The sequence below is a fragment of the Oncorhynchus clarkii genome, chromosome 3, assembly GCF_045791955.1.
Source record: "Oncorhynchus clarkii lewisi isolate Uvic-CL-2024 chromosome 3, UVic_Ocla_1.0, whole genome shotgun sequence".
Taxonomy (NCBI): domain Eukaryota; kingdom Metazoa; phylum Chordata; class Actinopteri; order Salmoniformes; family Salmonidae; genus Oncorhynchus; species Oncorhynchus clarkii.
Genome location: NC_092149.1, coordinates 18,556,819 through 18,700,364, shown reverse-complemented (window position 1 = coordinate 18,700,364; position 143,546 = coordinate 18,556,819). Strand labels below are relative to the sequence as shown.

The 143,546-nt window shown below is 42.4% G+C and overlaps 10 protein-coding genes, 1 long non-coding RNA gene and 2 pseudogenes across 16 annotated transcripts in view; 11 read left to right on the top strand and 2 right to left on the bottom strand.

Annotated features, from left to right (window-relative positions):
* The window catches only part of LOC139405791 (chemerin-like receptor 1), a 2,963-nt gene extending 640 nt beyond the window's left edge, over positions 1–2,323 (top strand). Inside the window, exon 2 of the mRNA XM_071148216.1 lies at positions 353–2,323. Coding sequence (XP_071004317.1) covers positions 366–1,511 — 1,146 coding nt within the window. The 5' untranslated portion in view covers positions 353–365 and the 3' untranslated portion in view covers positions 1,512–2,323. The remainder of the gene's footprint in view (positions 1–352) is intronic.
* Positions 2,324–4,887: 2,564 nt separating this feature from the next.
* Positions 4,888–10,583, top strand: LOC139385032 (oocyte zinc finger protein XlCOF6.1-like; the record flags this gene model as incomplete). The annotated part of the gene is made up of 2 exons (XM_071130070.1): positions 4,888–5,055; positions 9,530–10,583. A coding segment is annotated over exon 2 (954 nt), but the record flags the coding sequence as incomplete, so codon positions are not given.
* An 11-nt stretch (positions 10,584–10,594) lies between these two features.
* LOC139385024 (zinc finger protein 471-like) lies at positions 10,595–13,233 on the top strand (the record flags this gene model as incomplete). Its single annotated transcript, XM_071130058.1, has 1 exon — positions 10,595–13,233. A coding segment is annotated over one exon (1,386 nt), but the record flags the coding sequence as incomplete, so codon positions are not given.
* A 5,124-nt stretch (positions 13,234–18,357) lies between these two features.
* LOC139390137 (zinc finger protein 1035) lies at positions 18,358–46,374 on the top strand. Its single transcript, XM_071137332.1, has 3 exons — positions 18,358–18,564; positions 36,844–36,909; positions 37,130–46,374. The coding sequence occupies exon 3, from the start codon at positions 37,179–37,181 to the stop codon at positions 45,390–45,392; it is 8,214 nt and encodes a 2,737-aa protein (XP_070993433.1). The 5' UTR covers positions 18,358–18,564; positions 36,844–36,909; positions 37,130–37,178; the 3' UTR covers positions 45,393–46,374.
* LOC139385021 (zinc finger BED domain-containing protein 4-like) lies at positions 22,066–23,474 on the bottom strand (annotated as a pseudogene).
* Positions 46,375–53,198: 6,824 nt separating the features above from the next.
* LOC139390093 (uncharacterized) lies at positions 53,199–69,874 on the top strand. The gene is made up of 2 exons (XM_071137240.1): positions 53,199–53,333; positions 64,858–69,874. Exon 2 carries the CDS (start codon positions 64,932–64,934, stop codon positions 68,001–68,003), a length of 3,072 nt encoding a protein of 1,023 aa, XP_070993341.1. The 5' UTR covers positions 53,199–53,333; positions 64,858–64,931; the 3' UTR covers positions 68,004–69,874.
* Positions 69,875–74,185: 4,311 nt separating this feature from the next.
* Positions 74,186–82,268, top strand: LOC139390132 (uncharacterized). 2 transcript variants are annotated; one of them, XR_011629470.1, is made up of 4 exons: positions 74,205–74,479; positions 76,793–76,967; positions 77,115–77,247; positions 77,469–82,268. It is a non-coding gene; the product is annotated as an uncharacterized lncRNA (long non-coding RNA). The 2 variants fall into 2 exon arrangements; XR_011629471.1 differs by lacking the exon at positions 77,115–77,247 and having other exon boundaries at positions 74,186–74,479; positions 77,469–82,265.
* A 455-nt stretch (positions 82,269–82,723) lies between these two features.
* LOC139390112 (zinc finger protein 668-like) lies at positions 82,724–85,818 on the top strand. Of its 2 annotated transcripts, none has more exons than XM_071137274.1 (5): positions 82,724–82,965; positions 83,265–83,441; positions 83,625–84,233; positions 84,483–84,752; positions 85,020–85,818. In XM_071137274.1, the coding sequence occupies exons 2-5, from the start codon at positions 83,276–83,278 to the stop codon at positions 85,280–85,282; spliced, it is 1,308 nt and encodes a 435-aa protein (XP_070993375.1). In that variant the 5' UTR covers positions 82,724–82,965; positions 83,265–83,275; the 3' UTR covers positions 85,283–85,818. The 2 variants fall into 2 exon arrangements, with proteins under 2 accessions (XP_070993375.1, XP_070993382.1); XM_071137281.1 differs by having other exon boundaries at positions 82,879–82,965; positions 83,275–83,441; positions 85,020–85,477.
* Positions 85,819–90,671: 4,853 nt separating this feature from the next.
* LOC139385020 (trypsin-3-like) lies at positions 90,672–91,642 on the bottom strand. The gene is made up of 3 exons (XM_071130029.1): positions 91,286–91,642; positions 91,049–91,227; positions 90,672–90,909 (listed from the first exon to the last, which is right to left on the bottom strand). Exons 1-3 carry the CDS (start codon positions 91,569–91,571, stop codon positions 90,760–90,762), a joined length of 615 nt encoding a protein of 204 aa, XP_070986130.1. The 5' UTR covers positions 91,572–91,642; the 3' UTR covers positions 90,672–90,759.
* Positions 91,643–94,956: 3,314 nt separating this feature from the next.
* On the top strand, positions 94,957–96,043 carry LOC139390130 (trypsin-3-like; annotated as a pseudogene).
* Positions 96,044–97,907: 1,864 nt separating this feature from the next.
* On the top strand, positions 97,908–102,923 carry LOC139390100 (uncharacterized). Of its 2 annotated transcripts, XM_071137252.1 has the most exons (4): positions 97,908–98,015; positions 98,291–99,007; positions 99,178–99,603; positions 99,736–102,923. In XM_071137252.1, exons 2-4 carry the CDS (start codon positions 98,752–98,754, stop codon positions 100,641–100,643), a joined length of 1,590 nt encoding a protein of 529 aa, XP_070993353.1. In that variant the 5' UTR covers positions 97,908–98,015; positions 98,291–98,751; the 3' UTR covers positions 100,644–102,923. The 2 variants fall into 2 exon arrangements, with proteins under 2 accessions (XP_070993353.1, XP_070993362.1); XM_071137261.1 differs by lacking the exon at positions 97,908–98,015 and having other exon boundaries at positions 98,529–99,007; positions 99,205–99,603; positions 99,736–100,888.
* A 297-nt stretch (positions 102,924–103,220) lies between these two features.
* LOC139390083 (uncharacterized) lies at positions 103,221–109,432 on the top strand. Its single transcript, XM_071137229.1, has 2 exons — positions 103,221–103,625; positions 104,077–109,432. The coding sequence occupies exons 1-2, from the start codon at positions 103,232–103,234 to the stop codon at positions 107,967–107,969; spliced, it is 4,287 nt and encodes a 1,428-aa protein (XP_070993330.1). The 5' UTR covers positions 103,221–103,231; the 3' UTR covers positions 107,970–109,432.
* Positions 109,433–114,996: 5,564 nt separating this feature from the next.
* Positions 114,997–133,190, top strand: LOC139390071 (zinc finger protein ZFP2-like). Of its 3 annotated transcripts, none has more exons than XM_071137199.1 (2): positions 114,997–115,374; positions 118,337–124,076. In XM_071137199.1, the coding sequence occupies exons 1-2, from the start codon at positions 115,242–115,244 to the stop codon at positions 123,076–123,078; spliced, it is 4,875 nt and encodes a 1,624-aa protein (XP_070993300.1). In that variant the 5' UTR covers positions 114,997–115,241; the 3' UTR covers positions 123,079–124,076. The 3 variants fall into 3 exon arrangements, with proteins under 3 accessions (XP_070993300.1, XP_070993307.1, XP_070993316.1); XM_071137206.1 differs by lacking the exon at positions 118,337–124,076 and adding an exon at positions 129,333–133,190 and having other exon boundaries at positions 115,004–115,374; XM_071137215.1 differs by having other exon boundaries at positions 115,008–115,374; positions 118,297–124,076.
* The last annotated feature ends 10,356 nt before the right edge of the window (positions 133,191–143,546 follow it).

The following is a 143,546-nucleotide window of genomic DNA, read 5'->3' as shown; positions in this document are numbered from 1 at the left end:
CACATTCTCCAGTTTTATAATGATCTTGGGGTTTCCAAAATGTTCTATCTTTGTGGCTTGTGAGGGCAAGTTAAGGAGATATACCTTAATTAACACATTTGTTGCTAAATTCATGATTCTCAGCACATTTGAAGTGTGTCAGTGAACTCTAGGGGATGTAAATAAGAACAGCAAGGCAGCATGCCTGAAGAGTGGTGAAGGTCATATATCCTAAGAATTGAACAACATACTAAATATGAAAATATTAAATGGTTTATGCAGATTAGACAACTTTGCACATCATTAATTTACTGTATATTATCAAACTGTCATCTTCTCTGAAAATTAAACATTTTTTTCTTTACCCTCTCAGGTTCTCAAACACAATGATGGCCTTAACCACAACTCCTTTGTATCCTGAGATCTGGACAGAGCTGTCTCACAACGACTCATCGCCAGGCAACTCGACAGACGACTATGAGGACTACCCTGACGAGCACGCAAAGCTCCGGCAGTCCCTCAACTTCATGTCCCTCATCGTTTACTGCCTGGCCTTCGTGCTGGGGGTTCTGGGAAATGGACTTGTCATCTGGGTGACGGGATTTAAGATGAAGAAGACGGTCAACACGGTGTGGTTCCTCAACCTGGCTGTGGCCGACTTCCTTTTCACAGCATTCCTGCCTCTGAGCGTGACCTACACAGCCATGGACTTTCACTGGCCCTTCGGCAAGTTCATGTGCAAGCTCAACTCCACGATCAGCTTCCTCAACATGTTCGCCAGCGTCTACATCCTGGTGGTCATCAGCATGGACAGGTGTGTGTCCGTGGTGCGCCCTGTCTGGGCCCAGAACCATCGGAACATACGCAAGGCATCCTGTATCAGTCTGGGTGTCTGGCTGTGGGCCCTGGTCCTCAGCTCCCCCTACTTTGTCTTCCGGGACATCGGGGCATCCTACAAGAACGAAGAAATCCTCAACTGCTTCAACAACTTTGCTTTCTCCGATGACTATGACACAAAGGAGGTGGCAGAGCTGCAAGTGTTCCGCCATCAGGCCATGATCGTAACCCGCTTCCTGCTGGGCTTCGTGGTGCCCTTCGCCATCATCGTCACTTGCTACGCCATCATCATCCACCGGCTCAAGAGGAACCGCAACCTGGCCAGCCACTCCGGGAGGCCATTCAAGATCATCGCTGCAGTCATCACAGCTTTCTTCCTGTGCTGGGCCCCCTACTACATCATGGCCCTGATCGAGATGGTGAACAACGCGGCCGCTGAGTTCAGCTACACGTTAGACCACGTCACCACCATCGGGGTCCCCATATCCACCAGCCTGGCCTTCCTCAACAGCTGTCTGAACCCCCTGCTGTACGTGTTCATGGGCCAGGACTTCAAGGAGAAGCTGCGCAAGTCCGTTCTGACGGTTCTGGAGAGTGCCTTCACCGAGGAAGTGTCAAGGTCCAACCACACCTACACAAACTCTGGACTCACAAGCCGTAGCAAGGAGAAGTCCTATTCTGATGCTGAGGTATAGGGTCTTATATTATAATGAGAAAAACGTTATTGACCACATAATCTGGAAATTTGACTTTGGCTTTACGATAACATGATTGACATCATTTAAAGCAAAGAAAATACAAACATTAGAAGGACCTTGTCATCAAGGTAATTCAATAATGTTTTCAAACAGCTTGACACTTAGTTTAAGGGAAAGTTTAAGGCAGGATTTAAGAAATTGAACCCTGAGCATGTACTCAGTTTTAACAAGGTAAATCTCCAGGACTGAATTCAAATCAAAAAGTTTGATTTCAATAATATTTTGTGACTCAGAAAATGATGGGTTCTGTGGACACATTTCAGCACTGTTTTTGTATGAGCGATACAGTTACTATTGAGAATGTTGAAAGTGGGGTAGACTGTTAATAGGGAATACTAGATAAGATCAGAATAATTTGTATGATACACACATGTCATTGTTCAAGCTGAATATATAAATTGTCTGTCTTTTCGTTCAAAGCCACTTTTTGTACATGCTTGTTTTTGTAAAAAAATTGGCTAATATTTAACAAGGTGACTATTATCTGTGGTTTAAACTTGTACAGTTTATTATTGAAGGAATGTTGTTTATCCTTAATACTTTGATGTATATGTTTGTATTTGTATACCTTTTTATGTTTGTATGATGTTATTAAATGGTTGAATAGACGACTACTTATTCATTTCAATTTTCCAGAAATCTCCTGAAGGCATAACCATCTCTGCCACATGGTGGCAGCAAAGCTCTGTCACAGTTAGATTAAATGGAAATGTAATTTTGAAAATAAATCTTCCGCCTTGTGTCAAAAATCCCTCCCTATCTATTTAGGATTATCCCTGACATGCTTTTTAATTTACAGATTGTATATCAATTCATACTGTATTGCTTTGACCTGTCCAATGGTATTAGATCAATGATGGAGGAAGCAATTAACAATTTGATTCCCCCTCTCATTTCAACTGGGGTTAAACCTTTTTTTCCAACCATTTCTAGGCCAATTGAACTTTGTGCATTTGTAGCTTTAGAACAGTACATGTTTTCATGATGATGATCATCATCATCATCACCACCACCACATCATCAACACCTTAATCATAACTGAATTTAACTTTACATTATCAACTCTTTAATCCTTTCACATTTGTAGAAGTTCAACTTGCTACAGGCAAAATATGATGGTGTCCTTCAAGGTAGCCTGTTTTTACAACTTCAGTCAACCTAGATATATTTCTGCTTCAGTAGGGTTAAGGCTATAACTGATATTTTGGCAACAATGTATAGAATAGAATAGTGATAGTGTACGAGTCTACAAGACAGACTGGTAAAATAATAGCTTATGGAGTGGTCATGAGGTGGGGGTAAGATGGCGGACAGGAAAACGTTTAGAAAAGTGGAACATATACTACAAAAGTATGTGGACACCTGCTCGTCGAACATCTCATTCCAAAATCATGGGCATTATTTTGGAGTTGGTCCCCCCTTTCCTGCTATAACAGCCTCCACTCATCTGGGAAGGCTTTCCACTAGATGTTGAAACATTGCTGCAGGGACTTTTTTCCTTTCAGCCACAAGAGCATTAGTTAAATTGGGCACTGATGTTGGGGATTGGACCTGGTTTCCAAATCATCCCAAAGGTGTTTAAAGTGGTTGAGGTCAGGGCTCTGTGCCGGACAGTCTTTGTTCTTCCACACCGACCTCGACAAACCATTTCTGTATGGACCTTGCTTTGTGCTGAAACAGGAAAGGGCCTTCCCCAAACTGTTGCCACAAAGTTGGAAGCACAGAATCGTCTAAAATGTCTTTATCTGCTGTAGCATTAAGATTTCCCTCATAGCCCGAACTATGAAAAACAGCCCCAGACCATTATTTCTCCACCACCAAAATTTACAGTTGGCACTATCTATTCGGGCAGGTAGCGTTCTCCTGGCAGCCCAGATTTGTCCATTGGACTGCCAGATGGAGAAGAGTTATTCATCACTGCAGAGAATGCGTTGCTACTGCTCCAGAGTCCAATGGTGGCGAGCTTTACACAACTCCAGCCGACGCTTGGCATTGCGCATGGTGATATTAGGCTTGTGTGCAGATTTTCGGCCATGGAAACACATTTAATGAAGCTCCCGACAAACAGTTATTGTGCTGATGTTGCTTCCAGAGCAGTTTAGAAGTCTGTAGTGAGTGTTTAACTGAGGACAGACAATTTTTACACGTTACACTTCAGCACTCAGCAGTCCCGTTCTGTGAGATTGTTTGGCCTACCACTTCGCAGCTAAGCCGTTGTTGCTCCTGGACGTTTCAACTTCACAATAACAGCACTTACAGTTAACAGGGGCAGAAATTTGACAAACTGACTTGTTGGAAAGGTGGCATACTATGATTGTGCCATGTTGAAAGTCACTAAGGCCATTCTACTGCCAATGTTTGTCTATTGAGATTGCATGACAGTGTGCTCGATTTAATATACTTGCCAGCAACGGGTGTGGCTGAAATAGCAGAATCTACTCATTTCAAGGGGTGTCCACAGACTTTTGTATATATACAGTAGTGTATTATAAGTACATTTGGAATGGGGACAAGCACAAGCCATCTGGAAGATCTGATGAAGGAGAATATGGCGGTCAGGGAAAGAAGGAGAAAAGTGGAACATGTTTTGAATGAACATGGAAAGGTGGATCACACAGAACTTTTGGAAGAGCTACAGAAGGAAATTGAATCTGACCAGTGTGAGGATTAATTAACTGCGGTGGCAGGTGCGGTAAAGAGCGTAGAGTTTGATCCTCATCGTGATTATGACAAAGAAGATTCTGGCCCAGTGGGAGTGATATTTTTGGAGAGAATGGATCCTTGCCTTCTGGCAGATCAATATGTGGTGTCAGGTTGGGTGGTAAAGAGGTTGGGGAATGTTGGGTCGGTTTAAGTGACTCACAGTGGAATCGTGCACATTTTTTGCGTTCCTGCCTTCTAGAGGGAGCGTGCGATCCGCACCACACGACTGGGTACAAGAACTGTGACTTGTTTTCGTCTCTGGAACAGGGCGCCGTTAAAAAGAGTGATAACTGGAGTGGCGTTAAGTATTAAGTGGATCAACTGGCGATGAAGATTTGTTTGGTGCGACACAGACCCGGTGGATAACTGGTGAAACAAAGAAGACACTGTCTGTACTTCTGAGTTTTGATGCAGAGGTTGGATGTGTCAGTTATCCCGTGTTAGCTTTTGTCCTAAATCCATTACAGTGTTTTAGGTTTCAAGCTTATGGTCATGTGGCAGCAGTGGGTGATGGGTGATACACAGCCAATACAGTAGGTGGCGGCATTCACCTATAATATTTGTTTGCGGACCGCCTTAATACCAAAGAAAAAGAAGAAGACTAGCCGATGGTCTCCGCCCCTTTCTCCTCCCCTGATTCTTATAATTACTATATAGAAAAAATGGGGCTAACTAGCGGGGAACTGGGTGGATACAACACGATTCACAATGTAACATAAGTGGAGCGATATAAAGAATGGGCAGAGAAAGTCTAACCTAATCGGACTTTAGAAATGTGGTAAGTACATTCCAGAGTTCGATCCGATACAAGTTATACCTAACCTTGCTAGCTAGCTTCATGGACGATCAGATAGGCCTCGCGCAATCTACGCTAGCTAACGTAGTAGTCGCGGTGGCATCATTGCGCAAACAAAAGCGAAGAATTGAGCTAGCTATCTTGCTGTTGTCACCTGGTTGTCTCCTTACAAGCCAGATACAATGCATTTCGCACACATGTTCGCATTTCGTTTAAATACATTGTTTTTTTTTTCTCTCTAACAACGTAGTTAGCTAAATAACTTTTGTAGAGTTGGAGGCGAGCAGCAGCCCGACATTTTGTTGGTATCAAGACAGCTGTCACGATGCTTTAACTCTGGCTCTACACATGCAGAGAATCGCTAACTGACTATGTGGCCATTGGCCAGACTGTCATAAGGGTATCTAGTGAACTTATTTCATATATACAAAAATATATCTGGTCATACAGGGTTGTGAAATGTATCTAGCTAGCTATCTAACCCCGTTTAGATAAGAATACAGTTCATGTAGTTACGCAACTTATTCAAAATGGACACTTCTAGTGTATTTTTGAGTATGGATAGCTAGCTAGCTGATTACATGTTTTAAAAAATGATCAGCGTTTTCAACTGTTACTGACTTATTTTTCATAACTGTACAAACTACATAACTGTTCTCATGAACTGTAAAGTTAGCTATTTGGTAGAACCTGACCGATATGAGATGTTTGGATCTGCTTTTAGTTTGTAAATGTTCATGATAACCAATATATCTGCCAACATTTATATTATTATAGCTGGAATAAAAAAAAAAAAAATCTGTATGGATTGTGTTTAAAACAGCTCTACAAGGGTACCTCAGAAAGCTGATTTCATAATTTACTTTTTAGGAAAGAACATTCAATGTAAGCACCAGAAAACCAAAACTTTTATTGGTGGTGGGGGGGGTTTATTCAAGGGAAAGGAGGATAAACTGCAGAGATTGCAGCAAAAAAATGTGTCTCTGAAGACTGAGCTGCATCATGCTAGCCAGTTGGAAAACAATGAACTTGACAAGTTTTCTATGTTTTGTTATTTAGATATGTTTTCATTGAGTGTAGGGCTGTAGACACTAAATTCTGGTAGTTGTCAATTGAAAGGAGAAACTTAAATGAGCACGGTTACGTGCACACACTACGATTATCGTGGATAGTCAGATTAACATAATAGTTTGTTTTAAAACAATACATTTCTCAAATCCTGTTTACATGGACACTGAAATCAGGCTACCTGATGGGACTTAAATAAATGCAGAAATTGATAATAAAAAGAAACGTCCCAGCAGCGTGACAGTGTTCATGTTTGCAAAGCCTATTTGATTTGGATCAAATACACAGCCGGAAAGCTGATTGTTAGCTGTTTACGTGTCCTAATAAATCGAAAGATTGCTCAGAAAACCAAGTGTTTTATTTGGTGCATGCTTACTTGGATTTTGACTGTACGCCGATTAAGATAAGCAGATACGTTTCGAGTTAGGTCAGGGGTTATGGGTAGGATTTAGCGTAGGGATGTCCCAAGGATACCAGGTGGCACTAATCCTCAGTGAACAGTGTCAAGTACTCTCACACAGCTAGTTAGCTGACTAGCACTCCTCATGGAAATGGGGGTGGTGAAACGTGAATATGAACCAGTCTCTGACAAGTGTCAGCCCAAATATTAAAACTTAGCTACGACACGCTACTTTGTAACATTCTATATCGTTTGTACCTATGAAAACATTTGAATGACAGAGCTTGAGGAATACCCTTCGCAAAGATGAAATACAGTGCATTCGGAAAGTTTTCAGACCCCTTCCCTTTTCCATATTTTGTTACGTTACAACTAGAGGTCGACCGATTACGATTTTTCAACGGCGATACCTATTATTGGAGGACCAAAAAAAGCCAATACCGATTAATCGGCCGATTTGTTTTATTTATTTGTAATAATGGCAATTACAACAATAATGAATGAACACTTATTTTAACATAATATAATGCATCAATAAAATAAATTTAGCCTCAAATAAATAATGAAACCTGTTCAATTTGGTTTAAGTAATGCAAAAACCATGTTGGAGAAGAAAGTAAAAGTGCAATATGTGCCATGTAAGAAAGCTAACGTTTAAGTTCCTTGCTCAGAATATGAGAACATGAAAGAGGGTGGTTCCTTTTAACATGAGTCTTCAATATTCCCAGGTAAGAAGTTTTAGGATGTAGTTATTATAGGACTATTTCTCTCTATACGATTTGTATTTCACATACCTTTGACCATTGGATGTTCTTATAGGCACTTTAATATTGCCAGTGTAACAGTATAGCTTCCATCCCTCTCCTCGCCGCTTCCTGGGCTCGAACCAGGATCACATAGACAACAGCCACCCTCGAAGCAGCGTTACCCATGCAGAGCAAGGGGAACAACCACTCCAAGTCTGAGCGAGTGATGTTTGAAACGCTATTAGTGCGCACCCCGCTAACTACCTAGCCATTTCACATCGGTTACACCAGCCTAATCTCGGGAGTTGATAGGCTTGAAGTCATAAACAGCGCAATGCTTGAAGCATTGCGAAGAGCTGCTGGCAAAACGCACAAAAGTGCTGTTTGAATGAATGCTGGTGCCTACCATCGCTCAGTCAGATTGCTCTATCAAATCATAGACTTAATTATAACATAGTAACACACAGAAATACGAGCCTCAGGTCATTAATATGGTTGAATCCGGAAACTATCATTTCGAAAACAAAACGTTTATTATTTCAGTGAAATATGGAACTGTTCCGTATTTTATCTAATGGATGGCATCCCTAAGTCTAAATATTGCTGTTACATTGCACAACCTTCAATGTTATGTCATAATTACGTAAAATTCTGGCAAATTAGTTCGCAATGAGCCAGGCAGCCCAAACTGTTGCATATACCCTGAGTCTGTGTGCAATGAACGCAAGAGAAGTGACACAATTTCACCTGGTTAATATGGCCTGCTTTTAGCTAAAAATATATACTTCTGTGTATACTTCTGTGTATTAATTTTAAAAAAGACATTGATGTTTATGGTTAGGTACACGTTGGAGCAACGACAGTCCTTTTTCTCAAATACGCACTGCAACAATTTATATGCAACGCAGGACACGCTAGATACATTTGTAATATCATCAACCATGTGTAGTTATAACTAGTGATTATGATTTATGTTTTTTTACAAGATAAGTTTAATGCTAGCTAGCAACTTACCTTGGCTTCTACTGCATTTGCGTAACAGGCAGTCTCCTTGTGGAGTGCAATGAGATGCAGGTAGTTATAGCGTTGGACCAGTAAACTGTAAGGTTGCAAGATTAGATCCCCCGAGTTGATAAGGTGAAAATCTGTCGTTCTGGCAGTTAACCCACCAAGGCAGTTAACCCACTGTTCCTAGGCCGTTATTGAAAATAATGTGTTAACTGACTTGCCTCGTTAAATAAAGACTAAAGGTATAAAAAAAAATTGGGGCTAAAACGGTGCCCAAAAATATCGATTTCCGATTGTTATGAAAACTTGAAATCGGCCCTAATTAATCGGCCATTCCAATTTAATCGGTCGACCTCTAATGGAAATATCTCGGGAAGTGAACGATAGAAGTGACGTGACATGCAGCCAAAATGGATGCGCACATTTGCCACACTCAAGAGATGCGAATGTTGTCATGGACCTGCTGCTTTTTTTTTTACTCTGTGTAAGCTGTAAGTGTCCCATATACCTCACTGTAAAGCCGCCTTGAAGGCGCTGTAAAGCACAAGTCTAAATGCTTAGAAGATTGAGGGTGCGCGTACCATTCACTTTTGTCATGGGGAAACCCGTTGGATGACGTTTTTTTTACTACAAAAAGTGGACTTTCATGTTTTGCATCAGACTGGGTTAAAAAGGAGCATCATTTGAATCATTAGCATGTCCATTTCCTACCCATCTCTGAAATGTGTTTGATAGTTACTGTCACATAAAACTTGATCACTCATCAACCCTTACTGGGTGTGGCGAAAGCTTCTCAAAATGGTTGACCTGAGGGTATTGGAAGCAAAGTAAGGTTTCGATTAAGGTAACTGTTTGGCTGCTCTTTTTTAGGCCGTTTTGATAATAGGAGGAGCTAGTATCTGGACAATACAGGTGTCAATTGTCTCCATCTAATTTGAATGAGACTGAATTAATTTGTTTCAAAAGGTGTCAGCCTTTTTAACAGAATTGAAAGCTGATATAGGAGAGGCTTTGCAGCGCAGGAGAGGCTTTGCAGCGCAGGAGAGGCTTTGCAGCGCAGGAGAGGCTTTGCAGCGCAGGAGAGGCTTTGCAGCGCAGGAGAGGCTTGGAAATTTGTAGCATCCAATCATTTTTGTTCCTACTCATGGTGTTGTAATAAAACTGTTATAGTTAGTCAGGACCAGCACCTACACCATATGTTTGGTAAAGTAGTAACTTATTTTTTCTCTTTCAGTTGTTGACCAGACAAAGGAAGAGTTCTACAAAACAAGGTGCTCATGAAGAATGGAACTAACCATGTTTAACATTTAACTTTGATAATTGAATACACCCTAATGGATTACGTAAGCTCCGCTGAACCAGATGTTGATGCCTTCATCTGCACAGAATGTGGGGATGGCTTCAGGCGCTACCTTGACTTGGTTAAACACATTACTGTTCATGAACGACTCAGGACTCATGAACAAACAGATTCGTTTTCCCTTGACAGTTTACCCAATGGGTTTCAAGTTCCCCGTGAGTATGCTCTCCATGAAAATGGAACTTTCATAGTGGTTGACAGATCTGGACCATCAAACAACCCTTCTGTCAAGCAGCCATCTTCAACTCCTTCACCTTATCAGAATTCAAAGACCATTGTACTTACAACTAAGCCAGCCAAAACTGATCTACGTGTTAACACAGTATCTCACTCCCAGTGCCGCAGTGTCTCTCCTCTAAAACAGTACCGATGTGAAACATGTGGAAAATCGTTTAACAACCAGCTGAGTTTACAACACCATCAACAGTATCGGAATTTAGAGCAAGGTTATAAGTGCACCTTGTGTTGCAAGATCTTCACAGATAAAGAGAGGCTAAGGGAGCATCTCCAAGAACATGCCCATGAAATATTTTACTGCTGTGGTCAGTGTGGAAAACGCTTTCTGAAACAAGAGACCCTGTATGCTCATCAAAAAGAGCAGCATGGATCGCTGGGGCTCAAACAAATGGGGAAGTCAGACAATGGTCAAGAGAACATAATACAGAAAACATATCCCTGTAAGAAGTGTAATCTGTGTTTTTTCTGGCTCTCCGACATGCAGAGCCACTTACTCAGTCATTCCAAAGACAAACTATTATCTGTGAACTCTTCATCCAAAATCGAGCAACAGTCTCAGAAAGATGAGCTATCACATACCATAGAGTACAGCGACAGCACCCCTACCGATGTGACCAAACAGTACAGCAGCGGCACCCCTACTACCGATGTGACCAAACAGTACAGCAGCGGCACCCCTACTACCGATGTGACAGCAAACGATGTGACAGCAGCGGCACCCCTACTACCGATGTGACCAAACAGTACAGCAGCGGCACCCCTACTACCGATGTGACCAAACAGTACAGCAGCGGCACCCCTACTACCGATGTGACCAAACAATACAGCAGCGGCACCCCTACTACCGATGTGACCAAACAATACAGCAGCGGCACCCCTACTACCGATGTGACCAAACAGTACAGCAGTGACGCAACTGTCGATGTGACCAAACAATACAGCAGCGGCACCCCTACTACCGATGTGACCAAACAGTACAGCAGTGACGCAACTGTCGATGTGAAGACCCACAATGGCAAATCTGATTCCAAAACACCATCCTCTTTCAGACCATACCGCTGTGGTTTGTGTGGAGATCGCTTCCAGCAGTTAGCAGACTTGAAGGAGCATCATCTTACCCATCAAACACAGGAAGAAATTGACAAGTTAAATAAGGATTCAGAGTCACAAAGAGTTGTAAAAAAGTGGCAAAGGTATACTCGCATTGAGTGCATCGTAACAAAAGCACCTGCAAGGAAGGGAGGAAGGCCCCCACTTTATAAAAAAGGCTCTGGGACAAAATTACATCCATGCAAGCACTGCCACCGTGTATTTAGTCACTCAAGTAGTCTGTCTCGGCACAATAGATCCCACAAGGGGACTCTTCACACTTGTGTTCTCTGTGGGAAACATTTTCCACAACGCTGTGATGTCCGGAGGCATATAGCCATGTATCACAAACCTGAATTAGAGAAGAAGCCAAGTCTTAAGTACTTGGCATTGCATTCTAAACCAGATGGTGGTTCCCAATTGAATTCTGATGTGTTGGAACAGAATGTGTCATCTAAAATAAAACCCAATAAGTCTTTAGACAGTGTTGTTGCAGAATTGGACAGTGACAATGGTGAAGATCAGCAAACCACATCTACTGGAGAAGTGTCCGCTGCTCCTAAGGTACGGAGGAACTACAAGTGTGACCAATGTGGGAAAAAGTTTGGGTTGCTGTGTGTGTACCAACGGCATTTGCGGTACCACAAAAGGGAACCAGGTAGTGAAATAGTTAAGTGCCCTCACTGTCCAAGTTGCTTCCGGAGTTCTTCTGCTCTAGGACGCCATCTTGAGATTCACCCAAGTCAGTCAAGGGGGGAAATGGACATGGAAGGACGGGCATCTCCCACTGCTGACTCCAATCCAGACCTGGACTCTGACCAAGACAATGTAAAGGATTTAGTGGGTCATGGGGACATTGACGATGTCAAGGGTGGGAATGGTGAAAAAATTGGTCCAGCAGAGGTGCTGTACGAATGCACTGAGTGTACAGAGACTTTTTCCTCCTTGCAGAAGTTTCTGAAGCACCAGAGTTCTCATGGGTCCGATAACCTTGGCTAATGGAAACTATGCATGGTATTTATATCCGGAGGTCCGAACCCTAACTTGAGATCAATGCACATACCACATATTGTTGCACTGTTATGCAGACCTCAATTCATGATTTACAAAAGTCTGAGTTACGTGCACATCTCAAGTTAGGATTCTTGCCTTGATGATGGAGCAGTTTAACGAGTGTTTTTAAATTATAATTTCTTTTAACAATGACTTGAGGAACTACAACCAGTATGGTTCTTGGGGTGGGTGGGTCATTCATTCTGAACCAGAGTAGTTTGACATTGATGTAGCACTGCAGAGATTGAGATGGTGACTTAAGAACTGGGAATTACTGAGATTTTTTAATGTATTTTCTACAATCATGTGAATTTGAGGTTAGTTTTGTATCAATGTTTTAGATTGTTTTGGTTACTTCAGTTAAACCTTTGACAATACCCCTGGAAATGCCATGGGAATAATGCCTTAATATGCTCATTATTGAAGCTAGTAGTCGAGCACAATTTGCTAAAGACCCATGGACCCATGCAAACCGTTAAGATGGTCTGCGGTAACAATGACTGTCCATTTTGTAAAGTAATTTGAAATGTTTTTTGTTTTTTTTTACATGTGCATTTCCATTGGGATTTCACTTTAAAACTATTTAAGATATGATTTATTTGCAATTGCCAAGCCTTTACATCCATGGTGTCTTTCTCAAGATCAGAAAATGTGTCAAGGTGAGATGTTCCCCAACTACCAGACCAGGAATGTTGGTATCATTTTGAAAGGCTTTCTCATGTATCATCTTTTCACTATATTGTGGCCATGTCTCTCAATTCACAAACTGGTTCTGTTATCTAGATCCTTGGTTCCCAATGAGGGGTACTAGGACCTCTGGGAGTTCTTAGCCTATCCACAGGGGGTACTTGAGAAGACTCATGAGACCATAGGCCTACTGTAAAATGCACATGAGGGGGTACTTCAGGGGTTGTCTGGGCAGAGCAAAATTCAGTTGGTGGTACAGTAACCGAAAAAGATTGGGAACCACTGCCCTCGATTTCTGCTGCCAGTCCTCCGGGTGGCCACGGATCTGTTAACGCATGATCATGTTTTTCCTTAGGACACGACAAGGTCCAGTGATTCCAATGCAAGCCACACGTAGCATTGTGATGTAAATTAGCCTTTTCAAATGGTACTGTTGCTTCCTTTACTGTCTTCCAAACAAATGCATTGGCCCTGATTTTAAATGTTACTTTTATGCCATTAAAGTTGAAAGAAATGTATTTTTTCCTAGAAATCAAAGATTGGCCTTTTTTAAATGACCCATCAGTCATGGTTTTCAACTAATGATGAATGTGATGTGGTGGAAATGTAATTTTTAGGTAGGCTAGATATTTTTCTGCCAGTGCTTTGTTGCCTACACACTGGAATGTTCATCCTACACAAGTTATTAGAGAAGCACCATGTCTAAGATCCATAGGATGATGGTTTATATCAATTATATACACTGCTCAAAAAAATAAATTGAACACTAAAATAACACATCCTAGATCTGAATGATTGAAATATTCTTATTAAATACTTTTTTCTTTACATAGTTGAATGTGCTGACAACAAAATCACACAAATTATCAATGGAAATGAAATTTATCAACCCATGGAGGTCTGGATTTGGAGTCGCACTCAAAATTAAAGAGGAAAACCACACTACAGGCTGATCCAACTGTGATATAATGTCCTTAAAACAAGTCAAAATGAGGCTCCCTACAACGCCTGGGCATGCTCCTGATGAGGTGGCGGATGGTCTCCTGAGGGATCTCCTCCCAGACCTGGACTAAAGCATCCACCAACTCCTGGACAGTCTGTGGTGCAATGGATGGAGCGAGACATGATGTCCCAGATGTGCTCTATTGGATTCAGGCCTGGGGAACAGGCGGGCCAGTCCATAGCATCAATGCCTTCCTCTTGCAGGAACTGCTGACACACTCCAGCCACATGAGGTCTAGCATTGTCTTGCATTAGGAAGAACCCAGGGCCAACCGCACCAGCATATGGTCTCACAAGGGGTCTGAGGATCTTATCTCGGTACCTAATGGCAGTCAGGCTACCTCTGGCGAGCACATGTGCGGCCCCCCAAAGAAATGTCACCCCACCGCCAAACCGGTCATGCTGGAGGATGTTGCAGGCAGCAGAACGTTCTCCACGGCGTCTCCAGACTCTGTCACGTCTGTCACATGCTCAGTGTGAACCTGCTTTCATCTGTAAAGAGCACAGGGCGCCAGTGGCGAATTTGCCAAACTTGGTGTTCTCTGGCAAATGCCAAACGTCCTGCACGGTGTTGGGCTGTAAGCACAACCCCTACCTGTGGACGTCGGGCCCTCATACCACCCTCATGGAGTCTGTTTCTGACCGTTTGAGCAGACACATGCACATTTGTGGCCTGCTGGAGGTCATTTTGCAGGGCTCTGGCAGTGCTCCTTGCACAAAGGCGGAGGTAGCGGTCCTGCTGCTGGGTTGTTGCCCTCCTACGGCCTCCTCCACGTCTCCTGATGTACTGGCCTGTCTCCTGGTAGCGCCTCCATGCTCTGGACACTACGCTGACAGACACAGCAAACCTTCTTGCCACAGCTCACATTGATGTTCCATCCTGGATGAGCTGCACTACCTGAGCCACTTGTGTGGGTTGTAGACTCCGTCTCATGCTACCACTAGAGTGAAAGCACTGCCAGCATTCAAAAGTGACCAAAACATCAGCCAGGAAGCATAGGAACTGAGAAGTGGTCTGTGGTCACCACCTGCAGAGCCACTCCTTTATTGGGGGTGTCTTGCTAATTGCCTATAATTTCCACCTGTTGTCTATTCCATTTGCACAACAGCATGTGAAATTTATTGTCAATTAGTGTTGCTTCCTAAGTGGACAGTTTGATTTCACAGAAGTGTGATTGACTTGGAGTTACATTGTGTTGTTTAAGTGTTCCCTTTATATTTTTGAGCATTGTATAAGATAGGATGTAGTCTCTCGACTATAAAGAAACATGGCTGGTTCAGACTTCTAAATGGATCTGTGTTGAACACAAGCAATTCAGTAGATCAGACTTGTTCAGAATCATGTAGCCAGAAGGATAGAGGTGTCTTTGGGGGGGAAAGGAAAATTGCCTCTTTATGACCAGCGTGATCTTGTTCCAGAAACTTCTGCCCAAATGCTCAGTCTGGTGGATCAACGAGTCAAACTTGGCCTTTGTTAGCCAATACAGAAAGACCGGGAGAAACTTCCAGTGCAAAGGCATTGATTGGTTAAATCTGCTTAATCTACCAGCCAATCATCTTCCACAAACACTTCCCCATAACCTCGCAGTTGTGTGATTTGCTCAAATTAAATGATGACAAATACTTTACTCAAGTCACTGAACCGTTCAAATCCCAGGCTTAGATGCACTTTGCGCAATAGCCTGGGGACAAGGTTATGAAAAGCGTCACTGTCCTTTGCACTGGTCACTCCTATTGTGCCTGTCCTTCACCTGGCAGGTCTCCCGATTCCTGACCCTTTTCCCAGAAGTGGGCACTGCCGTCTATACAATGGAAACTAATGCTTACACTAATCCAATGCCTTGAAGGAGCATGAGCAAGTGCACACTTTGGTGAGAAAGGTAGAGGATCGGACAGTATCCAATGGCCCAATCCAAAATCGACCATTAGACCCTGCCTCCAATGCACTTTTGGTGATTTGAAAGGTGTTCGCAACATTGTGAAACTTCCACCTAGCCCATCGGTGAGCAAGTGGAGCTATTGCCATATTGCTTACACCTGTCAAATCCTACAAATCCCCACAAGTGCGTAGGGGTCGATTTGGGATTGGGACAATGTGCGCATGATTTAGCTTGCTGGATGGGTGGAGTTCACACTTTACAATCACTTTACACCAAATGGAACGGTTCCAAAGGTGCATACTCAGTCAACAGGGTGTGCTCATCTTAAGTGCATTAAAGATCAATTTATTGGTTGTGTTCCCTGTTGACTGAGTATGCACTTTTGGAACCATTCCATTCTGAGCAGAGGAACGCGGCCATTGTTACCACAGCCGCGAAGGTCTGTGCCCATGACTCATTGACATACCGGATGAAATCAAGTCCTGAATGTCCTGTGCAAAGCAAGGGAAACAACAACTGCAACACTTGCATGATGGACTCTACTAGCTCACCACCAACTAGCTAGCGATTCCACATCGGCTACATAAGTGTCTATGTAAAGGACGTGTAAGTGAGCACCAATTTCTCCTGATTAGGCTTGCACAGAGGCTCAGACCTTTGCCATACTAGCACACTTACTAGCCCTCCTGAAGTGTCTTACCAGTTGGAGGATTGCAAAAAAAAATAGCTATTTGCTCGCAGAAATGGGGACACTTCAGGCTGAGAGTAATTTTCACACATGCCCATGTGCTACGCTCGCCCATCAAACTTACTCAATAGTGACCCCAGTGCAACTATAGACCTGTGTCATGGCACCATTGTAAAGGACGAGTACCACTTTCTCCTGATTTGGCTCACACGAGGCTCAAACCCAGGATACCTGCCTTGCAAGCCCACGTGACCGCCCTCCTGAAGTGTCTTACCAGTTGGCGCCATGCAAAAAGCTAACTATTCGCTGGCGCAAGTGGGGACAGTTCAGGCTGAGGAATAAGTTTCACACACCCCCATGTGCTAAATTCACAAATTAGACTTTCACCTAAATCATTCATTAACGCCAATGGGAGACTTACAGAGACATTTGTTTTAAGGGTACGGATCTCAAGACTGAGTAACCTTATTTACTTTTCTACAATCATTGGTTAGCTTGTATGAACTTTGAGACCTGTCTTTACACCGATAATCAATTGGTAGTGAGTCAAGAAAGAGTTGGGTTTTCTCCACATGATCAGTCAAAAGCACACTTCATTCCAAGAAGCTATGCTGATCACCATGGATGCACCCACTTTAACTTACTGTACCCAAATTCAATCAAGCGGTTTCATCCATATGATGGTGACAGTATGCTTGTAGGCCTGTATTTCATTTTTTTACTGATGTTACATTTATTTGTGTCATTGTCCCTCATGACCTCCAGGTTAGAGCAAAAAAACAAATGTGGATAGCAGTTCTGCAGCACGATGGCCACCTACTGGTGACGTGATGCACTGTGCATTCTATGATTAGTATGAAAAGTGCATTTGTTACTTGCATTGAACACATCAGCTCCTCCCGTTTTACCTGCCTTGCGTTATTTGTCCAATAGACACATTCATCATTGAACCTCTTGCAGATCTCGCCTTGTTCATGAATATGTCCAATTTGTGGCCTTGTCAAACCAGCTTCTAAGGATAGATTGACTCAATATTTGTTTCCTCTTAAATCACCTGTAAATGGCATATTGGTTTGCAGAACCATACAGTCCAAACTATCTCAGGTCATACCGCTGGCTATCGTTTCATTGGAGTTACATATAGTATTACACAATTCCTATCGTTTATGCCATGTATTGCCCCTCAATTTGTATCTTAGGAAGAGAGTCTAGTTTTATTTACCAAACCCAATAGGCTTAGTTCTTAACTGGATTGATTTGACAGAAGAATGCTTTACATTAAGGGGTAGCTTAGTTGTTGGTTAAAGAGTGGTGTGTACAGGTCCTTGACAACCCATGATGTTCTCAACCCTTAATGTAGACTTTTTATCTTATCAATAGCACCATTCCAACCTATTGATTGGTTAAATATCATGGATTTGCAGTTGGTTTTGGGATAAACATACCCCAAAAGACAGTGAATAGCAGTAACTGGTCTATGGTAAGGTTCTTACATGTGGCCCAGGCTTGCTCATAGAAGACATGAGTGGTTTTCCTTTCTTTTTTGTACAAATTCTACTATATGCTTGAAATACTGTCCTTACTAGGACATGGCATGTAATTTTGGTATTTCACTTCACTGGTATGATGTAAAGTGGTGCTGTTGCTGGAGCCCATTAAAAAAAACAAAGCCACCATTTTGTCTCCAGTCCTTCTTGATTCTTGCAACCAAGATGGTGGCAACTAGGCAGAAGCAATCCAGGGCAGACCTAAAGCAGGGAAACTGCTGGTTGTTGTTCTGCTATGTAGACCAACCTAAGGGCTGCTCTGAAATTGAGGTGGGATTACACATTGGTTCTTAATAACAACATAAGTGGGCAGAGCAACACAGGACAGCAGAGTCGTCGCCTGCTTTTGAGCGAACGGAGTCATGGCACTCTCCGCAGTAGCAGCCGTCGTCCTGCACGCATAGTGATCACACAGAAGCCTTGATGCACGCGGCAGGATGTGCGCAGAAGCTGTACTGCGCAGCCATAGAGCGTGTAGGGCGGGTACTTGCAAGGTTCTCCTTCCTTTTCATTGGTTCTAATAGCATAGAGTCATAAATGTTCCCGGGGTTCGGGCACATTGTGTGATTCGATAAAGAAAAAAACAAGAAAAACATATATTTCTGAAAAACGACCAAATTATCAATATGTTCACGGAAATGTCTAGCTAGGTAGTAACCTAAAGCATCGTGGGACCGTAGATAACAACAGGAGTCAGGACGGCGGTACGCAATACTGCATTGCCTGGTGAGTGCGGTTCTGAATTGAGTTCTAGATTAGAACCATTGTAGTTTGTGGTAGTAGCTAGTTAGCTAGCCTGCCTGGAGGCAGTAGATGATAATTGCCAAGCGAACATAAGCACATTTTAAGCATTGCAAGGGATGCCACCCTTTCCACTGGCATGAAAACATTATTTCGAGTTATTTGGTTTGAGTGGTTAGTTAAATGCATGCTTCTTCAGACATTCTGCTTTCTGACGACCTGGCTGGGGCTTCACCCCTACCCACTGGGCATAGACCATACGTCAATTCAGCGTACATTCCACGTTGGTTGAACGTAATTTCACTGAAATTACGTGGAAACAACGTTGATTTAACCGGTGTGTGCCCAGTGGCAGTAGGTAAGGTATAACGTTATTGTAGTTGCTAGTAAAGGTACATTAGCAATTCAATACAAACCTACCTGGGGTATATTCATTACGCCGATTCTGTTGCAAACCGTTTGAAACCGTTCACTCCAACTCAACATTTTTTAACTTCAGTTGAGCCCTCACGGTTCCTTTTGGTTCTTAAACGGTAAACTGTTAAAGTTGTAAGACGTAATGAAGACACCCCTGGATGGCACATTGACGTGACCTGTAACTAGCGAGGTAATTAAATGCATAATATCATGCATAGTTTATGTTAACAGGCACTCAATTCCTTATTCCGTGTACTGTTAACCAGATAATAGCTAAATCAATTTACTTAGATCAAGTTTCACGTTTCCTCAATGTTTGTGAGGTAGAGCTAGGCATGGGTACATGTTGAACTTGCAACCCATGTAGGTAGATGTGTGATGGAAATGCTGCTACACTGGGATTATTGTAGTAAATTCCATTTATTTTTGGCAGTAGACAACCTCAACTGATTCTAGCCAAATTATATCTTATTTCTGCATGTAGAAAGCGGGAACATATTTTTGTTGTCACATACAGGGTAGGCCTAGTTACTACCCTGTTACTACCCCTAGTTACATTATTGATGTTATGATGCTAATGTAAGGAAATCAAACACTCCTGCCATTATAAAATTGTGTTTCTGAGTATGCAGTTTAACTCGCTTGATAAATAGTGCAGATACGTTCATGCTGCTTTTCTGCTTCAACACCCGTGTTTAACTAGTTGTATACACCTTGATGTTATACCAGGCGTATACACCCTGATCCATGTCAGAGTAGATACGTCGGTGCCATGGCCCAGTGGGACATGGGTGCCAACCTGCGTAGATGGAAACAAGTCTGAGCCTATTGGGTAAAAAATTGTCAAAGACCCCAGCCACCCCAGTCATAGACTCTTCTCTCTACTACTGCATGATGATGGCAAGCGGTACCGGAGTGCCAAGTCTAGGACAAAAAGGCTTTTCAACAGTTTTTAACCCCACGCCATAAGACTCCTGAACAGGTAATCAAATGGCTACCCGGACTATTTGCATTGTGTGCCACCCCCCAACCCCTCTTTTTACGCTGCTGATACTCACTGTTTATCATATATGCATAGTCACTTTAACTATACATTCATGTACATACTACCTCAATTGGGCCGACCAACCAGTGCTCCCGCACATTGGCTAACCGGGCTATCTGCATTGTTTCCCACCCTCCAACCCCTCTTTTACGCAACTGCTACTCTGTTCATCATATATGTATAGTCACTTTAACCATATCTACATGCACAGACTACCTCAATCAGCCTGACTAACCGGTGTCTGTATGTAGCCTCGCTACTTTTATAGCCTCGCTACTGTATATAACCTGTCTTTTTACTGTTTTATTTCTTTACCTACCTATTGTCTACCTAATAACTTTTTGCACTATTGGTTAGAGCCTGTAAGTAAGCATGTTGTATTCAGCTCACGTGACACATAAACTTTGACTTGAGTTGGCTGGATGTCCTTTGGGTGGTAGACCATAATTGATACACACGGGAGAGTGTTGAGCGTGAAAAACCCAGCAGCGTTGCCGTTCTTGACCAACTCAAACCGGTGCGTCTGGCACCTACTACCATACCCTGTTCAAAGGCACTTAAATCTTTTGTCTTGCTCGTTCACCCAGTGGACTTCCATCTTATACTCAGTGGCGAATTTAGCATGTTTTTTTATTTTATTTTTATTTCACCTTTATTTAACCAGGTAGGCTAGTTGAGAACAAGTTCTCCTTTGCAACTGCGACCTGGCCAAGATAAAGCATAGCAGTGTGAACAGACAACACAGAGTTACACATGGAGTAAACAATTAACAAGTCAATAACACAGTAGAAAAAAAAGAGAGTCTATATACATTGTGTGCAAAAGGCATGAGGAGGTAGGCAAATAATTACAATTTTGCAGATTAACACTGGAGTGAAATTATCAGATGGTCATGTACAGGTAGAGAGATATTGGTGTGCAAAAGAGCAGAAAAGTAAATAAATAAAAACAGTATGGGGATGAGGTAGGTAAAATTGGGTGGGGCACTTTTTTTCCTTCAATGCATGGCAGCATGCCAACAGTAAACAATACATTGCACTATAACGGTGACAAACGGTTCCCACAAACTGTTAGGGCCTACAGAAAGCTGTCCCAACACTGTACCACTGCAACACCTGACTATCAGCGGAGCCTTGTCTGGCAGCGAAACAGATAATTCAGCCTAATTTACTGCTTTAAAAAAAACGGCTAATATGGCTGACTTGCTTTTCTATTGACAACTGAGATGTACAAACCATGGCATAAGGGGACAACAAGCGGATAAGAGGCAATCCGTAATTGCGATTGTAAGACATTAACGTGCGAGCTAGGGCGGATGTAGTCAATGTAACTATTTGTTCAGCACTTTGAAATGTACAGCGACAGAATTCAGACCATGGACCTTTCTTACAGTGTTCTCCCTGTACACCAAGTCAGAGGTACAGGATAAATAAAGGGGGTTATAAGCAGACAATGAAAACTTACAATATTCAATGATGACTTTTCTCTAAAACAGGCTATAGGCTACATGTGCACCACCAAGTCAGAACAGTAGGTGGAATTACGAGTGGTGAATAAACCAAATTATTAGGGTGAGGCACCTGGGCTACTAACAGCTTACTACACAACATACACTTAGTATTACTTTTAGAGGTCGATCGATTATGATTTTTCAACACCGATACCAATTATTGGAGGACCAAAAAAGCAGATACCGATTAATCAGCCAATTAAAAAAAAAATCTATTTTTATATATATATATATATATATATATATATACACACACACACACACATTTTTGTAATAATGACAATTTCAACAATACTGAGTGAACAATGAACACTTTTATTTTAACTTAATGTAATACATAAATAAAATCAAGTTAGTCTCATAACATGAGAACATATGTTAAAACGAACCACCAGCTTTCATGGGTCTTCAATATTCCCAGTTAAGAAGTTTTAGGTTGTAGTGCAGAAAGCAGAGCTTGTCTGCATGGTCCCCTGTCAGTCTGCTCCTCCGCTTATCATAAATGATCCCCACCTCACTGAACACTCTCGCTTGGGACTGAAGAAGGTGGGGGACAGAGAAACTTCTTTGCCAGTGGAGCGAGTGATTGAAGTCTGTCCTCATTCTGCTTCCACCACTCCAAAGGCAAGCCGCTCTTTCTGTCAATGACGGGCTCTGTGAGGTAACGCTCCAACTCAATTTCAAAACTGCACTGGACTTCAGCCCTGCTCTCTTGGCTTCCAAAGATTATAGCGTAGAGGCTGTCCACCAGACTGGGTGGCTGATCTACCTGGACTCTTTGCTCTTTTGCACCTGGATCTGGGTCCTCCTCTTCACTCGCCCCATCTTCTGTGGCTCTGGGATTTGGTTTCCTTAGTAGGTCAGACTCCTCCTTTAGCCACTCTTTTGTTTTCTCTGGTGCTGTCCCTGAGGTGAAGGCATAGCTCTTGTAATGTGGATCCAGGACAGTTGCCAGCACCAGGCACTTTGTCTCCTCGGCCTTGGAGAACCTCCTTGTCAGACTGTCCAACATGGTCTTCCGTAAAGTTTTGATGCCTTGAGTAGAAGAACCCTCCTGCTGTAGCATCAGCTTCAGCACCGACACACTGGGGATGATGCATACTGCTGTAGAGTTGGAGTGGCTCATCTCCAGTGTCACCTCCTCCATAGGTGCCAGAGTCTCAATTAGGTTAGAGACAATGTCCCATTGTGCTGCAGACAAACTGCTGATGTGTCCGTATTCACCTGCATACACATTCAATGCACGCCTCTGTTCAAACATCCTCTGCAGCATGTGTAGTGTTGAGTTCCAGCGAGTTTGAACTGCTTGTTGATCACGTGTTTGGGAAGGCCAGTACAGCTCTTCAACATGGCAATAATGTCTAGCACAGCTCTGACTGGATAGGCCATCATTGATTACAAGCTGTAGGGTGTGTGCACTGCAGTTGAAGTCTGGAAGCTCTGCCAGTCTCATACCTTTCACCATGTTTGCCCCACTGTCCCTGAGGACCAGCACTACACGTTCTGTGTGGATTTCCCAGTATTCCAACATGGTCAAAAACATCTCTCTGATGTAGTTTCATATGTGTGATCCATTCATAGTCTTGAAATTCAGCACAACCTGCTTTCTTGTCCAAACATTGTCAATGAAATGTCCAGTAAGGCTCATCCGGGACTCTGTAATGCCTGACCAGCAGTCAGTTGTGAATGCGTGGAGCGTTTAACTGGTGCCACCAGATTCTTCACTTTCATCACAACTCTTTTATGTGTTTTATCTTGCATTTCTGTGCTAAATCATTTTTCATCTGTACCGGAGTTCAGCAAGAGTAATCAGCCGCTAAAAAAACCAACGTCAGACACCACTGTGAATGGCTGGATGTCAGTGTCAATCATCTCAATAATTGCTACATCATCTTCTTGGCCCTTGGATCTTTGTCCTGCCATTTTGCTTGCTTATTAAAAAGTTGTACGATTGTAGCCTGCAATGTGTCTATCACTTTTTCCTTGTGAAAAATTTGTGTTTGCTTTTTTCATCATTGCTTTCTTATGGGCTTTTGGATGGTTATTCTTTAAGGTGATACCACAGGTTTGTGGTATTTTTTGATTTAGCCGTTGCTGACCCCATGCGTACATCTTTATCACAAGTAAGACACCTTGCTTTCCCTGATGCCAATTCCATGTAATAGTCCCACACTGGTGCTCTGCTTTTCTCTGCCATCTGTAAACACACACAGAGCTCTGAAGTGACAATGATACTGAAGAGTCTGCTTAGGAGACAAATACTCTCAACTGTTTGAATAAAAATAGAGTTTAAGTTACCTGTGATGAATGTTGAAAACAAAAACTCTAATTTCTATATGCAGGAAATCCTATTTTAATAATGGGAATGGTAAGAATTGACTACCAAAGTGCGAGTCATAATTCCCATGACACCTTCTAGCAAAATCTGAAAAGCGGTTCCTTCATTCATTTATTCCATAGGATATTTTTAGATTCACTTAAAATAAGGTCTGTGTTTCGTGTAGGCTTACACCACCTTGCCAATTTTATAACTGTAGATATCCATAGGACAAGGTAACTCTGATCAATATTTGCTAAATATAAGCGAAGATCTTTTTTTTTTTTTTGTAGAGTGGATTTATGAAAATATCAACAAACGTTACCTTATCCTAGTGAGATTTACACGGGTATCAAAACGCAGAGGCGGTTTAAGCACGAACGAAACACAGACCTTATTTGAAGTAGATCAGGACATTTTCTATTGAAGATATGAACGGTAAGGAACCCCTTTCAAGTTCAGCCCGCAAGTTATTACAGGAATTATAACATGTCGACTATTTTCTCTCTAAACCATATACCTTTGACTATTACGAGCCTGCTGCTGCCTACCACCCCTCAGTCAGACTGCTCTATCAAATATCAAATCATAGACTTAACCATAATAAACACACAGAAATACGAGCCTTCGTTCAAATCCGGAAACTATCACCTCGAAAACAAAACTTTTATTCCATTCCGTATTTTATTTAACGGGTGGCATCCATGAGTCTAAATATTCCTGTTACATTGCACAACCTTCAATGTTATGTCATAATTACGTAAAATTCTGGCAAATTAGTTCGCAAAGAGCCAGGCGGCCCAAACTGTTGCATATACCCTGACTCTGCGTGCAGTGAACGCAAGAGAAATGACAATTTCACCTGGTTAGTATTGCCTGCTAACCTGGATTTATGTTAGCTAAATATGCAGGTTTAAAAATGTATACTTGTGTATTGATTTTAAGAAAGGCATTGGTGTTTATGGTTAGGTACACGTTGGAGCAACGACCGTCATTTTCACGAATGGCACCGCATCGATTATATGCAATGCAGGACACGCTATATAAATTAGTAATACCATCAACCATGTGTAGTTAACTAGTGATTATGATTGATTGTTTTTCATAAGATAAGTTTAATGCTAGCTAGCAACTTACCTTGGCTTACTGCATTCGCATAACAGGCAGGCTCCTCTTGGAGTGCAATGTAATCAGGTGGTTAGAGCGTAGAACTAGTTAACTGTAAGGTTGCAAAATTGAATCCCCCGAGCGGACAAGGTAAAAATCTGTCGTTCTGCCCCTGAACGAGGCAGTTAACCCACTGTTCTTAACTGACTTGCCTAGTTAAATAAAGGTGTAAAAAAATCGGCCAAATCGTTGTCCAAAAATACTGATTTCCGATTGTTATGAAAACTTGAAATCGGCCATTCCGATTAATCGGTTGATCTCTAATTACTTTCTTAGCTACAGTATACATATCTCCCTGGCATGTTACATCCTTTATGCAGCAGCATACAATACATTTTTGGGCTCAACTTGTCCTGTGCTCACTTGAACAGGAAGGTGGCACAGCGGTCCTGTCGGTGATCTTCAGGTCGGAGCTCTAGAAATAGGCCCGACTTCCCGATTTGGCATTCCGAGTTGAACGACCGTTCAAACGTATTTTCCCAGTCTGAGCTAGTTTTTTTTATAGAGTTTCCAGTTGTCTTGAACTCACTGAAGTCTGAGATTTCCCAGTTCCGAATTTCCAGTTGTTTTGAACGTGGCAGAAGTCATGCTGGATTGACAACATGACCAACGTTGAATGTTTATCCTTTTAAGCTTGGAAAAGAGACCCTTAAACTTGGACCATACACCCACTCCACTGAAAAACAGGTTAGGGATTGCTTTGCAATGCTTGCAGTTAGCCACTGATTCCTTCCAAAACACTGTGTTGAATTTGTGATTTCCAACTTGTCTAATGTTTATGCACCGATACGGCCATCTTTGCCATCGGTCCAAACAATTAGCCAAGCAAGGGAAGTTGGCAACGTAATCCCCTCAGCCCTCATTTGTGATCGAGTTTGCAAATGTACAATTCTGTTCACTCCGGCGCCTGAAATGCCCCATAATTCAATCCGCAATAATTGTACATCTGCTAAGAAAAGTCTGCCAAAACCTTACACTTGTATGTTGGTTTCTTTATATTGATATTGGTTTAAGTAAAAACGAATGTAAGTAAGTTAGAAATTGTGCTACTAATTTTTCCAATAGTGACACATTTCCGGGCATGGGCGATCCATTTTAAATTCCTTCATTTTTCCCTCGCCCCTTGCCCTGCAAGTGTCAACTCATCATACGCCATGGTACGTCATCATGGTACATCACTTAATTTGAGGGGAGGGGGTGTGTCTTTTACGTGTTTGGAATGCAGCCTATGCATGCCTCAAGGTAGGGTTCAGTTTCAGATTGCAGATTGCAGTTCCGTCTGGCAGACGCCTCAAGAGTGCATGAGAGCAAGTGCACAACTTTGTTTGAGAGCGATTAGTTTGTTGCAGAAAATTGCATATAACCGGCTAGGGTATTTTGTTTAATAAAGAAAATGTTGGGTGTATTTACTGACGGCCTGTATACAGTTGAAGTCTGAAGTTTACATACAATTAGGTTAGAGTTATTAAAACTCTTCTTTTTTTTTAACCACTCCTCAAATTTCTTGTTAACTTGTTATGGCTGCAATCCTGATATCGGGATAAGTGTCATCAACAACCGCTGAATAGCATAGCGCTACATACAATAAATATTACTATAAATATTTATATTCATGAAATCACAAGTGCAATATAGGAAAACACAGCTTTGCCTTTTATTAATCCACCTGTCGTGTCAGATTTTGAAATTATGCTTTATAGCGAAAGCAATCCAAGCGTTTGTGTAAGTTTATCGATCGCACGATAAAACATTAAGTACACATAGCATCAGGTAGCTCGGTCACGAAAATCAGAAAAGCAATCAAATTAATTGTTTACCTTTGATCTTCGGATGTTTTCACTCACGAGAATCCCAGTTACACCACAAATGTTCCTTTTGTTCTATAAAGATTATTTTTAGATCTAAAATACCTCCGTTTTTTTTTGTCGCGTTGCGTTATGTCCAGAAATCCACAGGAAAGAGCGATCACGACAACGCAGACAAATTCCAAATAGTTTCCATAATGTCCACAGAAACATGTCAACGTTTTTTTATAATCAATCCTCAGGTTGTTTTTAAAATATATAATCGATAATATATCAACCGCAAATGTCTTTCACAGTAGGAGAGGGAAAAGCAATACCTACCCAAACTCTGTTGCGCGAGCCAAACTCATGTGACCACTTGACGCGATGTTATTGTTCTGGCTCATTTTTCAAAATAAAAGCCTGAAACTATGTCTGAAGACTGTTGACACCTTGAGGAAGCGATAGGAAAAGGAATCTTGTTCATATCCCTTTAAATGGAGCAAAGGGAGGCTATGGAACATGGAGTTTTCAAAATAGAAGCCACTTCCTGCTTTGATTTTCCTCAGGGTTTCGCCTGCAATATCAGTTCTGTTATGCTCGCAGACAATATTTTGAAAGTTTTGGAAACTTTAGAGTGTTTTCTATCCAATACTAATAATAATATGCATATATTAGCAACTGAGACTGAGGAGCTGGCTGTTTACAATGGGCACCTTTTCATCCAATCTACTCAATACTGCCCCTGCAGCCATAAAAAGTTAACAAGCTCATTCGTATGTTTTTTAAAATGACAAATCATTGTAAATACAAATACCAAGGTTGGTATGCAGGGACTCATTTGATTATAGAACCATCTGATGAGTGAAGATCCATCTGAAACAATTTTAAGATATACACACATTTTGTTTTACCCATATTAAGCACAAGTTTTATATCAATAAGGGCTTCCCGCACAACTGTAAAATCAGACTGTAACTATGTCACAGCCAGGTCAGAAAAGGTCAGTCAGGGCAATCGTACCTAAATGTATCATCCACATACAGATGAAATGTACAATATAACAGATTGAGCAATAGCATTTATATAAATAGTGAAAAGAACAGGTCCTAGTACCGACCCCTGCGGTACACCTTTATGTACTTCAAGAAATTTGGACTTAACTTGGGCCATCTTTATTGATGGGGTTATCACTGAAAAAATCATGAAACCGAGAGCAGACATCACAAGCCCAATCGAGGACAACTTATTCAATAAAATAGCACGATCAACAGCAAACACTTTTGACAAGTCAAGTCAAATTTTACTTACTCATATGCGCCAAATACAATGGGTATAGACCTTAGCATGAAATGCTTACTTACCAACAATGCCGCTAAGAAAATATAGTTAAAATATTTACTAAACAAAGAACAACGAGGCTATATACAGGCGGAACAGGTTAGTCAAGGTAATTTATACATGTAGGTCGGGGTAAAGTGACTTGGCGCTCTGGTACCGCTTGCCGTGCGGTAGCAGAGAGAACAGCCTGACATCGGTGACTGGAGTCCATAAACAAGGTAGCACAAAGATCTACATTTAATTCTCACCTGATGGAAGTTTAGTTACAAATGTAAATTGTCATCGTGTGTCAGGGTAGTGTTTCCCAAACCCAGCTTCGAGTAGCCCTACTTTCAAACATTTTACTAAGGCTATTTTATCTACCAAACACTTTGATCAATGCCAGTAGCACAACTGGTCAACTAATCATCAAGCCCTTGATTAGTTGAATCTGGTCAGCTTGGACTGGAATAGACCAGATAAGGGGAATAGCTGGGAGAGGTTTGGGAAACACTACCTCTGATGTCATATTACGGAGTCTACCCAAGAAGAAGACTATGACCCTGTCCAGAAACAACCCTCTACCTACCCCCTAGGTCTGAGAGCAGCCTAGCTTATCAAAGGGAAACATTAATTACACCCATCGGTAACCTTCAGAAGTCCCTAAGCTCTAGGGGGTAGAGGCTAGCGTTGTGCCCCCATTGGATTAGTGGAGGCATGGTCTAGTATACCAGTAATTTCATTTCTTATCAGTGAAGGGAAGTGAACAACTGCACACAGTGGGAGGAAGGAGAGATTATTGGTGCATTCGGAAAGTATTCAGACCCCTTGATACTTCATAAACAAGTGTTCAGACCCTTTACTCAGTCATTTACTCAGATCACTGCCTAATTGCCTGCATCCGTAATGGGTCTGTGGTCAAACGACCACCCCTCATCACTGTCAAACGCTCCCTAAAACACTTCTGCGAACAAGCCTTTCTAATTGACCTGGCCAGGGTATCCTGGAATGACATTGACCTCATCCCGTCAGTAGAGGATGCCTGGTTATTCTTTAAAAGTGCCTTCCTCACCATCTTAAATGAGCATGCTCCATTCAAAAAATGTAGAACTAGGAATAGATATGGCCCTTGGTTCACTCCAGACCTGTCTGCCCTTAACCAGCACAAAAACATCCTGGGGCGTTCTGCATTAGCATTGAATAGCCCCCGTGATATGTAACTTTTTAGGGAAGTTAGGAACCAATATACACAGGCAGTTAGGAAAGCTAAGGTTAGCTTTTTCAAACAGAAATTTGCATCCTGTAGTACAAACTCAAAAAAGTTTTGGGAAACTGTAAAGTCTATGGAGAATAAGAGCACCTTCTCCCAGCTACCCACCGCTCTGAGACTAGGAAACACTGTCACTACCGATATATCCACTATAATTGAGAATTTCAATTATCTACGGCTGGCCATGCTTTCCACCTGCCTACCCCTACCCCAGGCAACAGCACTGCGCTCCCCACAGCAACTCGCCCAAACCTCCTCCACTTCTCCTTCACCCACATCCAGATAGCTGATGTTCTGAAAGAGCTGCAAAATCTGGACCCCTACAAATCAGCTGGGCTAGACAATCTGGACCCTTTCTTTCTAAAATGATCTGCCAAAATTGTTGCAATTTCTATTACTAGCCTGTTCAACCTCCCATTCGTATCATCTGAGATTCCCATAGATTGGAAAGCTGCTGCGGTCATCCTCCTCTTCAAAGGGGGAGACACTCTAGACCCAAACTACAGACCTATATCTATCCTACCCCCTGTCTTTCGAAAGCCAAGTTAACAAACAGATTACCAACCATTTCGATTCCCACCGTACCTTCTCTACTATGCAATTTGGTTTCAGAGCTGGTCATGGGTGCACCTCAGCAACGCTCAAGGTCCTAAACGATATCATAACTGCCATCGATAAGAGACATTACTTTGCAGCCGTATTCATCGTCCCAGTTAAGGCTTTTGACTCTGTCAATCACCACATTCTTATTGGCAGACTCAACAGACTTGGTTTCTCAAATGATTGCCTCGCCTGGTTTACCAACTACTTCTCTGATAGAGTTCAGTGTGTCAAATCGGAGGGCCTGTTGTCTGGACCTCTGGGAGTCTCTATGGGGGTGCCACAGGGTTCAATTCTCGGGCCGACTCTCTTCTCTGTATACATCAATGATGTCGCTCTCGCTGCTGGTGATTCTTTGATTTACCTCTACGGAGACGTCACCATTCTGTATACCTCTGGCCCTTCGTTGGACACTGTGTTAACTAACCTCCAGATGAGCTTCAATGCCATAACTCTCCTTCCGTGGCCTCCAACGGCTCTTAAATGCAAGTAAAACTAAATGCATGCTCTTCAACCGATCGCTGCCCGCACCTGCCCGCCCGTCCAGCATCACTACTCTGGAAGGTTCTGACTTAGAATATGTGGACAACTACAAATACTTAGGTGCCTGGTTAGACTGTAAACTTTCCTTCCAGACTCACATTAAACATGTCCAATCCAAAATTAAATAAAGAATCGGCTTCCTATTTCACAACAAACTTCACTCATGCTGCCAAACATACCCTCGTAAAACTGACCATTCTACCGATCCTCGACTTTGTCGATGTCAAAATAGCCTCCAACACTCTACTCAACAAACTGGATGCAGTCTATCACAGTGCCATCCGTTTTGTCAGCACAGCCCCATATACTACCCATCACTGCGACCTGTATGATCTCGTTGGCTGGCCCTCGCTTCGTACTCGTCGCCAAACCCACTGGCTCCAGGTCATCGACAATCTCTGCTAGGTAAAGCCCCGCCTTATCTCAGCTCACTGGTCACCGTAGCACGCGCTCCAGCAGGTATATCTCACTGGTCACCCCCAAGCCAATTCTTCCCAAGCCAATCCTTCCAGCTCTCTACTGCCAATGACTGGAACGAACTGCGAAAATCTCTGAAGCTGGAGATTCTTACCTCCCCCACTAGCTTTAAGCACCAGCTGTCAGAGCAGCTCACAGATCACTGCACCTGTACATAGCTCATCTGTAAATAGCCCATCCAATCTACCTCATCCCCATACTGTATTTATGTATTTATCTTGCTCCTTTGCACCCCAGTATCTCTACTTGCACATTCATCTTCTGCACATCCTACAATTCCAGTGTTTAAATGATTTTTGTACTCTGATGTCCTTGGGTAGGCGGAGGGAGTCTGGAAGGGCTTCTAGGAATCTTTGGGTGGACCAAGAATTTATTTGCATGACTTTTGATGATCTTTGGTTGGGGTCTGAGCAGATTATTTGTTGCGATTGCAAACGTAATAAAATGGTGGTCCGATAGTCCAGGATTATGAGGAAAAATATTAAGATCCACAACATTTATTCCACTAGACAATACTAGGTTCAGAGTATGACTGTGGCAGTGAGTAGGTCCAGAGACATGTTGGACAAAACCCACTCAGTCGATGATGGCACCGAAAGCCTTTTGGAGTGGGTCAGTGGACTTTTCCATGAGAATATTAGTCACCAAATATTAGAATATCTGCCATGACTACAAGGTCCGATAGGAATTCAGGGAACTCTGTGAGGAACACTGTATACGGCCCAGGAGGCCTGTAAACAGTAGCTATAATAAGTGATTGAGTGGGCTGTGTAGATTTCATGACTAGAAGCTCAAAAGACACAAACGTCTTTTTTTTTGTGTAAATTGAAATTTGCTATCATAAATGTTAGCAACACCTCTTCCTTTGCGGGATGCGCCGGGGATATGGTCACTCGTGTAAACAGAAGGTGAGGCCTCATTTAACACAGTAAATTCATCAGGCTTAAGCCATGTTTCAGTCAGGCCAATCACATCAAGATTATGATCAGTGACTATACCTGCCTTGGAAGTGAGGGATCAAACATTAAGTAGCCCTATTTTTACATGTAAGGTATCACAATCTCTTTCAATAATGGCAGGAATGGAGGAGGTCTTTATTTCCAGTGAGATTGCTAAGGCGAACACCGCCATATTTAGTTTTGCCCAACCTAGGTCGAGGCACAGACACGGTCTCAATGGGGATAGCTGAGCTGACTACACTGACTGGTCTAGTGGCAGATTCCACTAAGCTGGCAGGTTGGCGGCTGGCTAACAGCCTGCTGCCTGGCCTGAACCCTATCTCATTGTGGAGCTAGGGGAGTTAGAGCCCTGTCTATGTTCGTAGATAAGATGAGAGCACCCCTCCAGCTAGGATGGAGTCCGTCACTCCTCAACAGGCCAGGCTTGGTCCTGTTTGTGGGTAAGTCCCAGAAAGGGGGCCAAATATCTACGAATTCTATCTTTTGAGAGGGGCAGAAAAGTTTTAAACCGCTCGATTGAGTTGTGAGACTCTGCTGTAGAGCTCATCACTCCCCCTAACTGGGAGAGGGCCAGAAACAATTACTCGATGCTGACACATCTTACTAGCTGAAGATATGTTGCGCTTTGTGACCTCTGACTGTTTCATCCTAACATCGTTGGTGCCGACGTGGATAGCAATATCCCTATACTCTCTACACTCGGTGCTGGCAAAAGCTAAAACTGGCATCTTCAGATTAGCCTTAACGTCGGTAGCCCTGTCCCCTGGTAAACAGTGTATGATTGCTGGATGATTCGTTTTAAGTCTAATACTGCAGGTAATGGAGTCGCCAATGACTAGGGTTTTCAATTTGTCAGAGCTATTGGTGGGAGGCGTCTCAAGACTCCTTAACGGGAGGTGTAGAGACCAGAGAAGGCTCAGCCTCTGACTCCGACTCGCTGCTTAATGGGGAGAACCGGTTGAATGTTTCTGTCGGCTGAATGAGTGACACCGGTTGAGCATTCCTACAGTATTTCCCTCCAGAAGCCATGAGAAAGCTGTCCGGCTGCGGGGACTGTGCGAGGGGATTTATGCTAATATCTGTTCTTACTGGTGGTACAGATGCTGTTTCATCCTTTCCTTCACTAAAATGACCCTTGCCTAACGATTGCGTCTGAAGCTGGGCTTGCAGCACAAAACGCACAGCAGCACGTAAAACAAGTCTGCAAGTTGTGACCGGAAATGACACTTTGACACAATGAGTGAAGCTTTCTCAGGTGTACAAAGGATGGATACCTCGTGGGATCCTCCTCATCACATTCAGGCCAAAGAGTTCAGTCTTGGTTTCATCAGACCAGAGAATCTTATTTTTCATGGTCTGAGAGACGTTTAGGTGCCTTTTGGCGAACTAAGCAGGCTGTCATTTGCCTTTCACAGAGGAATGGCTTCCCTCTGGCCACTCTATCACGGGGGCAATGCAAATAGTCCGGGAAGCCATTTGATTAGCTGTTCAGGACTCTTATGGCTTGGGGTAGAAGCTGTTAAGAAGCCTTTTGGATGTCGACTTGGCTCTCTGGTACCGCTTGCCGTGCGGTAGCATAGACAACAGTCTATAACGAGGGGGGCCTTCCTCTGACACTGCCTGGAATAGAGGTCCTGGATGGCAGGAAGCTTGGCCCCAGTGATGTACTGGGCCGTACGGCGGAGACCGAGCAGTTGCCATACCAGGCAGTGATATAACCAGTCTAGGATGCTCTTGTCCAGGTGGGAAGGGGCAGTGTGGAGTGCAATAGATATTGCATCATCTGTGGATCTGTTTCAGGCGGTATGCAAATTGGAGTGGGTCTAGGGTTTCTGGGATAATGGTGTTGATGTGAGCCATGACCAGCCTTTCAAAGCACTTCATGGCTACGGACGTGAGTGCTACGGGTCCGTACTCATTTCGGCAAGTTACCTTAGTTTTCTTGGGTACAGGGACTATGGTGGTCTGCTTGAAACATGTTGGTATTACAGACTCGAACAGGGAGAGGTTAAACATGTCAATGAAGACGCTTGCCAGTTGGTCAGCGAATGCTTTCAGTACACATCCTGGTAATCCGAATGGCTCTGCGGCCTTGTGAATGTTGACCTGTTTTAAGTCTTACTCACATTGGCTACGGAGAGTGTGATCACACAGTCGTCCGGAAGAGCTGATGCTCTCATGAATGTCTCAGTGTTTTACTCGCCTCAAAGCGAGCATAAAGTAATTTGGCTCGTTTGGTAGGCTTGTGTCACTGTGTGCTTCCACTTGTAGTCGTTAATAGTTGGCCAGCCCTGCCACATCCAATGAGCGTCGGAACAGGTGTAGTACGTTTCAATCTTAGTCCTATATTTACACTTTGCCTGTTTGATGGTTCATCGAAGGGCATAGGGGGATTTCTTATAAGCTTCCGGGTTAGAGTCCCTCTCCTTGAATGCGGCAGCTCTACCCTTTACCTCAGTGTGAATGTTGCCTATAATCCATGGCTTCTGGTTGGGGTATGAACAGTGAGGGAAAAAAGTATTTGATCCCCTGCTGATTTTGTACGTTTGCCCACTGACAAAGAAATTATCAGTCTATAATTTTAATGGTAGGTTTATTTGAACAGTGAGAGACAGAATAACAACAACAAGAATACAGAAAAACGCATGTCAAAAATGTTAAAAATGGATTTGCATTTTGATGGGGGAAATAAGCATGATTTATATTTTTATTTCTGTGTTTTGTGTCGCGCCTGCAGGGTTGAAATATGTTTTCTCTCTTTTGTTTACGGAGGTGCTATCCTCAGATAATAGCATCCTTTGCTTTCGCCGAAAATACTTTTTGAAATCTGACATGTTGGCTGGATTCACAACATGTAGCTTTAATTTGGTGTCTTACATGTGTGATTTCATGAAAGTTTGATTTTTATAGGAATTTATTTGAATTTGGCGCTCTGCATTGTCTCTTGCTTTTGGCCAAGTGGGACGCTACTGTCCCACATATCCCAGAGAGGTTAACATGCTGTGAGAAATTAGGTAAAACTGATTTGAGTTTTCCTGCATTAAAGTCCCCGGCCGCCAGGCGTTCCGCCTCTGGATGAGCGTTTTTCCTGTTTGCTTATGGCGGTATACTTGTCATTGAGTGCGGTCCAAGTCCCAGCATCGGTTTGTGGTGGTAAATAGACCGCTACGAAGAATATAGATGGAAAAACTCTCTTGGGAAATAATGTGGTCTACAGCTTATCATAAGATACTCTACCTTAGGCGAGCAAAACCTTGAGACTTCCTTAGACTTATTGCGCCAGCTGTTGTTTACAAATCTACACAGACCGCCACCCCATGTCTTACCAGGGGCAGTTGTTCTATCCTGCCGAAAAAGCGTAAAACCGGCCAGCTTTGTTATTTATGTCGTCGTTCAGCCACGACTCCGTGAATGTTTTTAACATCCCGTTGGTAGGATATATGTGATTGTAGTTCTATTTTATTTTCCAGTGATTGTACGTTGGCTAATAGGACTGGTGGTCAAGGCAGATTACCCAGTCGCCATCGGGTCCTTACAAGGCACCCCAACTACTTCCCCGATATCTCTGTCTCGTTCTCCTGCGAATGACGGGGATGAGGGCCTTGTCGGGTGTCTGGAGTAAATCCTTCGCGTCCGACTCGTTAAAGAAAAAAGCTTCTTACAGTACGGGGTGAGTAATAGCTGTCCTGATATCTAGAAGCTCTTTTTGTTCATAAGAGACGGTGGCAGAAACATTATGTACAAAATAAGTTACAAATAATGTGAAAAAACACACAATAGTACAATTTGGTTAGGGGACTGTAAAACGTTTTACGGCAGCCATTCTTAATTCTTCTCTTGGAGACCTTTAATGCTGTCCCTCGATACAATCCTGTCTCGGCGCTCTACGGACAATTCCTTGAACATCATGGCTTGATTTTTTGCTCTGACATGCACGGTCAACTTTGGGACCTTTTTATATAGACAAGTGTGTGCCTTTCCAAATAATGTCCAGTTAATTGAATTTACCACAGGTGGACTCCATTCAAGTTGTAGAAACATCTCAAGGATATTCAATGGAAACAGATGCACCTGAGCTCAATTTTGAGTCTCATAGTGAAGGGTCTGATTACTTATGTAAATAGGGTATTTTCTGTTTATTTATTTTTTATACATTTGCAAAATTGACTCAACCTGTTTTTGCTTTGTCATTATGGGGTATTGTGCGTAGATTTTAAGGGGGAAATTATTTAATCCATTTTAGAATAAGGCTGTAACGTAACAAAATGTGGGAACGGGGAGGAGGTCTGAATACTTTCTGAATGCACTGTAGCTTTTGGGTTGTTTCTGGACATTGCTGTCTTACTACTGCTCTTAGTCTTTACTAGAGGGATCTATCAGCTATGACGGTGTAGTCTAATACCCCTTTCTCTACCGTGCCAACCAAGGCTGTACTGCGCTGGCTTAGATATTTTATTTTCACATTGTTCTTTCCAGCACAGTTCCAACAACTATGGTGGATGCATAATCAGGTAGGCAAAGTACAGCTTGGGTACAGGGCTCCACAAATTCTTCTAAATTGACTATCCTACCTCCACCAAGGAAAATGTCTGCAAACTGTGGGCGAATAAACATCAGGACAATCCTTTTGCAGCCACCACTTGTCCCACTATTCAAAGCAATTCCTGTACTGAGCAAGAGGAGTTTGAATTTGAAATCCTTTTGTATTTTAACTCATGCACCTCTGCAAGCTCTGTTCCAATGGCATTAGCCAATTCAGAAATGGTTAAATGTAGTGACGCCCTGACTTGGTGTTATTTTCTATCAACATAAAATATTTAGAAGATTAAATTTGATTACTTTTTTTATTTTCTAGCTTCATGGGTAAATGTAGCGTTACCCACATCAACCTGGACCCCATGCACACATGCTAATGCAGGTGGTGAGTATTTGGTCTAATTGTTTTGCATGCAGAGACAAATGTGACAAAAAATGTAGCCTAACAAATGTAGACATTTGTCTTGGTGTAGTATATGGTGTACTCTCCTTGTACAGCTAACATTTGATCACCAATACCCACTTCTACCAAGGTATTTTAATGAACTGTATGTGGTATCATTGAATATTGGACACTATCTGTCATGTATATTTATTATTTTCAGGATTGGGTGTTGGAAAACAGTGGTCCCAGGTCCCCTGTGGAGGTCGAGCATGGCTCAAGGATTTAATACTTGTTTTCGTAACCTTCCACCATTGTCGTCGGATTCAAGGACTTTGAATGTGCCTTCGGATTCTGAAGATAGTTTGGCGCACCACCTTGAAAGCCTCATTGAGCATAATGACCTTTCCAACACCGTGGTTTCGCCAGAGAACATTTCCTCGGACTTGAACTTGAGTTCAAACTTTTTCTCAAATTCCAATACTAGTTCTGATTTTGTACAACAGAAATACTATGATGATGTCGTTTGGCAAGATGAGGGTCAACCAGTACATCATGAAGGTCAGTTTAACCACACAAGCAACAGCTTCTTTACCCCAGCTAGAGAAGCCAGTTCAAGTAATTGCCTCTCAACTTCAGGTGCAGACCTAAACCCCCATGATCTTAAACAAGAATGTGACTTATTGAACCCTTCCATTCCAGAGGACTACTCAGATGTTAGTAGCTGCTCAGAGTCTGATGTTGATAGGACAGGGCCTTCTTGTAAAATGTTAAAACATGGTTCAAATGATACTCCACTAGTTGCAGATTACAAGAAGGAAAATGAATGTGCATGGAAGAGCCCAGAGACCAACACAGGTTTCCCAGAAAGCATGTCTACTTCAGAGAGTGAGGTAGAAGAGGATCAAGATGAACCACCAGATAAGGAAAAGGAGACATTCATGATGCGAGAGAATAAATACTCAGAGACCTCCGGTGCTCCAGAAAGCCTATCTGTTTCAGAGGACGAGGGAGAAAAGGATCATCTGGATGGAGAACCACATGGGAAAGATGAGGAGACTTGCATGGAGCAAGATGGTCAACACACAGATTCTTCCTTGGGTGCCGAAGAAAGCCAGACTGCCTCAGTGAATGAGAGAAACGAGGAACTGGATGATGAAACACAGAATGCAGAAGAGGGTTGCATGGAGGAAGATGATCGGTACTCAAATGTCAGCAGCCTAGAGGGCCAAAATGAAGGAACCATTTTAAGAGAGAGCTTTAAAGAGAAAGAGGGGCATTCATTATCCCAAGGAACTATGGACTCGCAGGGTATCAATGCATCCAACGCTCAAGATTCTGATAACAAGCTGAATGATAATACCTGTGCCTTTGAATATCAGGATTCAGTTAAGGATAATGACTCTTTAAAGGTTGCTGGTCAAGAAAATTGCAAAAGTTCCTCTGTCATTTGTGGATTAGGCCTTGGGGGTAGCAATCAAACGTTTGAGTCTTGTTTGGAATTCCCTGAAAATCAATCATTGAAAACTAGATTTCAGGAGATCGTTGGTAGTGGCACTCAAAGTACAAACTCAACCTATGAGGAAAGTGCAAGTGGAGGGAAAGAGGGTCACAGTAGCTTTGATTTTTTGGAGCGTTGTTTAGGTCTGAACAACTTTGGAATTGAACAAAAGTCCTGTGTTGAAAATGAGTGGCTAAGACCTATGGATGAGTCAAATGTATCGTCTTGTTTGGAAGAGGACCAGGCATCCCAACAGAACCTAATGCGCCATATCGAGCCACCAGACCTTGTGAGAGCTGGTCTTGAAAACACAAGAGAGACATTTCATAAAGTATTCACGGCAGATGATGAGCAAGAACCCCCAGTGCTAAGTGAATGCTACTGTGAACCATTGTCAAGAGAAGATTGTATGCGTGACACAGAGGGCAATCTGGAAGGGGGGGAGACCGGGTCTATTGATTCAACTGGGTTGAACCAGGAGGGAGAAGATTCAACTATTGATAACATTGAAGACGAGAGGGATTTTGAGGACCAACCAGCTCTGTTGAAATCCTCACTGCATATGAGGAAAAGCATGCACCCTATTGTACTGCTCAGGAACTTCAAACTAAAAAATGACACAGATGTGGCTTATCAGTGTGCAGCATGCCAACAGGCTACACAAAGTATAGACCATCTAATTGAGCACCACCATTGTAACCACTCTGAGAACAAATTCAATTTCTGTCAGACCTGTGGTACTTACTTGACATGTGATTCACTAGCCAAGAAACATCAGTGTGGTATTATTGATGAAAATGCACAACTCTCTTCTAATATGAAACCCCAGAAGAGAAAATCAACCGGGCATGCTTTTCACAAATGTAGATACTGCACACAGACATTTTACAGACTGTGTGACTACAACAAGCATGTGCAGAGCCACTCGGGTAGAACTGAACACACGTGTCATAGATGTGGCTCTAACTTTTCACAATGCCGTAGCCTGAACAGACATTTACGTGAAAAGAAATGCCGGCGTCGAAGTTCACAAGTTCCTGTTAAACAGATTCAAACAACCCCACGTCTCAGCATTTACAAAAATGGAACTGTACATCCATATGTCCTCCCACCAGACAGCCCCTATGCCAATCTTCCAGATTGTTTTGTGAAGCTAGTGGACATTTGCAAGGAGCATGTTTGTCGTCTTTGTGGGAAACGCTTTGCAAGCAGTGCAAAACTCTACAAGCACGGATACAATGTACACCATACAAAAACTAGGTCATATAACGTTCGGCCTAAGTGTCAGAACACATACAGGTCATATAAGTGTCAGAAATGCCTGATGACATTCAATTATTCAAGCAATTTTAGCAGGCACAAGAAAAGATGCAAAGGAGCTGAGACGAATGAGAAATTCAAGTGCCCTCTTTGCCCACGCCTTTTCAAATATTCCTACAACCGGTCCCGCCATTTGCGCGAGCAGTGCATTAAAGACTTGACACAGGGAAGCTCGGGGAAAGTTGACATGAAATTTCGATGCCCTTTCTGCACCACAACCTTTAGTAATGCATCTAACCGATATAGACACATAAGACTGGTGTGCCTCAAGGAATATATACACAATGAGACTTCAAGGACCAAAGCTGAACGCCAGGAAAACATGGCCCAGAAAGAAACACAAAAGCCGCCACTGAAAACGGCACTGAATCGAAATGAGCCGGGTCTCAAATGCAACTACTGTCCGGCCGTTTTTGCTTATTCTTCTGGAAAGTACAGACACATGAGGAAACATAAGTTATTTGAAAACACTGGAAAAAATATCAAGTTCAGTTATTCAAGCCTAGTTCCCATTTCTAACAAGTCCAAGGCTAGTATTGAGGACCCCAAAGACGGTCCACTCTCCAGTGAAGTCAGCAGCCAGCCCTTTTCCTGTCTCTTCTGTGGAAAATGGTTCAACACCTCATATTCCCTGAAGAAACACATCTGTAGTATGCACATGGGTGACAAACCATATCGCTGCCTGGAATGTGGGAAACGTTTTGGGAAAGAAATCCATCTTGTCGCTCACAAAAAAGTGCACCAGCGAAGGATACAGTGTACTGTTTGCAAGAAGATACTTCCTACCATTGGGGACTTGATTCAACACAGGCAATCTCACATCAAAAAGGGCATGCTTCAGTGCCCAGACTGCCCATCGCAGTTCCAGTACCCAGTGTATCTTCTTCGACATATGGCATCACATCACAAACTTCAGCAAGAGCAACCACTCAAAGAGAAAAAACAGAGGCACCCCTCAAAACTTGAGCCGCTTGAGTCTTTGCCACCACTCAAAGAGCAGGAAGAGGAAGAAAAGTTGGGGTGCCCCCTATGCCCAGAGGTCTTTCACAGTGGCACAGAACTGAGTAGTCATTGCCTAAACCATGTATCGGAGTCCTCTTCAAGTCAGTGTCCGTTTTGTAAACGCCTCTTCTCTTCCCGCACATCTTTGGTACGCCATATACGCATTCATACAGGGGAGAAACCATTTTCTTGTCAGAGTTGTGGAGAACCTTTTCGTCGAAAAGAGTATCTCCAGTTGCACCAAGAAAAGTGTCCAGGTCCACAAAGCAAGCAAGAACTGCCCATTATTAAAGAAAGTGAAGAAGTCTCATCAAAATCTTTGGTGACAAGAATTAGGAAAGTATACAAATGTTCATACTGTCCTCGGGAATTTGAAAAATTGCCCCGTTTATTACTGCACCACAATGGCCACATGCAAAATACAGTAACCCCCTGTCCGAAATGTGGTAAATGTTACAGACAAAGGCGCAAGTTACATGAAAGACTTTGCAATGGCTCAAACATAAAATCTATAGAGCCAGTGAGCACTGTCTGGCATCCTTGTAGGAATTGTGGGAGGAAGTTTTCAAGGGATTATAATCGAGATGTCCATGAGAGGATTTGCCACTCTGTAAAGCCCTTGCAAAAAAACACCAGCTTTTCTGGCAACTCAAACATCCATCCTTGCAGGAATTGTGGAAAGTACTTTACAAGGAGTGATAATCGGAATTTCCATGAGAAGACTTGCAACTCTGCCAAGCCCTTGCAAAACAACACCATAGAAATTGGGACCAGTAGCAGGGAAAAGTTGCAGCACAAATGCCCCCACTGTCCAAGCAAGTTCAAGTACAGAAGTTTTCTCCTGAGACATATTGGGTCACACACTGGAGAAAGATCATATCCATGCATGCACTGTGGTCACAGCTATGGAATCCAGTCACGATGCTTACAGCATGAAGCTTTCTGTGATGGTGTTAATAGACAAAAGCCACCAAGCGCCAGCCTTGGTGAATATAAGTGCAATATCTGCACAAAAATCTTCATGAAATCCCGAAACTTAAGGCGGCACATCCTAACGCACACAGAGGTAAAGCCATATCGCTGTAAGGCCTGTGACAGCTGTTTCTCCAGACATGATCATCTAAAACTGCACCAGAGTCGCTGCAAAGGGAAAAGACAACGTTTAGAAGTTCGCATTGCCAAGATTAGTCTGGCAGATGTTGGAATGGGCTGGCAAAATAACCTGAACATTACTGTTTCAGGAAAGCAACAAGGGTTTGACTGCAGCATATGTTCAAAGATCTTCCCCTCTCACAGCATTATGGCCCGACATATTGCCATGTCACATGCTATAAGAACCGTCAGTTCATTTACTCATGAAAAATCGCTTAAGAGACATATAAACATTGGTGCATGTCAAAGAATTTATGCAAAAACAAAGCATTCAGAAAAGCTAAATGTTACAAGCCCACCATCAAGAGAGACAAACCGACTTCTACAGAGGATCCAGCTGCAATATAAAGACAAACGCAAATTCAAATGTACTTTTTGCCCTCGCCTTTTCAAAAGTGGTGAGCAATTGAGGGTGCACACCCGCTTGCATACAGGGGAGAAACCTTTTGGATGTTCTAATTGTGGTGAGAGATTTATCCGTAGGGACTACCTGCAGCGCCATTTGAACAGGTGCAAAGGGGAACCTCTTGACAGAGTGCTTTGTGACAGATGTGGCGACGTATTTTCGCAAGATGAACTCGAGAACCATCAACTGACATGTGTTGTCAAGTGTAAATCACCTGCCCGTAGTCGAACTGAGTCCACTGCTGGCAGTCCACCAAAAGGGTTCTCCTGTGCTAATTGCAGTGCCCGCTTCTTGTTGTTCTCTCAGCTCCAGCAACACTTTCTCAACACGCATAGAGACGCTCCAACAAATCAGGCTTCACCTTTACAGGAGCAGTTGTCTACTATGGAGAACATAAAAGAGGAGTCTTTGGATGAAGGATATGGTGACACTCGGCAGAATAGTGATAACAATCTCATGCTTGATCAAGACAGTGATCGAAATAATGATATGAACAAACCCATTAAGTGTCCACAGTGCAACATGAACTTTGGAAATAAGGGTGGATTTGCCAGACACATGCGTACACATTTAGGACAGTACCCATTCAACTGCAAGAAATGCAATAAAGGCTTTTGGAACAAAAACTTATGTCTGACACATGTAAGGAAATGTAGACTTGTAAAGGTCACGAAAGAAGAAGTTAACACTGACTCTGTAATTACTTCAGAGATGGATCCTACTCTTAAAGAGACTGTCCTAGTCTTCAACCAAGGTTACAAAACAACAGGCACTGGGGTTTTGCAGACTAATTTCTCCTGCAAAGATGACATGAAGGATTTAACACTACAGAGTGCCTCTGGAAATCAAGGCAAAGGAAGATCTTCCAATGATAGAATAAATAGTGGTCAACAAGTCCCAGGCAACAAGTACCAGTGCTCAGAATGTGATAGGAGTTTCACAGATGGGCTTCTGCTCATCAGCCATTTAGAGGACCATGGGCGCGAGGAGCTAGAAAGAAAAAAGAAATTCTGCCAGCCTTGTGGTAAGACGTTTGCTAATCCTTCAGACCTAGCAAGGCATATGAGAGGCCACTGGAATGAGAAGACCTTTTCTTGTCCACAATGTCCACAGACTTTTCCCTGCCCTTCTGACCTTGACATCCATAGAACTTGTCATGACTCAAATAGACCATTTGTCTGCAAAGAGTGTCAACAAAGGTTTTGGACCAGTCAATCTTTAGAAAACCATCAAAGCCAAGCTCATTCAAAAGAACGAATTTATACATGCCATGTCTGTAACAAGAACTATTCAATCAGAAGTTCACTTGTTAAACATATTAGGATGAAGCATCAAACCCATAAGAACATGGATGTTATCCACGTGAAGGAAAAGGAGACAGCAGTGCAAGAGGAATTTGACATGGAAGTTGATGTGGATGGAGGAAGTAATGATGAAGATCAAAATGATGCTAATGAGGACAATGACTCTGACTCTGCAGACTACTTCCCCTGCCATGTCTGTGGGAAAACGTTCACCACATCAGAAAGCCTTGAGGATCACCAACGCTGTCACCTCGGTGAAAAACCTCATGAGTGTGCAGAATGTGGCAAATGTTTTTTCCAGGCAGGGCAACTGCAACAGCACCTTCGGAGCCACAAGTCTGAGTATCAGTGTCAAATATGTGGCAGAGGTTTTGTCTCACTCTTTGCCTTACGCAAACACAAGCATACTCATGGAAAGAGCCGTCAACACCGTTGCTCCAAGTGCCCGCTCAGCTTCACAGGGCCCTCGCAGCTGGCAGAGCACATGGGCACCCACCGCGATGACAATTTCCCTTGTGATATATGTGATCGCACATTCTCCTGCAAGATGAGTCGGGCAGAGCACCGGAAAATCCACATTGAGACAGAGGATGTTCCACCACCTTTACTTCCTCCAGAGAAGACTGCATCCTCCTCTTCTACTGCCTCTTCCTCTACTATGAAGCACCTTCAATATCGTTGTGGGGTTTGCGATGAACGTTTCAAAGAACCCGAACAACTGTCTGAGCATGGGTGCCTGGCTGCCAGAGAGCGACCTTATTCATGCCAAGAATGTAATAAGCATTTCTTGCATGCATCTCACTTAAACAAGCACGAGCTCAGTCACTACCAAATACCACAATCATACGTGTATCGGTGCAATCAATGCCACATGAGTTTCAACTATCGTCACAATTTTGTCAGTCATTTAAATGAACACGGTGACGATGAGGCTGCAGCAGAAGCTCTGAAAGGAGGCTCAGTGACAAATGCTTGGGAAACTGTTTCAGAGAAGAGAACCATTTACAAATGCCCAATTTGCTCTCACATGTTTGCTCATGCCATAGAATTGGCAAGTCACCTTTCCATACACTCTGAGAACACGTTTGCTTGCAGTGTTTGTAAGTTGACATTTCCCACCAAAAGCAACCTTGCTGAACATGAGCAAAGCCATCTGACTGCTGCAACACAATACAAGTGCACGGAGTGTGGTCAGAGCTTCTTGGGCAGTGATTTCCCCCACCACCACTGTGCACGTCGGCAATGTGCTGTGACAGCCCATGAACTCCCACATCTGTCTAATAGAAAGTCAATGGAGGAAGAGGTGGATGTTGGGGAGGACTTCTTTAATTGTACTGTCTGCTTAATGCGATTCTCTTCTCGCGGTAGTCTCCAGCAGCATCTAAACAAAGAGCATCACAATGAACGGCCATTCAAGTGCCAGTCTTGTGGAAAGACCTTTGCTCTGAAGAGATATCTCAGAGACCATGAGCGAAGACAACATAAATTTGGCACTGAACGAGCCCACCCGACATACAAAGCCACGGACAGTGTAAGCCAGTACAAGTGCTCAGTTTGCCCCAAAACATTAACCTCGGCACACGACCTGTCATTGCATATGAAAGTGCACACAGAACAGGAATCTGGAGGAGACCACCGTTGTGACATGTGCTATAAATCATTCAGTCGACTGTCTCTTCTCAGGCAGCATCAAGAAAGTCATGTTGGACAAGTTGTATATGAATGCACAGAGTGTGACAAAGCGTTTGCTTTCCCACATCTTCTAGAGGAACATCAAAAGACTCATGCTGCTGGACCATAAGTCTTTCCCCACCCTCAAAATCCTCCCACTAACTAAATGTAAAAAGACAAGTTGGACAATGGACATAGAAAAGACCTCCCGCCTCACTGATTGTGTTCAATTATCCAATGAACTCAGTCATGTCATAGAAATGTGTTTTTTTCTGGTGCTGTTTGCAGTCATCAAGCAATTTTGTGTTCACACATCCATCTTATCGTTTAACGTTTTTGATTGGCTCACAAGATGCTTAACTGTGTTTACCCCATGTCTTCAGAAATGTTTGGCCTACAACCTGGTTCGTGAAAAGGTTTAGATTATATTTACAGATTTCCTTCTATTTTAACATTTTATATCTGGTCAGAACTGCAGTTCATTGATACTATTACCTTTCCATAGAGCACTAATTTGTAACAGCCTCCATGTTCAATTGTGTATATAGTTGTTTAATTGTCTTATGTGCCCTGAATGCAATTACAAAAGTTTCAGTTCACTTTTCACAAAGTGAAATGTAAGCTTTTGACCATGGAATGAATTCCTGACTCTGATAAAGTATAATGGGCTGTCACTGACAGTTTTAGGAATCCATATTGACCCGGTTGTTTTTTTAGTTTTTTGTTCTGCTTGCTAATCCATTACTCTGCCTAACCTTCTAAACATATTATCACTTAGACTTTAATAATGACGTGGGATACTTTTAGCCATGTATGATCCATGTAGCCCTTCTAAACTTTCCAAATTCAAAACCACAGCATTGTGTATATTATGTAAATATGACATGATCGTAACCATTTAAGTATTTGACATGAAATTGACCATTGTTGTAAGCTATTAATTTTCCCTGTGTTCAGAAACATTCTATCATTCATTCAAATGCCTTAAATATGTGTTTTGGATGTAGTAGTTCAAGGGCAACATTTGTTGACATTTTTTCCTTATTGGGTGTTACTTTTGTATGAAAGGTGTTTCAATCAAAATTCATTAATAAACAAAATAAACCAGTCAACTGGTCATCTGTTGTTGGATTCTTATTGATAACTTCATTTTAACAGAGTTTATTATTGTCTTTTTGATTATAAAGTAAGAGGATCTTGAAACTGTAGTTGTCACAAGCAAAGTAATGTTTGCTCATGCATTGGTTATATATATATACTTTTTTGTTGACTTAATTTGATTTTCCAAATGTGATAGTTGGGTTATGCTTTTACACTACATTCATCTTTTGGAAATTTGAACAGGTAAAATCAATTGTGCCATGCCCATGCTACATAAAACTGAGTGTACAAAATACCTTCCTAATATTACGTTTGTCATCAGAACAGCCTCAATTTGCTTGAGTGGAAAACCCCAGTAGAGTTGCAGTTCTTGACACACTCAAACGTACTGTACACCGTTCAAAGGCACCTAAATGCACTGCTCAAAAAAATAAAGGGAACACTAAAATAACACATCCTAGATCTGAATGAATGAAATATTCTTATTAAATACTTTTTCTTTACATAGTTGAATGTGCTGACAACAAAATCACACAAAAATTATCAATGGAAATCAAATTGATCAACCCATGGAGGTCTGGATTTGGAGTCACACTCAAAATTAAAGTGGTAAACCACACTACAGGCTGATCCAACTTTGATGTAATGTCCTTAAAACAAGTCAACATGAGGCTCAGTAGTGTGTGTGGCCTCCATGTGCCTGTATGACCTCCCTACAACGCCTGGGCATGCTCCTGATGATGGTTGGTCTCCTGAGGGATCTCCTCCCAGACCTGGACTAAAGCATCTGCCAACTCCTGGACAGTCTGTGGTGCAACGTGGCGTTGGTGGATGGAGCGAGACATGATGTCCCAGATGTGCTCAATTGGATTCAGGTCTGGGGAACGGGCGGGCCAGTCCATAGCATCAATGCCTTCCTCTTGCAGGAACTGCTGACACACTCCAGCCACATGAGGTCTAGCATTGTCTTGCATTAGGAGGAACCCAGGGCCAACCGCACCGGCATATGGTCTCACAAGGGGTCTGAGGATCTCATCTCGGTACATAACGGCAGTCAGGCTACCTCTGGCGAGCACATGGAGGGCTGTGCGGCCCCCCAAAGAAATGCCACCCCACACCATGACTGACCCACCGCCAAACCGGTCATGCTGGAGGATGTTGCAGGCAGCAGAACGTTCTCCACGGCGTCTCCAGACTGTCACGTCTGTCACATGCTCAGTGTGAACCTGCTTTCATCTGTGAAGAGCACAGGGCGCCAGTGGCGAATTTGCCAATCTTGGTGTTCTCTGGCAAATGCCAAACGTCCTGCACGGTGTTGGGCTGTAAGCACAACCCCCACCTGTGAACGTTGGGCCCTCATACCACCCTCATGGAGTCTGTTTCTGACCGTTTGAACAGACACATGCACATTTGTGGCCTGCTGGAGGTCATTTTGCAGGGCTCTGGCAGTGCTCCTCCTGCTCCTCCTTGCACAAAGGCGGAGGTAGCGGTCCTGCTACTGGGTTGTTGCTCTCCTACGGCCTCCTCCACGTCTCCTGATGTACTGGCCTGTCTCCTGGTAGCGCCTCCATGCTCTGGACACTATGCTGACAGACACAGCAAACCTTCTTGCCACAGCTCACATTGATGTGCCATTCTGGATGAGCTGCACTACCTGAGCCACTTGTGTGGGTTGTAGACTCCGTCTCATGCTACCACTAGAGTGAAAGCACCGCCAGCATTCAAAAGTGACCAAAACATCAGCCAGGAAGCATAGGAACTGAGAAGTGGTCTGTGGTCCCCACCTGCAGAGCCACTCCTTTATTGGGGGTGTCTTGCTAATTGCCTATAATTTCCACCTGTTGTCTATTCCATTTGCACAACAGCATGTGAAATGTATTGTCAATCAGTGTTGCTTCCTAAGTGGACAGTTTGATTTCACAGAAGTGTGATTGACTTGGAGTTACATTGTGTTGTTTAAGTGTTCCCTTTATTTTTTTGAGCAGTGTATTTTCTTGCCCATTCACCCTCTGAATGGCACACATACACAATCCATGTCTCAATTGTCTCAGGGCTAAAAGTCCTTTAACCTGACTCCTCTCTTTCATCTACTCTGATTGGAAGTGCATTTAACAAGTGACCTCAATAAGGGATCATAGCTTTCACCTGGTCAGTCTGTCATGGAAAGAGCAGGTGTTCCTAATGTTTTCTACACTGTAGATTTTGTGTCCGTCCATGTCTAATCAGTGATTGTGACAAAGGCTGTGTTTGTAACTTATTCAAACAGTTAAAGGGGCAATCGGCAGTTGTTACAGCCTGAATTCAAAATGGATTAAATGTATAAATTCTCACCCATAATGACAGTGAACATGTTTTAAGAAATGTTTGCCAATTTATTGAAAATTAAATATAGATCTCATTTACATAAGTATTCACAGCCCTGAGTCAATACTTAGCAGTAATCACTGCCAAAGATGCTTCTACAGAGTTTTTCTGGGTACGTCTAAGAAATTTCCACACCGGGATTGTGCAACGTTTGCACGCTATTCTTTAAAAAGTTCTTTAAGCTCTGTCAAATTGGTTGTTTATCATTGCTCAACAACCTTGTTCAGGTCTTGCCATAGATTTTCAAGTAGAGTCAATCCTGTAACAAGGCCACTCAGGGACATTTACTGTCTTCGTGGTAAACCACTCCAGTGTAGATTTGGCCATGTGTTTTAGGTTATTGTCCAACTGAAAGGGGAATTCATCTCCCGGTGTCTGGTAGAAAGCAGAATAAACTATGTTTTTCTCCAGGATTGTGCATGTGCTCAGCTCTATTCTATTTATTTTTTATCCTGCAAACTCCCCAGTCCTTAACAATGACAAGCATACCCATAACATGATGCAGCCACCACTATGCTTGAAAATATGGAGATTGGTACTCGTGTTACATTGATTTTATCCCAAATATAACACTTTGTAGTCAGGACAAAAAGTGCATTTGCTTTGTCACATTTTTTTCAGTATTACTTTAGTGCCGTGTTGCAAGCAGGATGCATGTTTTGGAATATTTTTATTCTGTACAGGCTTCCTTCTTTTCCCTCAATAAGGTTAGTGTAGTGGAGTACCTACAATGTTGTTGATCCATCCTTCATTTTCATGTTAAACACTATTGCACACAGTGAGTCCATGCAACTTACACTGAACACAAAATATAAAAGCAACATGTAAAATGTTGGTCCCGTGTTTCATGAACTGAAATAAAAGATCCCAGAAATGTTATTTATTTCATTTTGTGCACAAATTAGTTTACATCCCTGTTAGTGAGCATTTTTCCTTTGCCAAGATAATCCATCTGTCGGACAGGTCTGGCATATCAAGAAGTTGATTAAACAGCATAATCATTACACAGGTGCCCCTTGTGCTGGGGACAATAAAAGGCCACTCTAAAATGTGCAGTTTTGTCACACAACACAATGACAAAGATGTTTCTCTACAATTTCTCTACAATAAGCTGTCTCCAACATTATCATAGAAAATATGGACCTCCACATCCACCCAGGACCTCCACATCTGGCTTCTTCACCTGTGGGATTGTCGGAGACCAGCCACTCGGACCGCTGATGAAACAGGAGTATTTATGTCTGTAATAAAGCCCTTTATTGGGGAAAACTCATTCTGATTGGCTGGGCCTGGCTCCCCAGTGGGTGAGCCTATGCCCTGCCAGGCCCACCCATGCCTGTGCCCCTGCCCAGTCATGTGAAATCTAGCTTAGGTCCTAATTTATTTATTTCAATTGACTGATTTCTTTATATGAACTGTAACTCTGTAAAATTGTTGCATGTTGCGTTTCTATATATTTTTCAGTATTTATGTATATATAGTACCAGTCAAGTTGGGACAACTACTCATTCCAGCATTTCTCTTTATTTTTACTATTTTCTACATTGTAAAATAATAGTGAAGACATCAAAACTGTGAAATAACATGGAATCATGTAGTAACCCAAAAAGTGTTCAACAAATCCATCCCTCTCCTTCTTGGTCAAATAGCCCTTACACAGCCTGGAGGTGTGTTTTGGGTCATTGTCCTGTTGGAAAAACAAATGATAGTCCCACTAAGTGCAAACCAGATGGGATGGTGTACCGCTGCAGAATGCTGTGGCAGCCATGCTGATTAAGTGTGCCTTGAATTCTAAATAAATCCCTGACAGTCACCAGCAAAGCACCATCACACTTCCTCCATGCTTCATGGTGGGAACCACACGAGGAGATCATCTGTTCACATGCTCTGCGTCTCACAAAGACACAGAGGAGTTTTCACAAAAGCTTTCCAAAACTTGCAAACTGCTTTTTTATACTGTTCAACATACCTTGTGTCAATTGAAGCTTATCCTCAATACTGACAAACTAAACTAATGGTGTTTTCTAAAGCAAGAAATAGACCTCTGAACTTTTCACCTATTACTACCTGTCAGGGCAAGGAGATTGAGGTTGTCACCTCATAAATATCTTGACATTTTAATTGATGACGGCCTCTCTTTTAAATTGCATATTCAACAATTTACAAAAAATGTAAGATGAAATTGGGATTTTATTTTAGGAATAAGGCCTGTTTTTCTTTTGAAGCAAGAAGGAGGCTAGTATCAGCTACATTTATGCCTTTACTAGACTATGGGGATATTTTATATATGAATGCTTCTGCTCAGTGTTTGAGATCAATTGACACTTTTTACCATGGCACTTTGAGATTTATTTTAAACTGCAAAACCCTTACGCACCACTGCACTTTGTATACCAGGGTTGGCTGGCCTTCTCTAGTCACTCGTAGGCTCAGGCACTGGTATACTTTTATTTACAAAGCCATTTTGGGTTTACTACCTTTTTATTTGGGCATTTTTATTGTTCAGAAATGTGGTGGGTACTCTTTTCGTTCACTGGACTTTATCCTGTTAACTGTTCCAAATGTCTGAACTGAATTTAGTAAAAGGGCTTTTATGTACTCTGCACCATCGTCTTGGAACGCCTTACAAAATACTTTTAAACTGAAAGAACTTGTCCCGATTGGTATTTTTAAAATCACTGATGAATGATCTTGAGAGTGATTCCCTGACCTGTCAATGCTTTTAATTTGCTGTTTTTGATGTTGTTATACTCTTGTAAATTCTATGGTTTTTACTAGATTACTTGTAGTTTTTCATGTTTGTAATTTTTGTAATGACTTGGTGCTGCCATCTTGGTCAGGACGCTCTTGAAAAATAGATTTTAAATCTCAATGAGCCCTTCCTGGTTAAATAAAGGTTTAATAAATAAAATAAAACAGTGGTTGGAACCAAAAATCTCAAAAAAGGACTCACCAGACCGAAGGACAGACTTCCATTGCTTGTGTTTCTTGGCTCAAGCAAGTCTCTTCTTATTGGTGTCCTTTAGTAGTGGTTTCTTTGCAGCAATTCAACCATGAAGGCCTTATTCACGCAGTCTCCTCTTAACAGTTCATGTTGAGATGTGTCTGTTACTTGAACTCTGTGAAGTATTTATTTGGGCTGTAATCTGAGGTGCAGTTAACTCTAATGAACTTATCCTCTGGAGCAGAGGTAACTCTGGGTCTTCCTTTCCTATGGTGGTCCTCATGAGAGCCAGTTTCATCATAGCGCTTGATGGTTTTTGCGACTGCACTTGAAGAAACTTTCAAAGTACTTGACATTTTCTGGATTGACCGACCTTCATGTCTTAAAGTAATGATGGACTGTCGTTTCTCTTTGCTTATTTGAGCTGTTCTGGCCATAATATGGACTTGGTATTTTACTAAATAGGGCTATCTTCTGTATACCAATCCTACCTTGTCACACCACAACTGTTTGGCGCAAATGCATTAATAATGAAATAAATTCCACAAATTTACTTTTAACAAGGCATACCTGATCATTCAAATGCATTCCAGGTGACTACCTCATGAAGCTGGTTGAGAGAATGCCAAGAGTGTGCAAAGCTGTCATAAAGGCATAGGATGGCTACTTTGAAGAATCTCAAATATAAAATATATTTTGATTTGTTTAACACATTTTTGGTTACTACATGATTCAATATGTGTTATTTCATACTTGTGATGTCGTCACTATTATTCTACAATGTAGAAAATAGTAATAAAGAAAGAAAAAACCTTGAATGAGTAGGTGTGTCCAAACTTTTGACTGGTACTGTATTCCTGTATTGTATACATGTATTCTGACGGGAGAGAAATCATAATCAAATAAAGACCAGAAAAGTAGACCCCATCTGCTTAACAGGTGGGATACAGCTTCCATTGCATTGGCAATCTTTAGCCATAACCATTCAGACCTACATTGAGCAGAGAACAATATCCTTCATATCTTGTCTATTTTAAATGGCAGTTAATAAAACACATCTCAATAATAAATATAAAGCGCATCAGTTTCAACGGTATAATGTGCATGGATTACATTTATCGGTGCATTATTGATTTGAGTCGCCATCAAATTGAAGTACAAAAAGTAGGCTATAGAACAAAGTTATAATATAGAAACGTACATTAAACGACGTTTTTGGTCTGAATAATTATTTACAGTTATCATCAGTATCCCATTATGAGTTTGGGTTTATCCCTCTGACTCCGAGTCTATAGTTGGCAGAATGTTCTAAGATTACAGCAGTCTGCTGCCCAGTTCGTTGGGAGGATTTAGAAAAAACTCCCCCAGAGTGATTGGTTACGTTCCAGTCCGTTGTTAACAGCCACGCTGCGCAGAAGATCAGATTTGACGAGTCAATGAGCCACAAAGACGACAAGTAACATGTGCGCGCGACTGGTGATGGAGACCACCTGGAACGCACCCCCCTTTGCTACAGCTGTGCAGCAGCACACATCAACCGAATGCACGATCCGAACAGCATCGTGGCTACAAATAATACGTCTAAAATATTCAAATGAATCGCTATTGAACGAAAGTAGCCCTGGATGACACAAAATACTGTAATAAACAAAATTACTGATGGTAAGTTTACTAAATATATTATCGTTGTCATTGAACGACGAGGACATTTCAGAATGACATACCTAAATTGTGCTGTCTAACGTTAATATTTTCCCAATATGTTAATTTGACCTGTTATGCATAAGCTGAACTTTTACAATTATCTGGAATTATTGTATTGAACGATGTCGGAGTAACATTAACTAATCACATTATAGTGTGTTGTTAGCCAGGCTAGCTATTTTGGCAAGCTAGCTGGCTTTTGTTCACTAACGCTTTCTTGGACATCATCAATGCATTTTTTTTTTGCTAGGTAATTTTGTTATCAACTACACACGGCACATAGACGTTTTTGTTAGCTAGCTGTAGTTTAAAAGCATTCGTTTGGTCGCTCATTTTTGGAACTAGTTAGCTAATGCAATGGTCGATTGTATAGCTAACATTAGCTGGCTAACGTTACGTCTGCCATCGTCGAATTGAATTGCACGACCAAAAGCTTAGTTTGATTGTTAGGTACATGTACTTTTCCAAACGCTTATCTAATTAGCAAACGTTCATTAGACATGTCATGGATCATTATAAAACTATAGATACCCCACCAATATGGCGTGGAGCGCTGTTTTGCTACAACAACAAATGTGATTGCAATCATGCATGCTTTTTTTCTTATTTTAGCACGCTCTTGTCAGGTGCAAAGTTGATAATTTTAGGATAGTCAATACATTTTACAAGATTGTGTGATGCAAGGAACACGTGTTGATGTGCAGTAAATCCGATGCATGTGGTTTATTTCTTTATCGGGGCCCAGCGTTTTTCTTGACTTATGCATAAATATCCTAAAATAATGATTTAGCCCTACACAATCGCTCCATGTAGCATATACTTCCTAACATGCTGACCGGACACGTCGCGTGCTTCACAAAATAAATGTAGAAATCCATGTTATTCAATTATTGCTCCAAGCGTCTGCGATGTCAAGGTCTAAAATAGAACTCCTTTCTATTTCTGACGCAGATCGTGCTGAAAGTCCTGCCTCTCCCATCTCCTCATTGGTTTATAGAAGCAGGTACCCACGCGCCGTCTCCTCATTGGTTATACCCACATGGGTGATTGAAAGACGAACTGTTTTTGCCGGTTGTGCTAATACTATGAAAGTTTGGATGCAATCACCATATAAGTTCAAAGATGAAAAAGCCTGGAAGGAGGAGAGATGACTAGAAATGTTTCATTTTATGTGTGGAGTAATTGTCGGAGTAGAGGACCTTGTGCTTTTCAGGTAAAATAACAACTCAATGTTTATATCCCAGGACAAATGAGCTAGCAAGTGCAAGCTAACTAAATAGGACAAATTAGCTACCACGTGCAAGTTAACTAGCTAAAATGCCATACATGTTTAATGCTTTTCGACCTGTCCCCAAATTAATGTCATTGGTTCAGAGTTTGTTTAGATTTTTTTAAACAACGTGTTGTGATCGCGTTTGGTGTAGGGGGACAAAATAAATCAAATCAAATGTATTTGTCACATACACATGGTTAGCAGATGTTAATGCGAGTGTAGCGAAATGCTTGTGCTTCTAGTTCCGACAATGCAGTAATAACCAACGAGTAATCTAACCTAACAATTCCAAAACTACAACTTATACACACAAGTGTAAAGGGATAAAGAATATGTACATAAAGATGTATGAAGGTGATGGTACAGAATGGTACAGAATGGCATAGGCAAGATGCAGTAGATGGTATTGAGTACAGTATATACATATGAGATGAGTAATGTAGGGTATGTAAACATTATATTAAGTAGCATTGTTTAAAGTGGCTAGTGATGCATGTATTACCTAAAGATGCAGTAGATGATATAGTGTGCAGTATATACATATGAGATGAGTAATGTAGGGTATGTAAACATTATATTAAGTAGCCTTGTTTAAAGTGGCTAGTGATATATTTTCCATCAATTCCCATTATTAAAGTGGCTGGAGTTGAGTCAGTATGTTGGCAGCAGTCACTAAATGTCAGTGGTGGCTGTTTAACAGTCTGATGGCCTTGAGATAGAAGCTGTTTTTCAGTCTCTCGGTCCCAGCTTTGATGCACCTGTACTGACCTCGCCTTCTGGATGATAGCGGGGTGAACAGGCAGTGGCTCGGGTGGTTAATGTCCTTGATGATCTTTATGGCCTTCCTGTGACATCGGGTGGTGTAGGTGTCCTGGAGGGCAGGTAGTTTGCCCCCGGTGATGCGTTGTGCAGACCTCACTACCCTCTGGAGAGCCTTACGGTTGTGGGCGGAGCAGTTGCCGTACCGGGTGGTGAGGGTAGGTAACAACATCTCCACCCCTCTGATCCGGCGGCCCGACAGGATGCTCTCGATTGTGCATCTGTAGAAGTTTGTGAGTGCTTTTGGTGACAAGCCAAATTTCTTCAGCCTCCTGAGGTTGAAGAGGCGCTGCTGCGCCTTCTTCACGACGCTGTCTGTGTGGGTGGACCAATTCAGTTTGTCCGTGATGTGTACGCCGAGGAACTTCAAACTTACTACCCTCTCCACTACTGTCCCATTGATGTGGATAGGGGGGTGCTCCCTCTGCTGTTTCCTAAAGTCCACAATCATCTCCTTTGTTTTGTTGAGTGTGAGGTTATTTTCCTGACACCACACTCCGAGGGCCCTCACCTCCTCCCTGTAGGCCGTCTCGTCGTTGTTGGTAATCAAGCCTACCACTGTAGTGTCGTCCTCCAACTTGATTATTGAATTGGAGGCGTGCATGGCCACGCAGTCATGGGTGAACAGGGAGTACAGGAGAGGGCTCAGAACGCACCCTTGTGGGGCCCCAGTGTTGAGGATCAGAGGGGTGGAGATGTTGTTACCTACCCTCACCACTCGGAGGCGGCCCGTCAGGAAGTCCAGTACCCAGTTGCTCAGGGCGGGGTCGAGACCCAGGGTCTCGAGCTTGATGCCGAGTTTGGAGGGTACTATGGTGTTAAATGCTGAGCTGTAGTCGATGAACAGCATTCTCACATAGGTATTCCTCTTGTCCAGATGGGTTAGGGCAGTGTGGTTAAGATTGCATCGTCTGTGGACCTATTTGGGCGGTAAGCAAATTGGAGTGGGTCTAGCGTGTCAGGTAGGGTGGAGGTGATATGGTCCTTGACTAGTCTCTCAAAGCACTTCATGATGACAGAAGTGAGTGCTACGGGGCGGTAGTCGTTTAGCTCAGTTAGCTTTCTTGGGAACAGGGACAATGGTGGCCCTCTTGATGCATGTGGGAACAGCAGACTGGGATAAGGATTGATTGAATATGACCGTAAACACACCAGCCAACTGGTCTGCGCATGCTCTGAGGACGCGGCTGGGGATGCCGTCTGGGCCTGCAGCCTTCCGAGGGTAAACACGTTTAAAAGTTTTCCTCGCGTTGGCTGCAGTGAAGGAGAGTTCACAGGTTTTGGTTGCGGGCCGTGTCAGTGGCTCTGTATTGTCCTCAAAGCAGGCAAAAATGTTATTTAGTCTGCCTGGGGAGCAAGACATCCTGGTCCGTGACGAGGCTGGTTTTCTTTTTGTAATCCGTGATTGACTGTAGACCCTGCCACATACCTCTTGTGTCTGAGCCGTTGAATTGTAACTCTACTTTGTCTCTATACTGACGCTTAGCTTGTTTGATTGCCTTGCGGAGCGAATACCTACACTGTTTGTATTCGGTCATGTTTCCGGTCACCTTTCCCTGGTTAAAAGCAGTGGTTCGCGCTTTGTTTCACGCGAATGCTGCCATCAATCCACGGTTTCTGGTTTGGGAATGTTTTAATCGTTGCTATGGGAACGACATCATCAAAGCACTTTCTAATGAACTCATTCACTGAATCAGCGTATTCGTCAATGTTGTTGGACGCAATGCGGAACATATCCCAGTCCGCGTGATCGAAGCAGTCTTGAAGTGTGGAATCAGATTGGTCGGACCAGCGTTGAACAGACCTGAGCGCGGGAGCTTCTTGTTTTAGTTTCTGTCTGTAGGCAGGAAGCAACAAAATGGAGTCGTGGTCCGCTTTTCCGAAAGGAGGGCGGGGGAGGGCCTTATATGCGTTGCAGAAGTTAGAATAGCAATGATCCAAGGTTTTACCAGCACTGGTTGTGCAATCGATATGCTGATACAATTTGGGGAGTCTTGTTTTCAGATTAGCCTTGTTAATATCCCTAACTACAATGAATGCAGCCTCAGGATATGTGGTTTCCAGTTTGCAAAGAGTCAAATAAAGTTTGTTCAGGGCCATCGATGTGTCTGGTTGGGGGGGAATATATACGGCTGTGATTATAATCGAAGAGAATTCCCTTGGTAGATAATGCGGACGACAGTTGATTGTGAGGAATTCTAAGTCAGGTGAACAGAAGGACTTGAGTTCCTGTATGTTGTTGTGGTCACACCACGTCTCGTTAATCATAAGGCATACGCCCCCGCCCCTCTTCTTACCAGAAAGATTGGCGCGATGCGTGAAGAAACCAGCTGGCTGCACCAATTCCGTTAGCGTCTCTCGAGTGAGCCATGTTTCCGTGAAGCAAAGAACGTTAGTCTCTGATGTCTCTCTGGAATGCTACCCTTGCTCGGATTTCATCAACCTTGTTGTCAAGAGACTGGACATTGGTGAGTAGTATGCTAGGGAGTGGTGCGCGATGTGCCCGTCTCGGGAGCCTGACCAGAAGACCGCTACGTTTCCCTCTTTTACGGCGTCTTTGTTTAGGGTCGCGGGCTGGGATCCATTCCGTTGTCCTGGGTGGAAGGCAGAACACAGGATCCGCTTCGGGAAAGTCATATTCCTGGTCGTACTGATGGTGAGTTGACGTTGCTCTTATATTCAGTAGTTCTTCCCGACTGTATGTAATGAAACCTGAGATTACCGTAGGTACCAATGTAAGAAATATCACGTAAAAAAAAAAAAATGCATAGTTTCCTAGGAACGTGAAGCGAGGCGGCCATGTCTGTCGGCGACGGAAGTAAATGTATGCACGGTTGCGCACGCGCGCAGCCGGTTTGGGTTCCGTTTAAGCAATTTGGCCGACAATTTATATTTTATTTTTGTCCATTTACACTAACGTTCAAAAGTTCGGGGTCACTTAGAAATGTTCTTGTTTTTGAAAGAAAATATCGTTTTTGTCCATTAAAATATCAAATGATCAGAAATAGAGTGTAGACATTGTTAATGACTATTGTAGCTTGAATCATCAGATTTTTAATGGAATATGTGTGTGTTCCAATGGCACGTTGTTAGCTAAACCAAGTTTATCATTGTAAAAGGCTAATTCATCATTAGAAAACCCTTTTGCAATTATGTTAGCACAGCTGAAAGCTGTGGTGCTGATTTAAAGCAGCAATAAAACTGGCCTTATTTAGACTAGTTGAGTATCTGGAGCATCCGCATTTGTGGGTTCGATTACAGGCTGAAAATGGCCAGAAACAAAGAACTTTCCTCTGAAACTCATCAGTCTACTCTTGTTCTGAGAAATTATGGCTATTCCATGTGAGAAATTGCCAAGAAACTGAAGATCTCATACAATGCTGTGTACTACTCCCTTCACAGACCAGTGCAAACTGGCTCTAACCAGAATAGAAAGAGGAGTGGGAGGCCCCGGTGCACAACTGAGCAAGAGGACAAGTACATTAGTGTCTAGTTTGAGAAACAGACACCTCACAAGTCCTCAACTGGCAGCTTCATTAAATAGTACCCACAAAACACCAGTCTCAACGTCAACAGTGAAGAGGCGACTCCGGGATGGAAACCAAGTTTGACTCCGTTCGATTGATTCCATTCCAGCCAATACAATGGGCATGTCCTGCTATAGCTCCTCCCACCAGCCAACACTGGTGGAAACGAATCTAACCCGCTGGCTCCTGAAGCCCGTCCCCATTAGCTCCAGAGTCTAGCTAACTGGCGTTGCAAATTAGCACTTCGCTAGCTAACGAAAACAGATGATATGAATAAACACCATTGCTAGCCCTCCTCGTTGTTGGGCGTGGATTCATATTTACATTTTATGTTAACATTCATTGAAATTAGTGGTTACTGTTGGTTTCAGATCCAAGGCAAGAAATTGTCTGCCATGTTTTCGGTTTTGGTTAGGGCTCAGAGTGATGTCACGCACTGTCGATACTCGTGAATATTCATGAAATTGCCTCGCGCATCTGCAAATGTTGTTTTATCGCCCCCAACGTGCTAGGTGGATATCAGGTGTTAAGAGGGTATTAATAATGCTTTTTATTAATTGATGTAAATACCAGTCGATGTGCTCAAACTTCAAAGGCAAATATACTTTATAGGCTAATATATCCTCAAGCTGCTTGGCAAATGGTGTCGGATTTGTGTTTCTATTTTTACTCGCTCAAAAAAAACGCGAGGTCCTCATAAGCAATGTTACCTCAAATGTTTTTTGTCACTGAGCAAATTTCAGGTCTGCAGAGCGCAAACGTGAACGTTGTGAAAATAATGTGCAACGTCCGGAGCGTGTTTATTGTGAACACTGAGGCTGTACCCCCTTTAAATTAAAGTTAAGTGGTCAGGTAGGCTACTGTGGCTATTTGATAATGTAGCTTACCATCAAAAATAATGGAGAAAATGCATCTCTTAACATTTTAGATGGAAATAGCTGTTCTATCATTCAGCCAACAGTAGCAGCCAATGTGTGGTGTTCAATGTAGGCCTGCATTCCATGAGACCTTTGTTTAAAAAAAAAAAATAATAATTTAAAACATGCAGGGCGTAACATTAACTTGTTTATCCACTTGTACATCAGACAAAGAGGTGACTGAAACTGTTGTTTGACGTAAGAAACTACTTTACAAAATAAAATGCATCATTATTCCCATAACATTTTTTTTATGCGAATCAGCCATGCTACCCTCTGCCTATTGGCTACTTAGCATGTCTGAAAGTACGACACTCTCCCTTTTGAAAACAAAAAAAGCTCTTTACCAAATCACTTTTCTAAGATGGCTAGACATGCACACATGTTGTGCTCTTGTAGGAAGCAGTCAATCCCCCTTTGCTGACTGCAAATTATCTATAACTGGGCTAATAACTCACTAACTAGCAAAGGATATGAACAAAGACTACCTCAAGATCGCGCCTTCTTGAAGACAAAGTAACGAGGCTGATGAGCATCGCAAGTTGCTCCAAAGAGTTGAACAGTTTTGACTTTGCAACAGCAGCTGTTGAATTTAAGCAGGTTAAGTTTTGCTGATAATGCAGATAAATTAGAGGCAAATTGTGTTAGTCAAGCCTAGTTCTAGCAGTTCTGTTGCTGCCCTAGGCAAGGTCAACATATGCCGCCCTCTGTGCCATGTATTGTATAAAGATTTGGAATGGATTGATAGATTACAGTAGAGTAATGATGTGTATCACGTGCAATTAGTACATTTCACTTAAGACTTTTCAGTAGCACTTGGAAACTTAACATCATTGCCAACTATTCACATTGGAGAGTTGCAATCACAGCCAATAGTATATAGGAAACCGTTATCAATAAGCCACCTATATCACATGACACGAGTCACGATGCCACGATAGTTACAAAAAAAAACATTTATTTACATCATCCAGTGGAACTGTAAGAAGAGTTAGGTGTACACTGAATAAAAATATAAATGCAACATGCAACAATTAAAAAGATTTTACTGAGTCGCCGTTCATATCAGGATCAGTCAATTTAAATAAATTCATTAGGCCCTACCGCCCAAATCTATGGATTTCACAAGACTGGGAATATAGATGTGCATCGGTTAGTCACAGATACCTTTTTAAAAAAAAGTAGGCCGTGGATAAGAAAACCAGTCAGTATCTGGTGTGACCATTTGCCTTATGCAGCGAGACATCTCCTTGGCATGGAGTTGATCAAGCTGTTGATTGTGGAAGTCTGTCCCTCTCCTCTTCAATGGCTGTGCGAAATGCTGGATTTTGGTGGCAACTGGAACATGCTGTCGGTCCAGAGCATCCCAAACGTGCTCAAAGGGTGCCATGTCTGGTCAGTATGCAGGGTTGCACATTTTGGGGTATATTCAGAGGTGGAAACTTTCCGTGGGAATTAACCGGAATATATGGGAATAAACGGAAATATGCAAGTTAATATTATTGCTATTTAAATAATGTTTTTTGCATTGGATATATTTACCATAGCATATGGAGACAGAAATGTTTATATTTTATCTTATCATAGGTAGACATAATTGCAAATGATTAAATCCTTCAAATAGAAAAAAACAACAATTTAGTGACGAACTGAACTTTAATAAAATGAGTTGACTAATCACATGGGATGATTTCACTGAACAACAAAATAAAGGGAATATTGAATGATCCCCAATGATACATCGCATCTCCCAAAAAAGTTTTCAACATACGTCTGTAAAATCATAGTCTAGAAACTAAAGCTTTGGTTGTCTTCCTCTCAGGCTTCCATGTCTTCTCCCTGGACGACCTCAATGTCCACCTCTTGAACATCAGACTCAGGCCTCATCTTCACTGTCACTTTCCAACCTTGTTGAGGATGGCTCGTTGTCAGGCCCTAAAAGCCTAAAATTTGCCTGGATGGCCACCAATTTTTCAACCCTTGTATTGGTCAGCCTGTTGCCTGCTTTTGTGTCTGTTTCCAAACAAGACCAGTTGCGCTCTGAGGCGGCTGATGTTGGGATTTGGAGCATGATCGAGGCAACAGGGGAAAGTGCCTCAGATCCACAAAGTCCCTTCCACCAGGTGGCTGATGAGATATGTTGGCACGACTGCCATATTGGATATCCATCCCAAAGCCCTTACTTAGAAATGTCCTGTGCCAGACTACCAAGAACCTTGCCCTCATCCAGGCCAACGTGGCGAGACACAGTAGTGATGACACCATAGGCCTTGTTGATCTCTGCACCAGACAGGATACTCTTGCCAGCATACTTGGGTCCAACATGTACGCTACAGCGTGTATGGGCTTCAGGCAGAAGTCTTCACCCTTTTTGACGTATTTCAGAACTGCAGTTTCCTCTGCTTGGAGCAACAGTGAAGTGGGCAGGGCAGTACGGATTTCTTCTCTTACATCTGCAAGCAGTCTGAACATCAGAAAGGATGGCATTGTTTCCCTCAATCTGTGCAATGGCTACAGCTATAGGTTTCAGGCTGCTTACCACTCTCTCCCAAATGCATAATCCAAGAGAATACTCTTGATGGGGCTGTCCATATCGGCAGACTGATATGGCCATTTGTTGGAGAGACTCCCTCCCCTCCAGGAGACTGTCAAACATGATGACAACACCACCCCAACAGGTGTTGCTGGGCAGGGTCAATGTGGTGCTCTTATTTTTCTCACTTTGCTTCGTGAGGTAGATTGATGCAAGAACTTGACCCTTCACATACCTAACCATTTCCTTGTCTCTCTTGTAGAGTGCATCCATGGTTTTCAGTGCAATGATGCCCTTGAGGAGTGGATTCAGTGCAGGAGCAGCACAGCAAATGGGTGTGATGTGAGGGTAGGACACCTCCACTTTAGTCCAAGCTGCCTTCATGTTTGCAGCATTGTCTGTCACCGGTGCAAATACCTTCTGTGGTCCAAGGTCGTTGATGACTGCCTTCAACTCATCTGCAATGTAGAGACTGGTGTGTCTGTTGTCCCTTGTGTCTGTGCTGTTGTAGAATACTGGTTGAGGGGTGTAGATGTAGTTAATTATTCCTTTAATTTCCTTGACCTTCACTTGAACTTGGCATCAAGCAAATGAGTAGATAAAGCATGTCTGGTTGGAGGGGTGTATGCTGGGCGAAGAACATTCAGAAATCTCTTCCAATACACATTACCTGTGAGCATCAGAGGTGAACCAGTTGCATACACAGCTCGAGCAAGACATTCATCAGCATTTCTCTGACTGCGTTCCTCCATTGAGTCAAAAAATACTTCTGATATCCATAAGCTGTTGCTATCTGTCATCATTTTGACCCCAAATAGAAGTAGAGGGTCTTTTGTCAGAGCTCTGAGGGAACGTTATGCACTTGGCCAGATGATTCTGTGTCTTTTTTGCATTCTTCACGCATGATTTGGCACAGTTTTTGCAAATGTACACAGTTTTTCCTTCTACATTAGCTGCAGTGAAATGTATCCACATATCAGATTGTGCCCAAGGCATTTTCCTGTAAAGATTAGAAAGAAATGAGTAAAAAAAAAAAAAAAAATTCCATGTATAGATAAATAGTTTAGCAGTTAGATTAAACAACTCCTTTGTAAGATAAATGTTTTAAAATGAAACGTGTATGGAAACAAGTTAGCAGGCTCAAGCAAGCTAAAACCCACATGGTAGCAAAAACTAACTAGCAGAAATTGTAACAAGTTAGAAATGATTTAAACACACTTTTCTGTAGGCTACTATTTACGAGCGTAAATTATTATTATTTTTATGCCATAAAATCTTTTCGCCCCAACTGGTATTGTAATCAAAACTTACCAGAAAGCTTGTAGTCCTTGGCTCAGAAAGTATAGTAGTGTGGGCTCAATAGCATCTCATTAGCGTGCAAGATCTTGAGAATCAGCTGTACATGTGATGGAAGAATGCACTATGCATGCAGAGGTTTGCATGCAATTGAATTCCATTGAATTGGGGATAGTTTAACCAAAATATGCCACAAGACCTAGAATTGCCTTGTGTATCCCACAAAAAGGTTCACTGTTATTAACACATTTTTTGGGATGAATTTAAGCAAAATTCCCAGAATTATTCCGGGAATAATACCGGGCAGACTGTACCGTCTGTGACTGTCTTGTACCACAATGCTTGGCCTTCAGGGAAGTACCTCATCCCCTAAAATGTATCGCTGTGTGGCTTGTTCAGCCACCTTTACTGGATTGGCATCCTTGTTGGTGCACCAAGCTTCTCATGCTGTTCAATATGACAAGCAACCACCACAATCACAGCAAGGGGAACCACTACTTCAAGGTCTCAGAGCAAGTGACGTCACCGATTGAAACGCTATTAGCGCGCACCACCGCTAACTAGCTAGCCATTTCACATCCGTTACACAGAGAATTTGTTTTAGCTTCTCATGCTATTCTACACATTTTGCCTTGAGGCAGAGAATTTTGTTGTTTTTGAAGCCATTTTCCTGTAATTCTAAACATTTTTGCAGGGGAGCCTCGCAGGGGTGCGTCCAACACCACTGATCCAGTATTTATACATGAATCACATCTATTAATAACTTGAAATTAAAGTTGTACTCAGTCTCATTTTCACCTCATGTATTACCTGATTTACTGAACAGAAGGCTCATCTCAATAGGTGGCCCAGGTATCCTCACGACATCAGTGTAGCTGAAGTGTTATGGTGTGTACCTACAGTATATTATATCATCATTGCTGAAATTGTGGAGGTGCCTGAGCATATGGAATTACAAATAAGAATGTAGGCTAGGTCATTTGGTAAATCGTTTCAGAAATGAAGTGTATATACCTTATCTGTAAACTTTATTTTGTTTGGAGATTCACATGTTACCTCGTTTGAGGGGATACTTTTATCATATATTCCTGACAAATGTGTTTTCTTTATTTTTCAGGAAACTGACAACCCAAGATCAGTCAGTTGAGGACACCTGAGCCCCCCTTTGTACTGTGACTGTCTTGTACCACAATGCTTGGCCTTCAGGGAAGTACCTCATCCCCTAAAATGTATCGCTGTGTGGCTTGTTCAGCCACCTTTACTGGATTGGCATCCTTGTTGGTGCACCAAGCTTCTCATGCTGTTCAATATGACAAGCAACCACCACAATCTGAGAAGCAGAGCCTTTGCACTCACTGTGGTGAAGTGCTTTCAAACAAGGAGCTCCAAGACCAGCACTGCTGCAAAGCAGTACCTGAGACCCCGGCTCTCTCTCTTTTTATCTGTGATTGTGGGGATGAGTTTCAGAACTTTAATGAAATGCTGGAGCATAAAAGATCTCATGTCTCAACCCCCCAGCAGCAGACCCAGACAACTGATGCCAAATATTTGAGCCAAGACGAATGTAGTCTGGTTGAACCTGCCCAACCAGTCTCCCCTCAGCCAACCCTTAGCCAAACCATTTTGGGCCTCATTCCCCCCTCTCATCCCTCACCCCTATCTCCTGTCATTCCTAGTTCAATTCTCCCACAGCTTAATAGCACATCCACTGTTCCTGAAGTCTATACAAATAAGGGGTTTATTGCCCTAACCAGACCTCCAGAGCTGAACAACCTCCCTCCAGGTGCAAGTGAGCAGGAATTACAGCCTGATGGGCTTGACCAACCTGAGAACATCTCTACTGCACAGGAACCCTCACCACAATCTGTCCAGGATGAGACTCCTGAGGATGCAGACTGTCCTGTTACAAGCGGTGGATCTTCAGAAGATGCCGGCGCACCTAAAAATGAGACAATAATGAAGATGATAGCAAATGCCTACATGAAACGTTATCAACCTGCTCAACACTACCCATTAAGACACAAAAGACTTGTGTTCCCCAAAAGAGAGCTTATACCAGTGGAGGTGATGTCACAATCCAAACAAACAGCAGCATCCACACCAGGGCCCTCTATTGGCCAGTTAAGACACCTGCTTACAAACTCTGGTGCAAAGACAATAGCCCGTCCATCTGGCATCATATCTTTGACTCAGACCTTCTGCCCTGTAGTAGTTCTTGAGACCCGCCAAAAGCTTATTGATTCTAGAAATAGGGCCACACAGGGGAGATATCAATGTGGCCGCTGCCGAAGTGTTTTTCAGGACTTGGACAGCTTGACAGTGCATCATGCCTTACACAGGAAGGAGATAGTGAAGTGTTGTCGTCACTGTAAACAACTGATGATTGGAAAACCACCCCTTCCAGACAACCACATCTGTCCCCTGGCTCCCCACCACCTTACCTCAGTGGGGAGTAAATGCCACTCTATCAAAAAGACTGCATCATTCCAGAAGCAAAAGAAGCAACAACCACAAAGAATCTTCCAAAGTGTTAAAGCTAGGACGCCTTACTTTTGTCAAGTGTGCAAGCACAACTATGCCCGTAGGTATAATCTCAATGTGCACAAGTGTCAGGGGCCACCCCATCCTCTTCAGCATGCCTCCAACTCTGCCCTGTACAAAAATACTGCATTTGGGTTAAACATTAAAGCAAGGGAGCCTGTCACAGGCGTCAACCAGAGGCCTCTAATCTCCAAAATCATCGGTGTGGGCACTGTCAGCACTCGTCAGATAAAGGAGGAGGTGATTTCTGCAGAATCAAGGCCACATCCTCAGTTTCCTGATTTGCTCTGGTCTGGTTCACCTAAAAACTTCTCATCCTTCTATCCCAAAGTTTCCACGCATGTAACACCAGAAGAAATTGATTCAGGATCTGCAACACTACAGCAAGGAGATGGTGAAGGGGACAACGCAGCAAGTAGTTTTAAACAAGAAGGTAAAGATGGAGAATGGACAATGCCTTTAGATGATTCTGAGATTGACGTGCTGATTGAGGCAGTAGATGCAGAAGACGACGATGATTTAATGCTACAAGAACCTATTTCTCAGGGTCATGTCAAATCCACAAAGGATGGCGTGCCTTATTTCATAAAAGATGGTGCTAGACGTTTTCCCTGCTATAGATGTCAGAAAACGTACAGTCGAGGGTGCACATTAAAAAAGCATCAAAGACTGTGTGGAAATAGATCATTTTTGCCACAATCTACCTTCCGGGCGGTAGCACAGAAAGTCAACAAGGGTCAATTCCAATTCGATTGCTATGTCTGTGGGAGGAGCTTTAACCGCAAAGATAACATGCTGATTCATAGGAAGAAGTGCCAGTTAAGTAGAACCGTGGCCAAGAATGATAATGGACTTTTACAACAGGGCATATCAGCAGCCCAGGCACCGCAACGTCTCGTGGCACAAAGTAGTAAAAATCTGGAGGATAATGGGGCAAATTGGGGTATTATGTCATTGCCCAATGTTCTTCCCAGGAGAGTGACGTGTGAGTGTGGGGCAGGCTTCACTAGCCCACGGCTCCTCCTGGAGCATTTGCAAAAGCATGCGCAGGAGGCCTATACCTGCCCCACATGCGGTGAGACACTGAGTTCCTGGGCAGACTATGAAGTCCACCTACAAGTGCACATGCAGCCTCAGCACCAGATGTATGGGGGAATGCAACAGCAGAGCTCTCCACCTCTACTGCTTAGGTTTCCACAGCAGCCGCGTCAATGTCGGCAGCCCCTGCCAAAGCAGCGACATGCGGCTCCGCAACACACTCTGCCAGCACAGCGCCCTCAGCCAAATCAACAACCTCTGCGGAAGCCTAGGAAGCCACAGCCGCGCTGTGTGTGCATACGATGCAGCAACACCTTTTGCAGTCGCGGCGCGCTGCTAAAGCACCTCTCCTGGAATCGGTGTAAAGGTGACAGAGGAGCTATTTCAGCGAAGGCAAACCACTGTTCCCGCTGCAGCATGGACTTCCCCAATGGCCTCAGCCTCAAGTTTCACCAGCTAAATGGAATGTGCAAGCCTGCCTTCAAGCCCATGCGTTGCCCTGTGTGCGTGCGCTGGTTTGGAACTGTGGAGGGACTCCAGAAACACCTGCAAACACACGACCAGACCAACTCATTTCGCTGCCTCATCTGCCAGCGCCTCTATCCCAGCCTACGGTCACTGAAAGACCACCGCAGAAAGGTCCATTGCATTTTGTCTGGAGACACAGAGCAGGTTACACAATGAGAATGAATACTCTGAAAATCATAATCCAACAGAACATATGAACAATGATTTTAGCAAAATGTTTTTGCAAGATCGGTTATTGATTTGAGGGATTAATTTTGTCTTGTGTAACCATATATAATCACTATTGTACTATACTACTTTGATTCTATTTTCACTGTCTTATCAATAGACTTTTCTTGCTCACTTGAACCTATTTTAATGGTCATAGTTGTAAACTGTTGTATTGTGCTGTAAAATGCAATGATGTTTTTAGCTTGTTCTTAAAGGGATACTTTGGGATTTTGGTAATGAAATCCTTTATCAACTTCCCCACTATGAAGGAAGTTGAGGTAGTTACCGTAGACTTCTTCATTGTGCAAATGCTAGTTAGCAACTTCCTTCAAACTGCACGCAGAGACATAAAAATGGTATCGACAAGTTCATCTGACTCTGGGAAGTAGATTTTAAGGGCTTTAGTGCCAAAATCCTGAAGTATCCCTTTAACTCTTCAACCATTATTAAAATGTACCACTTATTGTTCAATTGCTATTTTAGGTTGTGCAAAAACGTTGATGGTTATATCTTAGTGTGGTAGCTGTCAGTGCATTGTGGAGAAAACAATTAAGTGAATATACACTACAAAGTATGTGCACACCTGCTCATCGAACTCCTCATTCCCAAATCATGGGCATTAATATGAAGTTGGTCACCCCCCCCCCCCCTTTGCTGCTATAACAGAATCCACCCTTCTGGGAAGGCTTTTGTGTAGATGTTGGAACATTGCTGAGGGGACTTGCTTCCATTCAGCCACAAGAGCATTAGTGAGGTCGGGCACTGATGTTGGGCGATTAGGCCTGGCTCGCAGTCGGCATTCCCATTTATCCCAAAGGTGTTCAATGGGGTTGAGGTCAGGGCTCTGCAGTCCAGTCAAGTTCTTCTACACCGATGTCGACAAACCATTTCTGTATGGACCTTGCATTGTCATACTGAAACAGGCAAGGGCCTTACCAAACTGTTGACGCAAAGTTGAAATCCCAGAATCGTCTAGAATGTCATTGTGTGCTGTAGCGTTGATTGCCCTTCTTTGGAACTAAGGAGCCTAGCCCGAAACACAAAAAAACAGCCTCAGACCATTATTCTTCCTCCACCAAACTTTAGTTGCCACTATGCATTGGGGCAGGTAGCGTTCTCCTGGCATCCACCAAACCAAGATTCGTCTGTCGGACTGCTAGATGGTGAAGCGTGATTCATCACACCAGAGAATACGTTTCCATTGCTCCAATGTCGGCGAGCTTTACACCACTCCAGCCGATGCTCGGCATTGCGCATGGTGATCTTAGGCTTGTGTCCGGCTGCTCGGCCATGGAAGCCCATTTCATGACGCTCCCGACTAAGTTATTTTGTTGATGTTCCAAACTGCCTCTGGAAGCTCGGTCGTGAGTGTCGCAACTGAGGACAGGCTTCTTCTTTTTTCTTCTCCCCTCCGCACTCCGGTTCTATTCTGTGAGTTCGATGTTTCCACTTCACAATAAATGCACTTACAATTGACCAGGGCAGCTCTAACGGCAGACATTTTACGAACTGACTTGTTCAAAATGTGGCATCCTATGACGGTGCTATGTTGAAAGTCACTGAGCTCTTCTGTAAGGCCATTCTACTGCCAATGTTTGTCTACTCTATGGAGATTGCATGGCTGTATGCTCAATTGTATACACCTGTCAGCAACGGTGTGGCTGAAGTAGCCAAATCCACTAATTTGAAGGGATGTCCATACTTGTGTGTGTATGTATGTATGTGTATATATTTGAGCACTTCCATCAAAACAGAAATGTATAGGAAATAGCATGTAGTGTGTGTTGCTCCTTGTTTTAATAAAGCCCCATTCATAGATGAAAGATTTGAGTTGATTGTTGTTACTACTAACCAGGTTTCCAACCATTTTGTGTATGAATTACCTGGCGCAGTAATTTACTCATGACAGGCCTGATGGAAATAGCTAATGTCTTGGTAAAATGTCCAAATGTAGACAAAATAAAATATGCCACACAAGTAAAGAATGCGATGGAAACCTAGTGAATGTTAAATGTATTTAGTACATGAAAACTTAAGCAAAAAATGCTTTTCATGTGGGGTCCTATTAGTTTGTTGCCCAAACTGTTAGAACGCTACCAAACAAACTGTGCACGTCGAATTTACCAACTTCTGACGAGTCTCGACACCTGTGGTGTTTGTGAGAGTATCCCCTTTCCAATGAGTGATCATAATAGTTTTTTTTTTTTTTAGGACAAACGTTCAGACTCTACAGAAGTTTTTGTGAGAAGACCGGTTTATGGGTTGTCTCAGATGCGTAAGTATGACACTGGGGGATGCGGTGGATTGAGATGCATCCAATGCAACAAAAAAAAAAACTTGTTTAAAATGACTTTTTTGTGTGTGCCACCAATTAAGGTGGTAAATGCTATACTATTTACAGAATCTTATTTTAAAGGCTTGTACTATTTGGTGAAATGGAAATGGGTCACAGGAGGCACCGACTGGTTAGCCATTAAGGCATAAAAAGTAGTTTTTAGGAATGCATGTGTGATAAATATGTTGATAATTGAGTATTTTTCCAATATTTGCTTTCTTCCTAGCGTTGTACAAACCATCATGATCTCGCGAATTTACATTCTTTGTTGCGAAACGGAATGTAAAACTAGGTTTGTATTAGGCTAGCTCCCCTCTTCCCTTCATTCATTACCAGACTCAACCAGAGATACTGCATATAATGACGCGATGCTTGTCTCCGCCCTGACAATGGGATTCTTTGTCCACAGTGGGACAGGGGCCTGTCAAGCTCCCGCCTATTCTTTGGATTGGTGGATTCAATTAGGGGTGTTGCTGTCAACCGCCTGTATTCAATGCTATTCTTGCTTCATAAATAAACATAGACAGTCTCAAATTACACTAAGGATGACTCCGTAGTTGCTGGGATGTCCCGTGCGTCACGCGAATATCAGTACGCTTTTTTACAACCTAAGCATTACGAAACTTCTATTAGATCAAATAAACCTCACGTATCAAAACAGCTATTTTTTATCTTTATTAAATTCGATACTCATTGACCCCATACAAAAACTCCTCTCTTGTTTAATAATGAATGTTCTGTGGAAAGATTTTGGGCGGAGTAAACCCTCTCGCTTCGCCTCTTTGTCTTGACTCAATTAATCAACTTGCATACTCCAACCCGACAGGCGGCAGTGTTATATTGCATTTGGAAGTTTACCCGCCAACGAAACGAAGTAAGTTGTATTTTCCACCTCGCTGCTGCGGATGCGTTCCAAAATTCAGCCTATAAGGTTATGAAATATGAATAAAGCTACGTAGCAATATTATAGCAAAGTTACACATGTCAGAATTTTAGATGATCGATGGTAGTAATATGAACGTGGACAGCAGTGACTCGCCGGTGTAAGGTAATGCGGCTAACGTTAGCTAAGCTAGCTATGTTTTGGGAATGGATAGCTAACGTTAGCTAGTTATACTAACAAACATTTCCTAGGCTGACTGGCTAGCTAGCGATCAATATAGTTAGGTATATATGTCAAATGTAATTACTTGTGTCGATGTACTATTAAGCTTTAGTCTGCAAATTGGGTTTAAGCTTTTGAACACCCCACTGGTCCAAGAAACAAAGACCCCCAAATTTGGGACAGCGCCGGTCTTTGGGTGACGCCGTTTCATAGTGATTTACGACCAAGGTGTTAGCTAGCTACATAGTGAATTTATCAATATCACACTACTTAACAAGTTAGCGTAAGTCTAAAGGCTAGCACGCCCTACAGCTACCTAATGTTGTGTTGCTGAATTATGTGCCCTGCTTTTTATGCAATACTTCCCTGTGGATTTATAATTTCTAATCAGTACAGTTGAACAGGCTTTCTAAAATAATATCCTTTCTGTTACCTCAGACACTCCAGAGAGACCCTATTCTACATGAATCATCACATCGAGGACAGGTCAAGATGCAAAAGCGGAACTATATGAAAGGGGAAAGGGAGCTTGGTGATGGTGGACCCCCTTTTTGCTTTAGTTGTGAAAGGGTCTTTCCAGACCAAACGTCATTTCATGACCACTTTTGTCCTGCGGCTGGTTTCATCTGCTCCTGTGGAACAGAGTTCTCCATGTATGTTGATATGATGGACCACAGTGGGTTACATGAACCAGGCCACACTGTAATTAATTATAGCACCATAAAGAAGGAACAATATCAGAGGGAGAGAGAGTACAAGGAGCAGCTTTCGAGGCTGGTATTGACGGCGGGGCAGGGAAGCTGGGCTAAGCCTGGACCGACTCCGATGCTATCGGCCCCTATTCCACGAGCCACAAAGCCTCCACCTGGTCCAAGTGCCCCAACAACAGACCTCTGGCACCAATTCCAGCCAGTGGTGTTGGTGGAGACCCTGCGCAAGTTTGGAAGGACAAAGCCCTACAGGTGTGCCTACTGTGAACTGGGCTTTGCAACAAAAGACTTACTCGTATGGCACCACAACACTCACGCAAGAAATAAAGTCCATGGCTGCCTGCGGTGCGGGGTTCTCCTGCTCAGTAACAACAAGTCACCACAGCCTGGCCACCACCAGTGTGGCTCATATCGGGCAACTCCTGAAACCAGATTCACCACTGCCACAGTGCTGAGCAACAGGAAACAGCCCGCGGGGTATGCTAAGAAGGTTGTCCAGCGTCAGCACTGTCCTGACCCGTTCAGTGGGGAGCTGCAGCTAGGGATGCATATGGTCTCACAGCAGCCCGTTCCAGGGACTTCTGGAACAAAATACTTGAAGTGTAGAGTGTGTCAGGAGCCCTTCCAAACTGTCAAGCTGCTCGAGAGGCACCGTTGCACAATGGCGGCATCCTTTTTTGCACAGGAACTGGGTCTGATGTCTGGCAAACAGCTCAATGGTCACAGAAAAGGGGAGGGGACCAGCCCATACTCCTTGCCTCAAAGCAATGGTGACCAGGAGCTGGCGTTCAACATTCAAACTTCAACGAATGTAACTGTATACGACCACAAGGCAGTAGGCCCGGATAGGGGCACAGGGTTGTCTGCCGTTTCTGTAAAAACTGAGGTTTCGGATGATGACTGTTTTGTGATTGAGGATGCGTTTTCGTGCTAGTCAGAACTAGGAAACTCTGAAATTTCCGATTTGCTAACTGGTTGAACACAGCATGTGTATAAAAACCAGTTAGTAAGTCGGAAATGTCCGTGTTTCCTAGTTCCGACTAGCACGTGAATGTGGCATAAAAGCTCCTTCACCAAACCAGGTCAGCTGTTATACCAACAATTAACCTCTTCCCTCCCAGTACTACAGACATGAACCCTCTGCATCTGCCACGGACATAAACATCTTCTATGGGTTATGGGTATGGTCCCTTTTTGTAAGGTACCGGCTTGACTCTTATCTAACTACTCAATTTACAACTAATCTGTCAGTAGCCTAGATTTTATTTTTTACCTTGATTTTATTTTTCAGTTGTGTGTTTGTCAAATGACATTGAAAATGTTACATATGCAGTATCAAATCAGTCTATATGGTTCAGATAACCACAAACATAGTTTGTCTTTTGAAAATGCGCTTGTTTTTTTACAGTAGCTTTACTGAAAATGTGGTATAAGCAGCATTGGCCATATCACAAGAACATGTTGGTTCTTTCTAGCCATTTCTCTGGTCTTGGAATAAAATATTGTTTTGTTTCCGCTCTCTCCCTTTCTTTTGTAGCAACTAAAGTGTAATAATCTGTGTGTTCTCCGTATTTCAGGGATCAAAGCAATAGCAGCAGCCATAAGTGATAGCTGGAAAAGGCTATAAGGACACTCCTGATCTGCAAAACATTTATTTTTCTCCAGAATTACTTAAATTAGGTTACGGTTAGAGGTAGGTTTTAAGATAAGAGACAGTTTTAGATTTTGGTTAGTTGTTTTACAAGTCAGGGTCTGTTATAGCCTCTGCCAAGAGAGCATGATGGATATGTAGGTAATGTATTCACTGATTGCTTGGGATAGCTCTCTGACATAGTTTGTCACTTGTGAATGCACATAGCATACAAAAATAGGGGTTAGTCGTCGTAGAATATTTTGCCACCTCATGAGAATTTTATTATCACTGCACACAGTTTTTGGGTAAACTTGTTATTTTTTTACCCGGTTGTCCATCTTTGATGAGGTAGGCAGGCATCGCGACACCATTTCCGGCCTACCGGATGTTGAGTGAGGAGAAAAAAACAATTGAATCACGAATACAATAAGCTAACATTTAAAATTATGGCACACACCACTGTATCTCAACGTTGGCGAAAACATACATGTTATGTGCAATGCATTATTTATAAATATTGATATTTTGTCGGGTTTGGACTACAAAACGGTATGTTGACATTAGCTAGCTAGCTTTCATCACGTCGACAGCTATCTTAACTGGTGAATCGAGAACAAGTTTGCACTAACACATTTTTGGGTGAGTAACTGCGAGTTTTACATAAAACAGATCTAGCTATTGCGTGCATGTTTCTTTAGCTAGCTAACTGGATTTAGAGCATGTTTTCCAACATGTCGGCCTACCTGCAGAATTTCGCTACAGCTGACGTTCGTTGACACAGCTACATACCGTGCCTTCAGAAAGTGTTCACACCCCTGACTTTTTCCACATTTTGTTGTGTTATAGCCTACATTTAAAATGTATTACATTGAGATTTTGTCACAGACCTACACAATACCCCATAATGTCAAATTGGAATTATGTTCTTTAGATATTTTTACAAATGAATTAAAAATGAAAACCTGAAATGTCTAGTCAAGTAATCAGCCACGTTATGGAAAGCCTAAATAAGTTCAAGAGTTATGTGCTTAAGTGTGCTTAAATGTGCTTAAGTCACATAAGTTGCATGGACTCACTCTGTAAAATAATGTTTAACATACTTTTTGAATGACAACCTCATCTATTGGTAGATGGGTAAACATTGTGAAGTTATTAATTAACACTGGATGGTGTATCAATACACCCAGTCACTACAAAGAGACAGGAGTCCTTCATAACTCAGTTGCCGGAGAGGAAGGAAACTGCTCAGAGATTTCAACATGAGGCCAATGGTGACATTAAAACAGAGTATAATTGCTGTGATTGGGTCAACATTGTAAGTTACTCCACAATATTAACATAAAGAGAGTTGCAATAAGGCACTAAAGTAAAACTGCAAAAAATGTGGCAAAGAAATTTACTTTATGTCCCAAATACAGTGTTATGTTTGGGGCAAATCCAATACATCACTGAGTACCACTCTTCATATTTTCAAACATGGAGGTAGCTGCATCATGTTATGTGTATGCTTGCCACCGGCAAGGACTAGATTTTTTTTTGTATGTTAATAAAAATAAATGGAATAGAGTTAAGCACAGGCGAAATCCTGGTTCAGTCTGCTTTCCAACAGACACTGGGAGACAAATTCATCTTTCAGAAGGACAATAACCTAAAACACAAGGCCAAATCTACACGAGTTGCTTATCAAGATGACATTGAATGTTCCTGAGTGGCCTAGTTAAAGTTTTGACTTAAATCGGCTGCAAAGTCTATGGCAAGACTTTAAATAGACTGTCTAACATTGATCAACAATCATCTTGTCAGATGTCAGAGCCTGAATAATTATTTTAAGAACGTGTAAATATTGTACAATCCAGCTGTGCGAAGTTCTTCGAGCAGGTGAGTCAAGCTCATTCACATGGAGGTCCTAGTGCCTGCTGGATTTGTTTTTTTAACTTTCAATTAAGTCCTCGACAACCAGGTGAGGGGAGCTCCTTATTAATCTGTGACCTTAATTCATCAATCAAGGAAGAGTGAAAACCTGCAGACTTTTGGCACTCCATGGAATGAGTTTGTCACATGTCTCAGAGACTTACCCAGAAAGACTCACAGTTGTAATCGCTTCCAAAGGTGATTCTAATATGTATTGGCTCAGGTGTGTGAATAATTATGTAAATGAGATATTTCAGTATTTCATTTTCAATAAATGTGAAAACATTTTCAATAAACATGTTTTCGCTTTGTTATTATGGGGCGTAGAAGGGTGAGCATTTTTTTATTTTGAATTCCGGCTGTAATAGAACAAAATGTGAAAGTCGAGGGGTATAAATACTTTCTGAAGGCATTGTAGCTAGCTGCCTACAGGGACAAGAGGAATAGATTTGATTTGGGAATTCCCGTAGCTAGTTCTTTTCACTTCGATTAGATCACTAGATGTCAGACAGCCTCAATGGGTTGTGGTGCCTACAACCTATCAATTTGATTCAAGACATGGAAGACACAAGGTGCAACATTTAAACCCAACAGAACAACACTACATCAGTGTGTGAGTATGTGAGATGCATGTAAGCTGTTGTTTGGTGCGACAATTTGAATGACAGCATGGGGATAAAATGTTGCACAGGCTGCTAAATCTGGTGCGAAAAATACAGATGCAAAATGTAGTGGGACCAGTGGTATATGGTTGTTAAATTATTATAAAAATATATACAAAATTATTTCAAGTCAGTGGCACAGCCCCATCCCTGTCTTGTCCCAATCTATAGAAGGGGTGTTCTTGGCCATTCTTGCCAGGGGCCCCACGGGGTGGGGGATTGTGTTGTTAGGGGCCCTAGAAAGACTAACATTTCTGCGTGCAAAGGGGAAGTAAACTCAAAATACAACATAACATGACCGTTAGTTCGTTAAACCAAGACAGTTTTCAATGTTATGATGTAGAATCACGTTGCTCAAACCTCTGTTTCTTCTGTTTAGGTACCTGGGGACAGTAGTGGGGGTTACCTGGCTAGTTTGTGGTGGAAGAGGAGACGCGTGATTTGAACAAAAGGTGGTTGATCGTTCTTGCCTGGGCTGTTATTGGAGGATCTACGTTGAACATTTATCTTTTCCTCATCAGTCCCGCCAGAGAGCCTGCTTAAAAATAAAGACAGTAAGTATTAAAATAGCATAAAGTCACTAATGCATGTTGGAAATAGTAGCATTTTGTTACTTGTATCCCAGAGGCTAGAAAAACTCCATCCTTAATCTAGATTTAATGAGAATTCACCTCTTCCCTATGTTTGGTTTGAAAACACAGAGCAAGAGACTGACTGACATGGGAAGTAAAATTTCCTTCAGTAGAGGAGTCAATGATGAGGAAACGGTCAGCCTTATCTGCTGCCCATAGCAACCCTCCTAAACCCTTGCCTGCCCTGACTAATGAGAAACCGGTAACTGCTGATACTGGCAATGGAGACGCTACTGTTCTAATGTGTTCCCCTTCAGGGTATTTTCATGTCTAGAACTGTATGTCTGATACAATATACCCATATATTTGTGCGATATGTGCTGCGTTTGACTGTTTCTATATTTGATTATGAAAACTAAGACTGGCGCAAAAGAAAAGTATTAACACGTTATACCCTTTTTTTAATATATATATTTTTTACAGCCATCTGAAGAGAAGATCAGCAAGGAGGTAGACAACTGCCATAACATGCCCCCTATGAAGGAGCCCTTACAAAGACCCCAACTACAGAGAGAAAGTAAAAGCCAACAGAACAAAGTGGTAGCTGAACCCTCTGACACACGGTCACTACCAGGTACCCCTGTTTCGGTTGTCCATCCTAATTCCAGAAAGGTAAACTCTGGTGACATTAATCACAGAAGAAAGCTCACAAAGACCCAGGCAAATATGGAGAAAATGCATGTTAATTCACCTGCTACTGGTCATGGTAGAACTCAATGTGAAAGTGCCAATCCTGAAGTGCATTTATCACTTACTGGGAGTGAGCAAACATTGAACTGTATCACAAAGGAGCTGGTGGGTGTAACAAGGCCAGCAGCGGTAGACGTTGTTAGGAAACGTGGTCGCCCTCACAAGAAGGCAAAGATGCTGCATACTGTGCTACAAACAGTGGAGAGTTCTTCTCATCTGAGCACTGCAGAATCAAAGGATTGGAGTGAAACAATGTCTGACAGAGCGAATGCTGTTTCTTTTACTACAAACTGTGTAGAGAACAGGGATGACACATCTCTCAGAGCTATTGAAACAAAAGCAATACCTCTAAACTGTGAACCAAGCAATACAGCGGTGTCTGTTCTTGACTTGTCCCCCCAAGACCATCAACCAGCTGAATCCAGCCCTGTGGCTATCTCACCCTTGGAACCAAAAAGAAAAAGGGGACGACCAAAGGGGTCGACCAAGAAACTACCAGGAAAAACCATGAACACTATTTCAGTGCAACAATCCCATGTAACAGAAGAAAAAAATGTAATTAAAAAGGAACCTGATGAGATACTATCTGAAAAGGAAAAGAGAGGAAACATTGGTCCTCAGCCTGAGGAAACTCCTGTTGAGCCTAAACGCAGAGTAGGACGACCACCAAAGAAAACAACACTCGTGAGGCAGTTTGCATTAGCACAGAGAAAGTCACAGAGAAAATCATGTTCTATTACAGCATCTGTGAATTCTCAGGATATTACACCACAACATCAGAAGATTGAGACTGAGCGTTCAGATTATATAGCAAGGCATGTGTCTGTGTCGCTTAGTCGCGTTGATTCTCAGAGAGGTGGTAGGTCAAGTGGGACTGCTGACATGATCTCTAATGTGAAGTGTGAGGATATTGAAATAGAGCTGGAGGATTTTAATTCCCTGGCACAGTCAAATTGTCTCATGTCTTTTCAATGCCAAACTGACACCAGTGTGAAGGTTGAGTCCTGTAATACTAGTTGTGAAGGCACTGAATTCAAAAAGCCACTCAAAGTTGACAAACGCAGAGGAACTGCTGGCACTGCTCCCAGAAAGCGATCCCGGTTCGTTTTTGGAAAAGCTAAATACAAAAAAGGAAAGAGGAAAAGGTGCATTGATGCTAGAGGTAGACTCCAACGTGTGACCTCACAGGGAGATCCAGACACCATGTCAAAGCAGGTCGATGAAGGAAATGGTGATGTTGGAAAGGAGATGGACTGTGGCGAGTCAGCTTGGGAGTATGAGGGCAACACAAATGACAGCTTTTCAAATGGAAGTAAGTCAACAGATGAAGGATTTAAAGATTTGCCTGAGAGTCACCAAAATCCTATCGTCACTGATGTAAACATATTAGAAACTATGTCGCATGAGTCCTTTTCGAAATCAGATGTCGTACAAGGTGAAGAATTTACAAGGAAGAAAATCAAGGAAGAGAGAGATGGTGCAGGCGATGAAACTGAATATAACCCAACAAGCAGTTGTCCGAAGGCTCGGGGTCGACCAAAAGGGAGACCAAAAGGCACAGGGAAAACGTGTGAGTACTGCGGACGCCATTTTGATTTTGTGTCTGTATATACCGTCCATCTACGCACTCATACAGGCGAAAGGCCCTATAAGTGCATTGATTGTGACCAAGACTTTGCCCAGCTATCAAACTTAAAAAGTCATGTCAAGAAACATAACAAGCGCTGTCAGCCTCTGAAGTGTCCTTATTGCAAAATGAAGTTCAGTAATTCAGAGGAATTGCTTGCTCATTGCAAGTGGCACTCGCAGAACCCGAACCAGGACTCTGAGTCTGGGAGTAAAACGAAGGATAACAGAAATGAGGCCACTCATACACCCCTTGTTTCTCTGAAAGAAAGGAGAAAAAGGGGAAAGGGGGGGATACTCAAATGCCACATTTGTGGGAAAGTATTTCCCTTTTGGTCTGGTCTGCAGGTTCATATACGTATGCACACTGGGGAAAAACCATATATCTGTAAAGTATGTGGGAAAGCCTTTAGTAATCGCTCATCAATTCGTATTCACGAGGTGACACACTGGTCCATTAAGCCTTACAACTGCACATGGTGTGGGAAGAGTTTCACTCAGTTGTCGTCTGCAAAAAAACATCCCTGCAAGGGTCTGAGGGAGAGTAATGACAGAGGGAGCCGGAAAAAGCCTTTCATATCTTTTACATGCCACATCTGCGAAGAGAGATTTGTTCAGAGGCGTCAGTACAAAACCCACCTGAAAACCCATGCTGGTGTGAAGCTCTTTCGCTGTTTATTCTGTGACCAGCTGTTTAGTGTGATGTCAGAATTTGAAGAGCACCACCAATATTGCACCAAAGTTAGGGGGGAGAAGATGACATCCAAATCTGAATTTAGGATTTGGAAACCTAGAGCCCCTAATCAGCAAAGCTCGCAGCAACCAAGTGTCAAGAGTCATTCACCAGTCACCCAATTAGTATTTCCTGCAGCTGCTGATAGTCACCCATTTCAGAACCTTGGACAGAGTTCAGCTTCCTCTGCCTCGTTGCTGAACTGTGAACCTACCTCACAGCAAAAACAAAGTGGTCGTCTGTCTTCACAAACACATCCCAATAAAGCCATTGCTACAACTCTGCGCCCCTTCCAAACATGCATTATACCCACAAACAATCTCACCCCACTTGTATCAAAGTTGAACAGTCTAGATCGTAAATCTGACCCGAGGAAGTACTTATGCCCACGTTGTGGAAGACTTTTCAGACACACAGGAAGACTCCGAGCCCACATGCTAACTCATGCCCACAGTCAGAGCTACACCTGTGACTGCTGTGGAAAGACCCTGGAAAGCTGGAAAAAGCTTTGGCTTCACCAGCGAATCCACAGACAGAAACTAGGACGGTTCTCATGTCCAAAGTGTCGCCAAGGTTTCCGCTTCGTTGGGCCCTACAAGCAGCACATGCTGCGAGAACACCCTGAGTACCAGTGGATCGATGAGAGACCAAACAAAACTCTCCAAGGACTTGAACAGCAGCAGTGCCTGCCTTATCAATGTGAGGAGTGCAACACCAGCTTCAGGACACTAGATTTGCTTTTCAATCATCAGCTTTGCCATTCCTCACCAGGTGACCACAGTATGTTGGTACAGGACGACTGCTATGATTACTCTCCCTCGACACATGAACATGATGTACCTTCCAACGTGAATGGATTTGACCCTCACATGAACAGTGGCGTAACACACTCCCATCAGGAACTCCACCATACCTACTACCCTTCTCCGCCTCTACAAGCAAACCACCCACGAGGTTCACATCTCCTTCATTACTTTTCCAATCATTCAGACCTACTACATTCACTGTCACCCCTTATACCTGTGCCTCCCCCAATGCAACACCCAGGTTTCCAACCAGGCCTCCAGTTATATGACTCCACCCAGCTGCTCACAAGCCCTCTATCACCACTGTACTCACAGGTAGAGACCATTCCAAACCCTGACAGAAAAGATGGGAATGTAAACAGGAAGCAGAGTAGAATTTATGGGAATGCGACTAAACGTGCTGCTAGATCCAAGGAGGACAAGGCGACAATGGGGGGGTTGGATTGTGCGGAGTGTGGTGTTCAGTTTCCTGCTGTCTCGCAACTCTATGAGCATTATTTGCAGCATGCCAGGGGAGAGGTGTAAGAAATGAAAATGAGGGACCTTTTTCTAACACAAAGGCACGTTATCCTCCCACCTCTTTCTCAGAGGTTTATCAGTTTAGAAATGGCTTATAGGTCAACTAACAAAAGCGGCATTTTTAACACATAAGGGGTTGTTGTATTGATGTGTTTGAGTGAATATTCTGTTGAATGGAGATTGTTACTCTGGTTGCTTGTTGGTCGTTAGGGAAGCTGATTACTTTTGGTTGTTATTCAATTTACTTACACTATGATCAATTTTAAGTTGACAGTATTTTATTTTTCTTTGGCGGGTGTCCCTTAATCTGAAAAGATGGTCAGTGCTTTTATACATTTGAGTAGCTGTAGCAGGTTTTGAGACGAGGACAGATCATGGCCTGCAATCTATTTTTCAATGGAAGTTTGAGTGTAAATTGCTATGCTTGATCATGGAACATTGTCATACCTCTTTTTGTCATTGTTAACCTCTTACTGTCAGACTCTGATTCTCAACTGATGAAAAATAATGTTGTAATTTAGCCTGCCAATACAAGTGATTAACATACCTTTTTATTTTGTCCATTTATTTAAAAGAAAATTAGAAACCTCGTATTTTGCAAGTTAGTCCTTTATTCTATGGTTAAGTGTTGATTTGTAACTTATGCAAGAAAAATATTTTCACTGCCAATACTCTAGTCGTTTTACCTAATAGGCCTACATTCCCTCATGTTTACAGAAAGTTATTTTGTTTAGAAAAGCAGTACTTGTTCTGTTGCTGATGAACTGACAGCTGTTTACATACTGTATATTTTAATTTCTAGTTTCACTCAGTTATTGTGTCAGATAAAAATAAAAGCCACCTTTCTAATGTTGTGCTCATTTAATTTCAGACATATAGCCTAGCACAAGTACATATGTAGGCCAACAGGACACATGTCATATGGGATTCACTTGCTGGTTTGAATTATTTTGTTGTAGAATGCCCTTTTGAAGGCACTGTTGACTGTATTGAATGGTAATGTCGTTTGCTCACTGTGGAGAAAAAACTAACTTCCCCCAGATGATGGGGAGTCAATGTAAGATTTAACATTTTTCAAGACTTTAACTTTGAAATCAGATTGATGTGTTATGGACTACATTTTAGTTTTAAGACATATGTGAGACTAATTTCAATTGTACTATTCAGGGATTGTGTTTTTTTGCGCCCTTGTGTATAGTGTGAAATTGTGATAAAGCTTTATTTTAATGGTGAGGCGCCGCTAATAGTTTTTTACGGTTGCAGACGACAGAATGGGGCGTGGTCCAAATGGGCGGCAGTAAATCAGTCACGCCACGGTCAAAACATTGGGGTGAAAAAAAAATGTTCTTCACAATCGCACCATCGGATGCGCACCGGTTGACATCAAACATGGAGAACATGCATATAATGTAGTTATAATGCAAATATGTTTATTCTACTGCAAACAAGAGATGTAGTTTACCGGTATCTTTGAAGTATTTTAAACCCGCGCATTAAACCGCAAGGGACAGAGAGAGGATCCATTGAATCTTGAGGAGCAGCCAAGGTAGGCGACGGAATTTGAGGTCATTGACGGTCACAGCCAGGTTCTGTCCATGATATCTTGTACAAATTAGAAGGTGTTCTGTTTTGACCTAAATATGTCATATTTACTGCATAGGCTATAAACTGAAGAAATTACACAAATGTTTTATATAACCATATTTTGGAAAGTAGTCTGATCTGTGACCAGAGTATGGTTCTACAGCTGACAGACTGTTTATAATAAGCCTTAGCAATCAGGACCAAATGTTCAAGCCATTTATTTTTCATCATACCCTATTGATGTGCCTACTAATCTCAAAGAATACAATAGGATGGAGACAGTATGTGGTAAAGGAGCGACATTGGATGGTGACATGCTGATGGTCATCGTTAAACAAGAGGAAGAAGACCATATGGAGCAGATGTCCAATGGTCCACTGTCATCTGACACGCTCATCAAACAGGAGCAAGAAGAGGGCCTAGAACAAGGCACTACAGGTAGGTCCAAATAAGGGTTTAGGAGCCTGCAAGCCAACACTTGCACAGAAACGGAATTGTAGTATTGATCATTTTACAACACGATACAATATATTAGTCTCTTATTTTCAACCTTGATTTTCAACACATTTACTTTCTTTACTCCTGCAATCCCACTAAATCACGGTCTTGCTTCAACTCCAGTTCCAGGCGACCAACTCCCTGAGGAAACCGACACCCTGGAAGAAGCAGAGGAGGAGAAAAAGAGGAGGAAGGGAAAGACCGAAGAGAGGTTCTGGTCTGCTGTTGAGACTGAGGATGTCTCTGGGTCAGACTCCAGTTGGTGCTGCAGACTGTGTCAGCGCTGCTTCAGTTCCTCCTGGCAGCTGACGGGACACTGTTGTACTGGCATCGCGGGGGAGGACGGGGTCGCCCACGGCCACAAGGTCAAACTGGAGTTCCGGTGCCCAGTGTGTGGCGACCGCTTCCTCCGCCCCACAGCCTTCATCATGCACAAGCGCAGTCACATGGGCCAGTCCCAGTACGTCTGTGGGGTCTGTGGACGGACGCTCAAGAGCCTGCGCAAGCTGTCCTCTCACAAGCGCTCACACTCCCGCCGCCGCGGGACTGTGGCTGAACGACAGCAGTGCCATGACTGCAGCCAGAGCTTCTGCAACTTGACGGCACTCAGAAGCCACCGGGAGAGACAGCATGGAGAGGAGAGGAACTGGAAGGATGAGGAGGACAGTGAGGTGAGAGAGGAAGAGGAGGGAAGCACTGCAGTAATCTCTAATGATTCAACCAGAGTTTCAGGTAAGGCTGGTTCTTTATTAGTATTTCCTCTTGTTTAGGCTATGGATTCACCTCTCATTTGCAAGGTACTTGGAATTCTGTGAACTGGTGTCTTAAAACCAAACCTATTCTGATCTAGATATGGTATGTATCTTGTTAATTTCTCTTTTCAATGACTCAGTATTTACCTGTATTTGACAATCTTTGCAGCAAATCACCACATCATTGTGGTTCTCCTAACCGTCTCTAATTAGCTTTCCCTTCCCCTAGCCCAGCCTCCCCAGTCTCCTCAGTGCCACCAGTGTTTCATGACCTTTCAGGATGCAGAGACAGAAGAGAGGCATTTACGCTTCAAGCACCCAGTAGAGTATGAGAGACATCTCAGAGGTCGCACAGTGTTTGCCTGCTGTGTCTGCGACCGTACATTCCCCTCCTCCCGCCTGCTCTCAGCTCACCAACGCACCCACAGCAAGTGGAGTCTGCCTCCCACTGGCCCAGAAGACTCTGTCCAAGAAAGCACAGACGGAGGAGAGGCTGAGGGTATATAGAATATTTTAATGTTTTTAATACAGTCTATGTACTTAATATTTCTTTCAGTTTTCACGTTTTATAATTATACATTTTTTTGTGTTTTATTAAAAAAATTACAATGTTTCTATTGTCACACACCGAATAGGTGCAGTGAAATGTTAGTTTTTTTAATATGGTCAGCCATAGTAGTACAGCGCCCCTGGAGCAAATAAGGGTTAACTGTCTTGCTCAAGGACACATCAACAGATCTTTCATCGTGTCGGCTTGGTATTTCAGGTGTGGACAATGAAAAAAACAGAGCTGGTCCAACAAGCTGTGAGCACTGTCATATCATCTTCAATGACCCTCGAACCTGGGAACGTCACATGACGGCCAAGCACCCCCCATCCCTGTCGACACCTACTTCACCAGGGAATGCCTACCTGACTTCTAGACCTGCCAGGGGTCAACTACGACCCTATCGCTGCTCCTCCTGTGGAGAGAGATTCATACAGGAAAGCACCCTGACCAAACACTGCACAGAGGCACACGCCAGCTGAGAGAGGATGGTTCTGGGAGCATAGATACCAAGATGAAGAGGACAAGAGGCAAGTTGGAGTGATCTATATATATGATAGTTTTCCAGGAGTGCCTTGACTAACTATTTATAAAGTTGTTTAACGAAGAAATTACATGTCACTTATGAGATTTATCCTATAATTTCATTGTAGGTCTTAGTGTCAACCCTTATGCCAACTTTCTCCAACAAGAAACAGAATCTTCACAAAATCTATTTTGAATTAATATCTCTTTTAGGGCTGTGACGATAACAGTATTGCAATATTTTTTTCCATGCCAAAAAATGAAAACGCGAAGCAGACTTGACTCTTTGGTCCTTTTTATTTTCCAAGCTATAGCTTTGAAAATAAATAAGTGATTCTGGATGAAAACATAACGATATTTGTTTCCAACTTCAAGGCTGTTGCCCCAAAGAAGTTAAATCCACCCTAACAACTTGAAAAGCACGAGTGTCAAAATGGAGTAGTTTTCAAAATAAAAGCATGACCATATTTATTAGAGATTCACATAAAAAAAAGAATAGTTATTCACCTGTGCCATGAATAAAGATAGGATGAAAACAGACCAAACCAGCTTTTGATAATTTTGATAGCAATAATGTTTGAACTACGACATGTAAACTACATGAACAAAAGTATGGGAACACCTGCTCATCAAACATCTCATTCCAAAATCATGGGCATTAATATGGAATTGGTTCCCACTTTGCTGCTATAACAGTCTCCACTCTTCTGGGTAGGCTTTCCATTAGTAGTTGGAACATTGCTGTGTGTATTTGCTTCCATTCAGCCACGTGCATTAGTGAGGTCGGGCACTGATGTTGGGAGATTAGGCCTGGCTCGCAGTCAGCGTTCTATTTCATCCCAAAAGTGTTCGATGGGGTTGAGTTCAAGGCTCTATGCAGACCAGTCAAGTTCTTCCACACCGATCTCAACATACAATTTCTGTATGGACCTCGCTTTGTAGACGGTGGCATTGTCATGCTGAAACAGGAAAGGGCCTTCTCCAAACTGTTGCCACAAAATTGGAAGCACCGAATCGTCTAGAATGTCATTGTATGCTGTAGCGTTAAGATTTCCCTTCACTTTAACTAAGGGGCCTAGCCCAAACCATGGAAAAACTTTATTCCTCATCCACCAAACTTTACAGTTGGCACTATGCATTGGGGCAGGTAGCATTCTCCTGGCATCCGCCAAACCCAGATTCATAGATCTGACTGCCAGATGGTGAAGCGTGATTTATCACTCCATAGAATGTGTTTCCACTCCTCCAAAGTCCAATGGCTGTGAGCTTTACACCTTTCCAGCCGACGTGTGACATTGCGCATGGTGATCTTAGGCTTGTGTACGGCTGCTCGGCCATGGAAACCCATTTCATGAAGCTCTCAACCAACAGTTATTGTGCTGATGTTGCTTCCAGAGGCAGTTTGGAACTCGGTAGTGAGGGTTGCAATTAGTTCTGACAGGTGACAGTATTACAGGCACACATGTCATGAGGGCAGTCAAATTCCACGTGACCATTTAGTCACGGAAATTATGCTTCTCCAAGCTCTGATGCTGCTGATGGTCATTACTAGCATACCAAACTTGCTAACTGCCTGGCACTCTATTGTCTCTCTATCACTCTGACATCAATGCAAATGTGATCAAAAATCTAATCAAACACTTAATGAGAGCCCATGAGCTCATGTTGTGCAACATTTCTATAGGCTATGCAATTGAGAAAACAGAGTGATAGCCTCTATTAAAAAGAGAAGGATCCCATCAGCTTTCTATAGGCTAGGCATACTATATTTATTTATCAACTTTCCTAATATTAAGCACATTGCTTCTATTTGAAACAGGAGTATAGCCTATCTGGCTAGAATGAAAATGAACCATGAGAAAAGCGTCCTCCATTCACGATTTAAGTGCATAGATGACATGGTTTTTTCCCCGCTGCCCCTGTTTCGAGACAGTTGCATGATAATGGTCCATCATAAATCAAAAAAAAATTCACACATATGTTATTTAGTATACAGTACCTTCGGGAAAGTATTCAGACCCCTTGACTTTTTCCACATGTTGTAACGGTACAGCCTTATTCTAAAATGGATTTAAAAATAACTTATTCTCAGCAATCTACACACAATACCCCATAAAGCGAAAACAAGTTTTTAGAATTTTTGCAAATGTAAACAGAAATGCCTTATGTAAATAAGTATTCAGACCCGTTGCTATGAGATTCAAAATTGAGCTCCGGTGCATCCTGTTTCCATTGATCGTCCTTGAGATGTTTCTACAACTTGTTTGGAGTCGACCTGTGGAAAATTCAATTGATTGGACATGACTTTGAAAGGCACACACCTGTCTATATAATGTCCTAAAGTTGACAGTGCATGTCAGAGCAAAAACCAAGCCATGAGGTCGAAGGAATTGTCCGTAGAGCTCCGAGACTGGATTGTGTCGAGGCACAGACATGAAGAGTACCAAAAACATGTCTGCAGCATTGAAGGTCCCCAAGAACACAGTGGCCTCCATCATTCTTAAATGAAGGATGTTTTGAACCACCAAGACTTCCTAAAGCTGGCCACCCGGCCAAACTGAGCAATCGGGGGAGAAGGGCCTTGGTCAGGGAGGTGACCAAGAACCTGATGGTCACTCTGTCAGAGCTCCAGAGTTCCTCTGTGGAGATGGGAGAATCTTCCAGAAGGACAGCCATCTCTGCAGCACTCCACCAATCAGGCCTTTATGGTAGAGGGGCCAGACGGAGCAATGTATAGAGATCCTTGATGAAAACCTGCTCCAGAGCCCTCAGGACCTCAAACTGGGGTGAAGGTTCACCTTCCAACAGGACAACAACCATAAGCACACAGGCAACACAACGCAGGAGTGGCTTTGGATCAAGTCTCAATGTACTTGAGTTGCCCAGACTTGAACCCGATCGAACATCTTTGGAGAGACCTGAAAATAGCTGTGCAGCAACCCTACCCATCCACCCTGACAGGGCTTTAGAGGATCTGTAGAGAAGAATGGGAGAAACTCCCCAAATACAGGTGTGCCAAGCTTGTAGCGTCATACCCAAGAAGACTCAAGGCTGTAATCACTGCCAAAGGTGCTTCAACAAAGTACTGAGTAAAGGGTCTGAATACTTATGTGAATCTCATATTTCAGTGTTTATTTTTTATAAATTAGCGAACATTTCTAAAAACCTGTTTTTGCTTTGTCATCATGGAGTGTTGTGTGGATGAGGAAAAAAGCCATTTAATCATTTTTAGAATAAAGATGTAACGTAACAAAATGTTGAAAAAGTCAAGGGGTCTGAATACTTTCCAAAGGCACTGTATGTAAAGACAAGATTAAATCAATAATAGTGTGATTGGTGACAATATCAGCCTATCACTTGTGAGTGATATATTATCACTTGTGAATTATGCCCAGTTTAAGGCAAACAGCGCTTGCTTATTATTTTTTTGGTGCTACTTTTTCAAATCATAGCTGCACACCTCATGTAGCCTGGCCTATATGCTATGATAAGGTTTGTATCACAACTAAAGTGGCCAAATAACTGCTTAAAATGAATCACATTAATCTGCTTTACAATGGGTTTAAAGCCTAACTGGCATACATACTGTGTGCAGAGCTTGAGTTTCAAGTTTGTGGCAGGTAATTTTCACAATAAATGCACCTTCATAATAAAAGCATTAAATGCATAAACGCATTTGTGGTCACTTTTGAGAATGGTGTTTTCCTGCTAATGGAACATTTGCGCATTGCTGAGCTTATAATGTGAAGAAATAGCCTAACAGTTTATCAACCGGTTTAAGCGAACATTTCTCATCTGTTCCGTCAGGGTCATTGCTTAAAACAGTTTTTTTATGCTAGAAATTGTATTAATTTGGGATCTATCGCATCCCACAAATGTCCCAGACTATGTTTGGAATATTTATTTCTCGCACAGAATAGAGTAGGTCAACTTTTGTACTACGGCGGATAGTCATTTGTTAGGCCTACTCATCTTGTTGGCTGACGAAAAGTAAATGCAGACAGTTCTTCCAATATCTTCAACATGCGCCTCGGAATTGGATAAGGATGTGTGCAGTTGTCTGTCTTCACTTGTAGCCTGTGAGAGACCCAATCACGTGACTGCGAGCCATGTGAGTGAGAGGTGCTTCGACACGCAGCCGGGAGAAGGGAATTGTAATTATTGTATTCAGCCCAAGGGCACAACGGTCACTGGCCGCAAAAAGGATTTTTAGGGGGCATTACAGCCATAGAAAGGGGATGCACCTGGGGTTTTCAAGGCTCTTCAAATTGTGAATCAGACTGATGAAGTGTGTACAACCTATGCAAAAAAAAAAAAAAGTAGAGCTCATGCCTTTCATGTGACTTTTTTTCAAATCATCATTCGTTGCATCATGCAGCCAAGAATGTATTACAAATCAAAACACAACCCAAGTGAAGTTACATAACTCTAAATGAAGCATATAGGACTAGCTGTTTCTTTGTTAACCGCTCAACACAAAAATGTGCACACTCCCTCAAATTGTTTGGAGAAAATATATTTTATTCAGCTATGTCCAATTGTATTCTTCATACTATAAAATAATGATATGGAATTCTAAGCAAATCTTGTCTGCTAAATGAACTAGTGTAGCCCACAGCCATATGGCATAGCCAGATCAGGGCCGAACATAACAAGAAAAATGCTATTCTGTTCTGAAATAGACTACATTTTCTTCATATCATGTTTCTTTTGATCTGTCTAAAAATAAATAATGGATTTATTATGATGGTGTAGGCTATATTACATGGATTTTAGACCTTTTAAAATGTAGATGTTCCAAAAGTCTGCATCAGTGGCTTGTAGGCCATGTGTGGATGCCAGGAGATGCTCAATGTATTTATGTTCATTAACGGTCAATTATTGTGAGAACAGCAGATATTTGCTTGAGAATCACCATCTGACAAAATTTCATGACTGCCACAGCCCTAGTTGCAACCAAGGACACACCATTTTTACACGCTACGCACTTCAGCACTCGGCTGTCCAGAGCTTGTGTGGCCTACCACTTCGCGGCTGAGCGGTTGTTGCTCCTAGACGTTTCCACTTCACAATAACAGCACAGTTGACCGGGGAAGCAGGGAAGAAATTTGACAAACTGACTTGTTGGAAAGTAGCATCCAATGACAGTGCTACCTTAAAAGTCACTGAGTTTTTCAGCAAGGCAATTCTACTGCCAATGTTTGTCTATGGAGATTGCATGGCTGTGTACTCGTAGCAATGGGTGTGACTGAAATAGCCAAATCCACTAATTTGAATGGGTGTCCACATACTTTTGTATATATAGGGTATGTTCCTCTAGAACAGTTAGTGAACAAATAACAGAAGACAGTGTTTAAAAGTAAAATATTATTTATTTTCTCATGACCGTTTATGTTATCATGTATTTCTGTCTTAGAGAATATGTCTAGATCAATTAGTTGGAGGACATGGTACTGCTGATCCAGGATTTGTAGTTGCAGACCTTGGTGTAGACACCAGGCTTGTTCCTCTGGGCACAGCCGTAACCCCAGGACACAACACCCTGCAGCTGACCATTGCACACCACAGGGCCACCGGAATCTCCCTAATAGAGCAATGTGGAGACAGAAATTAAAGGTGAGCAGATTTGTTTCAGGGTATCAGTCAATCTAGGTTGAAATTCTAGAATCATATTTTCATTAACTCTCTTAATGGATCAGTGGAAGTGCTTCAACTCAGCTTACCTGGCAAGAGTCCTTGCCTCCCTCCATGAAGCCAGCACAGAACATGTTGGAGGTGATCTGTCCAGGATAGGCGCTGTTGCAGCTGCTGCTGCTCAGGATGGGGAGATCCAGGCACCTCAGAGTGTCGGGGTAGTTGCCTAGAGACGGGCAAAAGAGGATTAGTCTCTCGATCATTCTCTCTTTGGTTCTGAGTGGTCAGAGATATTATTTATCATCAGTTTGAGAAACAATGAATACCAAAAGTCTTTGTGGGCATATTGTTAATGCTACTCACTGCTGCTGCCGGATAGGTTGCCCCAGCCAGAGACCAGACAGCTGTGCCAGACCTGGCACAGCTGGAGGGTAGAGCCACAGTGCTCACATAGCTGTTCAGGGAGGCGGGCCTGCTCAGCTTGATCAGCATGATGTCGTTGTCCAGGTTGCGGCTGTTGTAGCTGGGGTGCATGATGACCTTTAATGAGTCGATGAACTGCTCAGTGCCCTCGTTGACGGTAATGTCGTGCTCACCCAGACGCACCTGCATGCGGCTGGGGAGAGAGAGGGGAGGGTTAATCAGATGTACTCAGACAAATACAGTTTCATGTCAAACATACTGTAGATGGCTTTGGTAAATGTTTTTGAAGAGTTTCATCAGTCACATATGACTTGTAGCAGTGAGCAGCAGACACCACCCATGTGCTGGAGATCAGGGAGCCACCACAGAAGTGGTAGCCAGACTGCAGTGATGCCTGGTAGGATGCAGAGTTCTTTCTGCACTCATACCCTCCGACAATCTTGTCATCCTCAATGGGGGCAGCGACTGAGTGGGATGTAAAGGAGAAATCTTTGTAAAGAAAAAGGTCAAATGTACCAAACTTTTCAAACAGTGTATAGCTTATAGTATAGTTATATATGTATAGTTATAGCTTATAGTATAGTTATATATGTATAGTTAGTTATAGCTTATAGTATAGTTATATATGTATAGTTATAGCTTATAGTATAGTTATATATGTATAGTTATAGCTTATAGTATAGTTATATAGTTATATGTATAGTTATAGCTTATAGTATAGTTATATAGTTATATATGTATAGTTATAGCTTATAGTATAGTTATGCATGTATAGTTAGTTATAGCTTATAGTTATATAGTTATATATGTATAGTTATAGCTTATAGTATAGTTATATAGTTATATATGTATTTTATGATTATGATGTCATGGGAATTGTTTCGGTCTTGCAGATAGCTTATAGTATAGTTATATATATGTATAGTTATAGCTTATAGTATAGTTATATAGTTATAGCTTAATCCAGTTTATTTTCATGCCGTCGCCAAGATTTTGGCCCACTTATTCTTTCCTGTTGAACAAACCGGTACTCACATGCCACAGCGAACAAAGCGAGAAGAATAATAACCTTCATGGTTGTCTGTTTTTGCCTCGGCACTGAGCCACTGTCAGTCCTCTGCCATTGGTTAGTCTCAAGGGCATACATGTATACATTTCCATTGGTACCTGTCAAACAGTAACTTGCGTGTGAATGGACATATGGCTAACGAGGCTCCTCAACTGAGGATGTGTGCTAAACGGCATTACCTTACATCCCTATGTAAATTCCTAGAATGTTTAACTGAATAGACATTTTCCCTTTTTTTGACTCATTGAAGCAATATAGAAATGTATATTCATACAGTGCTTGGTTTTGTGTTACATACTTTCTCCAAAATAGATTCACTATGAGGCCACAAGGGGGAGTTTCATGACTTAGCATTTGAAGTAAGCCTGGTATTTTGCAACTGGTTTCGAGTATTGGTCAGAAAGGAGAGTGTGTCTAAGGGTTCCTCGGCTTCATTTATCAATATAGGCTGTTTGTTACGGAGCCTGTTTCTTTGATTTAAAAAACAGTATAACAACATGGATTGTATTACAACATTAATCATATGATCACGATATCTAATTGTTGTAATGTAATATGTTTTTGTTCCTTTATTGGTTTATTCACCTCAGAAATACCTATAGATGCGGTACAGTATCATAGATGGTGTTACAAATACAGCAGAATGTCACTCATCATTTGTACATTTTCAGAATGTATTTGATTGGATATAAATTCATGAAAGGCTTTCTTTTTCAATATTCAGGGACAGGAAATTATTTTTAGATTGTGACTATAATCTATATAAATTAAATAGAATAATGTAATGCTCTATTATGCATTAGTAATTTTTCTTGGCATCATTACAGGAAAAACATGGCAGACATGACAAAAATAAACATAACAAGGTTAATATGTTTGGTACAATGTAAACACAATAAATAGAATAGATGTTTAGTCTGGACATGAACAGTTGGTACTGTTTGCTCAGTGAGATTATGATGTCATGGGAATTGTTTCGGTCTTGCAGATGGTGTGTGACCTGTAGGTGTGTTTGCGCGCGTTTATCTGAGGCATGTACCAAGTTGAGCTACTGATCAGGTAATTTCTCGCCAATCCAGTGCCGCCTTTCACTACACCCGAGATCATTCCAGTTTTTCTCTTGGTCATTGAAGGTGTTAACCTCAGGTCTGCTCCTCTCTTTAGACAGTTATGTCTGCTCTCATCCCAGGATTCAGTTCTGTCTGCTCTCATCCCAGGATTCAGTTCTGTCTGCTCTCATCCCAGGATTCAGTTCTGTCTGCTCTCATCCCAGGATTCAGTCCTGTCAGAGATGTAGTACAAACTGGAACCAAACTTCTTCCATGCTTCAAGGCAGGTTTGATTCAGCATATTGTACCTTCTCTTTAGATCGGCCTTTTCTTCATCCAGGTTTTTGTTTTGGACCTGTAGCTCGTCTCTCTGTTCAGTCAGGTTGTTGTTGCTGGTTCTATAAACTAACAACCTCTCCTCCAAACGGACAGTGACTCCATTATAGTAGACAAACAGCACCATGATCCCAGCCAGTAGGAGAAGGCACAGCAGGCCCAGACACGCTGCAGCAACTCTGGAACATCTCCCCATCGAGCCCTCAGAGCCGTAGTTACTTTCTCCAGGTCTACTCTTTGGTGTGGTGTCTTCTGTCTTGGTACCGGAATCATGTCCTTTCAGGGTCTCTGCACTGACATGTGACTGTAGTCCACTCATCAGAATCGCTGTCTTGTTCCTCCCTTTTAATGCATTTTGTGTTGTCAATGATACTCAGACATCGTCATGTTCTTTTCCTCCGTCATTGCAATTCAACTATTACCTACACTGTATTCTAATATGTCTCTGCTGCTCTGTGACTGCACTGTGCTGGGTTTAAGACCCTAGGGAACAGGAAGGCATTATTTTTTTTTACACCTGTGAGAAAGGAAATGACAACAGAACCACCCACCATGCAATTGTTAAAAAGTGTTACAAAATATACAACTAAGTTGCCACCTAAGTTGTGTGTATGACAATAATAAGAAAAATGCAGATGCTTGTCACTTCAGGTGGACATAATTCTATCCCAGGTAGGGTAATGTCTGAGCGTCAGAAATAGGCCTACTGTTCACAGAAGTGCAAATCCTTGAAGATCAGATAATGTGGCCGGTGGAGTGGGTATATAACAGTTTGTCTTCGTGATTGAGTCCTGTGTAGCAACCAAAAAACACAATCATGAAGTACGTTATTCTCCTGGCTGTTTGTCGTTGCGTGTCAGTCCTTGCTTTACTCGTTGAGAGAAATTGTTTAAGTTCACATTGGTGTCCATCCTGTGATAATACGCAGTGAATATTTACTGAACACAGGCACTTAAGTTTTCAAGTGTTGTATTTCCATGCAATTTCACACTGATTCCTTCTGTCTGTATTTCAGTCGCTGTCCTCATTGAGGATAACAAGATTTTCGGAGGGTATGAGTGCAGAAAGAACTCTGCATCCTACCAGGCATCACTGCAGTCTGGTTACCACTTCTGTGGTGGCTCCCTGATCTCCAGCACATGGGTGGTGTCTGCTGCTCACTGCTACAAGTCAAATGTGACTAATGAAAATTTCTTCAAAAACATTGACAGTATGTTTGACATTAAACCTTTTTTGTACATCTGATTAACCCTCCCAGCCACATTCAGGTGTGTCTATGTGACCACACAACATTGTCGTCAACGAGGGCACTGAGCAGTTCGACTCAGGGAAGGTCATCATGCACCCCAGTTACAACAGCCGTAACCTGGACAACGACGTCAAGCTGAGCATGCCCGCCTCCCTGAACAGCTACATGTGCACTATGGTCATGCCCTGCCGCTGTGCCAGCTCTGGCACCCACTGTATGGGGCAACCTACCCAGCAGAGGTAGCATCAACATTATGTTCACAAATACTTTTAGTATTTGTTGTTTTTCAAACTGATTCCAAATGATATCACTGACCACTCAGAACCAAAGGGAGAATGTTTGATATACTAATCCTGTTTTGCTTCTCTCTAGCCTTCTACCCCGACCAACTGTTCTGCCTGGATCTCCCCATCCCGAGCAGCGGCAACAGCACCTACCATGGACAGATCAACTCCACATGTTCTGCGCTGGCTTCGTGGATGGAGGCAAGGACTCTTGCCAGGTAACCTGAGCTAAATTCATAGCACAACTTTCTACCGTTGTCCTTTTCATTTGTTAAAAGCTCTCATCTGTTGTGATTAACCAGCTTCAAACCAATATTGAAAGATGCACCTCTAACCACCTTTCACTTGCCCTTCTTCCAGGGAGACCGTGGTGGGCAATGGGCAGCTGCAGGGTGCTGTGTCCTGGGGTTACAGTTGTGCCCAGACTAAGATCTGCAACTCCTGGATAAGCAGCACCATGTCCTCCAACTAATTGATTTAGACTGGAAGAGACCCATGATAACTGGTATGAGAAAATAAAAACACCATTCTTTAAAGTGCATTACTATGAGTGCAATATGTGCTTTTAGGAAAGTATAAAACAGGTATCTGGCTAGTGCTTATTATGTCTAACTTGTAAAGCAAGAGTTGCAGACAACAGCTCAATCTGTTCAATGCCAATTGTGCACTGTTAGCTGGTGAGCCGTTTCCTGGAAACTTAATGATATGAGAATGAACAATTGTCAGTGGAAATATGATAACACATGAACTAGCAACTGCAATAGACATGAGTAGAACATGCTTTGGTTTCTCTTCATAGGTTAATTCATGGAAATTACACAAATGTAGTCTTTCAGTTGTACAGAAAACATTTTAAAATGTAGAATGTTGACAATATGCATACAATGAACCTAAATGTGGAGCATTCCAATTGTGTAGCTATTTAGCTAAGACAATGAATAAAGGTTTGTGTTCGTTTGTCTGCTGACTTAAGTTGGTGAACTTCAAATGGCAAATGCCTCTTCGATGAGGTTTAACAGCGGCTGGTATCCAATAAATGTTGCATTACCACCACCTACTAGACTGGAGTACAACTCCCTTATACTTCTCTTGAAAAAAATAAGTAAATACCCTACCATCTAACACTACACTCATAACACCACCATACTCCACTATTTAAATCTATTTAGTCTGACCTCAGGCCAATAACCTGAAAGAATGGGACACCACCACTTAACACACCCTGTAACTCTGATGTCAAGTCTCACACCAAAAGATCTCTCTGCAGCTGTCACAACCTCAACTTTCTGCGACTATTGTTCCATCCCTGCAGGAGTTGATAACCGTTGCTATAAAAGCTAAAAAGCCAATCTTACTGAAACATATCGCTTGTTGGCCTCTCTCTGTACTGGTACAGATCTACTACTCACACCACTCCTCTCAGGATCCCTCCCCCTTGACCCATATTCCTCTACTTTCTTCACTGCCTCAGCATATGACAACTTCTGCACTCCTCTAACCCTGGAAACCTCAACCTGCCTCTCTCACACGGGCCATTTCTCATCCCCACCTCCATGGGCACCCTTACAATTAACACATACCACTACTTTCCCCAATGCTACACATTCCTTTGTCTCATGCCCTTCTGCACACTTCTCACACCTACAAACCTTCCTCCTACACACTGCTGACACATGGCCATAAGCTTGAGACCTGTAAGAAAGTAATGTATTCGGCACAAAAGGTCGTACAGGATAATATAATATCCTGTCACTTTGTCGGGCAAAGACATCAAAACTCAAAAGAACAGATAATGACTTCTGTTTCACCACTCCTGCCACCCTGTCTGCGTCACACCAAACGACAACCATTACAAACACTGGGAATCTTCCCCTTCTGTTGGTCAACTTGTACAGTTACTGCTACCCCAGTAATCATAACTTTCAATGGCGCCCATTTCTTGAGAGCAAATCACATTTCTTGCCTCCATTTGTTTAACGCAGAGAGCCTTCTCCCTCTGACCAGCAGAAACACAAACAATTATCACAAGACCAGTTCTGGTTACCCTTCCTGATTCTACAGCACAAAACTCTGTTTTCAACCACCCTGAAACCACAAATGGATCAGCCAAAAGGCAAGGGTCCACTTGTAACAAAAACGTCACTCCTAGTCCCAACTCATCTTTATTCTGACCCTCAGTGCAAGCCTCAGCCCCGAGAACTTCACCACACCTACCACCTCCGATGCTTCGACCTCATTAACTTTCCTTTCTCCTCCTGTCTTCAGCTCACTCTGCTTACACTTTCTAACATTCTTATTTAACAAACCATCTCCCTTTTTTCCGCCATTTTTAGCCGACTCAAGTTCACCCTCTTCCTTCCTCTCTCTTAGACCTCCTCTGCCCTCCATTCCCCCATCGTATTCAAAGTATACGTCTCCTTATGCTAATACTACACTTCTCCTGACATACATTTTGTTATTGCATTATAAGCAAATGCTTTACACATTCATATTCCTTTATCTAGCACTGGGAACATGTGACAGCGGAATGGTGACGTAAATATTCAGCGACGCTTTACGGTTTGTGTACAATTTCAAGCTTGACGGAACGGTTACGTTTAGGACAATTGCATCAAATGTGTCTTTGTTTTGTTTTATAATCGTGAGGTGAGTAAAATAAGATTTTATCCCACTAAGTGTATTGACATTTTCGAGATTAAAGCTAGCTAATTTGAAGCGAAGTGCCCTGCATTGCTATATCAGCATCACCAGTAATATATGCGGAATGCGCAACCATTGCGGATGTGGTGCAGAAAGAATGCGCATCGCTGCGACAAACGCAATTATAAAGGTGTTAGACATCGTCATCATCAAGTTGAAACCTATATTGTAAATTATTTGTGAAACTATTTGGTAACGTATCATATTTCTCTCTTTTGTAGAATTCCCTCGATCCTCTATTTACTCAAGTCTATCTGCACATCTCTGTTGATGGGTACTGTCATAGTTGTTTTTGCACTAATATAAAGGAATTTAAATTATAGTTTTCAGAGAGAGTACATGTCTCTCTTGGCCAGCTTTTACAGTTGAATAACGTCTGCTCCAGGACTTTAGCTGTAAGCTACCTGGTATGAATTAATAGTATATTATGCAAACTAATGCACATTACAGTGAATGTTGATCTCAGTATGTCCCTGCACAAGATGCTCTCCTAGCGCCCCTATTTATTTATGTGCCACTTAGTTGTAGCCTGTGAACATATGCCTTATGCTGCCCCCACTGAAAGATTAGTTAGTTGTCAGGCAGATATTGCTCGTCCCCAACAATGCTGTGGTACGGCCAGCCATCTGTCGCTGTGTGAATGGAACTGTCAGTTGGTCCGTCTGTAAACCAGGCCTGACTCATGACTGAGTACTACGAGGAGGGGGGCCTGCTGTACGAGCACTCGCCTCCCATGCACATCAAAGTGGAGTCTCCAGAGGGACCCTTCGGAGGGGGCGTCTCAGAGGACGGCTTTCCCAGGGAGGATGAGGACTCGGAAGGAAGCTGCGACCAAAGCAGTGGGCTGCCTGGTGGACTACCCTTCAACGTGGTGGTGGTGCATCCGAACATCATGACCCCTGGCATGTCCTCAGATGACCTCCTATCCATGGAACAGCGTAAGCTTTAGCCAACTTTTAGCTATTAAACGCATGTCTATTGTTCAATATTGATGCTTGCAGTGGTGCTCTGTACTGTTATGATAAATATGTTTTGACTATTACATTTTTATGTTTCACCTCATATGACACATGGTAAACACCTATAGATCAACTCTGTCTTTCTGTAGACAGAGGTTTGTCCTCTGTGTTGACAGCAGGGGGTGCAGGCAAGAGGAAGAGTCGTTTTAGCGGTGCAGAGCTGGAGGTGCTGGTTTCTGAGGTGACGCGGTGTGAGGGAGAGCTTTTTGGTCCTGCTGGGAGGCTCCGGCGCAGGGAGAGAGAGAGGATCTGGGCAGGGATCCTGGAGCGGGTCAACGCTGTGTCCAGAGTCCCTCGCACCCTCCGCGAGGTCAAGAAGCGCTGGGACGACCTGAAGAGACGCAATGGAGGCAGGCTGGCAGACGCTAGGCACCGAACTTGTTACCTGCCATCTAATAGAGGGGCTTCCATGCTGGGACGGTCAGCTCAGGCAAGCCCCAGGCTTCACCAGGCCAGACAGAAGCAAAGCACCAGAGGGAAGGCCAGTTTCACGTGCTTCACTGATACAGAACCAGGTAAATCTGAACACTAACAATGAGGTAAAGCCTTAGATTCAAGCCTTGTAGGAACATTCAGATAATGCATATAAAAACAGATTTTTGAAACCACTGCTAACCACTGCTACTATATCCTCTTGTTTATTGCAGTGGGTGGAGGTGAAGGGTCGGAGAGGGATGGCTTTGAAAAGGATGAGGATAGTGGTGAGCGGGAAGGGGAGGTGGGAGAGGCGGAATGCGAGGGGGCAGAGAGCAGTATGGAGGAAAAGCTGGGTTTAGGACTGGGAATAGGGCCTCCCCCTAACTCGGAACGCTGGCTGCCTCCCTCTCCCCTCTACAGCGCCCCTTTCCTCAATGGGACCCCTCAGCCTAGTCCCCAGCCCTCACTAGGGGCCCAGCAGGGACCCCTGGAGGCCCCTCCTCGTGGCTCATGGCTGGAGGACGAGCTCCGTGGCATGGGGGAGGCAGCTCTGCAGCTGGGGGATCGGGTGGAGCAGAGTCTTCGGGAGTTTGGGGAGGGATTCAGACGTGATATGAGAACATTAGTGGTCTCTCAAGAGGCACTGGCAACCAGCCTACAGCAAAACAATGTTCTCCTGCAAAGGCTGCTGGGAGTCCTAGAGGCACAGCAGCAGCAGCAGCAGCAGCAGCAGCAACAACAACAACAACCACAGCAGCAGCCACATCATTCCCAAAAACAAGAGCCACAACAGTCAACGCAACAACCACAACAGTTACAGCAGCAGAAACCACAGCCTCAACAACCGATTCAGCAGCAGCAGCAACAACAGATACAACCACAACAGCAACAATTGCTACTACAGCAACCCCAGCTGGTGCAGCAGCAGCAGCAACAACAGATACAACCGCTACCACAGCAACCGCAACACCCCCAGAGTCCAAGTAATCAACCAACTTTAGCAGTTGCCCCTGTACCACCACCCCCAGATATTCTTGATGGTACCACCCGTCCAAATCCACCCGCAGTCATGAATGGAATTGTCCAACGGCCAAGGCGGGGGAGAATTGTTGATCATAGACGAAGAAGAAGGCGTTAGATAAAGAGATGTAAATAAGCTTTGATGTACTTTATTTATTTTCTCTTATACAATCTGATTTGAAATAATTGTGTCCCTCTAATTTCAACCAATGCTGAAAAAGTTGTTTTATGAGTACATTTGTTGTGTAAAGTATTCAGACCCCTTGACTTGTTCCACATTTTGTTACGTTACAGCCTTATTCTAAAATGGATTAAATTAATGTTTTTCCTCATCAATACACCATAATGACAAAGTGAAAACAGGTTGTAATAAATGTTTACAATAATTTACATAAGTATTAAGACCCTTTGCTATGAGACTTGAAATTGAGATCAGGTGCATCCTTTTTCCATTGATCATCCTTGAGATGTTTCTACAACTTGAGAGTCCACCGTGGTAAATTAAGGTCCCAGAGTTGACAGTGCATGTCAGAGCAAAAACCAAGCCATGAGGTCGAAGGAATTGTCTGTAGAGCTCCGAGACAGGATTGTGTCAAGGCACAGATCTGTGGAAGGGTACTACAAAATGTCTACAGCATTGAATGTCCCCAAGAACACACTGGCCTCTATCATTTTTAAATGGAAGAAGTGGAACAACCAAAATCTTCCTAGGGCTGGCCTCCAGGCCAAACTGAGCAATTGGAGAAGGGCCTTGGTCAGGGAGGTGACCAAGAACCCGATGGTCACTCTGATAGAGTTCCTCTGTGGAGATGGGAGAACCTTCCAGAAGGACAACCATCTCTGCAGCACTCCACCAATCAGGCTTTATTGGTAGAGTGGCCAGACGGAAGCCACTCCTCAGTTAAAGGCACATGATAGCCCGCTTGGAGTTTGCCAAAAGGCACCTAAAGACTCTCAGACCATGAGAAACAAGATTCTCTGATCTGATGAAACCAAGGTTGAACTCATTGGCCTGAATGCCAAGCGTCACGTCTTGAGGAAATCTGGCACCATCCCTACTGTGACGCATGGTGGAGGCAGCATCATGCTGTGGGGATGTTTTTCAGCGGAAGGGACAGGGAGCCTAGTCAGATTGAAAGATGAACAGAGCAAAGTACAGAGAGATCCTTGATGAAAACCTGCTCCAGAGCACTCAGGACCTCAGATTGGGGCGAAGGTTCACCTTTCAAAAGGACAATAACCCTAAGCACTCAGCCAAAACAATGCAGTAGTGGCTTCGGTACAAGTCTGTGAATATCCTTGAGTGGCCCAGCCAGAGCCTGGACTTGAACCTGATCGAACAATAGCTGTGCAGTAACGCTCCCCAAATACAGGTGTGCCAAGCTTGTAGCGTCATACCCAAGAATACCCAAGAAGACTCAAGGCTGTAATCGCTGCCAAAGGTGTTTCAACAAAGTAAGTAGAGTGTGCTCTGTACTGAGTAAAGAGTCTAAATACTTAGGGAAGTGTGATATTTATTTATTTTTACATTTGCAAACATTTCTAAAAACCTTGCTTTGTCATTATGGGGTAGCGTGTGTAGATTGATGGAAGAAAAAAACAATTGAATACATTTTAGAATAAGGCTTTAACGTAACAAAATGTGCAAAAAGTCAAGGGGTCTGAATACTTTCCGAATGTACTGTATATATTATTTAAACTAAACACAGTAGGATAATTGAAGGTTCAGCCCTGATCCATATATATTAGCATAATATATTGGTTGGAAGTTGCTGCAATAGAACCAAGAAATGTCAGAGATTTCTGTTTTGTCCAAATCTTGTAGATAGACAATCAGCATTACGTTAACAGAAAGCCCATTGGAGTCTGCAGCAATCTATCATTAGAGCATATTAGTAAATGACCATTGAAATGTACATATGCATTGGAATATTACATGTTCTGATTGCTCATCCAGTTTTATGATGCATATTAAACATGCATAGTATGACAGGCTGGACATACACATGCAAATCTTAGAAAAAAGTATTATACAATGTGTATGTAACATGTGATGATAAATCATTATAATTGGACTATAATGTTTAAGATATGGAACTGTTTCCCTACATAGCTCTTAAATGAAAATCTGCATCAGTATGTATTTTGCTTCAGATTTCCGTTCTGTTTTTTGTGATATTATCAATTTATTAAGCATTATCTACAAGTATGATGTATGTGTTATCTTGCATGCAGTGTCTGATGTGTAGACAAAATGCAAGGGATCTGTAAAAAAAAAAAAAATGAAGCATTTGTGTACCGTTTTGCACAATTTATATACCTAAATATAGTTGAAGGGTCTGACTCGGTTCTGAAACATGTATTGACTAAAGATTAATAAAGGCAACCCTGAACTATATCTCGCCACGGCTCTTCAATAGCTCTTTATTCAGACAAGTGCTGATGGTGCAACCTGTTGACTGATGTGAGTGAATGCCCATGGATAAATGTCAAATGCATTGCTTTCGTTTCAATACTCATGACAATCTAAAGTGGATTAACATAACATGACCTGCAGAATGCAGGGCAAGCATAGACCTTTCACTTCACACCATCACACTCTAGCGGCCAGTAACATAATATACAATTCGTTTCGCCTTCTGCTTTCACGTTGAGGAAGAGGGGGCATAGAAAACCATCGTTGGAGGAGTGCTGCATGGGTAAAACATGGCTGCTGTGAATTCATCAGAGAGACGCCAGGGCGACCCCAACGATGAGCTGGGGGACCCGGGGGGTGTAGCACAGAAATGCGAATCATTTGAGTATAAATCGACAGACTCCGATAACACTTTTGCTGTTGAAGAAGACAGAATTCCCGAGGGCTCCAATGAAAATAGAGAATCTAGTATTGTTACCGATGGGCTTGCTAGCCAGACTGAAAGTAGCATTGCGCTTCGAGCTAATGATAGATCAGAGATAGGTAATGAGTTGGTAGATTTAACATATTCTGAAGAAAATACCCACAACACCGATGTTTCCTACAACAAGCAGCGGCATTTCGATTGGTCTGAGACGGAGGACGAGGAAGACCGCACGGATGCAAAAGAGAATGGAAACGATGGTACGTTTATGTTTGCTAGCTAGCGTTGACTATGTTTCTTTCTTCGAATAGCCTGCCTTATAAATATGAGCTATCTAAGCTCACCATCTATCTATTTAGGAAAACAGTCGTGTGCAAAAACAGACTGAAATGTACGGGGTATCCCTGGAAATATGCAGGATGCAGCATTGACTGTAAATGTGCTCATGATCACTTTAATTGCCAAGATCCACTTAATGAGCTAGCTTTGTTATTGGCCAACCGTTTATCCAATAGAATATTGATCACGCAGGTGACTCAAAATAGTACACTAATCGTACCCTTTGATGTCATAAATGCCTTTTCATAATATTTGTGTGGAGATTGATTTGTGTAGTAGGCCTGTTTTCATATTTAGTCTCAAAACGTTTGTATTCATGCTTACTCATGAACGCTTCACAATGACAATGTTGTATTTCTTTTGAATTTATAGTTCATAATGGTGACATGGGGAGGACTCCTGAGGTGCAGCAGGACAAGATTACTGACGATATCTCATATGCAGAGGGTGTGGAAAAGGAAAAATCACATTCTGACGAGGAGATGGATGTATCAAAAGACACAGGTGAAGAACAAGATTGTAATGGAGGAAAGGGGGCAGAGGAGGAGGAGGAAGAAGAAGAAGAAGAAGAAGAAGAGGGAGGAGAAGAGGAGCGAACAGTGAAAAGGAGGAAATGTAGTCTGGAGTGCAAAGACTGTGGGAAGAGGTTCACTCGTCGGGAGACATTCAACCTCCATCGTCACTTTCACGCTCACCAGGATGAACTGGCCTCACTCACCTGTAAGGAGTGTGGCCTTACCTTCCATCACCGCAGCAGCCTCATCAAGCACCGCAGTGAGCACCAACAGAAGGTTGAACAGCCTGTGGAGCGGAAGAAGAGAAGGAGCCCACAGGGAGTCCACAAGGAGGAGAGGCCAGGCTTCCAGTGTGACCACTGTGAAGAGACTTTCCCATCACTGAGCAAACTGAGGCTCCACACCTGCAACTGTGCCCCGGATAAGGCGTACCGCTGCCCCCTGTGCCGCAAAGAGTTCCGCATGAAGATCTCCATCACCAGCCACATGCAGAACCACTCCCTGAGCTCCCACCCCTTCCGCTGCCAGGAGTGCCACAAGAGCTTCTCTGACATATTTTCCCTGCGTGACCACCAGGGCTCCCATGCCTCCCTCAAGCCCTACGCGTGCCCCGAGTGTGGCATGGTGTTCAGGCACCGCTCTGTCATGGAGGACCACCGTCGTAAGCACACAGAGGACACACAAGGCCCCCACCGGTGCAACATCTGTGGGAAGCACTTCAAGTATTCCAGCCTCCTGCAACAGCACCAATACCTTCACACGGGCCAGAAACCCTTCCGCTGCCCAGACTGTGGCAAAACGTTTGCCTTAGCCCAGAACATGAAGGCGCACTGCCGCCAGCATAGACGGCACCCCCACGCCTGCACTCTTTGCCCCCTCACTTTCCCCGACCAGGGCAGTCTGCAGGCTCACATGTCATGCCACGAGACAGTCGGGGGACTAGATAAGGAGAACACAAACCACGGGTTGGAGCCAAAACGTATATTCAACTGTCCCCTCTGTCCTCAGAACTTTCCTTCACCAGCTGACCTGAGGGCTCACATGCTGATCCATGAAGCAGAGCATGAGAGGATGGAGAACGGGGCGTGTAAAGACTGGGAAACAAACCGTTACACCTGTCCACACTGTCCTGCCACCTACTCTGACCAGTCTAATATGATGGCCCACCTGACAACTCACACGTCTGCCCGGGTCAGGGTAGAGAGGCAGGGTAATGGACTTGAAGTAGGGAGATCTGCTCCACTTAACACTGCCAACGTCTCAGGGAGGTGGCATAGGGAGGAGATGAGTAGTAAGCCTTTAAAGTGTCCAGACTGTGGCAAGTCGTTCCGTCACCGCTCAGTGTTAACGTTGCACATGCGTATTCATTCCAAGGACAAGCCTTACCAGTGCAGGGTGTGCAACAAGTCCTTCAGATTCAACAGCTATCTGCAGCAGCACATGATCATTCACACCGGGGAGAAACCATACAAGTGCCCAGACTGCAGCAAGGACTTTGCTTTTCTGCAGAACATGAGAACCCATCAGAGGCTGCACACACAGAAACCGTTCCGCTGCACAAAGTGCCGTAAGGGATACAGCGACGAGAATCAGCTTCAGCGCCATTTGCTGTCACACAACGGCGAAAAGCCCCACAAGTGCCACCTCTGCGAAAAGAGCTTTGGGCTGGCCTACCTGCTGCGGGACCATCTGAACACCCACACAGGCGAGAGGCCCCATCGCTGTCAGGAGTGCCACAAGACATTCCCCTGGCTCGGCAGCCTGCTGGTGCATCAGAAAATCCACGCTCGAAAGCGCCAGGGGTCGAGTCAGCCTTATTCTTTTCCAATGGCCATGAGGATAAGAGGCAGGGGTAGCAGGGGCCGGAGCGGAGGCAGGCTGGCATCAGGCTGGCCCAGGTGGGGTGGAATGGGGCAATCAGGTATGGACACGCCCCAACAAACACCTCCATATCAAGTCCCAATGTCAAGGAGTCCTGAGTGGCAGAGGAGGCCGGCCCAGCCACAGCCACCCATTTTTTCATCCCAGATGGATATGCAGCAGCCAGGGGAGACGTCTGCGAGAAGGCCTCCACCAGTCCACCAACAGTGGCGGGTGGAAGGTGGAGAACTGAGGCCTGTCCCACTGCCTAACCAGTCTCAACCGTCTCAGGATCCTGAAAGACAACCAGCGCCTGTCCAACAGCAGCCATCTCCACAAACACAGCCACAGCAGGTACCACAGTCTCCACTGGTACAACAACAAGTACAGTTACAGCTACAGCTACAGCCACATCTACATCCGCAGCTGCGCCAACAGCAGGTTCAGCATCATCTACAGTCTCCGCTGATCCAACAGCAATTACAGTGGCAGCAACCAGGTGGACAGCTCCAGCCCCAGCTAGTACCACAACAGCAGTGGCAGCCTGACAGACAGTTGCTCCAGCAAAAGCTGCCCTGGTTACCAGATGCTCAGCCCCGGCCCGCCCTACCACAGCAACCCCAGCAGTGGCACTCAGATGGCCTGCCTCGGCCAGCCCCACAGCAGAGGAGTTCAGGCAGGGTAGAGGCACCTACAACATCACAGCCTGGCCTTAGTGCATCTCAGAGCCTAGAAACCCCTCCTCCAGGAGAAAGTGGAGGGACCATGCCCTTGGGTAACAAAACACCAACAGTGGCCAGGCCACAGAACCCCAGCCCATTAGCTGTGAGTGAGCAGGAGCAACACAGGCAACATCCGAAGCCCATGAGCTGGGGTAACACACCCACTACACCACCAGTCCCCACACTGAGCTCTGTTCAGCTTGACTTCCCTGGGTCCCCCATTTACATGGATGGGGCTGCTTTGTGGGGTGGGCTAAGGACCTCTCCAGCAGTGCCACCATCCCAGAGCACATCAAACAAACTGGGCCAAGAGCTTAACCTGCCAAGATGGTCGAGCGTCTCAGTGCCAATGCACAAAGCTGTTAATGAATCATCCACACCTTCTAGAAAAGAGGACACTAGAGTTTGGGACTTTAATGCACCTCTGGTAATGTCCCCAACTGTTAGTTCATCAGAGAAAGCTGTGAGTGGGCGTGAGCAGCAGAAACAGTGGTCTCCAGCTCTACTCGGTACATCCTCCTCAGCTCAGATGGGCCACAGCTCTGTCATGTCAATTTCAAGCCCTCCAACTCATGGGATTGGAGGTAGTCCCTGGGATTTCAAAGGTTCCCCCTCAAACAAATCAGGCCTTAGCCAGGAGTTAGAGCAGCAGCAGCAAAAACATCTATCCTCCAGCTGGACCAATGTACCCACATCCACTCAGAATGTTCCCATCTCCATTCAATATGACCCACAACGTTTCACTCATGGGGTGGGACCCACTGTGTGGGGTTTCCAAACCACTCCAGCTGGACCGCAGCAGCAGCCAATGGTAACAGGCACTCAAATCATAATAAATCAGACCTCTCCTTTCTTCTCTCCTCTCCCTCCGCTCCCTCCTCTTAGTTTGCCTAGCTCACACCCTCTTCACTCTGTAGCAGTCGGCTCTCTACCAAGGCCTCCACACCCAAACATTTTCTTCACGCCACAGGCGGTCATGAGTGAGAGGCCACACATGACACAGACCCTGTCGCTACCTCAGCTCGCCCCACGGCCTGTTCCTCACAAACTGGGCCGTTTGCCTTACGCCCCAGACCGCCTTCTCCAGTGCATGATCTGTGGCTGCTCTCTACCCCGGGAGTTAGACTTGCAAATGCACTACATGCAGCATGCACAGGGAGAGATTTGACACTGGCAAAGAGTGCATCTACCACTCTGTTTTTCCAAATGTTTTTAATGTACATTTATTGTATAACTATAGCAATTTAGCTGTGTTTTGTGTCCATTTTGGACATTGTCCATGTTGTTGATCTCTCACTCTATAAGAAAGGGTCAGATAATCTCAAAAAGTGTATAGTTTGTTAACTTGATCAAGCACGGTTGTCAGTTTTCTGTGTTCACAGCTTTGCCTTGAACTGCAAAGAACTTAGAAATATGACTGTGTAATGGATTTCTTGGCCAGTACCATCATATTTACTGTGTTGTAAACATACTAAGGATTTACAGTCCGTGGCCAGTTTATTAGCTACACCACCCTGTTCACAAAAATATTTCGCTCCTATAGACAGTGAGCCACGTGGCCTTGGCTTGCTATATAAAGCGAGGCACCGAAGCATTCAGTTACTATTCGATTGAATGTTGGAATGGGCGAAACAAGTGACCTAAGCAATGTTGAGCGTATTATGATCGTTGGTGCCAGGTGCGCCGGTTACAGTATCTCATAAATGGCAGACCTGTGTTTTTCACACACGACAGTGTCTTGGGTTTACGGAGAATGTTTTTGTTTTTCGCCCCAGTCAGTGGTACTAGTTGGGCGAACCTTAAACTGGCCACTGAGTGTGTATGTCAACTTATGGATTTTTGTTAGTTTTTCTTTCTGTGTACACTGCTGTCTTTGTTACACCATTTTCAAGTTTATTCCTCAAACAAGTGGTTTTCACCTGTCTTGCACTGTATATTTGTGCCTTTATTGTTTCAAAACACTCTGCATGTTCTTTCTGCTCTCTCTTAATGTTGTAGTGGGTGTTATTCAAATTGTCAAGTCTCTGAATAATGAGTCATTTGTATGAGTAATTTCTTATTCTGTCTTCATTTTTTTGTGAACATGTGTCTTGTTTTGGTGCTAGAGTTATGAAATTAGGGTTATTGGGAGGAGCACACATTTTATGCAAACAGTGTGGCATGGATTAGTATACAAATTAATTTATTGCATTAAAGTTAATAACTAATAACTAACTTTACCTGTTGGGTTTGTGATATTGTATCAACAACATGACAATGTTGCCAGAAGATACGCTTGTTTACACTGAGCTGCACGGGGGTCGGAAGGCAATCATGGTTACATTAATTTACTGTGGAGCAGACACGAGATACGGGTCGGAAAACGTACCTCAATCCAAGGATGGGATATGCCACTGAATGCCAAATGTTACCTTTATCCAGATTGTACATATCTTGCGCCGGCTCCAGGTGTCTCAATGTAACCATGTTTTCGTTCAGACACCAGTACAGCTCAGTGTAAATCAACGTAATGGTAGGGTCGTTATCTTCTGGCAAAACATAATGTAACATATTTGACATTTTACTACATATGTGCATTAGCAGTAGTTTTAAATATGTAAATACCTGGTAATAAATATCATTGGGAAAGAATGCCCTATTGTTGTCTGTATTCAATAAAACACAATGACATAGTAGTCCTGCAGTAATGAAAACAGTCTACCAAATCAATGTTTCTGTATCTGTTACATTGCATGTTGAGAACTAATGGTTGGGACTAATAGTGCTTGGAATTCAAGACGAATGGGAACTTGGAAAAAATGAGGTCAAATCATGACGTCAGTCAGGTCGTAAAGTCGGAGCTCTAGAAAGAGGCAAGAAGCAACAGCAAAACGATTCAAGACCAAGGGGTATCATCATCCTCTTCACTGCCAGATTCTACAGGGATGCTGTCTGGAAAGCTGCTAGGAAGAACGCCTTCCTTCAGAGCCATGGTATGTGTTTCGCCGAGCATCTCAGCCCGGAGGACATAGAAAGAAGGAACAGGTTGTGGCCAACGATCAAGATAGCACGAAATGAGGGGAAGGCTGCTTACTTCGTCGGAGGACGAGGCTTCATCAACGGTTCAGAAATCCATATTCCTCCCTAAAATCTCACCAGAAGGAACAGGTTGATGGTTTCAGCCATGGTATTCTCATCTTCCTTATATTGTTTACCTAACAAACATAAGGTGACTATTTTTCAGAACACTCAGGTACCTCAATAATGTATTAGCTTGTTGTATGACCAGACCAGAAGACCTATTTTGTTTAGTAACTTACGAAGAAGACTGAAAGTTGTATTTATTTTGTATGTATACAGTAACTAAGATACTGTTTTAAAGGGCATACAGGTCTGCTCTGACTTTACACGGTTATTGTTCTATTTAGTTATTAATACTCATTTCCAAGTGAAAAATGTCTTAGGAACATGAATATGTAAAACATGTTTTACTCAATTTTTTATGATCAGTTTTCATATGCACTTAAAATAGTAGGTACCCTTTTATTTAAATTATTATTTTCTATTTTATTTCTCAGAATAGTACCTGATTACACTAAAGAGGGTTTTTATTCTCTCTTACTACAAGAACCCTTGGTTTGGTCTTGAACATAATTTTCAGTTGAGTTTAATTTCAAAGACGGATAACGTCTAGCTCAATGTTTATGGAATAAGCTATTTTCACTTTAAATTTACGTAAATGGTGCTGGTTGCTTATCGTTTACGTTCACTGCTCCTACGTCTTTGACTCATCCTACTACAGTTTATAATTTTATATAATCTTTGTTTTGTCTTTGTCTATCGTTTCGCTTAATGCTAGGGGGTTACCAAACAATGTGAAGCGCAAGGCCTTATTTGTATTTGCTAAACAATTTCGAACAGATTTTTGCTATTTTCAAGACTCTCACTCAATTTCGGCTGATGCCAACTTCTGGAGGTCACAGTGGGGCAACGATATTTGGCTTTCCCATGGATCTGAACGCTCTGCTGGTGTCACTACAATGAAAAATACCTTTTGGTGGTAATATTCTACACTCGGAATGTGACCCCTTTGGTCACTTTATTTGTCTTGTGATCAGTTACAATGACATTACACTCATTACTGTAAACTTCTACGGGTACAACACCAAACATGAGAATGATCAGTTACAATGACATTACACTCATTACTGTAAACTTCTACTGGTACAACACCAAACATGAGAATGATAAGTTACAATGACATTACACTCATTACTGTAAACTTCTACTGGTACAACACCAAACATGAGAATGATAAGTTACAATGACATTACGCTCATTACTGTAAACTTCTACGGGTACAACACCAAACATGAGAATGATAAGTTACAATGACATTACGCTCATTACTGTAAACTTCTACGGGTACAATACCAAACATGAGAATGATAAGTTACAATGACATTACGCTCATTACTGTAAACTTCTACTGGTACAATACCAAACATGAGAATGATGAGTTGCTTGTATCTATAGAGAAACATATACTTCATTGGTTATCTAAATTTCCCAATTCGTTATTATTGATAGGAGGGGACTTTAACATTACTATAGATAATTAAACTGATAGATGGCCCCCAGGTAGGCCAACCAATCAGAATTTGGGTTTAATACTTTTTATGGAAAAATTTGATCTCACTGATATACGGAGAGAGAGGTTTCCGGCCGACAGATCGTTCACTTGGAGTAACAAAACAGGTTCCAGACAATCCAGAATAGATTTTTGGCTTATATCCAAATGTATTGATAGTGAGTGTGTTACTACAAATATTTGTACTACTCCCCTCACAGACCATAGGGCCATTTACATTGATTTCAAAATATTTACCCCTGATACTAACCCTGGTAGAGCATCCTACTGGAAGCTAAATAGCTCATTATTAAATAATGATATAGTTACATTTGAGGTTAAAGATCTGCTCTCACACTTTTGGGAAAGGGCTTGTGAAGAAAAATCTTATTGCAAGAACTGGGAGCTCTTTAAATTTGAGGTGTCCAAATACCTTAGAAAATATGGTAGTAATCTTGCTAAGACCAGAAGAGCTGAGGAGGAAAAGGTGATCATTAAGATAACTTGCCTTTCTCAGAGGTCCCCAGTCAGCCTCTCTGGGGAGGAGAAGATGGAACTGATTGAGTTACAAAATAAACTGGATAATATGTATAGATTAAAAGCAAAAGGAGCCTTTATTAGATCTAGGAAAAAATTGATTGAGGAGGAGAACAGAATTCATCCTATTTCTTTAGACTTGAGAAATTTCACTCTAAAAATAACACTATCCATAAGTTAAACATTGATGGTGTTATTACAGATGACCAAAAAGTAATCTCTAAATACTGTAGCAATTTGTACAGAAAATGTTATAGCTCTACGTACTGTCGGGAATCCACAGATATGTTTTTTAACTCACTGAATAATGTTCACTCTATCAGTGATATAGAATCTAAACAGTGTGATGAACCCATCAAAGTTGAAGAGATTATAGAGTCTATCAAACATCTAAGAACAATAAATCACCAGGTGTTGATGGAATTACAACTGAATTTTACAAATTATTTTCTGAACAAGTAGCTCCCTTCCTATTTGAAGTCTTTTTAGAGAGTATTAAAAACAATGTTCTCCCTCCTACAATGAGTCAGGGGTTAATAACACTGATACCTAAAGTCTAAAAAATAAGTGGTGCTCATCGATAACTGGCGTCCAACTTGTCTTCTTAATAATGACTATAAGATATTTGCCTTACTACTTGCAAAAATAATTAAAGACGTCCTGGATGCAATCATTGATGAAACACAGTCTGGCTTCATGAGGAACAGACATATTTCTAACAATGTCAGACTAGTATTAGACGTACTTGACTACTCAGACCTAATAACCGAGGATAGCTTCATATTATTTTTAGATTTTTCTAAAGCATTTGACACAGTAGAGCATCAGTTTCTCTTCCACTCCCTTGAGAGACTTGGCTTTGGGGATTTTGTCTGTAAGGCTATTAAGACTCTCTATGTAAATGGTAACAGCACTATCAAATTGAAATATGGCACCTCACCTAGATTTGAGTTAAAGAGAGGAATTAGGCAAGGTTGTCCTATCTCTCCGTACCTGTTTTTATTAATCACCCAACTTCTTGCAAATTCTTTAAATAATAGTCCTGTACAAGGTATTTCCATAGCTGGTAAAGAAATTATTATAAGCCAGCTGGCTACGATACCTCACTTTTTCTGAAAGACGCTAACACAATTCCCATATTGATCAATGTGATACAATCCTTTTCCAAAGCGTCTGGTCTATATCTTAACATTAATAAATGTTAACTCATAGCTGTCAAAGATTGTGTGGCACCTTCATATAATGGTATTCCAGTAAAATAAGAACTTACATATTTAGGCATAACCATTACAAAGGATCAAAAGTCTAGAGGCTTACTAAATGTTAACCCTCTTATTTAAAAAACCCACAAGAAGCTAAATCAATGGCTACAGAGGGACCTATCTTTCAAAGGTAGAGTCCTAATAACCAAGGTTGAAGGTATTTCTAGACTAACATATGGCGCTCTATCTTTATATCTTGACAGTAAAATAAGCAAGGAAATAGAACAGATGCTTTTCAACTTTCTGTGGAGAAACCGTACCCATTACATTAGGAAAACTGTTGTAATGAACACTTATGAGAATGGTGGGCTGAATTTTCTGGACTTTACTACCTTAAATAATACTTTTAAGATCAATTGGATTAAACAATTCCTAAGAAGACCCACTTCTATCTGGAATTTTATTCCTCATCATGTCTTCTCTACTTTTGGTGGCCTTAACTGGATTTTGTTTTGCAATTATAATATTGACAAAGTTCCAGTGAAACTTTCTGCTTTTCATCGGCAGGTTTTCTTGTCATTGTCCTTAATTTATAAACACAATTTTTCTCCACACAGATATTATATATGGAATAATCGGGATATATTGTATAAAAATACTTCTTTGTTTTTAGAATATTGGTTCCGAAATAATATCCTATTGGTGAGCCAACTGGTAAATGCAGAGGGTCTTTTACTCAGTTATAAGGAATTCTTATCACTTTACAAGGTCCCTGTAACACCTAAAGATTTTGCAATTGTTTTAGACGCCATTCCCTCAGGTGTTGCTTTATTATTCAGGAATGTGTCAAGACCTGACCCTCAGAACCTACCTTCTATTAACCCTGTTGACTCATCAGTAGGAAAGATTTGTTTCTCATTTGGTCCATTCAACAACAGAGCGATACGAACCTTATGTCGTGCCTTATTGGAATGGATTTATTGATAATATCTGTTGGAAAAAGTTTGGATGTTGCCACACACATACCTACTTGTTAACAAAATTAAGTAAGTTTCCTTTTAAATTATTCATAAATATTATCCTGCCAACCACTATATGAAGATGTTTAAGGAAAACAACAACTCAAAATGCTCCTTTTGTAATGACCACCCAGAAACAATGTTGCATCTTTTTTGGCATTGTATTCATGTAAGAAAACTCTGGCAAGACATCAGTAGATTTATAATTGAACACTTTTATGAAGATCAAACACTATTGTGGAGAGATGTACTGCTTGGATTCTTTACCAACCATAGGAATAAGCTGAAACATTTTTTACGTAATTAATTTCATTATTCTTTTGGCCAAATTTCATATTCACAAATGTAAATTTACAAACAAAAAAACTAATTTTCTTACCCTACAAAAAGAAGGTGAACTGTATTTTAAGACAATTAAATACTCTACTAGCAAAAAAGCTGTTAGAATTTTAAGTGTATGTATGTCCCTTAAGGTCTTTGTATAACGTGATATTGTACCCCCTAGCTCAATTGTCCATGGTATATAATCTATATATACCTGTGTTCCCTCATGTACTCTCTGTATTGATTTGTTAATAAAAAAATATATAAAAAAATAGAAAGAGGCCCGAGTTCCCGATTTGTAGTTTCGAGTTGGATGACCGTTCAAAACGATTTTCCCCGGAGCTCGTTTTTTCAGAGTTCCCATTTGTGTTATTGAACGCACTGAAGTCGAAAATTAGAAATTTCCCACTTCCGAGTTCCTCAGTTGTTTTGAACGCGGCATGGTACGCTGATGTTCTCGCGACAGATCTGTGGCAAGGAAGTTGTCATTTGTCGTAATTTCCTAGGACGGAACCACTGCAACAACAGTGCGGAGAAGAAGAGTAAGAGGCGCTCCGAACAACATTCTAGGCCTCCTATGTCATTGTTCACTCGGTGAAAGGAGTTTTATTTTTGCATGCATTAGATGAGACCCCCCTCTGAGAAAACTCAGGGGAATTTAAGTAATAGAAGCAGTAAACACTAAGAACGAAGATCCAAGTTGCAGTGGCCTAATAACAGCAAATCAAGCACCACGCTGAGTGTTAGCTATGGAGGATGTCTCCGCTGTAACGATCAAAGACGATGGAGGAGATGAACAGGAGTCGGAAGATGTCAGTGAAAATTTAACCAAGAAGACCGAAAACAGCGCCAACAAGTCTGCCAAAGATGACAGTACCGATGGTAAGGGACCCCATCCTTTCACAATTATCTAAACACAGCTAACGTTAACTAATGCTACAACATGCTCAAATCCAAGTTTGCTAGTTAGCTAATTAGCGTTAGCTAACTATTCTAACATGATCATATCCTAGCTAAGGTTTTTGTTCGGTAGCCATTTTCAAGATAAATCAATTTGAGCCATTTTATCTTGTTCACATTTTTAGCTAGAAAATTAGCTAACTTAACTAGTGGTGACTAGGAAGCTGTGCGTGTTGTCAGTAACGTTGTTTAGGTTGCTAGCTAGCAAGGGTAAATAGTTGATCGTCGGAATTACATTAGTACCGTTATAGTTAAACGTCTACTCTTTGATCTTATGGTTTCTTCAATGTTAAGTGAAATCAAATAGGCTGTCGTATTGTGATAAATAATACTGGGACATATTTATTACGAAAAACGTTCCTTAAGTGGAAGCGAACGAAACGGGTACCCAACTCAATTTGTCCAGTCTCGTTTTAGTAGCTAAATGAAACGTTTGTCTAATAATTACGCCCCTGGACTAGTGTTCAATGTTTTTGGAACTTCCCCGTAGGCCAGAGCCATCCAATTGTCCCCCACGATTAAATATTGGGTAGATGTTGCTAAAATGGCGACCGGAGTGTGGGTGTATGGAATGTGAATCAGCTAATTGGGAAGATACTGTATGTTGCAACTCAAGACCGTTTTTCGTTGCTGATTGGGCTACAGGACGAGTCGATAAGCCGGAGACCAGTGCACCTGTGTTGTATGGACATCGCTGCCGACCTGATACCTGACCGTGTTACTCAGGAAGAATCCTTCTGCCCCCCATAATAAATAACTAATATTGATAACCATCTAGATGTCACCATGATGCATGCACATACAGTATACTCAATGGGGAGGGCATGAATGCCAGCGACAGTGCCTTTCGCTCCTGTTTGATAAGCACGACTGTCTTGCAAGGGCGTGGGAAGTAGCTTCCTAGTATCAGGGTGACAGTCACAGTAAGCACACGCATACAACGCATGAAGAAACGGTACACCCGTCATCAGTGCTTTTTAATAAAAAATAGACAATTGTCAGTTTTAGAACTGAAACTGTACAATTTGTGTAAAACAGCGAAATTAGACTCATACTAATCCTCTGTCTTCAAAACAGAAGTACTCACGGTATGGTAGCTCAATCAATGTACAGTAGTTGCGTGGTAAGAAACGTCGCTCAATCAAAACTTCTAACCTTTACTGCCCTACCAAGCGAAAAGGCAGTAACTTCTCATTTGGTTGAAAAATGTCAGTTTTGCTATGTTAAGAACATGCTTAATCATGTGGACAAGTATCCTGCCTCTATTGTGTTTTGGAGAAAATGAGGGTCATGTTAGCAGTAACTGTATAAAGTTACTGTGAAACCAAGGTAAAGAAAAGCCTTTTCTCTCAGTTCCACGCTATGAGCAGTTACTGCCTTTTTGCTTGTTGGGGCAGTATAGCAGAGCGTTTTCGACACACCCACTCCTTTCCACACGCCCACTACTTTCCTTTCGGCACACCCACTCACCCATACTCAGGTCGCCATATTGAGCTTCATCTACCCACCTCTCAATTGGAGGGGGGGGGGGGACTATGGATATGTCTCCCTTTGTACGTATGTTAGTCACACACGATGTTGTGGTAACTTGGGTGAATGATGCATCTTGCCAAAGACCTGACATCTACACAATTACAATGATTGGTCCAAGGGGGGCACTATAGTAATCAGCTGAAATTCCAAATGTTGAACAAGCATATGTCTTGTCCTGTTTGAGCTTGAATTGTCACCAATTGGCCCAAGTGCTTCATCATTCATGGGGGACAACATGTTTACTGTTTTAGAGTAATACCTCTTAAAGGTCTCTGTCATAGGCTATTTATCATATAAGCAAAACAGAAGGTCTGAGTTTATTTTCTCAGGAGCTGAATAGGTGAATCTTTGATCATTTTATTCAATATCTTTGGGTGAGATTCTCCTATTTGAGACATGATGAAATGTTTGATATAGGTAACTTTATGGGGTCTCTATAGAGTAGACGTACATTTGGCTCCATTCACCTCAAGGGAAATCATACAATCCCAATTCTTTCTCTGTCCACAGGTCAGTAGTGAATAGGATAACTTGACTGATCTGAAAACCGTGATAAACATTTAGGTTAAATAAAACTTTCCCAATACAGAAGTTAGTTTGAAATCCTTTTTAAATTAGGCTGCTTCACCCATTGTCTTTTTATAACAATTACATTTCAAAAGTACATTATCCACAATGAGTTGACTCACCATCGTTAGGGTGATATGCACTTTAGCAAAGATGTTCATAATTGTCAAGTAAAATGTATTTCTGTCAAAATATACATCTATCCAAACAAGTTGTATCCATTGCAAAAAAATGTATCTTGATGATAATATGTATCATTGTAATAAAATATGCTTAAGTCTTGTTTCTTTTTGACAGTAATGGAATTTTGGATGATGGCACCTTTGTAATCGTTTAAACTTTTTTAAGACATTTTCTCCTCTCCTCCAATCCTGAGCTGTGCTGCTGCAGGAAGGGGGCGTTGCCTAGGCAACCCAAGACTTGATTGCTTCAACACCTTGCTTATTCTGCAAGGAGCAACAAAGTTTCATGACATTGTAACTAGTCCATGTTACCATTGAAATGGACAGTATACATGCCCAGCTGTCCTGTCTTCAGTCAGCTGTTCTTTCTACACCAAAATAATTAAACAGTTATGACGATTATTTTCATTTTCATGACTGTCTTCATCCATATTCGTTGCTTACACAATTATACACTAATTGTGCAAGCCCTAAATGTACATGGGGGCACTTACTCATTATCTGACATACATATTCATTTGTGTTATTGTTTGGCTTTCTTTTCTCTTTTCTTTGGCAACAGGAGTCGCCCTGACCTCCCATTTTCCCCTTTCTATTTTTAGGGGATGGGCTTTTCCGCTGTCTGGATTGTGAAGAAGTCTTTGGGGAGGAGGCGGCTTACCAGGAGCATCAACATGAGCACACCCATGATGGCCCAATAGTCTGCCTGGACTCTGACTCCCAGTTGGATGGCTTGCTTGTTTCAGAGAGTGGGGGCCAACGGACACTATGTTGCGCTCTTTGTGGGCGCAAATTTGCAGACTCAAGGGGTTTTTACTCACACCAGGTCAAACACCGTAATGAAGCCCTCAAGCAGTCAACTCCTGTTTTGCAATCAACTCCTGTGGCCCAGTCAACAGCTGGGCCCCAGTCAACTCCTGATCAGAGCATGGGGGTGGCTAAGCAGTATGTCTATGAATGTGAAGACTGTGGGAAATCCTATACTTCGATGGGCTCTTTCATCAGTCATACACGCTCACACAAGCAAGCTTCCAAATCAGTTTTCCATGAGCTGGCACACCTGAAAAAGAAGTCCTTTGAGTGTCAAACTTGTGGTCGCTGTTACTCCCGTTCTTCAGCTCTTGATGCTCACCGCCGTTGTCATGAGGTCAAACTAATCCCAAAGTCCCGCAAAAGGGATGCAGAGAAGCAACCACCCGCAGAGGAGCCTGCCTTTGCAACAGAGGACAGCAACAAAGCTTCTGAACAGGTAGATGAGGCACAGGAAAATCTGTTTGGGTGTTCATGTGGCAAAACATTTCGCGCCCAGTCTGGCCTGAAAACACACCAACGATTTAGCCACAATGAAAAATGTTCTCCTGAAAAGCTTAAGAGAAAACCCAACAAATTTGACTGCAGTGAGTGTGAGAAGACCTTCAGTACTTACGCCGGCATGCTCTGCCATCAACGTTATCATATGAAACGAGGTGGTAGTGGTGGCAAAAGGTTTCCATGTGAGGAGTGTAACAAGGTCTTCACAACGCTCACATTCTACTACAAGCACCAGCGTTTGGCTCATACTCAAGAGACTCCAGCAAAATCTTTCCTTCATCAGGTTTGCCAGCTCCAGAAGAAAGCGTTTGAGTGTCAGGAGTGTGGGCTCCGATTTTCCAGGGCCTCGGCTCTCCAGTCCCATCGGCTTTGCCATAACGATGTTTTTGGACGGACTGAGAAAGAATTCCAGACACAAACATCCCCACTACCTCAACATAAGCTATTACTGGATAACAAGACAGAAACTGAAACATTTGCTTTAGGGGCCATTGTCTACCCACAGGACACCCTTCAGACCCCTGTGACCGAGAGAGACCCCTGTTTCTATGAAACTGATGGGGATGCAGAGGCTGATGGAACTGATGATGTCAATGTAGAGGTGATCAGTATAAGTGCCTCAGATGGCTCTGTAAGGGATGAAGAAGAGTCACAACAAGAACTCAACCCTGATCTTGAATTACTGTGTGAATCAGACCAGGAGGGAAAAGAGGAGATGGATGCTGTGTTGTGTCCAACGGAGTACATTTCTAGTACACTTAAGTCTAAACCAGAGATTGATCTGAAAATTGTACAAATTGATTTTCCGCCATTTGTCGGCGAAGGAACTCAAACGGAGAAGGTTCAGGGACTAGACCCACCTAAAAGATTTAACTGTCCTGAGTGTTACCGCTGGTTTACCAGTGCTGCATCTTTGCGCTCTCACAAACTGTGGCACAGAGTAGATGGCAAAAAACGATGGAATCCTGAAAAGGATCTTTTCAAGTGCGACTTTTGTGGGTTTGACACTACACATCGGAAAACGTACCACAATCACATGCGAAAACACGATGGCCGAAAACCCCACAAGAGTGTATTGTACCAGCTTGCCGGACTACAGAAGAATAGCTTCAAATGTGAGGTGTGTGGAAAGTGTTTCTCACGCATGTCTGCACTACACTCTCATCAGCAACAGCATCCAAAAAGCAAAGCTCATCCATGTCCAGATTGCGAGAAGACTTACTCTAATGCCAGTGGTTTGTACAACCACCGCAAAAGCTGTCATGCTCCAACCCCCACCCAAGATGAAGTATCAGACACTAAAACTGAAGTGTTTAATCCAAAGAAGACTTTATTAGGCCCAACGGTTTATTGCGAGCGATGTGGGAAGGGCTTCTGGTCATTGGGTGCTTACGCTCACCACAAGCAGAATCAAGCTCCGTGTGCACATTTGAAGGAGAAGAATGAGCCAACAGTGTCTTCACATTCTGTCAATGGCCCTCCACATGTTCGTGGTAAAGTTGCTTGCCCTGTATGCAGAAAGACATTTCGTCACCAAGGCATTATGAAATCTCATATGAGGAAGCACGAGAATGGGAATCATAGATGTGAGCTTTGTAGCAAGTCTTTTCGCATGTTCTCAAGCCTCCTCAGGCACCAGGTTGTACATAATGCTCAAATCCTCCCGCCTCCTATCAAGTCTTTTCAACATCAGGTAGAACAAGTGAAGAAGAACGCATACAGCTGCCCTGATTGTGGAAAACTGTTTTCACGGGCCAAGGCACTTAAATTCCACATGAAGAGCCATGGTTATGAGACCGACTACTCTGCCTCATCGCCTAAATCTGCTCTTGAGCTAGAGGGGCTGAAGTGTTCAACATGCCTTTCCCATTTCAGCAACAAATCTTCATTGCACACTCACCAAAAACAGTGTGGCAAGAAAAAGACTGTCATTAAAAGCCACAAGGAGGATATTGTCCAACATGACACAGCTCCTAAAGTGAAGAAGCTCAATTGTCCCTCCTGCCCTTCTCTTTTCAACAATTTACTGTCATTGCAGTATCATCGAAAAGAATGTGGCAAGCCAAGGGCAGTTGCAGGCTTGGATGTCAAAGCGAAAGGAGGGATAGAGAAGGTGACAAAGTGCATTGTCAAAGACCTTGTGGAAACAACTCTGTCAAACAACACTGAGAAAATGACTAAATCTGTTACTGAGAAGGAACGTGGTGAACAAAAGGAGACCAATGAGTCCCTAACCTTGAAGAAAGCTGCCACAATCAACACAACTGATCTGAAATACAAATGTAAAGAGTGTGAGAGAAGCTTTGCTGTTGTAGGAGCACTGAATTTCCATAAAAGGATTCATGTTCTGGGTCACAAGTCTAAAGTAAAACCGAAGCTGAAATTTCAAGTGGCCGCAATCCCTGAAGAACCCAAGCAACCCAAAAAGGTAGAGCAAACAACTAAAGGCCAATTCTGTTGTCCAGAATGCGGAAGACGTTTTATCTCCAATGCAGCCCTTGGCACTCACAGACGATGGCACACAGATAAGAAGTTTGCTGGTTCACTGATAAAAGATGACAATATAAGTTCTGTTGGGCAAAAGTCAGTGGACGAGGGACCTTTTCAGTGCAACAAGTGTGGTAAGGGCTTCTTTTACCTGTGTGTTCTCCGCCGGCACCAGTTGTATTATCCGCCATGTCAGACCAAAGCCGAACCAGAGCCTGCAGCTGACACCAGCATGGAAGGCAACCGCAATCCCTCACACGCTGAATTTGCATGTCCAGAATGTAACACAACTTTCGTCAAGGGCTCACTTTTAGCAGCTCACTATGAAAGTGAGCATAACAAACCCATTGAGTCTGCAGATCTTCAGGGGGACCAGTCCATGACCATGTCCATTGAAGAGGTCCCGGAGCAGCCTGCCACATCACACAGCAAGTCTGAAGTCATTCCATTAAAGAAGCCAAAGCTTAAATCAAATCTTCACCAGTGTCCTCATTGTGATATGAGCTTCTTGAAGGTTCGAGGCTTGCGTGCCCACAAATGGCAGGCCCACTCCCAGGGCAAGAAGGTTAAGAGCAAGGGCACTTTGGCTGAGAGCGGGGACTCTGTTGCCATAAACAACTTGGCTACCAAGGGAAATGAACTGATTAATGAGAGTAAGGACTTAGTTACAGAAAACAAAGGCACTGTTGTCAAAACTGAACACTTTGTTACAAAGAATAAGAATGATGTTGGCAGAAGGAGGAAGAAAGGTCGACCAGGTTTAAAATCCATCCCTTGCGTTTACTGTGGGAAGAGATACAGTTCTTCTGGGGCACTCTATAATCACAAGAAGATCTGTGGAGTGCTCAAACAGGAAGTTAATCCAGGAATGGCAGAAGTAGTGGAAGAGGAACCCTCACCACCAACCCGCCTCTATGAGCAGACAATCAAATACCTCTTCAAGTGTGACAAGTGTGGCAAAGCTTTCCCAACTGAAGAGCAACTAGGAACCCACAAGGACTTGGCAAAGAGCCGACCTCACTCTTGCGCCCTGTGCTGCCGTGGATATTGGACTGAGACTCAGTTGCAACAGCACCTGGCCTGGCACGACGAGGTCCGCCGACGACTACCAACAGAGCTTCGTTACAGACTCAGTGCTTCTGTAAGCACAGGGCCTGCTAAACTCAATGTCCCTCTGCCTGATTTGAAGGCGAAGTCATCCCTCAAGCCACTACCTACACGTCCCTCCCGGCCACAGAATAGCCACAAGTGTCAGCACTGTGGAAAAGCGTTTCTATCTCCAGGTGCTCTGCATAAACACGAGGCTCAACACGACAGCGATGGCTCCTACCGTTGCTCCCTTTGTCCCCGGACCTTCAGTGAGATTCGGGACCTCATTGACCATCACCAGGAATGTATGGGTGATGACAAAGTGCAGAGAGATCCCTACACTGCTGTCTCCTCAAGAGACACCGATGGCCTTACTTGCATTGAATGTGGAATGCGTTTCAGTCGAGAGTTGGAGTTGCACCAGCACTACATTGAACATGCTCGTGGAGCTTATTAGATTAACGATGGAACTAATACAAGTCAGGAGATATTAGAAGTGGAATTTGACTTTTTCATGCACTTATGTACCTCCTTATACTTCAGTTCAATTTCCAAGGTGGACATTTTTTTCTCCAGGGTATTTTCAAGGACTAAGTGTCCAAGAGACTTGCTACATTTTACTATTCTAATTATATCTATAGAATGCTGTTAACATTATTGCAAATATATCCACTAAGTGCTTCTTTTAGCTCTTGACACCATCATTTTATCTTTCTCAGGCTTTATTTCACACTGGACCTGTACATAGAAAAACTCCTTTTATCAGTTCCACTGATTTGAAATGTGTCCTCTTGGTGTAGAAATGTGTAGTTATAGAGAAAGTTCACTAACTGCGGTTTCATTTAGAAAATGGTTCTGTTTCTCTATGCCGAGAAATGATTACATCCTGTAAAGTACAGTGATTTGTCTGTCAAGGTAGGCACTCATTTAAGTTTGTTTTGCTTGACTTAGTATGCAAGGGGAGAGAGAACGTGAGTCACCCACTTTCAGTAACATGCACTTGACTTTCTTTTGAGGAATTACTCCAGTTCTGGCATTAACCTGTCTATATAAGATGGATGTTTATAGTATTATTAGTACCTATTTCTGGCTGTTTTCTTTTACAAAATGTTACCAAACTAACATTGTATCATTTAATAATTAGAAAATTGAATGTTTTCCTGGATTTCACTACCAAAGTTCCCAAATACTAACAGTTCATTGTTACTTTCCTGTGTTGTTTATCTATCGTAATGAGTTTGATTTAACAAACTGGTTTAGCATTTGTTCAAGGAGTTGTTATTTTCCTTGTTGGATTAAATTAAACGTTCAAGTTTTTAGACTATTGCTAATCTTTTGAAGTCATGACTTTTATGATCTCTCATTTCAATGTCACCTTTTCCCTGTACCTTTAAACTACTACTGGTGTCTTATTAATGCAGACATGAAGAGTTTTAGTAAATGGTTAAAACTGTAGTTAAGTTTCCTGTGTTTTTCATTGTGTGGACTGAGTTACTGGTTTTAACGGACCTTTAAACTTGACTCTAGTGGGCTCCAGTCATGACGTGTCATGTTTGTCGGAAATGGTTGAGAAACATCACTACAATATAGATTATAAAACGCTTTCAAACTTAAAGCTGCAATATGTACAGTGCATTCATAAAGTGTTCAGACCCCTGTACTTTTTCCACATTTTGTTACGTTAGGCTTATTCTAAAATTGATGAAATAGTTTCCCCCCTCATTAATCTACACAATACCCCACAATGGCAAGGCGAAAACAGGTTTTTAGAAAGTTTAGCAAGTGTATTAAAAAAATATTTTAAAACTATCACGTTTACATAAGTATTCAGACTCTTTACTCAGTACTTTGTTGAAGCACCTTTGACAGCGATTATAGCCTCGAGGCTTCTTGGGTATGACGCTACAAGCTTGGCACACCTGTATTTAGGGAGTTTCTCCCATTTTTCTCTGCAGATCCTCTCAAGCTCTGTCAGGTTAGATGGGGAGCATTGCTGCACAGCTATTTTCAGGTCTCTCCAGAGATGTTTGATCGGGCTCTGGCTGGACCACTCAAGGACATTCAAAGACTTGTTCCGAAGCCACTCCTGCTTTGTCTTGGCTGTGTACTTAGGGTCACTGTCCTGTTGGAAGGTGAACCTTTGACCCAGTCTGAGGTCCTGAGCGCTCGGACTGGGCCACCACCATGCTTCACCGTAGGGATGGTGCCAGGTTTCCTCTAGACATTTAGCTTTGCATTCAGGCCAAGGAGTTCAATCTTGGTTTCATCAGACCAGAGAATCTTGTTTCTCATGGTCTGAGAGTCCTTTAGGTGCCTTTTGGCAAACTCCAAGCAGGCTGCCATGTACCCTTTTACTGAGGCGTGGCTTCCATCTAGCCACTCTACCATAAAGGCCTGATTGGTGAAGGGCTGCAGAGATGGTTGACCTTCTGGAAGGTTCTCCCATCTCCACAGAGGAACTCTGGAGCTCTGTCAGAGTGACCATTGGGTTCTTGGTCACTTCCCTTACCAAGGCCTTTCTCCCCTGATTGCTCAGTTTGGCCAGGCGGTAAGCTCTTGGAAGAGTCTTGGTGGTTCATAACTTCTTCCATTTAAGAAATGTATTACTGGGGACTTTCAATACTGTAGAATTTTTTTGTACCCTTCCCCAGATCTGTGCCTCAACACAATCCTGTCTCTGCGCTCTACGAAACATTCCTTTTGACCTCTTCCTGTTTTTTGTTCTGACATGCACTGTCAACTGTGGGACCTTACATAGACAGGTGTGTGTGCCTTTCCAAATTATGTCCAATCAATTGAATTTACCACAGGTGGACTCAAGGATTATCAATGGAAACAGAATGCACCAGAGCTCAATTTCAAGTCTCATAGCAAAGACACTGAATACTTATGTAAAGGTATTTCAGTTTATTTTTAATCAATTTGCACACACTTCTAAAAACTTGTCTTTGCTTTGTCATTATGGGGTTGTGTGTGTATATAGACTTTGATTAAATACATTTTAGAATAAGGCTGTAATGTAACAAAATGTGGAAAGGGGGAAGGGGTCTGAATACTTTTGGAATGCACTAACTTTTTGGGCGACCTGACAATTCCCATAAGTTTGTAAGTGTGGGTAATCCTGAATTAATCATGAATAATGAGTGAGAAAGTTAGTCTCGCATATCACACGGCTGTGATTGGGAGTCCCAAAGGGCGGCGCACAATTGGCCCAGCATCGTCCGGGTTTGGCAGGGGTAGGCCGTATTTGTTCTTAACTGACTTTCCTAGTTAAAGGTTAAATAAAAAATGAAATACCCCCCAAGACATGCTAACCTCTCACCATTACAGTGTCAGGGGAGGTTAGAATTTTTGGGGGAGCATGATATTTGTGCGTCCAACTTTCTCACTCATCTTTATTCACGTTTCATTCAGGATTATCTGTGATCATGGTAGAATACACATTAATGGAGAAGTGTTTAGAAAAAATCTTTTTTACAGTAAAAGTGAGTCCAAAATGACATGATACATTATTTACCATTTCATTTCCATTGGGCACGGAATTATCTAAAACCAAAACAAACAGCAAATGCATCCAACAAATGTGTAGAGTCGCAAGCTTGATGTAGTCATTGCGTGAAAGTGTTTCACTTTTTAATACACCTACAGTACTAGTCAAAAGTTTGGACACCTACTCATTCAATGGTTTTTCTTTTAAAAAAAAAATTTCTACATTGTAGAATAATAGTGAAGAAAAAAACTTCAATAACACATGGAATCATGTACTAAGTAAAAGCGTGTTAAACAAATCCAAATATTTTATATTTGAGATTCTTCAAAGTAGCTACCCTTTGTCTTGACAGCTTTGCACACTCTTCGCATTCTCTTTGCAGTCTTGAAGGAGTTCCCACATATTCTGAGCACTTGTTGGCTGCTTTTCCTTCACTCTGCGGTCCAACTCATCCCAAACCATCTCAATTGGGTTGAGGTCTGGTGATCGTGGAGACCCGGTCATCTGATATAGCACTCAATCACTCTCCTTGGTAAAATGGTAATTTCACAGCCTGGAGGTGTGTTGGGTCATTGTCCTGTTGAAAAACAAATGACCGTCCCACTAAGCGCAAACCAGATGGGATGGCTTGCAGAATGCTGTGGTAGTCATGATGGTTAAGTGTGCCTTGAATTCTAAATAAATCACTGTCTCACCAGCAAAGCACCATCACACCACCACCTCCATGCTTCATGGTGGGAACTACACATGCAGAAATCATCCGTTCACCAACTCTGCATCTCATAAATACATGTAGGTTGGAACCAAAAATCTCATATTTGGACTCATCAGACCAAAGGACAGGTTTCCACCAGTCTGTCTATTTCTCGTGTTTCTTGGTCCAAGCAAGTGTCTTCTTATTATTGGTGTCCTTTAGTAGTGTTTTCCTTGCAGCAATTTGACCATGAAGGCCTGATTCACACAGTCTCCTCTGAACTGTTGATGTGTCTGTTACTTGAACTCTATGAAGCATTTATTTGGGCGGCAATTTCTGAGGCTGGTAACTAATGAATTTATCCTCTGCAGCAGAGGTAACTCTGGGTCTTCCTTTCCTGTGGCGGTCCTCATGAGAACCAGTTTCATCATAGCACTTGTTGGTTTTTGCAACTGCACTTTAAGAAACTTTCAAATTTCTTGAAATGTTCTGCCTTGACTGACAAAGTAATTATGGACTGTCGTTTCTCTTTGCTTATTTGAGCTTTTCTTGCCATAATATGGACTTGGTCTTTTACTAAATAGGGCTATCTTCTGTATACTGCTTCTACCTTGTCACAACACAACTGATAGGCTTAAACGCATTAAAAAGGAAAGAAATTCCACAAATTAACTTTTAATAAGGCACACCTGTTAATTGAAACGCATTCCAGGTGATTACCTCATGAAGCTGTTTGAGGGAATGCCAAGTGTGCAAAGCTGTCAAGGCAAAGGGTGGTGACTTTGAAGAATCTAAAATGGATAACATTTTGATTTGGTTAAGACTTTTTTTTTTTGGTTACTACATTATTTCATGTGTTATTTCATATTTCTTATATTTCATTATTTAGGGTACCGTGTACAAAAGTGCTGTAATTTCGAAACGGTTCACCTGATATGGATGAAAATACCCTCAAATTAAAGAGGTCTGCACTTTAACCTCAGGCATTGAACACTACATCAAATCCAATTTTATTGGTCACATACACATAGATTTAGCAGATGTTATTGCCGGTGTAGTGAAATGCTTGTGGACACCTGCTAGTCGAACATCTCATTCCAAAACCATGGGTATTAATATGGGGTTGCTGATTATTCACAATAGAGAACTCGTTTCCACTGCTACAGAGTCCAATGGAGGCGAGGTTTACACCACTCCAGCTGACGCTTGGCATTGCATATGGTGATCATAGGCTTGTGTGCGGCTGCTCGGCCATGGAAACCCATTTCATGAAGCTCCCAGCAAACAGTTGTGCTGACGTTGCTTTTAGAGGCAGTTTGGAACTCTGTAGTGAGTTTTTCAACAGAAGACGGATGATTTTTATGCGCTTCAGCACTCGGCGGTCCCGTTCTGTGATTTGTGTGGCCTACCACTTCGCGGCTGAGCCGTTGTTGCTCCTAGGTGTTTCCACTTCACAATAACAGCACTTAGTTGACCAGAACAGAGATTTGACGAACTGACTTGTTGGAAAGATGGCATCCTATGGCGGTGCCACGTTGAAAGTCACTGAGCTCCTGTAAGGCCATTCTTCTGCCAATGTTTGTCCTCTCTATGGAGATTGCATGGCTGTGTGCTCAATTGTATACACCTGTCCGCAACGGGCTGAAATAGCCAAATCCACTCATTTTGAAAAGGTGTCGACATTCACTACTTTATTTTATATGTATCATTTAAAATCCGAAGTGCTGGAGTGGAGAGCCAAAACAACGTGTAACACTCGCAATACTTTTGTAGCTCACTCTATATGTTGGGGGTGTAAGTGGTGTGTTTGTATTATGTGATCAGTCTTGCAGTGTATTCTAATTAAGTATGTATCCAATCATGTCAGTTATTAATGAGCCTAAATATAGAACATTTTGAGGTGACAAGGAGTGTGATCGAGCGTATTGATCCTAGCAGTGGAGAGAACTACATAACTGCAAGTTTGAGTTTTCTGGTGCACTTAAAGTTGCAATATGTAACTTATTGGGAGACCTGACCAAAATCACAGAAATCTGAGTTCAAGATCTGTCATTCTCATTGAAATAAAGTCTAAGAGGCGGTAGATCTGTTCTGTGTGCTTCCCGTTCTTAGCTTTGTTTTTCTGTCTTTTACTTTCGGTTTTGTGTACCAGCTTCAAACAGCTGAAAATACTATATTTTTGGTTATTGAAAAGGTATTTCACAGTGGTTTATATGTTACAATGATTCTCTACACTATACATTGCTTATTTTGCCGCAAACTATTAGAATTTTAGCAACCAAGAAATTTGCACATTTTAAAACACTATATAATGTGTCAGTTGTAAACATCTTGCTTGTGAAAAATATGCCCCTTCATCCCAAATTCCAAGGTGATGCTATTGATAGTTTGGCAATTCAATCTGAGATAGTATATCTTCACAAAAGGATTGAAACAAGTTCAAATAAATTGTTGAAACGTAACAAAATTACAGGCATGTCATGGTACTATATTGTCCTAATTTATGCTCCCTTTCTCTCCTCCACAGTGAAACTAGCCAGTATGAGGTGTCAGGACTGTGGACAGCAGTTCACTCGCTGGGAGGCTTTCAAGACTCACCTGCGCAAGCATGTTCTGGAGGAGGCGATAGCGGAGGAGGAGGAACGAAGGCAGGGCATTAAGAGAGCCCTGGAGACGAACGGGAGCAATGGCAATGTGGAGTCGGCAGCACCTGAGAAAAAGCCGAAAAATAATGATGACGGTGATTACGAAGAGAACAGTGATGTAGACGTGGAAGGTGATGAAGAAGACGATGAAGAGTTCTTCGACAGTTCCTGGCAGGTCAGACCATCAGAGATCGTCACAGTTCGTCCGCGCGTTGCCATGCTGTCTGAGGAGGAGAAGCCAGTCTTCAGCGGCTCCCACAAGGTCTATGCATGCTCCATCTGTGGGAAGGTCTACTCCTACCTCGAGTCGTTTAGAAATCACCAGAAGATGCATGAAAAAGAAGTTAAAAAACAACCCACAGAGAACAAGTGCCCGGACTGTGGGAAGGTCTTTGCTCGCCCATCTCTTCTGGTGACTCACTTGAAAGTGCACAGGCCTCCCGTGCCAATGGAACCCTCCACTCTGAAGTGCGATCAGTGTGTAAAAAATTTCAATTCCCTGCAGACTTATTTAATCCACATGGACCTGCACAAGCAGAAGCCTTTCTGGTGCCTTGCCTGTGCTAAGGGCTTTAGGGATGAGCTCTCTCTGGACAAACACCTGCAGGGCCACAACCTGAGGCGCCACAAGTGTGACCTCTGTGAAAAGTCTTTCCGCGTTCCCGCTGAGCTCCGCTACCACTACAATACTCACACCGGCGCCAAGCCCTACAAATGCCCGCTCTGCAAGAAGAACTTCTCCCAGCTGGGCAACCTCATCACGCATCGGAAGAAGCACGTAGGGGTCTACGTCGGGGCCAGCAAGACGCCACTGGGACCCAGGAACCACCTGTTTGCTGGGAGGAGAAGGGTGACAGAGATGAAGAGGCTGGTGTTCACAGGGATGGGTAGCACAGATGAGGCAGAGGTGATAGATATGCTTCAAGAACATCAAGAGGAGCAGGAGGAGGAAGAAGAGGAAGATATTAAGGTGGGTGAGGAGGAATCTGGATCGGAAGAGTCTGAGTCTCGTTCTGAAGATTCTGGTGCTGAGGATTCGTCTAAATCAGATTCATCAGACTCTTCTGGATCTGATTCCTCTGACGACTCTGATTCCTCTGGATCGGGAGTGGAGGAGGAGGAGGAGGAGCAAGAGGGGAAAGAAGAGACTGCATTGGAAGCACATGTGGCGGAGCAACAGAAAAGACATAAGGAATGGGAGTGTTTTGAATGTGGTGAAGGGTTTGATCAAGAGTCAGCGTTGCACCTGCACTATATGAAACACGCCAGTGGGGAGCTGCCAGTACAATGACGGCCCAGTACATGGTGAGATTAGCTGTGAAATGATTGGTGAGTTGGGCACTGTTCAATGTGTTTCCACTACTTCAGAGTTGAGTCACTGCTGAGCCCTTGAATTGAAGAACACTGAAGAAAATTCCAAATGATCCAAAAAATTGTTGATCCCCAGTATGACTTATTTTTGTCCTTTTTTTCTGCCATGTTTTGAAGTGTGGGTTGAATGGGTGAATTTAGTTGTTTGAGTTGAAGGCCTTGAGGAAGATAGTTTTTTTTTTTGTTCTTGCTACTTTGTCTTTACATTTAGATTGTTTCTCACTAATCCAAATGTTTTTGTGCCTTTTTGGTAAGGAAGAGATGTATTGCCAATTTTTGTAGACTGATTTCCAGAATTTCATTTCTTCAACTGTGCTTATCTATACATAATATTGATAGAAGACGAGGCAGATTGGCGTTAGTTTTTCACACCCATTTTCAGTCCGAGAAGTCTTAATTGTTGTATTTACACCGGCCATATAGAAAATTGTAATTTGATAAACTGTGATTAGATTTAGGGTTGCCGGGTTCCCTGAAATGTAATCTCAAAACAACTTGCTTTCTTTCCCTCTTCAATTTGATTCAATCATGTCTACTTCTATCATGTTTTTCATTATGAAATCTAGATTATTTTGAAGTAAACTTGGGTTTTTCATTTGTCAGTAATGGGAAGACATTGTCTGAACATGACTCATTTGCAGAGATGAGAAATGATTTCATATATGTGTGTAATATATATATATATATATATATATATATACCAGTCAAAAGTTTTGACATCTACTCATTCCAATGTTTCTTTATTGTTACTATTTTCTATATTGTAGAATAATAGTGACAACATCAAAACTATGAAATGACACATGGAATCATGTAGTAACCAAAAAAGTGTTAAACCAATCAAAATATATTTGAGATTGTTCAAAATAGCCACCCTTTGCCTTGATGACAGATTTGCACACTCTTGTTATTCTCTCAATCAGCTTCACTTGGAGTGCTTTTCCAACAGTCTTGAAGGAGTTCCCACATATGCTGAACACTTGTTGGCTGCTTTTCCTTCACTCTGTGGTCTAACTCATCCCAAATCATCTCAATTGGGTTGAGGTCAGGTGATTGTGGAGGCCTGGTCATCTGATGTAGTACTCCATCACTCTCCTTCTTGGTCAAATTGCCCTTTCACAGCCTGTTGGTATGTTGGGTCATTGTCCTGTTGGAAAACAAATTATAGTCCCACTAAGCCCAAATGAAATGGGATGGCATATCGCTGCAGAATGCTGTGGTAGCCATGCTGGTTAAGTGTGCCTTGAATTCTAAATAAATTACTGACAGTCACCAGCAAAGCACCATCACACCACCACCTCCATGCTTCACGGTTGTGAACCACACATGCGGAGATCATCTGTTCACCTACTCTGCGTCTCACAAAGACATGGCGGTTGGAACCAAAAATCTAAAATTGGGACACATCAGACCAAATAACCGATTTCCACCGGTCTAATTCCATTGCTAGTGTTTCTTGGCCCAAGCAAGTCTTCTTCTTATTGGTGTCCTTTAGTAGTAGCTATTTGACCATGAAGGCCTGATTTCACACAGTCTCTGAACAGTTGATTTTGAGATATGTCTGTTACTTGAACTCTATGAAGCATTTATTTGGGCTGCAATTTCTGAGGCGGTAACTAATGAATTTATCCTCTGCAGTAGAGGTATCTCTGGGTCTTCCTTTCCTGTGGCGGTCCTCATGAGAGCCAGTTTCATCATAGAGCTTGATGGTTTTTGCGACTGCACTCCGTATTGACTGACCTTCATGTCTAAAAGTTATGATGGGCTGTACTTTCTCTTTGCTATTTGAGTTGTTCTTGCTATAATATGAACTTGGTCTTTTACCAAATAGGGCTTTATTCTGTATACCTCCCGTAACTTGTCACAACACAACTGATTCGCACATATGCATTAAGAAGGAAAGAAATTCCAAAAATGAACTTTTAACAAGGCACACCTGTTAATTGAAATGCATTCCAGGCGACTACCCCATGAAGCTGGTTGAGAGAATACCAAGAGCGTCCAAAGGGTGGCTACTTTTTTTACTACATGATTTCATATGTTATTTCATAGTTTTGATTTCTTCACTATTATTATACATTGTAAAAAAAAAAAATGAGTAGATGTGTAAATGTTTGATTGGTACTGTATATCTAGCCTACTGTATTAGTTGCTATGTTACCATTACCATGTAATCTAGTATGTACCAGGTATTAATATTTGATACAACCATATCACTCACTCTTCTGTCAGTCTGATAACCTATTCAGCTGCATGTTCTTTGAAAAAGCTTTGTGTAGGATTTTTTTTTTTTTTGTCTCGATAAAATTTCTGTTTTTGTAATCATAGAATTGTAACTTGTGTGATAAATTAAATGCATTTTGAGTCCTCTCTTTGTATGTGTACATTCCATAGATAAGATGTAAAGAAGAACATCACAATTATCTTCTCACTATAGTCTAGATTCAGATTGTAATGACTGTATGTCAAGTATTTAAGCCATTTTAGGCTCCAACCCTGCATTTGTGTGCATAATAAGGGATGTTTTCTGCTCTGTGTGGCGCAAAGGGCGACATCTACTGGCTTATGTGCATTTCTCCAGTCTATTCTTGGTTTTGAGGAACCTGTCTGATAAGTAATGTTTGATTTCTGGTTGATTTATGGCTGAACAGATACTACGTTTTCATTTATTTATTTTTTTACAATATGATTATTGCTATAGCAATCAAACATGAATGTATCACAAAGTATGTTGTCATGCTTTATAAGCTCACTAAATCATAGCTGACTAAACTCAACTCCATGGTGAAGGAAGTGTCTGATGAACTCCAAAGGAGTTGAGCAGAAACCAGGCTTTGTGGAATTCCGCTCCAACTACATCAGTGGTCACCAACCTTTTCTGAGTCAATATCGCTTTCTGAGTCCAAAAGCAAGCAGAGATCTACCACTCAGATTTGAGGTTTGTGCAGTAGGCTATAGGCCCAATACATTGTCATTGCATATTGGCTGTGTTTGAATTGCCCTGCCAATGTTCTTCTCAGACCATTTTGAAATGATTTTTCAAAGTTGATCACACTGGTAATAGATAATGTGTTGTACTACTTGAGGCACAGCTGAGTGAGCATAATAATTTGTTTTATATTTTACTGGACTGATCCGATGCAGGCTATCTGAGAGGCGGGAGAGAGCAGTGCCTCACCATACTCACCGTCCCTCCGATCTCCCTCAATCTGCTGAGAAAACAGGACACAGTCTTCCTGCTGATGGATAACTCAAGTCACACTGCATTATTTCTGCCTCATGCACCAAATCATGTTACTACTATGACCAGAGAAAGTGAAATATTCCTCGATATTAAAAGCCGCTAATAATAACAATGCAGGTTTATGGAAACACTTTGCTATACTCATTCAATGCTGCTGCAGTGCTGGTTGTAGCGTGAGTGGAAGTAGGGAGAATGCACGTTTTCTGGCTTATCAAAGTGTTGACAGTTGTGGAAATTTCCTCTATTTACCAAATCATGAGCGCAAACCACACACAAGTCAGAGTTAGTTATCAAAGTCCATCTTTAATTATATCAGCTCTATCACAATCCTGTGACTCTCAGGCAATTCAGTGTCTAACCATGAATTCTCTGAGAGCCCCCCTTCATTGCAGCTGAGTTCCTTTAATAGCAAAAACACACATAGTCAGACAGCATAGACATAATAAATCGTTCAGCTTTGTCTCCTTACTCAAACCCCAGAACCATAAACCAATCCTCCATATCAACAGGCATATATCAAATTGTCATTTAGATACAACCAACTCTAAATACAACCAATCCTGGACAAGCTCACGGAGAGGATAGAATGATTCCAGACACTGCCATCCTCCTTTCCCCGATGGGAAAAGTAGGGACTGGCACACAGACACAGTGGAGCAAAAGATATGTTTACACATGATGACACTTTGACCTCTCCCCTCTCTGCGGCCCATGCAACTTAGTCTTGACATAACTGCAACCTCGCCACAGTATTATACAAAAATACCATTCTGATGAGAAGTAACTTACAAACACATGATGAATATAAAACATCTTACATATGTTACCAACTAATTCTGATTATTCCACGACACAGTGCACAACTTAAACATTAACTTATAAAAACAGCAGCTCTTTGCTGTATTCATTGAGTCTCCAGTCATGGTTTTAAATGTTTTGAAATCTCACCGCATCAACTTTGCTGTGCGTTCAAGGCTTCTTTTTAGACATGCCGATCTGAGCTATCTGATTGGCCAGCGGTAGGTCTATAGGTGCACTTGATTTGCTCTCTGGACCTGCCAGTTATGCAAAGTTCTAGGTGCACTTCCCGGTGCTTGGATGTTAACACAAGGCTTTATCGTTGTTTTTGTACAGAAATGTTTGGTGATCGACCAGTCGATGACAATCGGTTGGTGACCATTGCTCTACAGCAGTGGTTCCCAAACTTTTTATAGTCCCATACACCTTCAAACATTCAACCTCCAGCTGCGTACCCCCTCTAGCACCAGGGTCATTGCACTGTCAAATGTTGTTTTTTGCCATCATTGTAAGCCTGTTACACACACAATATATGATACATTTCTTAAACATAAGAAGGGTTGTGAGTTTTTGTCACAACCCGGCTCGTGGGAAGTGACAAGGAGCTCTAAAAGGACCAGGGCACAAATAATAATATAATAACAATCAATAATTTTGCTCTTTATTTAACCATCTTACATGTAAAACCTTACTTGTACATCGAGAATTGTGAATAACTCACAACAGGTTAATGAGAAGGGTGTGCTTGAAAGGATGCACTTAACTCTGCAATGTTGGGTTGTATTGGAGAGAGTCTCAGTCTTAAATCATTTTCCACACAGGCTGTGCCTGTATTTAGTTTTCATGCTAGTGAGGGCCGAGAATCCACTTTCACATAGGTACGTGGTTCAACTGATAGATGGCCCCCAGGTAGGCCAACCAATCAGAATTTGGGTTTAATACTTTTTATGGAAAAATTTGATCTCACTGATATATGGAGAGAGAGGTTTCCGGCCGACAGATTGCTCACTTAGAGTAACAAAACAGGTTCCAGACAGTCCAGAATATATTTTTGGCTTATATCCAAATGTATTGATAGTGTGTTACTACAAATATTTGTACTACTCCCCTCACAGACCATAGGGCCATTTACATTGATATCAAAATATTTACCACTGGGGGCCTCCCGGGTGGCGCAGTGGTTAAGGGCGCCACCTGTGGATACCATGAAAAAGGGGTAAAAATTCAAATAAATAAATATTTACCCCCGATACTGACCTTGGTACTAACCTCTACCTCTACCTTGGTAGAGGTTAGTATCAGGAGTAAATATTATTATTATTTATTTTTATTTATTTTTTTTTATTTTTTTTACCCCTTTTTCTCCCCAATAGTAGCTACTAAACAATTGGATACCACGAAATTGGGGAGAAAAAGGGGTCAAATAAATAAATAATAATAATATTTACCCCTGATACTAACCTTGGTAGAGGTTAGTAATCAGGGGTAAATATTTTTGTTTTTTGTAGTTTTTTTACCCCTTTTTCTCCCCAATTTCGTGGTATCCAATTGTTTAGTAGCTACTATCTTTTCTCATCGCTACAACTCCCGTACGGGCTCGGGAGAGACGAAGGTCGAAAGCCATGCGTCCTCCGAAACACAACCCAACCAAGCCGCACTGCTTCTTACTGGAAGCTAAATAGCTCGTTATTAAATAATGATATAGATATAGGTTAAAGATCTGCTCTTACACTTTTGGGAAAGGGCTTGTGAAGAAAAATCTTATTGCAAGAACTGCGAGCTCTTTAAATTTGAGGTATCCAAATATCTTAGAAAATATGGTAGTAATCTTGCTAAGATCAGAAGAGCTGAGGAGGAAAAGGTGATCATTAAGATAACTTCCCTTTCTCAGAGGTCCCTAGTCGGCCTCTCGGGGGAGGAGAAGATGGAACTGATTGAGTTACAAAACAAACTGGATAATATATATAGATTAAATAAAATGTATAATATATATATAGATTAAATAAAATTGATAATATATATAGATTAAATCAACTGGATAATATATAGAGATTAAATCAACTGGATAAAACATATAGATTAAATCAACATGATCATATACTGTATATAGAGATATCTATATATATAGATTGAAAGCAGAAGGAGCCTTTATTAGATCTATGAAAAAATGGATTGAGGAGGGAGAACAGAATTTCTTTAGACTTGAGAAATTTCACTCTACAAATAACACTATCCATAAATTAAACATTGATGGTGTTATTACAGATTACCAAAAATGAATCACTAAATACTGTAGCAATTTTTACAAGAAATTGTATAGCTCTACGTACTCTCAGGAATCCACAGATATGTTTTTTGACTCACTGAATAATGTTTACTCTATCAGTGATACAGAATCTGAGCAGTGTGATGAACCTATCCGAATTGAAGAGATTTTGAGTCTATCATACATCTAAAGAACAACAAATACCCAGGTGTTGATGGAAACACAGTTGAAGTAGGAAGTTCACATACACTTTAGCAAAATACATTTAAACTCAGTTTTTCACAATTCCTGACTTTTAATCGTAGTAAAAAGTCCCTGTTTCATGTCACTTAGGATCACCGCTTTATTTTAAGAATGTGGAATGTCAGAATAATAGTAGAAAAAATGATTTATTTCAGCTTTTATTTCTTTCACATTCCCAGTGGGTCAGAAGTTTGCATACACTCAATTAGTAGTTGGTAGCTTTGCCTTTACATTGCTTAACTTAGGTCAAATGTTTTAAGTAGCCTTCCACAAGCTTCCCATAATAAATTGGGTGAATTTTGGCCCATTCCTCCAGACAGAGCTGGTGTAACTGATTCAGGTTTGTAGGCCTCCTTGCTCGCACAGATTTTTTCAGTTCTGCCCACAAATCTTCTATAGGATTGAGGTCAGGGCTTTGTGATGGCCACTCCAATACCTTGACTTTGTTGTCCTTAAGCCATTTTGCCAAAACTTTGGAAGTATACTTGGGGTCATTGTCCATTTGGAAGACCCATTTGCGACCAAGCTTTAACTTCCTGACTGATGTCTTGAGATGTTGCTTCAATATATCCACATAACAGTTCAGTTCCATCAGACCAGAGGCCATTTCTTCAAAAAGTACAATCTTTGTCCCCATGTGCAGTTGCAAACCGTAGTCTGGCTTTTTTTATTGCGGTTTTTGTGCAGTGGCTTCTTCCTTGCTGAGCGGCCTTTCAGGTTATGTCGATGTCGGACTCGTTTTTACTGTGGATATGAATACTTTTGTACCTGTTTCCTCCAGCATCTTCACAAGGTCCTTTGCTGTTGTTCTGGGATTGATTTGTCTCTAGGAGACAGAACGCGTCTCCTTCCTGAGCGGTATGACAGCTGCATGGTCCATGGTGTTTATACTTGCGCACTATTGTTTGTACAGATGAACGTGGTACCTTCAGGCATTTAGAAATTGCTCCCAAGGATGAAACAGGCTTGTGGAGGTCTATAATTTATTTTCTGAGGTCTTGGTTGATTTCTTTTGATTTTCCCATGATGTCAAGCAAAGAGGCACTGAGTTTGAAGGTAGGCCTTGAAATACATCCACAGGTACACCTCCAACTGACTGAATGTATGTTAATTATCCTTTCACTGCTACAACTGACTAAAAATTTGGCAATTAGCCTATCAGAAGCTTCTAAAGGCATGACATAATTTTCTGAAATTTTCCGAGCTGTTTAAAGTCCCAGTCAAGTTAGTGTACGTAAACTTCTGACCCACTGGAATTGTGACACGGTGAATTATAAGTGAAATAATCTGTCTGTTAACAATTGTTGGAAATGTTACTTGTGTCATGCACAAAGTAGATGTCCTAACCGACTTGCCAAAACTATAGTTTGTTAACAAGAAATTTGTGGACTGGTTGAAAAACAAGTTTTAGTGATTCTAACCTAAGTTAATGTAAACTTCCGACATCAACTGTACATGAGAATTTTACAAAATATTTTATGAAAAAATTCCTACTTAATGTCTTTTAAGACAGTTTTAAAAACAATATTCTCGTTCCTACAATGACACTGATACCTAAGCCTAAAAAATAAGTGGTGCTCATCGATAACTGACGTCCAATTTGTTTCTTAATAATGACTGTAAAATATTAGCGTTAATTAAAGAAGTCCTGGATGCAATCATTGATGAAACACAGTCTGGCTATATGAGGAACAGACATATTTCTAACAATATCAGACTAGTATTAGACATACTTGACTACTCAGACCTAATAACCGAGGATAGCTTCATAATATTTTTAGATTTTTAGAAAGCATTTGACACAGCAGAGCATCACTTCCTCATCCACTCCTTTGAGAAATTTGGCTTAGTTTTTTTCTGTAAGGCTATTAAGACTATACAAATGGTAACAGCTCTATCAAACTGAAACATGGCACCTCACCTAGATTTGAGTTAAAGAGAGGAATTAGACAAGGTTGTCCTATCTCTCCGTATCTGTTTTTATTAATCACCCAACTTCTTACAAATTCTTTAAATAATAGTCCTGTACAAGGTATTTCCATAGCTGGTAAAGAAATTATTATAAGCCAGCTGGCTGACAATACCTCACTTTTTTTGAAAGACGCTAACAAAATTCCCATATTGATCAATGTGATACAATCCTTTTCCAAAGCATCTGGTCTATATCTTAACATTAATAAATGTGAACTCATGGCTGTCAAAGATTGTGTGACACCTTCATATATATATATATGTATTTTTTTCCCTCACCTTTATTTAACCAGGTAGGCTAGTTGAGAACAAGTTCTCATTTGCAACTGCGACCTGGCCAAGATAAAGCATAGCAATTCGACACATACAACAACACAGAGTTACACATGGAATAAACAAAACATAGTCAATAATACAGTAGAACAAAAGAAAACAAAAAGTCTATATACAGTGAGTGCAAATTAGGTAAGATAAGGGAGTTAAGGCAATAAATAGGCCATGGTGGTGAAGTAATTACAATGTAGCAATTAAAACACTGGCATGGTAGATGTGCAGAAGTTGAATGTGCAAGTAGAGATACTGGGGTGCAAAGGAGCAAGATAAATAAATAAATACAGTATGGGGGTGAGGTAGGTAGATAGATGGGCAGTTTACAGATGGGCTATGTACAGGTGCAGTGATCTGTGAGCTGCTCTGACAGTTGGTGCTTAAAGCTAGTGAGGGAGATATGAGTCTCCAGCTTCAGAGATTTTTGCAGTTCGTTCCAGTCATTGGCAGCAGAGAACTGGAATGGAAGACGACCAAAAGAGGAATTGGCTTTGGAGTGACCAGTGAGATATACCTGCTGGAGTGCGTGCTTCGAGTGGGTGCTGCTATGGTGACCAGTGAGCTGAGATAAGGTGGGGCTTTACCTAGCAGACACTTGTAGATAACCTGTAGCCAGTGGGTTTGGCGACGAGTATGAAGCGAGGGCCAACCAACGAGAGCGTACAGGTCGCAATGGTGGGTAGTGTATGGGGCTTTGGTGACAAAACGGATGGCACTGTGATAGACTGCATCCAGTTTGTTGAGTAGAGTGTTGGAGGCAATTTTATAGATGACATCACCGAAAGAGAGGTTGAAGAGGCTAGTAATAGGGCTTGCAACAATTTCGGCAGATAATTTTTAGAAAGAGAGGGTCCAAATTGTCTAGCCCGGCTGATTTGTAAGGGTCCAGAATTTGCAGCTCTTTCAGAACATCAGCTATCTGGATTGGGTAAAGGAGAAATTGTGGGGGCTTTGGCAGGTTGCTGTGGAGGGTGCCGAGCAGTTGACCGGGGTAGGGGTAGCCAGGCGGAAAGCATGGCCAGCCATAGAGAAATGCTTATTGAAATTCTCAATTATAGTGGATTTATCAGTGGTGACAGTGTTTCCTAGCCTCAGAGCAGTGGGCAGCTGGGAGGAGGTGCTCTTATTCTCCATGGACTTTACAGTGTCCCAGAACTTTTTTGAGTTAGTACTACAGGATGCAAATTTCTGTTTGAAAAAGCTAGCCTTGGCTTTTCTAACTGCCTGTGTATATTTGTTCCTAACTTCCCTGAAAAGTTGCATGTCACGGGGGCTGTTCGATGCTAATGCAGAACGCCACAGGATGTTTTTGTGCTGGCAGACAGGTCTGGAGTGAACCAAGGACTATATATATTCCTAGTTCTACATTTTTTTATTGGGGCATGCTTATTTAAGATGGTGAGGAAGGCACTTTTAAAGAATAGCCAGGCATCATCTTAGGTCAATGTCATTCCAGGATACCCCGGCCAGGTCGATTAGAAAGGCCTGCTCGCAGAAGTGTTTTAGGGAGCGTTTGACAGTGATGAGGGGTGGTCTTTTGGTCGCAGACCCATTACGGATGCAGGCAATGAGGCAGTGATCGCTGAGATCTTGATTGAAAACAGCAGAGGTGTATTTGGAGGGCGAGTTAGTTAGGATGATATCTATGAGGGTGTCTGTTTTTATGGATTTGGAGTTGTACCTGGTAGGTTCATTGATAATTTGTGTGAGATTGAGGGCATCAAGCTTGGATTGTAGGGTGGCCGGGATGTTAAGCATGTCCCAGTTTAGGTCACCTAGTAGCACGAGCTCAGAAGATAGATGGGGGGCAATCAATTCACATATGGTAACGAGGGCACAGCTGGGGGCAGAGGGAGGTCTATAGCAAGCAGCAACAGTGAAAGACTTTCTGGAAAGGTGAATTTTTAGAAGTAGAAGCTCAAATAGTTTGGGTACAGACCTAGATAGTAATACAGAACTCTGCAGGCTATTTTTGCAGTAGATTGCAACCCCGCCCCCTTTGGCAGTTCTATCTTGGCGGAAAATGTTGTAGTTAGCGATGGAGATTTCAGGGTTTTTGGTGGTTTTCCTAAGGCAGGATTCAGACACGGCTAAGACATCCAGGTTAGCAGAGTGTGCTAAAGCAGTGAGTAAGACAAACTTAGGAGTAGGCTTCTAATGTTAACATGCATGAAACCAAGACTTTTACGGTTACAGAAGTCAAAATATGAGAGCACCTGGGGATTGGGAGTGGAACTAGGCACTGCAGGACGTGGATTAACCTCTACATCACCAGAGGAACAGAGGAGAAGTAGGATAAGGGTACGGCTAAATGCTATAAGAACTGGCCGTCTAGCACGTTCGGAACAGAGAGTAAAAGAAGCAGGTTTCTGGGCACGATAGCATAGATTCAAGGCATAGTGTACAGACAAAGGTAAGGTAGGATGTGAGTACATTGGAGGTAAACCTAGGCATTGAGTAATGAAGAGAGAGATATAGTCTCTAGAGATGTTTAAACCAGGTGATGTCATCACATATGTAGGAGGTGGAACAACATGGTTGGTTAAGGCATATTGAGCAGGGCTAGAGGCTCTACAGTGAAATAAGACAGTAATCACTAACCAGGACAGTAATGGACTAGGCATATTGATATTAGAGAGAGGCATGCATAACCAAGTGAACATATGGGTCCAGTGAGTGGTTGGGCTGACTGGGGGACACGGCGATTCAGACAGTTAGCAGGCCGATGCTAACAAGCTAACAGTTAGTAGGTCGGGGCTAAACAAGCTAGCAGTTAGCAGACCGGGTTATCAAGCAAGCAGTTAGCAGGGGCTAGGAGTTAGCAGACCGGGGCAGTCAAGCTAGCAGTTAGTAGACCGGGGCTAGCAAGTTAGCCTTTGGGGAACGTCACGATGGGGGTAAGTCTGTTTTTGCCTCTTCGTGCGGTGACGTCGATAGACCAGTCGTGGAGTTAGTAGGGTTCCAAGTAGCTCTAGGTAGGTAGCAGGCCTAGCAGGCCTATAGCAGGTTAGCAGAATGGGCCTTCAGCGGGCGTCGCGCCTGAGGGGCCTGTTGGAATCCTCGGGCAGATTATGTCGGTATTCCAGTTATAGAGGATTAGTGGGATTCCGTGCCCCTTAATATAATGGTATTCCAGTGAAAGAAGAACTTACATATTTAGGAATAACCATTACCAAGGATCAGAAGTCTAGAGGCTTACTAAATGTTAACCCTCTTATTAAAAACACCCAGAAGAAGCTAAGTCAATGGCTACAGAGGGACTTATCTTTAAAGGGAGAGTCCTAATAACGAAGGCTGAAGGTATCTCTAGACTAACATATGGCGCTCTGTCTTCAAATCTTGACGGTAAAATCAGCAAGGAGATAGACCAGATGCTTTTCAACTTTCTGTGGAGAAACAATACCCATCACATTAGGAAAACTGTTGTAATGAACACTTATGAGTATGTTGGGCTGAATTTTCTGGACTTTACTACCTTAAATAATACATTTAAGATCAATTGGATAAAACAATTCCTAAGAAGACCCACTTCTATCTGGAATTGTATTCCTCATCATGTCTTCTCTACTTTTGGTGGCCTTAACTTCATGTTGTTTTGCAATTATAATATTGACAAAGTTCCAGTGAAACTCTCTGCTTTTCATCGGCAGGTTTTCTTGTCATGGTCCTTCATTTATAAGCATAATTTTTCTCCACACAGGTATTATATATGGAATAATTAGGATATATTGTATAAAAATACTTCTTTGTTTTTAGAATATTGGTTCCGAAATAATATCCTATTGGTGAGCCAACTGGTAAATGCAGAGGGTCTTTTACTCAGTTATAAAGAATTCTTATCACTTTACAAGATCCCTGTAACACCTAAAGATTTTG

What these genes read in the sequence shown, in the direction of transcription:
- LOC139390137 (XM_071137332.1), top strand. Translation starts at nt 37,179, where the DNA reads ATGGCTCAAGGATTTAATACTTGTTTTCGTAACCTTCCACCATTGTCG.
- LOC139390093 (XM_071137240.1), top strand. Translation starts at nt 64,932, where the DNA reads ATGCTTGGCCTTCAGGGAAGTACCTCATCCCCTAAAATGTATCGCTGT.
- LOC139390112 (XM_071137274.1), top strand. Translation starts at nt 83,276, where the DNA reads ATGGAGACAGTATGTGGTAAAGGAGCGACATTGGATGGTGACATGCTG. An exon ending in CCTAGAACAAGGCACTACAG is followed by an intron (nt 83,442 to 83,624) that starts GTAGGTCCAAAT and finishes CTTCAACTCCAG; the next exon opens with TTCCAGGCGACCAACTCCCT. An exon ending in AGACGGAGGAGAGGCTGAGG is followed by an intron (nt 84,753 to 85,019) that starts GTATATAGAATA and finishes TTGGTATTTCAG; the next exon opens with GTGTGGACAATGAAAAAAAC.
- LOC139385020 (XM_071130029.1), bottom strand. Translation starts at nt 91,571, where the DNA reads ATGCAGGTGCGTCTGGGTGAGCACGACATTACCGTCAACGAGGGCACT. An exon ending in TATGCCCACAAAGACTTTTG is followed by an intron (nt 91,228 to 91,285) that starts GTATTCATTGTT and finishes TCAGAACCAAAG; the next exon opens with AGAGAATGATCGAGAGACTA. An exon ending in GAGGCAAGGACTCTTGCCAG is followed by an intron (nt 90,910 to 91,048) that starts GTAAGCTGAGTT and finishes TTGCTCTATTAG; the next exon opens with GGAGATTCCGGTGGCCCTGT.
- LOC139390100 (XM_071137252.1), top strand. Translation starts at nt 98,752, where the DNA reads ATGACTGAGTACTACGAGGAGGGGGGCCTGCTGTACGAGCACTCGCCT. An exon ending in CCTCCTATCCATGGAACAGC is followed by an intron (nt 99,008 to 99,177) that starts GTAAGCTTTAGC and finishes GTCTTTCTGTAG; the next exon opens with ACAGAGGTTTGTCCTCTGTG. An exon ending in CTTCACTGATACAGAACCAG is followed by an intron (nt 99,604 to 99,735) that starts GTAAATCTGAAC and finishes TGTTTATTGCAG; the next exon opens with TGGGTGGAGGTGAAGGGTCG.
- LOC139390083 (XM_071137229.1), top strand. Translation starts at nt 103,232, where the DNA reads ATGGCTGCTGTGAATTCATCAGAGAGACGCCAGGGCGACCCCAACGAT. An exon ending in AAAAGAGAATGGAAACGATG is followed by an intron (nt 103,626 to 104,076) that starts GTACGTTTATGT and finishes TTGAATTTATAG; the next exon opens with TTCATAATGGTGACATGGGG.
- LOC139390071 (XM_071137199.1), top strand. Translation starts at nt 115,242, where the DNA reads ATGGAGGATGTCTCCGCTGTAACGATCAAAGACGATGGAGGAGATGAA. An exon ending in CAAAGATGACAGTACCGATG is followed by an intron (nt 115,375 to 118,336) that starts GTAAGGGACCCC and finishes TTCTATTTTTAG; the next exon opens with GGGATGGGCTTTTCCGCTGT.